This window comes from Hypomesus transpacificus, chromosome 14, assembly GCF_021917145.1.
Source record: "Hypomesus transpacificus isolate Combined female chromosome 14, fHypTra1, whole genome shotgun sequence".
Classification (NCBI taxonomy): Eukaryota; Metazoa; Chordata; class Actinopteri; order Osmeriformes; family Osmeridae; genus Hypomesus; species Hypomesus transpacificus.
This window is the reverse complement of record NC_061073.1, coordinates 9019232-9139366: the sequence shown is the minus strand read 5'-3', so window position 1 is coordinate 9139366 and position 120135 is coordinate 9019232. Positions and strand designations below refer to the sequence as shown.

Below are 120135 nucleotides of genomic sequence, written 5' to 3'. Positions count from 1 at the left end.
GGGGAGTAGAGAGAGAAAGAGGAGAGAGAGGGAGGAGAGAGAGACATGGAAAGAGACACATGGAGAGAGAGGGAGAAGAGAGAGAGACATGGAAAGAGAGGGAGAAGAGAGAGAGACATGGAGAGAGAGGGAGGAGAGAGGGGGAGGAGAGAGAGGGAGGAGAGAGGGGGAGGAGAGAGACATGGAGAGAGAGGGAGTAGAGAGAGAAAGAGGAAAGAGAGACATGGAGAGAGAGAGAGGAGAGAGAGGGAGGAGAGAGAGGGAGGAGAGAGAGAGACATGGAGAGACACATTGAGAGAGAGAGACATGGAGAGAGACATTGAGAGAGAGAGACATGGAGGGAGAGGGAGGAGAGAGAGAGACATGGATAGAAAGAGACAGTATTTAATCTTCTCTGATTAAATACTGAGGCTGCTCAAGTTGGCTTGTGCTCTGAAGGAGGGAAAGTGGAAGCACATGTGTCTGCGTGAGTGACCAGGCTTCAGCCCAAAGAAGTATGCCCTAATGAAACATGCCTTTACAGCCACCTGTACGCTCTACCCCTCGGCTCTCTGTTTCATCCATCCCCACCTCCTCACAAATGAAACAAACCTGCCCCCCCTTGCACTCTGCTGCTTATAAATATGGGGCTGAGTGGTGATAGACTCATGTATCAGAGTAACAAATATCCCCCTCTGCTCTGTAACCACTTCCACCTGGGATGGATTCTCTACCAACAACAGGTTTGCAGCAGGCATCATGTCTCAAGGCTTATAGCTAACCCCAACCCCCTCCTGACAGGGCATATTACTGTGGCGTGAAGAATGTGAATTCCATCTGCCTCTCCTATCTCCTCTTCACTGGCAACAAGCCAGAGCTGTTGTTGGGGCTGAGGTAGTACCCAGGTATGGTGTAGATTGTTAGTAACAAGATACAGAGCACTTTATTACCACACTTACTCACCTGTTTACTAAGGATCTATTCTACCATATTTCCAACTAATATACTGTATTATATTAAATATTGCACCCTAGTCAACTAATATACTACCATTCTATAGCATACTACACCATATTCAATGAATACATTTCTATTAAGTATACTAAACCCTATGCGATATACTGCTATTCTCAGTGATGGGAAGTAACAAAGTACAAATACTTTGTTACTGTGCTTAAGTAGATTTTTCTGATATCAGTACTTTACTACAGGCTTTTTAAACATGAGTATCTGTACTTCTACTTGAGTGAAGGATGTTACGCTGTCATGACACATTTGTTACACTGTCATTACACTCTCGTTAGTTTTATTTTCTTATAACACTGTTATTACAGTGTTCTTGTCATAACACAATCGTTAGTGTTACGTTGTTATAAAACTGTCCTAAGTGTTATTTCACAGTTATCATATTGTTATTATACTGTTATTATTTCCATTTATTTTTTATTTTATTTTTACACTTACACTGTTATTATGTTGTTATTACACAGTTGTTACACTGTAATTATGTTGTTACCAGCGTGCCACTAAAACAGGTAGTAGTAATGACTACTTTTTACTTTAGTATATGTCAGAGCTACCATAGTTTACTTTAACTTGAGTGAAAAAGTGTAGTCAGTACTACAGAGTACTACTTACATTTCCATGTATTCATTCAGACGCTTTTATCCAAAGCGACTTCCAAGAGAGAGCTTTACAAAAAGTGCATAAACAGCGAGACATCCCCAAGCATTGTGGGTAGCCAAAACATGAAGCATACATTGTGGAAAAGCAAATAAGTGCCAATGGGTAGAACCAGAAGAGCATGTAGTTAAACAGATTACAATTAAACAACAGGATCCTCAAAGGGGGGTAGTCTACCAGGAGAAAAGCAAGCAACAATACTATAATTCACAGCGAGTACAAATAGTTAAATCAGTTACAACTAACCAACAAGAACAACACGCCCCACAATATTGTCATTGTGTTACTGGAGGAAATAAGCTAACATCTGATCTAAGTGCGTCTTTAGCCTTTTCTTGAAGGCTTTTCCTACCACTGCTATGCTGACGACACGCAGCTGTACCTGTCGTTCCCCCCGACTGACCCTGGGATCTCAGCTAGAATCGAGGCCTACCTCACAGACATCTCCGTGTGGATGACCAAGCACCACCTCCAGCTGAACCTCGCCAAAACAGAACTTCTCATCATCCCGGCTAAACCCTCCATCTCCCACGATCTGTCAATCACCCTGGGATCTGCGACGGTGACCCCTTCATCCTCTGCCAGGAACCTTGGGGTTACCATGGATGACGAGCTATCCCTCATGGCCCACATTGCCGCAGTCTCCCGGTCTTGTAGATTCACCCTTCACAACATCCGGAAGATCAGGATTCCACCCAGCTGCTAGTCCAAGCACTTGTCCTCTCCAAGTTGGACTACTGCAACTCGCTGCTCGCTGGTCTCCCAGCATGTGCAACCCGCCCTCTTCAGAGGATTCAGAACGCAGCGGCCCGCCTGGTCTACAATCTACCTAGACGCTCCCATGTTACCCCGCTCGTCATCTCTCTCCACTGGCTACCCATCACGGCCCGCATCAGATTCAAGACCCTGATACCAACCTTCCGAGCAGTGAATGGGACTGCACCCAACTACATCGAGTCTCACCTGCAGCCTTACACCCCCATCCGCCACCTACGGTCTTCTTCAGACAACCGCCTGGTGGTCCCACCACTCAAGACCACCCGGTCCCAACACAAGCTCTTCTCCTGTCTGGCCCCCCAGTGGTGGAATCAACTCTCCACCTTCACCAGGGACACTGAATGTCTCCCCACCTTCAAGAAAAGACTCAAGATGCACATGTTCCGGGAGTACAACGGTACTTAGGATTGGTTTGCTGGACCCAATGTTAGTTTCCTCAAGGATCACAATGACTCTTGCTTAGAGACTTGTTGCTCTTGTTGGTTAGAGGTAACTGATTTTAATTGTTTTACTCGCTGTGAAATATTTTTTACTATTGCTTGCTTTTCTGCAAGTACTCTTGCACTTATAGCGATTCATATTGTTTAATTGTAACTTGTTTAACTACATACTCTTATGGTTTTTACCTTTGGCTCTTATTTTGGTTGTTCACAATGTGTGCTTCATGTTTTGGTTACCCGCAATGTTTTTGAGGCTATCTTTTCTTATTATCAGTGACCTATGCACTTTGTAAAGCTCTCTCATCTGCTAAATGAATAAATGTAAATGAGATGGTTTGGAAGAGAGGAGAGGGGACTGGATCAAGAGGACAGGAAGTGGGGCGATGAGAGAGGATGAGGTCAGAGATCTCAAGGGAGAGAAAGAGGTCAGACATTTAGATGGGTCAGTCATGGAAGGTGAGTGGGTAGGATAGGTGGGTTCAGGGAACTGACTGCTAATATCAGCGATTTTCTTCTCAAAGAAGAAGTCGTCTGCTGTCAGGGAGGGGGGGGGGGAGCGGGGGAGGTGGGTTAGGAAGGGTGGAGAAGGTAGAGAAAAGTTTGTGAGGGTTTGAGGCAGAGTTAATTTTGCTCAGGAAGTAATGGGGTTTAGCACCAGTTATGTGAGCAGAAAAGGATTTAAGGAGGAAGTGATACTTATCGAGGTTAGCATTCATACTCATTAGTTAAGGCCTATACACTCCAAGGGTTAAACCCAGCTGCTGCTGGTAGGGCCTTATACAATTAAACGACTCACATTCACTTGCCAACACTTCCAACAGAATGTTTAGCTGAGTTCAGTCAATAAAACTCAGATCCACTTAGTTAGTGAACAATAGTTGAGTGAAACGGGGTCTAGTATTGAATATATTATTGATGTATTTGTTAAATAGATTTCAGTATTGAATACATTATTAATATATTCTGTCAATATAGTATGCTATAGAATATAAATACATTTGTTGACTATGGGTTAGTATGATGTAGAATAGCCAGAGAAGGCAAAAGTACACACATCCTTCACTCAAGTGAAGGATGAAGGACCCCACCAACACTGTCACCAACACCCTGATATCCACATTAACTGCTTCACTTGACACTCTGTCGCTTGTCAATCAGGCCTGCAAGATCTTCTCCCTCCTGCCCGTGGCTCACGGATGTTCTTCATGAAGAACAATCCACCCTTCGCACAGCTGAGAGGACATGGCGCAAGTCCAAAATGGACTGGACCACGCTTCGTGGCATTTTGTAACAGCTTGGAAAATAAAAAATAAATACCACAAAAAATGAGGGCTCAGTAGAAGTAGATCCTGGATTCTGGTAGTGTTCCTCAACAAGAGCACCACTGTCCTGGGTGAGGGTTGAGGCAGTGTTGGACCACCAACACACACCCCATTATAGTTATTTTAATCTTCTGCCAATTAATCTGGATGAGTGTCTGCTAAACGACTAAATGTAAATGTAATCATTCATTACTTTTCCCAAACACACATTCTGGCTGCGGTATTCATGTTTCCCAGGAAACAATTAGAGGTCTACAGATGTGGTTTTGTATTCCACCTTGATTACAGCCGGTCTGGCAGATGTGCAGCACTAATAAACATTTCTGGGAAACAAGTTTATATTTGAGTGTTTTCAAGGCCCCTTTGTGGAACTGTAGGTGTTGAGGTCAATTTATCAAGAACTGTCAACATGACAGATTACTCAAACTGCTCATAGCATCCATCTGATACACATAACTAATGCTTGAATTTATTAAAGTATACTTTACTATATTATACAATACTGCTGCTATGATGCTCCATATATATTATACTATATTTAGAGATCGTCCAGAGATTGTTGACACTTGTCGAAATACTTGGCAAAAAAGGATGGAAGTAACATCCTTCTTTCACCACCTTTATTTCTCAATTTGTTACTGCAAATAACATCCTTCTTCACAAGTGCATTAGTAAGGACTTCAGTTGGCACATATCACATTCAGCAGACCTGCGCACCCGGCCTCGACAGAGCTGTAAAAGCCTTCAATGTGTCCTTTGGTCTCTGAGCTCTATCCTCGCTGTCGTGGAATGGAGTTCATTCATAATGGCTAAACAATTCCCTTGGCTCAATGGCGTTCATGTGCTTTTGTGCTACAGTATTCAGTTAGTACATAGGTACAGAGATAGTTTTGGCATCCAGAAAAAATAGAGAGTAGAGGCAAACAAATGACTCTGGTCAAGGAAAAAAGACAACATGGATTCCCTTCACCATCACGGACTAGCTGCTCATTACGACTACGGTCGACACTGGACTGTAAGAACCATACAGGTGGACACAAGCCGAATGTAAACAAAGCAAACTATTAGGCTACACCTTTTCAACCCAATTTACAAAGCAACCCAAAGTGACATGAGGAGAGGAAATGAACGGATTACAACAGTCTTTGGCCATTCTCCTATGACATGTGGAAGTATCAACTGCATAGAAATCTAAGACCAGATAACATTAATTCCCTCTGGAATGTATCTGGAAAAACCATGCTGAGAAACGTAAAGAAAAAACCTTACTCAAAATCTATAACATTTTGGGATCATACATAAAACATATAGTAGGTGGGTGGGTACAAAGTTAATGTACTTTCTGCAACCCACAAACAGTGTAACGTGTAAGCAAACACCACTATTAACGTTCATGGGGGTTACAGACAGAACTATCCAGGTTATACCCAGCAACTACTCATTGTTATGCACTATTAAAATATTTAATTTCAATTTATTGTTTAAAGTGAAAGCCCCTTTAAGACACATGCAGGGTTAAGATAAGCAGTTAGCAGTATGAACACACTGCTGGATGGTTGGAAACAGAACCACAAACACAGAAACCTCCTCAGGCCTGGAGGTACAGAACTCGACCTGTAGAAGATGGTATGGTCTGAATAAGGCTCACAGCTGGGTACAGCTTGTTACAGTGTGGGCCTCGTAAGTCAATCTCTGTGTGCATTTGGTGGTAAGAAACTTCAGACAGAAACATCTAAAATAGAGACTGGCGCAACTCTGACAGTTTTAACTGTTAACTTTATGAACCATGTCCCCTCAACCATCCCTGGGGGGGGGGGGGGGTAGAATGATACTCTGACAACATGTGAATCAACAGAACCATGATGTGCTTTTAGAAAATACTAAATTAAAAAAAGTTCAATAACTGAAAGCATGTTGGCAAAAGTAAACACAGTCTGGCCCATCACACCCCTGAGTCTGAGTACATGCCGTTGATGAGATAGTCCACCTGTGTGTAGTCTTTCCTGCGGTAACTCTCATAGGCCTGAGTCACAAACATGACAACCGTAACCAAGAAGAAGAGGAGGCCAAACAGCAGGACAGCCAGTAGGGAGCTGGTGTCCACCAGCTGTTTGGTCAGAAGGCTCCCAGCCACGTCCATGATGCCCCCCCTGTTCCCCTCCATGTCAGCGATCTTGGATCCAGCTGCACTGGAGGAGGAGGATGGAAGGTTGGCGGTCGCTCCAGGGCCAGGGGGGTCAGAGGTCGATGGCTTGTGTTCCGTTTCTAGAGGCCCAGAGGCAGCAGATGTTATTGTTAATGATGATGAAGTTGTTGATGATGTTGATGAAGTTATTGGTGATGTTGGCATTGTTGCTGTAGTAGGTTGTTGAATTGCAGTAGTGGTGGTGGTTGTTGGCACAGTCGCTGATAATGCTGCAGTTGTTGTTGATCCTGATGTCATCATTGGTGTGGTCGCCCTGCTGGCGCTGGTCGCCTCCTCAGGGCTCCAGCTCGTTGGCTCGTCTGACATGTGCAATGCTGGGGCTTGGGTGGAAATGTAATCATCCTGGTGTGGGTTCTCAACATCTCCACCCTGGTCTGGGACCTTAACATCTCCACCCTGGTCTGGGACCTTAACATCTCCACCCTGGTCTGGGACCTTAACATCTCCACCCTGGTCTGGGACCTTAACATCTCCACCCTGGTGTGGGTTCTCAACATCTCCACCCTGGTGTGGGTTCTCAACATCTCCACCCTGGTGTGGGTTCTCAACATCTCCACCCTGGTCTGGGACCTTAACATCTCCACCCTGGTCTGGGACCTTAACATCTCCACCCTGGTCTGGGACCTTAACATCTCCACCCTGGTCTGACACATCTCCACCCTGGTGTGGGTTTTCAGGCGGCTTCTGCAGTAGTGACAGAGTTGAGGAATTGAGGAGGAGAGCATCCCCTGCAGACAGCCCTCCACTGCTGCCCCTCACAGGAGAGGAGGGAGGGGGGGAGGGAGAGGCCCTTCCTCCACTGCTCGGACTGTCGGCTGCGCTGTCGGTATCCTGGGGCGTTCCGGGTGAGTTGCTGTCAGGCTGGAGTTTTGGTAGGGTTCTAGAACCAGGACCAGAAGCTCTCAAGATTTTTCCGCTGTCTTCATGGGCACCACTGTCAAGCTCTGACAAACAATAGATGAAAGAGTAACTATCCAGTTCACAACAAGTAACATGCACTGCTTACCAAATTGTTTATCTTGTTCACTATGACAGCTACCTTCTCCTGGAAATAGTTCCTCCACAGAGACATCTGGGCAGTCTGACACATTAAAGCATTTCAACAGAAAGCATGTGAATCTCTCCTTCCAGAAGATATAGCAATTGCATGTTTGATTGAGCTTGCCTGGGGTATAAACAGAGATGAACAACAGTCATATTTTAGCTTTCACGTCCAAATGTTGTATCACTTTAGTACACCAATACAAGCACTAAACAACTCACACAGCCAACACTTCCTGAGTGTTGAGTAAGGCTACAGTTTGAGAAAAGCATACGCCATATGCATTCCTAACTCGTATGGAACAGAGAGGGGGTGGTCTGGGAGTGAGGGGGGGGGGGGGTCTGGGAGTGAGGGGGGGTGGTCTGGGAGTGAGGGGGGGTGGTCTGGGAGTGAGGGGGGGGGGGGTCTGGGAGTGAGGGCGGGGGTCTGGGAGTGAGGGGGGGGGGGGTCTGGGAGTGAGGGGGGTCTGGGAGTGAGAGGGGGTGGTCTGGGAGTGAGGGGGGGGGGTCTGGGAGTGAGGGGGGGGGTCTGGGAGTGAGGGGGGTCTGGGAGTGAGAGGGGGTGGTCTGGGAGTGAGGGGGGGGGGTCTGGGAGTGAGGGGGGGGGTCTGGGAGTGAGGGGGGGTGGTCTGGGAGTGAGGGGGGGGGGGTCTGGGAGTGAGGGGGGGGGGTCTGGGAGTGAGGGGGGTCTGGGAGTGAGAGGGGGTGGTCTGGGAGTGAGGGGGGGGGGTCTGGGAGTGAGGGGGGGGGTCTGGGAGTGAGGGGGGGTGGTCTGGGAGTGAGGGGGGGGGGTCTGGGAGTGAGGGGGGTCTGGGAGTGAGAGGGGGTGGTCTGGGAGTGAGGGGGGGGGTCTGGGAGTGAGGGGTCTGGGAGTGAGGGGGAGGGGTCTCTGCGAGCTGTTTCAAAGCATGCTGGGGGTAGGGGGAGTCACTTTATTGACGTGGCTCAAAACACAGGTCTCCAGAATAGAATGCTGCATGATTATGTATTTATAGTCCTCCACCATACCACACATTACTATGCTACTGCTCTCTGCCCTACTGCTCTCTGCCCTCCTGCTCTCTGCCCTCCTGCTCTCTGCCCTCCTGCTCTCTGCCCTCCTGCTCTCTGCCCTACTGCTCTCTGCCCTACTGCTCTCTGCCCTACTGCTCTCAGCCCGGTCTCTCTGCCCCCCTGCTCTCTGCCCTACTGCTCTCTGCCCTACTGCTCTCTGCCCTGTCTCTCAGCCCTACTGCTTTCTGCCCTGCTGCTCTCTGCCCTACTGCTCTCTGCCCTACTGCTCTCAGCCCTACTGCTCTCTGCCCTACTGCTCTCTGCCCTCCTGCTCTCTGCCCTGTCTCTCAGCCCTGTCTCTCAGCCCTACTGCTCTCTGCCCTCCTGCTCTCTGCCCTCCTGCTCTCTGCCCTACTGCTCTCTGCCCTACTGCTCTCTGCCCTACTGCTCTCAGCCCGGTCTCTCTGCCCTCCTGCTCTCTGCACTACTGCTCTCTGCCCTACTGCTCTCTGCCCTACCGCTCTCTGCCCTGTCTCTCAGCCCTACTGCTTTCTGCCCTGCTGCCCTCTGCCCTACTGCTCTCTGCCCTACTGCTCTCTGCCCTACTGCTCTCTGCCCCTCAGCCCTACTGCTCTCTGCCCTACTGCTCTCTGCCCTACTGCTCTCTGCCCCTCAGCCCTACTGCTCTCTGCCCTGTCTCTCAGCCCTACTGCTCTCTGTCCTGTCTCTCAGCCCTACTGCTTTCTGCCCTGCTGCTCTCTGCCCTACTGCTCTCTGCCCTACTGCTCTCAGCCCTACTGCTCTCTGACCTACTGCTCTCTGCCCTGTCTCTCAGCCCTACTGCTCTCTGCCCTACTGCTCTCTGCCCTGTCTCTCAGCCATACTGCCCTCTGCCCTGTCTCTCAGCCCTACTGCTCTCTGCCCTACTGCTCTCTGCCCTGTCTCTCAGCCCTACTGCTCTCTGCCCTGTCTCTCAGCCTTACTGCTCTCTGCCCTACTGCTCTCTGCCCTGTCTCTCAGCCCTACTGCTCTCTGCCCTGTCTCTCAGCCCTCCTGCTCTCTGCCCTCCTGCTCTCTGCCCTCCTGCTCTCTGCCCTGGCTCTCAGTCCTACTGCTCTCAGCCCTACTGCCCTCAGCCCTACTGCTCTCTGCCCGGTCTCTCTGCCCTCCTGCTCTCATCCCTACTGCTTTCTGCCCTACTGCTCTCTGCCCTGTCTCTCTGCCCTACTACTCTCAGCCCTACTGCTCTCAGCCCTACTGCTCTCTGCCCTACTGCTCTCAGCCCTACTGCTCTCTGCCCTACTGCTCTCTGCCCTCCTGCTCTCTGCCCTCCTGCTCTCTGCCCTACTGCTCTCAGCCCTACTGCTCTCTGCCCTCCTGCTCTCTGCCCTACTGCTCTCTGCCCTCCTGCTCTCTGCCCTCCTGCTCTCTGCCCTACTGCTCTATGCCCTACTGCTCTATGCCCTGTCTCTCTGCCCTACTGCTCTCTGCCCTCCTGCTCTCTGCCCTCCTGCTCTCTGCCCTACTGCTCTATGCCCTACTGCTCTATGCCCTGTCTCTCTGCCCTACTGCTCTCTGCCCTACTGCTCTCAGCCCTACTGCTCTCAGCCCTACTGCTTTCTGCCCTACTGCTCTCTGCACTACTGCTCTCTGCCTTAGTGCTCTCTGCCCTACTGCTCTGTGCCCTACTGCTCTCAGCTTACTGCTCTCAGCCCTACTGCCCTCAGCCCTACTGCTCTCTGCCCTCCTGCTTTCTGCCCTCCTGCTCTCTGCCCTACTGCTCTCTGCCCTACTGCTCTCTGTCCTACTGCTCTCTGCCCTACTGCTCTCAGCCCTACTGCTCTCTGCCCTGTCTCTCTGCCCTCCGGCTCTCTGCCCACACTGCAAGCTGAAAGTTGCAGGACCGCAGCGGCCCAGGGCTGGTGCCTGCCGTGAGCGTGAAGGCAGGAGAGGAGGGCTGGGCCTCCTCACTAACAGAGTAAAAACACTTCCTGGAGGGCATGTATTCTGCCTGCTCGCCCTGCCTATCAACTGTTTGACGCTGTGTGGGTTGGTGAAGAGATTCAGGTAGAGTGTGCAGCGTGGGAGGTGTAGAGAGATTTAAAGACATAAGCATGTCATGACAAGGCTGGAGGGCGGGGCTCTCTAAAGGCAGCCCAGTGCAGCAGCCTGTAAACAACACAGGCCTCGGCACCGCTTTCATCTTCAATCTGAAACACATGGCTGCTTTGAAATGATACATCCTTCAAGAAGAAAGATGTGATTTTGGGGAAGTAGGGAAAAAAATTATCAGCATATGGCTTTACTTTAAAATAAAGATGATATTGTACAGACTACTCCCATGCTAGTCATTTGTTTCCCCATGAAGTGAGTGTGTGGAGGTGTGAGTGTGGAGGGTGTGTGGATGGAGGTGTGAGGGTGGAGGTGTGAGTGGAGGTGGAGGCAGCCTAAGCGAGAGGTCACAAACATAAAAACATGTAGAAAATAGAAAACCCTCAACTACACCCAAACAGAGGACATAGAAGTCACAGGGCGGTCTGGGTGAAACCATCCAAACACATTCAGAATGTGTAGATCTGATTCTCTATCTCACTATGGCCAAACGTACATAGCTGTTGGCAGTGTTCCTGGTCCGTGGTGATGTGTTGTTCCAGTAAGGTGGTGTTGTGGTCCAGTAAGGTGGGGCTGCTGCTGTGGGAGGCCAGAGTCCCACAGGGCAGCAGCAGCAGCAGCAGCAAGGCCTGGGGCAGGAGAGTTGACAGGGTCATGATGAGGGAGGGATCACACACTGGGACACTGGGGAAGAAGAGGAGGACAGGAAGCCGAATCTCAATGAAGGCTGGGGAGGAGGGCAGGTTGGTCCAAATCACATCTGTGACATCTGCAGAGCAGGAAACCCAATTAGAAACACAGCTAGTAAATGTCAGGACAATTTCCTGAAACAAGACATCATCTGGTACTGTTAACATTTCATTTCTACAAACAAGTCCACTATGATCTAAATACATGCTATATAACTTTTACCATTTCCCAGGTTAAAGGTATGTTCCTTATCGTGAAGCAGCTTTACAACCATTAAAGCTGTTTAAGGGTAAAATCTGGCTCAATAGCACCATCTCGTGTACACAAACTGCAAAGGCGTGTCGCGTGCATTAAGCAGCTAGCCTGACGTTGTCATACTCTTAATTCTAGTCAGAATATGAGTCTGAAACCGCTCCGTTGGGCTGTGAGTATGGGGCGTGTTTCAACCAGTGTTGGGTAACGCGTTACTGTAATTAAATGACTTATCACCTATAAGTAAAGGATTACTGTTAATTTTTAGGTAATTTGGTTACTTGTAATGTACTTGCGTTACATACTGTAAATTGTATCGTTTTAGGGTAAATGTGAACGCTGCCTCTTTAAAATCGTTAGCTGTAGTGCAGTTGCACGGGAGACGTGAGTTTTTGCTGCATAAGCGCGGGCTCTAGCGGTTTGAAGTGGATGATTTCGGACTCGGCTGAAGCAAGTAGCTCTAGCTGTTTTACCAAATGGAAATATTCCTATTATTACTTAACCTTTTTGTCACAGGTTGACAAGAACATTAATGTAAAGTGCAAGCCATGTCCTGGGGAGAAAAAACGATATGTGGCTATGGCTAGCACAAGTACCCTACTGAAGCACCTCACAAGGCAGCATCGACTTTTTAGATGTAGAATTGACTGTAAAATTATGAAATTTTTGTGACATGACGTGAAGACATGGTTGCTGCTCGACTATGCGGCCTGTGCTGCTCGACTATGCGGTCTGTACTGGGCGACATTCTCACTCAAATTTCAAGACTTGACTCAAATCAAAATTTTGATGCGACAGATCAATGGGTAATTGCTTTCTCTCTAAAAGGCTGTCATCCTCGACCTTTTTGGTCTTTTTAAATCTAACTATTTGTATTATCCGTGTGGTCCTTTTGCCATTTTAAATGCTATCCTGTCCCGGTTTTCTGCAACCACATTGCGCGCGCATCCCGAATGTTTACAAACAAATAATTGGTCTATAGACCTTATTCCGGAAGTCACGATGGGCGCGGCCATCCGCGTATTTTTCATTTTCCTGTTTAGATGCTTTCCACTTTATAACGGTGCTAAAAGAGAGTGTCATAAACAGGCTCTGGTACTAATTTATGGCTAATAGGGATGCCCAGCGTCAACTGCAGTTTGTGGCTGCCATAACAGGTGGAGAAAACGGAATCAGACCCTGTATTATCATTGTTTTGACCATGGAAAGAAGAGGTTCGAGTGTTGTGGGCCGACATACTTTGCATCGACCTCCAACCAAAGTTGAGGATCTGCGTCCCTGACTGAAGGCGCTGAATTGAAAAGAACACTGAAGTTTCTTTTTGTCTGCTCGTATCAATAAAGGGTGTAATAGCAGACAACTTATGTAAAAACTAGAGCCTCAAGTAGATAAACAAGAAGATTAAGTTTTACTTTTCAGACAGAGTAATTACTGAAGTATTTTCAATACAATATTGATGAAGTCATTAGTAATTAGTAATTAATTACTTTTTTGATGTAACTTACCCCACACTGGTTTCAACCAACCCCGGAAAAAAATGCCTCTTCGCTAAATGGACCTAAAACGAATCAGATAGACTTAAAACCAACCAGATAGACCTAAAACCAATCATAGCAACGTAATATGTTGTTCGTTAAAAACAACATCAACCCAAGCGCTGTTTGGTGACGTGGTTGATTACGTTACTGTTGATCATTTATGTCCATCATCGTATAAAGGCCGCCCTGACAATTGGATTGGTCCGAACAGCTCTTACTTGAGCACTAGTTTTTCCCAGACCGAGCAACTCCAGACCGAACTTCCCGACCACATTTTTTTGTGGGCGGGGTTAAATTCGGCTGGCAGCCAGGCTATTAAGCAGCAGTAGTTCCTGGTGGATATAACAGAATTTCCCCGCTCTGCTATGCTCTAGGTCAGGGGTTCCCAACCCTGGTCCTCGGGACCCCCTGTCCTGCATGTTTTAGATGTTTCCCTGTTCCAACACAGGGGCCCTAGGTGCTCTTATGTTAAAGCATACAGATTAAGCAAGTTGACCTCACAACTATCTCATGTCAGATCTGTCGCCGTCTGGCTATTTTTTCCAATATCATGATAGAATAAACTGTCAACTCGGATAGCTAAACTACCTAACCTGCCTATATCTTCTCACCAGAAACAACGTAAGTGTCAACTATCAAGTAAAAACAGCTTTCCTGGTTCTGCCCTGAATGTAAACACTAGCATCACATGCCCAATGGGGCAATAGTTGTCAGATAACGTGGCCAACGTGGAGTTTAGGTTCAGGTTACAGACACATTTTATACTCGTGCTTGTTGATCACACAAAACTTTTAATGTTTACCAATTAGTGAAATTACTTGTGCAATACCAATGCACCGATGATATCATGGGTCACCAGCCAATTGCTCGCATCACTTCTTATACTCAGTTATGCATGATGCCTGATCATGAGGCATTATCACTGCTTTTTCTTGCGTACAGTGTGTACGGCATATTACTAGTTATGCTCTGTATATTGTCATAATCCATAACAGCGGGTCACAATCGAATTGTTAGGATTGGGCTAGCTCGACCTTTTCATTGAACCACATAGAACAGCTTGCTAACCATAGACTCGTCACTAGATCGCTAGGAGGCTATCTAAACGGTATCTGACCTATCTTGCAAGCAGAACCTGTGATTTCCAAAGAGTTGACTTACCGTCAAAAGCTGCCGCCACCTTCAACTAGCTAATAAGGCAGACAGCAGTGAGAATTTGAACCGGAAGCTGCTAGTCTGGATAATGCTACAGCTGATACGGTAGCAGCCAACCGGCAGGGATAGGCTAGCAACTTAGTCGTATTCTGATCCTACCAGCAGCCTGCTGGGGCTATTAGACCGCACTGAGCTGTTGTCATAATCGTTTTCCCAGTTTATCAAAATTATGACAGCTCAACAGGGACGTTTTAATAATTACTCTTCACGAAAGTTAATTCAAATTTTTTTTTTTGCCCTGCCTACTCTCGGTGGCTATGATTTTGTTTGTTACAGTAATTGTGTTTTTCCACAAGGGGGCGTGACGGTATTTAGGGTTAAGATGGACTAAGCGAGACCAGAGTCACGCTGTGGGCGAGACACACGAGATTTAAGGTGGACTGGGAAGAGAGATAGAGATTGAGAGAGGGCGGGAGGGGGGGCGGGGGGGGTATTGTATTGTGCACACTCACACAGGGTTCTTAATTAGAGTCTGATATAGAAGCTATCCTTTGTTGTGTCGCTGTCCCAAGAGAATTACTGAAAGGCTACAGCTCATTGAAAACTATGCAGCTCGAATATTAACCAAAACCAAAAGGAGAGAACACATTGGTCCAGTCGTACCTACATTACACTGACTCCTTGTTACCTTCAGAATTGAGGTTAAGGTCCTTCTCCTCACATACAAAGCTCTTTATGGACAAGGACCTTGCTACATTGCTAACTCTCTTACTAACTACACACCAGATAGAACACTGCGATCATCAGATGCAGGCCTATTAGAGGTCACCAGAAGCAGTCATAAGAAGACTGGTGATGCGGCCTTTGTCAGCTACGCCCCAAAACCATAGGTGGAAATCCCAGGGGGGGGACAAGGGGGACACAACCCCCCCATCCTGGGAAAAACATGATTTGTCCCCCCCAATAAATCACTGTAAATTAGTGCTGTCAGTTAACGCGTTAACGCAAACCCAAATTAACGGCATCAATTTTTTTAATCGCGTGATTAACGCTCTTTTTGACCTAGCAAACCTTGTAGTTTTTTTTCACATTCTGTTGCAACAACCACTGACGTTAGAAAAACTACAATACCACACCGGATCTAGCTAGACCGGAAACAAAACAACAGGCACGCCACACCCACTTGTTTGGGCTTGCGAGCCGGCTAAACAGTCGTAGCAGAGCCCGTTTACGGATATTAGACATTCTCTGGTAGTAGGCTAACGTTATGTTTTGAGTTGATTGCCAGCGCCAGACGCCGAAATGGATGCCAATAAGATTCTGAATGGAAAGTTTACTTTTAAAAGGTTGCCAAATGGTTCCATTGACAAGACGAAAGTGATCAGTGTGTTCTGTCGTTGTGAACTGTGCCGGAGGGAATGAGCTATCATCGCAGCACGTCGTGGAGTCGAAAATATGATTTTGATGGCACACAGCCAAGCACACAGCTGATGCGAATTCTCCGCCTGCTCGTCAAAGCCAGGCGATTGCAATGTTGTTTTCAATTTAAAAAAAAACATTTGCACGAAGCAATCCGAACCACTTTTCCATGTCGATAAGAGCATTACAATTTGAAAAAAGAATGGATGAAAAAGAAATAAAGGGACATTTAAAATAGATACAAATGTGCGATTAATTGAGATTAATCGCGAGTTAACTATGACATTAATGCGATTAATCGCGATTAAATATTTTAATTGTTTGACAGCTCTACTGTAAATATAACTATGTAATTTCAATAATATTAATTATATGCAATGAAAGTGCTTTGCTGATTATGGACACAATGGCGCTTTTTTAATGTACTGTGTTACAGCAGTAATTTTGGTGTCCCCCTCAGGAATTGCTCTTGAGAAAATGTCATATAATTGTCCCCCCCAATGTTGATAGCAGATTTTTTGCCACTGCCCCAAAATTTGGAACACTTAACCCATAAATATTAGGGAAGGAAACAAGTGAGACATTTTCAAAAGACAGCTTAAAATTGATCTTTTTACTAAAGCATTTTATCTCAGAAGGGTTTTATTTAGGGCTGTCCAGTGATTAAAATATGTAATCGTGAATAATCGCATTATTTCATATATCATATGATCGCAATTAATTGCAAAATTATTAAATTATAAAAAATTATATTATCTATTTAGTCTGTTAAAATGTTACCCCAATACATTTTAAAATACATTAACATTAACAGGGTGTACTTAAAAACTTCAAATAGGCCTAACTGGATGATAATGTCCATATAACAAGTTCAGATGGAACACAACTTAAATTGTGAGGGAGTTTTATTCACTCACAAACTTACTGCTGTATAATAAACATCCACAAAAGAAAAAGACTAAAGACTGTGGCTCGAGATACCGCAAAGACTGCGGCTTGTGTGATTACAGCAAAAATTGCGGCCTCAGAAGGGTTTTATTACTTTAATTACTTGTATTATTGTTTTTATTGATTTTATGTAAAGCACCTTGAGCTGCAATTTTGTATCAAATCAGATCAACATTTATTTGTATAGCCCTTTTTACACGCAAGCATGTCACAGAGGGCTTCACATACGTCCATAGAACTGCCTCTCAACCAACCTAAACCCTCAGGGAAGACAAGGAAAAACTCCCAGAAAAACTCACTACAGGAGAAAAAATTTAAGAAACCTTGGGAGGAGCAATTCAATGAGGGATCTCCTCCTCCAGAGATGGTTGGTGAAAGAGAGGAGCAGAACACATGTTGAACATAGTCATACAGCAGGGAAGTGTAAATGGGTTTTGAAACACCAAAATCCATTGTTCAACTTGGTAGATGTAGGAAGGGACCGGGAAACTTGCTGCTACCCGTCATGGAGACTGGTTTCCGGTTGGCGACCAGGTCCAGCGTTGGCAGACCGACGACCAGGCAGGGGCTGACAGTTTAAACCCCCCACACCACAGGGGATGTGTGTGTGTGGTGGGGGGCAGAGAGGGGAGAGCAGGGATTAGAGAATGCCAGGAGCAGCTAACAGTTACATTCATATTTAGAATGAGATCCCCACCCAAGTGTGGCCCAGTGCAGCAATTTAACAGAGCAAAAACATTTATTTGATGCAGCTCTAGACACTAAGACAGCGCCAGCCCCCCTCGGTTGCAACATGAACTCTGTTCCAGGGGAGATAACTCAAAAATAAGTTACATTTATGGAATAAGGGTGAGAATGCCCCGTCCCCCGTTGTCACCAACTAGTAACGGAAATTATAACAATAACAATATACAGTAACAGGTTTACTTTATTTGTAAAATCTAGATGTTACATGTAAAACGTACATGTGATACACACAAACAAACACACACTCCAGGTTTACATAGAAAGTACATACACACACTTATATTTAACAGTCATAGAATTGACTAAGTTTTTAACCTAATTTTGAATGTCGAAACAGTATCAGCCTCCTTAATTGAGACAGGTAATTTGTTCCAGAGATGAGGTGCCCTATATGAGAACGCCCTGCCTCCAGCAGTTTTTTTGTTAATTTTGGGAACCACCATATAGCCGGCATCTTGAGATCTAAGTGTCCTTGCGGGGCGATAGGGTGCAAGGAGACCAGAGAGGTAAGGTGGTGCCAATCCATGCATAGATTTGTAGGTTAGTAATAGAACTTTGAAATCAGCTCTGGCTTGGATAGGGAGCCAGTGTAAAGAGATGAAAGTAGATGTTATGTGATCAAACTTTTTTGGTTCTAGACAATACTCTAGCAGCAGCATTTTGCACCCGCTGTAAATTTTTTAAGTAGATAATTTGGAGGCCAGAGAACAACACATTGCAGTAGTCCAGTTGGGATGTAAAAAATGCATGTATTAGTTTTTCAGCATCATCCTTTGCCGGGAATTTTAGTATTTTGGTTATGTTACGTAGATGGAAAAATGCCGTTCTGGTAATTTGCTTAATATGGTAATCAAATGAAAGGTCTGGGTCCATTGTGACTACTAGATTTCTTACCAGCTGGCTTTAAGAGACTTTGACGCCATCTAAGTCTAAGGTCAGATTGGATGAGTTATTTCTGTATTTTTTAGGACCAAAAATTTGAATCTCTGTTTTATCCGAATTGAGAAGAAGGAAATTTGCTGTCATCCAAGTTTTAAACCCAGAAACACATTTTTCCATAGCGTGTGGTAATACTCCAGGCTTTATAGACATATATAGCTGTGTATCATCTGCATAACAGTGAACATTTACACCAGAATTTCTAATTATGCTTCCTAAAGGTAATATGTAGGGCAAAAATAACAGACGGCCTAGAACTGAACCCTGTGGTACTCCGTATTTTACAGTGGAACTCCTGGATGAGCAGCCATCATAGTGGACAAATTGTGATCTGTTAGATAGATATGATCTAAACCACTGAAGTGAAGTACCAGAAAGCCCAATATAGTTCTCCATACGTTCCAGGAGAATCTCATGATCCACAGTGTCAAAAGCTGCACTTAGGTCAAGGAGAACCAGGATAGAGATAGAGCCCGCGTCGGAGGCTCTATCTCGTATGAAATTTGCTATATAAATAAAGTCTTATTAGGTTCCTCCGGTAGGAGGGAACCTATTGTTATAGTTGGTATTCTTCTTGTTATTATTTTTCTTCTCCTTGTGCCCCAATATCTCAAAAAGTCCCTTGTCATAAATTTTCTAATTTGGCACATTGATATTACATCCAAGTGGGTACCCCCACACCAAATATGGGCCACATCGGACCATAGGGGGCACCACAGGCCACGCCCAAAAGTCCAAAAGTTTTCAAAGTGATGGCATTTCCACCCCATTGCTCCAATTAAGGCAATTGAATCAAGTACAAAATGGCTGAAAGGGGTGTATTTATGTAAATGTCCACATTGCCCCAATATGTTTGTGTCACTAAATCAAATGTATTTTTGAAGGATGGTTCGAACCTAATAGGCTTTAAGGTGACATGCCTCTGAAGTACCAGGCTTTAAGGTGACATGCCTCTGAAGTATCATGCAAAGTTTTACCTTGATATGTCAAAAATATGACTGAATTAAAGCAGTTTGAACTTGGACCAAATCTGACAATGCTCGCCATTGGAGAAACAGCTTTTTTTATTATCCAGTTAATGAACTTTGTGTATTCCATTAGCCTGACTGCCAGCCCAACTTCTCCCCACCCACAAAAAAATTTGGTCGGGAAGTTGGGTCTGGAGGGTCTCGTATTGGGAACAACTACATAAAACCAGAATCGGGACGGACCAATGAAATTGCCAGGGCGGGCTTTATACGATGATGGACAGATGAATTTGTTTTCAACAAACAACATATTACGTTGCTCTGATTGGTTGTAGGTCTATCCAAATGAGCGAAGAGGTATTTGTTTTACGTGTTCGGTTGAAACACGCCCCGTAGTCACAGCCCAACGGAGAGTTTTCAGACTCATATTCTGACTAGAATTATGAGTATGACAACGTCAGGCTAGTATTCCATGCCTGGGAATTGCTCAATTGGCTGAGATGTTGTGCTGGAAAGCAAATGGTTGTACGTTCAAAACCAGTCAGAGGCATAGTTTTTTTTTTTTTACTCGGTAAACAAAACGTTTACAAAACGGTTTCTAGTCTTCCGATAAATCCTCTGGTTGTAAAACATAGCAATGCTTGTTTATTTGAACCCATCACAACACTCCAATCATCTGTTTAGCGAGACTGTGTAAACCACTGCAAAACAAGCCAGGTTCACCACAGTAGCTAGCTACTTGTAGTCTACGCATGGTAGAGATAACGCTAATGGTTATCTCTAATGAAGTAAATTGATTGTTCAGGTGGATCCCTTGTCTGTTGCACAAATTCATTTCAGTAACCTAAGCCAGGACACATCCCCACTGATGCTAGGCATGGTTTGAAATTCCCTTCCATGACAAGTTATGGCACTCGAAACAACCTTTTTAAAGAACTATAAGTAAGTTATTCTTTACAGCAGCAACACAGTCATCCCGTTGTCCCATTTTTATAGGAAATGTACAAGCAGTTTCAACTTTGGCTAAATCTAACAACGCTTACCACAGGAGAAACTGCTTACTTTTTAATACAGTAACTGAACATGACACTACTCAACACTGAGAATAGCTCAATGGGCTGGGATGGTGACCTGTAAAGTATAAGGTCGTAGGTTGGAATACAGCCATAATCTTTTGACATGTCATAATTTTGATCATCTGTTTAGTTCAATAGGATGACATCATTCTGAAGTACCACAAACAATTTCATCTTGGTATGTCAAAATATGATTCAATTGGAGCGGTTTCAACGTTGGCTGAATCTAACAACGCTTACCACAGGAGAAACAGCTTACTTTTTTATACAGTTACTGAACATGACACTACTCAACACTGATAATAGCTCAATGGGCTGGGATGGTGACCTGTAAAGTATAAAGTATTAGGTTGGAATCCAGCCATTATATTTTGGCCTGTCATAATTTTGATTATCTGTTTAGTTAAACAGGATGACATCATTCTGAAATACCCTGCACAAATTCATGCAATTTCACCATGAAATGTCAACCGTTTCCTAACCCTTGTCCCAAAGCTGACCAAAGCTAATAGTGTGCCTTTTTCATTTATACAATCTCAACAGTTGGTGTGTAGCAGAGAGGATAGAGACACTAACTTGTAAACTTATGCTCATGAGTTCAAATCCCCATTCAGCCTATTGTTGTTGGCCAGACATGAAGTAGTTTTGCTCTCTTGTAGTCCAACTCTCGATCTTCTACAGTGTACATGTTTATAATATTTTGCCATTTTGCGGAGGAACCCGCATCGCTGCTTGCAGCTATATTTATTATTATTATTACTGACATTCTGCAAGGTTTGGGTGAGTATTAGAACTGAGCTTCATATGATAGCAGGTGTCCATTGTTGTACATTCAGTGGCGGGCTGTCAGGGCCTGCAAGGCCTTCTCTGCTGGCCTAAACATACTAAAAAAATATGTAACAATTTTTTTTTTTTTATGTTGCGGTTATACTGGATATTTTTTCTACATAATTTCCCCCCATCTTAATGTCATTCAATAAATACATTGACATAAATAACAACAAATATTCTCTGTAGTCTGTTCTCTTCATGGCCGGTCACCGTGTCGAAGGTGTAGAACACATCCCGCGTCTCGTCCACGTAGCGTTGCGTGGAGCACCCCAAACGACATAAAGGCGTTGATCACAGCTTTCTTGAACAGCCTCATGGTATATCTAGCTGCGTGGTATAGCTAGCCGGGTGGTATCGCTATATGCAACAGTAGTTACATAGGAAGTGCTGTTGAAATGTCCTCGTCACACATGATGGTTGAGCAGTACGTTAAACTATTGTACAAGGGAACCTTGTTATTATGGGGTGGTTTTACTTTCCATGAGTCAGTAGAAGTTAACATTGATCAACCGTCAGCTTTCCCTCTACAACATCCACTCACCCTTCACGGCCCTTCTCAATACTGTACAATCTTATGCTTTTGTAATAACAACAACACTGAATGCCATTTCATTAGATGGCAATTCATACTAACCTAAAATGTTGTGCTGTGGATCTTCTCCACAGCACCTATTTAAAAATAAAATCCATCCTCCTTTCTTTAAAAAAAAAAAACTTCAATGGCTCTGCTGTACAGTTTATCTGTGCATTTCAGTTCCATCAAAAGATCCTTTTCTATGGATATGGAGGCTAATGCTGAGAGTCGTGTCTGTCTGGTCGTGTTTCTGGCATAAGTTTTAACTCGATATGATGCCGAGAATGACCGCTCAACAGAAGCAGTGGACACAGGTACAGTCACAGCCAAACAGGCCAGTGCATAAAGTTGTCCCATACTCTCACTCAGATTTTTGCTCCAAAGCAAATGATGGAGATCAGCGGGACTTTTCCCTTCGAAATCAGTCATGGCAGAGGTTACATCACAGTCAGTTCTGTTTTAAGTCGGGGAAGGTCAAACAGTGTTCCGTGGCTCTGTGCTAGGCTGGAGAAGGCTGTTTGCGGGAATTTTTTCCTGTATGTCTGAAAGTATTCCAAAAAGCACATCAGCATACTCAAAAATCCCATTGAATGTGTTAAGCAAAAAAACAAAACTCAAAATCATCCAGACGTGCATTAAATCCATCTGCACAAAGCGCAGTGTCCTCGTCATACTCATCATGGTGTTCCAAGATGTGATCAAACAACTCCTTCAACGCAACTCTCTTCTCTAATACCCCCTTTCCACCAAAGTGAACCGGGAGCTAGTTCGGAGCTGTTGCTAGAGCCAGTTCGGAGCTGGTTCAAGAGCGGAGCTTACTAAGAACCGGTTTGCTTTTCCACGGGCGAGAGCCACCACAGAGCCACGTCATTCACGTCACTGTATACGTGTCATATTTCCCAGCAACGCTTGCGTGGTAGCGCCAAACACAACATCAACAATGGCGGACGTTTCGTTGCTGTTGTTGCTCATGGTTTTGCGAACCTACATCGGCATCCGAACACGGCGCATCCGAGGTGTTTGTTCAACTCAATTATCACCCTACGTCACACAACTGTCAAGCAGTCTCAACTGCGCATTTCGGTTGTAAAAGACGAACTTCTCCCCGGTCTATTACACTTGGAGTGTCGATCAGGTCATCATATATCTCTGGCCACTGGATTGCAGGGCTTGATATTAACTTTTTGAGGCTCTTGGCCTTTGGACAAATACATTTACGTTTCACTTGTCTATGCACAAAATTCACTTGACCCCGATACCCTTAAATAGCCTGACCAAGTGATCAGCCAAAACTAGCCTGGCTAACGGAGGTCGCTTTCTCAGGCAAATGACGAATTAAACAGGCTTGGTTAAAGAAATCCGAGATGCTGGCTATCTTCATCAGGCTCGTATCTGCATTAGGCAGTCCTCCCTGACGTTTCTGGTGTAAAATTGAGTGAATCACAACATTGTGCACACTGCCAGTGAGCGAGTCTGACTGAGGCTAACGTCAAAACAGTGTAACGGGGACGTGTGTAATGTCATTCAATAAATACATTGACATAAATAACAACAAATATTCTCTGTAGTCTGTTCTCTTCATGGCCGGTCACCGTGTCGAAGGTGTAGAACACATCCCGCGTCTCGTCCACGTAGCGTTGCGTGGAGCACCCCAAACGACATAAAGGCGTTGATCACAGCTTTCTTGAACAGCCTCATGGTATATCTAGCTGCGTGGTATAGCTAGCCGGGTGGTATCGCTATATGCAACAGTAGTTACATAGGAAGTGCTGTTGAAATGTCCTCGTCACACATGATGGTTGAGCAGTACGTTAAACTATTGTACAAGGGAACCTTGTTATTATGGGGTGGTTTTACTTTCCATGAGTCAGTAGAAGTTAACATTGATCAACCGTCAGCTTTCCCTCTACAACATCCACTCACCCTTCACGGCCCTTCTCAATACTGTACAATCTTATGCTTTTGTAATAACAACAACACTGAATGCCATTTCATTAGATGGCAATTCATACTAACCTAAAATGTTGTGCTGTGGATCTTCTCCACAGCACCTATTTAAAAATAAAATCCATCCTCCTTTCTTTAAAAAAAAAAAACTTCAATGGCTCTGCTGTACAGTTTATCTGTGCATTTCAGTTCCATCAAAAGATCCTTTTCTATGGATATGGAGGCTAATGCTGAGAGTCGTGTCTGTCTGGTCGTGTTTCTGGCATAAGTTTTAACTCGATATGATGCCGAGAATGACCGCTCAACAGAAGCAGTGGACACAGGTACAGTCACAGCCAAACAGGCCAGTGCATAAAGTTGTCCCATACTCTCACTCAGATTTTTGCTCCAAAGCAAATGATGGAGATCAGCGGGACTTTTCCCTTCGAAATCAGTCATGGCAGAGGTTACATCACAGTCAGTTCTGTTTTAAGTCGGGGAAGGTCAAACAGTGTTCCGTGGCTCTGTGCTAGGCTGGAGAAGGCTGTTTGCGGGAATTTTTTCCTGTATGTCTGAAAGTATTCCAAAAAGCACATCAGCATACTCAAAAATCCCATTGAATGTGTTAAGCAAAAAAACAAAACTCAAAATCATCCAGACGTGCATTAAATCCATCTGCACAAAGCGCAGTGTCCTCGTCATACTCATCATGGTGTTCCAAGATGTGATCAAACAACTCCTTCAACGCAACTCTCTTCTCTAATACCCCCTTTCCACCAAAGTGAACCGGGAGCTAGTTCGGAGCTGTTGCTAGAGCCAGTTCGGAGCTGGTTCAAGAGCGGAGCTTACTAAGAACCGGTTTGCTTTTCCACGGGCGAGAGCCACCACAGAGCCACGTCATTCACGTCACTGTATACGTGTCATATTTCCCAGCAACGCTTGCGTGGTAGCGCCAAACACAACATCAACAATGGCGGACGTTTCGTTGCTGTTGTTGCTCATGGTTTTGCGAACCTACATCGGCATCCGAACACGGCGCATCCGAGGTGTTTGTTCAACTCAATTATCACCCTACGTCACACAACTGTCAAGCAGTCTCAACTGCGCATTTCGGTTGTAAAAGACGAACTTCTCCCCGGTCTATTACACTTGGAGTGTCGATCAGGTCATCATATATCTCTGGCCACTGGATTGCAGGGCTTGATATTAACTTTTTGAGGCTCTTGGCCTTTGGACAAATACATTTACGTTTCACTTGTCTATGCACAAAATTCACTTGACCCCGATACCCTTAAATAGCCTGACCAAGTGATCAGCCAAAACTAGCCTGGCTAACGGAGGTCGCTTTCTCAGGCAAATGACGAATTAAACAGGCTTGGTTAAAGAAATCCGAGATGCTGGCTATCTTCATCAGGCTCGTATCTGCATTAGGCAGTCCTCCCTGACGTTTCTGGTGTAAAATTGAGTGAATCACAACATTGTGCACACTGCCAGTGAGCGAGTCTGACTGAGGCTAACGTCAAAACAGTGTAACGGGGACGCAGTTTCACTCATGGCCAGTTTGAACAAATCAGAAAAACAATCGGACCAGCTGGCTAAAAGCAGAATTCCCATATCTCTTGAAAGCTGTCCTTCTCGACCTTTAAAATGTAAAAATGACTGTAAAACTGTAAAATTATGAACTGTAAAATTATGAACTTAGTGACATGACGAAGACATGGTTGCCACTCGACTATGAGGTCTGTACCGGGCAACATTCTCACTCAAATTTCAAGACTTTCGTGACCCAAATCAAAATTCTGATGCGACAGATCAATGGGTAATCGCTTTCTCTTTTAAAGGCTGTCCTCCTCGACTTTTTTGTTATTTTTTAATGTAACTATTTGTAATATCCGTGTGGTCCTTTTGCCATAAAGGCAGCCACATTGCGCGCGCATCCCGAATGTTTACATTACAATCGAGAATAATAAAAGTCGGAGCAAATTTACAAATTAGCAGTTTCATCAATAAAATAAGCACATTTTCAGCAACTACACTGCCCACTTCTCGATACATTTTCATTCAGATTCTGATTTACAAGTACCGTTTAGCTGAAATATGAATTGTAAAAACTTTGCAATGGCGGCCAAAGCGTTTTGTTGGTCACGGTAACCCCGCCCCAAGTGGTTCTTTGTTGGTTCGTAAACTAGACCAGCTTCGAAGTGGTGCTCATTGCGAACCACATACGAACCACGTACGAACCACTTTTCCGGTTCTCTGTCGAAAGAGGAAGAACTGGTTCGCGATTAGGCACCGGCTCCGAACCGGCTCCCAAAATGCGTTGGTGGAAAAGGGGTATGTGACTGCATTCACCAATCTTGATGTATATTGCCACCGCGTAGGCGCAACGTGAGGAAGACGCCGTTTGCACGAGTCATCCAGTGATCGAATGCATTTCGGGGATCTGGAGAAGAACGCAGCAAGGCCATTCAGGTTGGCAAAAAAGACCTTGCACTGTTTGAGCTTTGAGGCCCCTTGAGTCAGAACTGAATTAAGACGATGTGCATAACAGTGAATGAATAAGGCCATAGGCGCCCTCTCCTTAACTTTGGCCTGCACCACATTTAGTCCAGATGCCATTACTGCTGCGCCATCGTAACACTGTGCCACAACTCTTTCCAGACAACATTCATATTCTTTGAAGAAATGGAAAATAAGAGCGGCATGATCATCAGCCCGCTTGCCACTGGTTACATCTACATATTTGACAAAACGCTACTTGACACCAGTGGCCGTCACATAGCGCAGGACGAGTGCGAGCTGTGCCATGTTACCCACGTCTGTGGTTTCGTCAACCATCACAGCGACAAAAGGGTCTCTTTGATCTCCATTTTGAGCTCCTCTCCCATCACTTCAGCAATAGCACCAATGAGGTTGTTTTGTATTTTGCCTGATGTCCTAGTAAACACCCTGTTAGTGGACAGGTGGTAATGCAAGTCTGGGTCATGTTCAGCAAGAAAAGAAAGAAGCTCCACATAGTTACCTCTATTTGAGGACTAGGAGGTTTCATCGTGTCCCCTAAATGATAGTTCCTGTTTTCCCGGAAACATGACACAATCCATCAGCCTTTTCAGTATCGCCCTGTTTTTTTTTACCCTTTTGTTGTGGAGCTCCGTTTCCCTGTGCACCTGTTCGCTGAGTTGCAGATCCACTCGGGTGTCACCAAACGTTTTTAAATGCACCATAGCTTGCAAGTGCCCAATCGTGCTTTGGTGTCTTGTTGCTGCCTTGGTCAAACAAGCTAAGTTGGCAAATCCAGTGTGGCTCCAAACACCAAATCGATCAGTTCCAAGCAACAAGCATTCCCAGCAGTATAATTTGCATCGTTTCTCTGAAGCTGTGAGCCACGGGTACCGTTCATAGTTGCTAGCTTGAAAATGCCGGACAAACCCCTTTCCCTGCTGGGACAGGCTACTTAGCATAGGGGTTGGCCGACCCCTTCTCACAAGGTCCAGCTTTTCCTGAAAGGTCCGTCTGGAAAATGGCGTGGCAAGTATATTGGCAACCAAATACAGTTCTTCTACTTCAGCCATCGTGGGTTTAAATTTGTTTTAAACTAACTGCAATAATAAACAGTGATGAGTGACAGCAGTTGAACGGATCGATCTCTCTCGCTAACGGATTGTCCTCTTTCAGGCTTTCACGAGTGCTTATCCAATCACAGGACGTGTACATAAAGTTCAGCGTAAGGCCTTCTAGCTGGCCTTGGTGTCGAAGACTCAAGATCTGATTGGCTATCGCAATTCACCGTCTCCGTTCACTTACAGCGCACGGGAGCCTGCTCTCTTAATTCTGAAAGCCTCAGGCAGATTTCATAGAACCTTACAACACAAGCAAGCTGAATTATGATTGGATAAAAACTCTACCACAATAAACAACACTGTCAGCAGCTCAACCAAGCGGATATAACACGACACAAAGAGAACAGACTACGGAGAATATTACATTTTATTTATGTCAGTGTATTTATGGAACAACATTAAGAGGGGGGGGGGAGGATTATGAAGACAAAATATATAACCACAACATTTTTTAATAATTTCATTGACATATTTTTTGAGTATGTTTAGGCCAGCAGAGAAGGCCTTGCAGGCCCTGACGGCTCGCCACTGACTGCTATGCTGATGACTCGCAGCTGTACCTGTCGTTCCCCCCGACTGATCCGGGGATCTCAGCTAGGATTGAGGCCTGCCTCACAGATATCTCCGCCTGGATGACCAAGCACCACCTCCAGCTGAGCCTCGCCAAAACAGAACTTCTCATCATCCCGGCCGAACCCTCTCCCACAATCTCTCAATCACCCTGGGATCTGTGATGCCATCTGATGGGAGTCAGATGGCTGAGCGGTGAGGGAGTCGGGCTAGTAATCAGAAGGTTGCCGGATCGATTCCCCACCGTGCCACATGATGTTGTGTCCTTGGGCAAGGCACTTCACCCTACTTGCCTCGGGGGGAATGTCCCTGTAATTACTGTAAGTCGCTCTGGATAAGAGCGTCTGCTAAATGACTAAATGTAATGTAAATGATGGTGACCCCTCATCTCTCATCTGTGAGCTCTCCCTCACAGCTCACATTGCTGCAGTCTCCCGGTCATGTAGGTTCACCCTCTACAACATTCGGAAGATCAGGAGATACCTGTCTGAGCACCCAGCTGCTATTCCAAGCACTTGTCCTCTCCAAGTTGGACTACTGCAACTTGCTGCTCGCCGGTCTCCCAGCATGTGCAACCCGCCCTCTCCAGAGGATTCAGAACGCAGCGGCCCGCCTGGTCTTCAACGTACCCAGACGCTCCCATGTTACCCCGCTCCTCATCTCCCTTCACTGGCTAACCCTTCATGGCCTGTATCAGATTCAAGACCCTGGTACAGATTCAGACCACCCGGTCCCAACACAAGCTCTTCTCCTGCCTGGCCCCCCAGTGTTGGAACCAACTCCCCACCTCCATCAGAGACACAGACTGTCTCTCCACCTTCAAGAAAAGGCTCAAGACACACTTGTTCCGGGAGTACAACGGTCCCTAGGAATGATTTGCTGGACCTGATGTTAGTTTCCTCCAGGATCACAATGACTCCTACTTAGAGACTTGTTGCTCTTATTGGTTAGCTGTAACTGATTTAAAATTATTGTACTCTCTGTGAAATATTTTTACTGTTGCTTGCTTTTCTACAGGTACACTCTTGCACTTTTTTGAGGTTCATGTTGTTTAATAGTAACTTGTTTAACTACATGCTCTAATGTTGCTTCCCTTTGGCACTTATTTTGTTTTTACACAATGTATGCTTCATGTTTGGCTACCCGCAATGTTTGGGGCTATCTCTGTGTTATGATCAGTGACCTATGCACTTTTGTAAAGCTCTCTCTTGGAAGTCGCTTTAGATAAAAGCGTCTGCTTAATGAATAAATATAAATTACTATTATTGCCTTCATGTTCAAAAGCGCTGAAGCGATCAACCAGACTGGAAAAACACTGAAGACTCAGACTTTATTGTTCAGTCAACATGACATGTTCAGCACATGGACAAAGAACATCCTACTGTGGGTATGTATTGTATATAGAAACTTTACAGAACACTTTTAATGACAACAAAGGAAAGAATCATGTTATCTTGGTGAACATCCACAAAAAATGTATTACAGTTGGAAGAAAACACTTACGGTACATTAAATATCATCGTAATGACAATAATGGAAAGAAGGGTAATACAATATGAACCAAATACACCTCAGAAGATGTGAGCTTTTAAGTACTTACATACAAAAGGAACTCAGAAAGGACAATAGAAATAAAAGCACAGTATCGATCACAATACAATACTGTTGTAGTGCTTGACCAGTTCACCTGTCCTAACAACAAGAGGGTTAGAGTTAACCCTAACAACAAGAGGTATCTGCAAGCGCAAGGAGTACCTGGAGAGACTTAGGCTCTCTTAGAGGACTGTGTGTGTAGGGGAGGTTCTAGTCTGGGGGTGGTAACAGGTGGTGGCACATGGTAAAAACTGTAAAGCACAAATACTTTCCTGTACTTTTTACAAATAGCTAATACATTTGAAACTTCAAAAGGGATGACATTTGCCTCAGGCAGTATACGTGGGTGTGGGGAGATGGGTGAGGAAAGAAGGGGCGAGGGAGTATGGGTAAGATGGGGAGTTCTACTAGACTAGGAGAAGATTAGATGGACTAGATTGATGGCACAGGGTTCTATATCACATGAGCAATAGAGACCATGTCATGGCAATATCATAGGATCGAGATACAAGCAGGGAGAACTGAGGAGTGTGTCTCTCTCTCACTGCATCTCTCTCTCTTACTGCGTCTCTCTCTCTACCTCTCTCTCTTACTGCGTCTCTCTCCCTCTCTCTTTCACTGCATCTTTCTCCCTTTGTCTCAATGCATTTACATTACATTTACATTTAGTCATTTAGCAGACGCTCTTATCCAGAGCGACTTACAGCAAGTACAGGGACATTCTCCCCGGGGCAGTAGGGTGAAGTGCCTTGCCCAAGGACACAACGGCAATGAATCTCTCTCCCTCACTCACTGCATCTCTCTCCCTCTCTCACTGCATCTCTCTCTCCCTCTCTTTCACTACATCTCTCTCTCCCTCTCTCTTTCGCTGCATCTCTCTGTCTCCCCCTCTTTCTCAAAGCATCTCTCTCCATCTCACTCTCATTTCTTTCTTTCCACCTCACTCTCTCTCTCCATCTCTCTCCCTTCATGTCTCTTTCTATATCTCTCTCACTCATCACTTTCTCTGTCTCTTTATAAACACCAATAATACTTTTTGCTTTAAACAGTGTTGTTACTGAGGGAAAGGGTTAAACAGTGCTGTTACTGAGAGAAAGGGTCTTCTTGATGGCAACATTAATATATGTAGCAATAGCAATTGTCTGCATCAGAGAGTCCTCAACTGATCATAACCCGCATCAGAGAGTCCTTAACTGATCATAACCTGCATCAGAGTCCTCAACTGATCATAACATAATATTAACATTTTACTATTGATTGTTCTTCTACAGGTACAGTCCTGCACTTTTTTGTTGTTCATGTTGTTTTATTTTGTAACTTGTATAACTGCATGCTCTTATGGGTCTTCCCTTTTGGCACTTGTTTAGTTTTTTCAAAATGTATGCTTCATGTTTTGGCTGCTTGCAATGTTTGGGACTACCTCGTTGTTATGATCAGTGACCTATGCTCTTTTGTAAAGCTCTCTCTAGGAAGTCGCTTTGGATAAAAGCGTCTGCTAAATGCATAAATGTAAATGTAACATGTGTGCCCTTAACATGTGGTACTAACACATGGTACTAACGTGTGGTACTAACATGAGGAATACAGGTTATGTCATGGACTCAATGTGATTTAGTATCCTTTGTGAGAGTGAGTAAAGTGTGTGTTTGTATCCCATTTGTTTTAAAAACAACAAAGCTGTTTTAAAAAGGCTGGGGTGGGACTAGTAGACATCTAGGGTGAGAAAGATAAGTAGGAGGAGCAGGACAAGCGGTATAGGTTTATAAGGTTAGTATAGGTTATTATGTGTATCAGAGGTTTGTATACTGTATTGAATATTGTATATTATTTGTATATTAGGAGGTTTACTATATTTTAGCTTATTATAGATGTAATCTATGTTCTGTGTACTTATATGTTATGTTATGCCAGGTTGCTTTGCATTGTCTTGTCCTAAGAATTTCAGTGCCCAGTCTGACCCTGTGTTGTTCTGTGCATCTGACAACAAAAGACTTGGACTATTGCGCAGCACAGAAACGCCTGTGAACACCTGCCCACCTAGACGAGTGAGCTCTTCCGAAAATTAACTTACCTTGGGTCAATATGTTATTCATGTTCTTGTTGTTAGTCGGTGATTATTGCCTTATTATTTGAATATTAGAATTATATCCCTTCAATCATCAACAAGGGGAAAAGGAAGTCAAAAGTAGATCATTTAAAAAACTGTGGACTGGAAGCAAACAGGACACAAGTGAAATACAGACATAAGAGAAAGTTTGTAGAAACTCAGTCACTCATCTCCCTCCTTCCCCTCTCCTCTCCCCTCCTTCCTCCTCTCCTCCACTCATCTCCCAGTCTCTCTTCATCTCGCCTCCCCCTCTCTTCCCCCCTCTCTCTTCCCCTCTTCTCCCCCATCTCGCCTCCTCTTCTCTCCTCCCCTCTCCTTCCCCCTCCCTTCTCCTCCCCCCTCTCTCTTCCCCTCTCCTCCTACCCTCTCCCCCCCTTTCCATGGCAGCCTCAGCAGGAAACCTCCATGCTGTGAGAAAGCTGGGCCGCAGCCTCACTGCTGTCCGTGTGGGTGAAGGGCCGGGAGCGGGAGCCGTCCAGGGAGCTGCCGCTGGCCAGGGAGCCTGTCCGGGAGCGAGCCAAGCGGGTCATACTGGCAGAGGGCACTGGGAGGAGGAGGGGAAGAGGAAGCAGGGATGAGAAGAGGATGAGAAACAGGGAGAAGGGTAGGAGAAGAAGAGGGGAGCAGGAGGAGAGAAGGAGTAAAGGGGAGCAGGGGATGAGTAGGGTTTAGGAGAAGAAGAGGAGGAGAAAGAAGGAGGAGGAGATAAAAACAGATGAGTCAAAGAGGATGGACATTGGGGCGAGGAAGAGGAGGAGAGGGAAGTGAAGTGGGTGGAGGATGGGTGAGACCAGAGTAAAGGAGAGGTGGAGAAGGAAGGGAGAGAGGGGGAGGGGAAACAGAAGGAGAGATAGCAGAAGAATAATGAGAGTTGATGTTGAAGGTTGGGGAAAGAGAGAGATGGAAATAGAAAACGTAAGAGTTGGAGACAGAAAAAAGAGATAGAGACAGAAATCAGAATCTGGGAGAGATGGGGCCACAAGCTGTGTATGAAGAGCCAACTGTAGCCTCCTACATTGCTGATGAGACCAAGCTGCTGGCATTATGCTGCAGATACCAGCCACGTGTCTGTCTGGATAACGGCCCTAACGCTGAACACACAGTTCTCATGTTATGTCTTGCAGAAGAATGTTGGTTTTGTCAAAACACAGACCTGTTTGAACAATTGATAACATTAAGGTATTTCAAAGCTGAAACAGGGTGCTTCATTTAAGCTAAATGTTTTTATCTGGAATGGGCTAAACTGGCAACACTATTTGATTGGTTAACACCACTATCAGCAGGGTTGAAGACAGCAGGGTTGAGGACAGCAGGATTGGAGACAGCAGGGTTGAGGACAGCAGGGTTGAGGACAGCAGGGTTGAGGACAGCAGGGTTGAGGACAGCAGGGTTGAGGACAGCAGGGTTGAAGACAGCAGGGTTGAAGACAGCAGGGTTGAGGACATCTGGGTTTTAGACTGGAAATCTGGATTTTAGACAGGGCAGCAGGGTTGAGGAGAGCAGGGTTGAGGACATTAGGGTTGAGGGCAGCAGGGTTTTAGACAGGGCAGCAGGGTTGAGGACAGCAGGGTTGAGGACAGGGCAGCAGGGTTGAATACAGACTCCTGAAAGCAAATAATCCACAGTATTGAATATATATAAAAAGATTTTAGGACGAGATGAAGAGCAAAAAGAACAATCTAAACTTGCGTCAAAGTAAGATAATCTGAGCAGTGTTGCCAGAAGTCACTATTGGCTCTTTGAAAAGTTGATAAAAGTCACAAGATGGTGATGGCATCATGTAGCGTCAAGCTTTAGATCTGTAGATGTACTAAGTACAATTAGAAGCCTACTTCTATAAACATTCGGACCACTAAAACACTAAGAAAGGCAAACATAATGTAAAAGAAAACTGTTTGCTGCTGCACAACAACTGAAAACGGAGATTGGCAAAGTAGCAGAAAGTCGATAGATTTTTCGCAAGTCGCAAGATAAGATTTTTTGCCACTAGGCAAGGTGTAAAGTCGGCAAATTGGCAACACTGCATCTGAGCTGAAGGGAACGGCAGAGGGCAACACCAAACAGGAAGTACCTGGCCCTCCACTCAACCTTCCATCCTTCACACACGCAACTGAGAGACGGAGGCAGGGAGACAGAGGGCAAGATAAACACAACGCAAACACTGAATTAGACAACAGACACTGTAAGACCACATGCAGCACAACACCATACAATACTTCAGTTGTACACCATTACTGAAATAAAAGTGAGACTGGACACACAAGGGTGGGTGAAACAACAGAATAAGAATCTAAAGGAATGAGAAATGGTCAATCATTCACATGTTCCCTTCATCCCTACATCCCTTCCTCCTTCCTTCCACCCCTCTTCCCCTCCCTCCTTCCCTCTACCCCTCCCTCCCTCTATCCCTCCCTCCATCCCTCTATCCCTCCCTCCATCCCTCCACCCCTCCCTCCCTCTACCCCTCCCTCTATTCCTCCCTCCATCCCCCCACCCCTTCATCCCTCTACCCCTCCCTCTATTCCTCTATCCCTCCCTCTACCCCTCCTTCCCTCTACCCCTCCCTCCCTCTACCCCTCCATGCCTCTACCCCTCCATCCTTCTACCCCTCCATCCCTCCCTCAGTCGTGATCCCCCAGGGTACTTACTGTAGCTCATGCCCTGCAGGAAGTACTTGAAGGCTTCACTCAGCTTCCCAGGCTGTGGTTGGATAGAATGGATGAGAGGCCAATCACTGCATTCGTTCAAATGTGGCCAATCACTGCATTCACTTCAAATGTGGCCAGCGGCCATGCGTCTGTCTCACCTGTGTTAACTGGGGAAGTCCACCAGAATCAGCCATCTTCAACCACCCAGGAGGGACAGGAACAGCACAGTTAGAACATAGAACAGGTACAATATAGAACTGTTAGAACAGGTAGAACATAGAACAGTTCAGGTAAATAACTGATATAATTACAAAGACAATTTATGAAAAAATCAAGCCATCAATGTAGCTGCAAGCAGGAATGAGGTGGCCAAGCAGGTCAAATTAACGAAAAACCTTTTAGACATCCTCAGAAAAGGGTTCCAAGTACATGCAGCAAGTTTGGTGTGAATCCATCAAAGATTTGCTGAGATACAACCCAACTTCCTGTTTGCTGGCTTAACTGCACATTTTGATTTTTTGGCTGTACCAGGCAAACGGTTTTGAAAATAAGAAAAACATGTGATAGCATTTGTGAGGATTAGTCTGAAGATTATCTGTGCCAAATTTGGTGAAGATTGAACACACTTTGTAGGAGGAGTAAAGAAAATCTTTTTTCTCATTAATTCAAAATGGCGGGCATATCAATTCGGCAGGTGTCACACATTATCATGTGTCACACACTGGATCTCCCAAGATATCATGAGACAAAGGAATCACTTAATAAAGGAAAACAAATCAACAGTTATTGGCCAAAATGCATTTTTGCTTCTAGCGGCCACTCCCAGTGGTCACATGACATCAAATTGTTTGGACATCCTCAGAAAGCTCATACCAAGTTTGGTGTTGATATCTTAAAGATTTGCTGAGATATGACCCAACTTCCGATTTTGATTGTTTGTACCGGACAAACGGTTTTGAAAATAAAAAATCCTTTGATAATTTGAGTGAGGGTTGCTCTGACGATGATCTGTGCCAATTCTGGGGAAGAGTGGACAGTTTTCTTAAAATCAGGGTCATAGGGCGTGTTGAACTTGTCTTCATCCAGGGAATCCAACGGTACCTCATTTTTGCAAATAGGTCATACGGTTCAAAGGTTACGCATGTAAACACACGTCCAACTTTGACCCGTTGGTGGCGCTAGAGTGCCCCCATGGGAGACATGAAACAAATTTCACAACTTTTTACCATAAGGTTCTAGGGGCTGCCATATACTTCAATGGGAGAAGAAGATTTGTAATAATAATAAGAAAAAGTAGAAACACTTCACTGCTTGGCCGCCACCAATTACAATTGTTGATACATATATAGAATATATTCTATATTCGATAACTATATTCTATAAGTATTGCAGAAGAAGAACCCCGGGTGTAGATACCTTCAAGAACGTTGTGTGGCTCGGATCCAGTTTAGAATTGCATTCAACCTTGGAAAGTAAAATTGTGTGCAAAACAAACATTTAGCATCACATCAAATTTGTATTTGTCTGAGTTTATGTGTATAATAATAATAATAATGAAAACCTTTATTGTCATTGTATTTGCATAAAACTAAATTTGGAGTGCTTCTCCTGTTGGTGGAACGAGTGTAAGAGGTATGTGTGTGAATGTGTGTGAATATGTGTGTATGCCTGTGTTCATGTACGTGTATACTATGGGGTGTAATACGTGTCACCGGTAAATATGCAAAGCGCACAGTAGTGCCTGCACACGCCTGCGCGATGATATCAACCCTCCGAGCGCATGCGAGACAGGGTCTTTACATAGAGTTACAATAAACACAGGCGTTCACACACACGTCACATAGGGTTAGGGTACAACATGTATGTGACGTGTACACTAACACTGACATATATGGGGGGTGATTAGTGCCAGGTAATGTTAACAAAGCTAGCAACCGTCGCTACGCCTAATAAAGCAAACAATCACTGCCACCACTATGCCATACGTCTGCCATTTTGTGGATAGCTAGGTAAATAAGGCGGCTAGTTCACCATTATGCCAGTATTATCATCTAGTGAGACCATTCAAGAGATTAGGTGTCAGAGTCAAGTTCAAGTCTTTTATTTGTCAGGTACACAGAACAACACAAGGTTAGACTGGGCACTGAAATTCTTAAGACAAGACAACACAAGCACCTGGCATAACATAACATATAAGTACACGGAAGACAATTTACATCAATGCTGAGCTTATATAAGTGAAACTTCCTAAATATACAGAGAGCAATAAATATCGACTATACTAACCCTAATACTAAAACTTCCTAAATTACATACATATACAGATAACAATAGATAGTACACTATACTAACCCTAATGCACTATACTAACCCTAATGCACTATACTAACCCTAATGCACTATACTAACCCTAATGCACTATGCTAACCCTAATGCACAAAAAAAACAGTCCAGTGCTCCCCTTCCCCTGAATACTGATGCCTTCAAATCTGGACCCCAAATCCCCCCCCCTGTTTACTGTCGAGTTGGTTTGTTCCTTTTCTGCCTATTTGTTGTGCACGCCCACTCCTTGGATAGAGTTGCCCACTTATCCCTACACATTGGTTACCCATCAAGTTATGTATATATACCCCTGATTCCCTTGTGCCCCTTCCAAAGTCTTGTATAGTTTACTGTCACATTCTGAGTGTTTATCTGGTTTCCTCTTTGGCCTCTTAATGTCGATCCTTGTTTGTTCCAGACCTTGTTCCCTCCTGCCTGATCCATCTTGGTACCTTTGAACCTCTACCTGCTCCTGGATTTATGACCTCCTCCCTGAACACCAGTTTACAACTAGCTTACTCCTTTTGGTGCCTTTGCTTACGTAATAAATCTGCGCTCCTGTGAATGGGTTACATTAGGCTACCCATAGCGTTGGATTTACTGCTTCAAATTGAAAAGTGAGGCGATCCTTCGATTCAAGTCAGTTTCTTAACGTGTTATATATTGTCAATTAAAAGTTCCAACTAACCAAGAAGTTTGAAGACCAAGACCCATTCAACACGGTACACAAAACCCAAACCCAGATATTGTAATTTATTTAATTCTTCAATATTAAATCAAACCATAACCATTCCTGACTCTGTTCAGGTCTCTGCCTACAGCCCAACACTAGTTAGCTGAAATAGAAACACTGATAGAAACACTGATATTATTTTCCCAATTGATAACTAGCCAGCCACTTAACCTACAGTTGCCAACTTGAGACCGGTTATAGCTAACATACCACATAATGGAAGACGTATGGCGTAGCGGTGGCAGTGATTGCAGACGTAGCAGTGGCAGTGATTGTTTGCTTTGCAGACGTATAGCACAGCGGTGGCAGTGATTGCAAGCATCAAGACGCACTTGTTCCGGTAGTACAACGGCACTTAGGTATGCTTGGCTGGACCTGATGTTAGTTTCCTCCAGGATCACAATGACTCTTATTGAGTGACTTGTTGCTTTTGTAGGTTAGTTATAAGGAAGTTAAGTCTTGTACTCGCTGTGAAATATTTTTTACTGCTGATTGTTCTTCTACAGTTACAGTCCTCTACCTTTTGTGGTTCATGTTGTTTTAATTTGTAACTTGTATAACTGCATGCTCTTATGGGTCTTCCCTTTTGGCACTTGTTTAGTTTTTTCACAATGTATGGTTCATGTTTTGGCTGCTTGCTATGTTTGGGACTACCTCGTTGTTATGATCAGTGACCTATGCTATTTGTAAAGCTCTGTCTTGGAAGTCGCTTTGGATAAAAGCGTCTGCTAAATGCATAAATGTAAATGTAATGTAAATCTGACAATAAAATACTTGAACTTGAACTGGTTTACCTAATTACAAAAACAATTATACGAGTTATACGTCTCTATATACATTTTTCATTGAATTATTTGCTATGGGTCAATCACTAATCAAGTTTATCACCAAACCAAAGGTTGGATAAATTGGTCAGTCAGTAGTAGAAGAATGTGCAACAAGTTTGAAGTTTGTATGGTCGATATTGACAAAGATATTGAAAAAACATTCGGACTGTCTACTGTTTTACCCCGGTCCCTAAATATGATGCGGAGCCTGAACAGAGGTACGAATATGAATGTCTGTTGAATCTCGAATATGAAATAGATTTCACCTCAGTGTATATACAGTGCCCTCCAAAAGTATTGGAACAGTGAGGCGAATTCCTTTATTTTTGCTGTAGACTGAAAACATTTGGGCTTGACATCAAATAATGAACGTGAGACCAGAGATCAACGTTTCAGCTTTTATTTCCAGGTATTTACATCAGGATCTGATGCACAACTAAGAAAATATCACATTTTGTTTGAATCCACCCATTTGTCATGTGAGCAAAAGTATTGGAACAGATATACTTAAAACATATTTAAGTGAATAAGACTTAATATTTAGTTGCAAATCCTTTGCTTTCAATAACTGCAGCAAGTCTGTGACCCATTGACGTCACCAAACTTTTGCATTCTTCCTTTTTGATGCTTTCCCAGGCTTTCACTGCAGCCTCTTTCAGTTGTTGTTTGTTTTGTGGGGTTCCTCCCTTCAGTCTCCTCTTAAGCAGGTAAAATGCATGCTCTATAGGGTTTAAGTCTGGAGATTGACTTGGCCAGTCTAATACCTTCCATTTCTTGCCCCTGATGAACTCCTTTGTTGTTTTGGCAGTGTGTTTTGGGTCGTTATCTTGCTGCATGATGAAGGCTCTGCCAATCAGTTTGGTTGCATCTTTCCTTAAATTGGCAGACAAAATGTTTCTGTAGACTTCCGAGTTCATTTTGCTGCTGCCATCATGTGTTACATCCTCAATGAAGATTAATGAGCCCGTCCTAGAAGAAGCCATGCAAGCCCAAGCCATGACATTACCTCCACCGTGTTTCACAGATGAGCTTGTGTGTTTGGGATCATGAGCAGTTCCTTTCTTTCTCCAAACTTTACCCTTTCCATCACTTTGGTAAAAGTTAATCTTTGTCTCATCAGTCCATAAAACTTTGTCCCAGAATTTTTGAGGTTCATCTCTGTACTTTTTGGCAAATTCCAGCCTGGCCTTCCTATTCTTCTTGCTAATGAGTGGTTTGCATCTTCTGGTGTAGCCCTTGTACTTTTGTTCATGAAGTCTTCTGCGAACAGTAGATAGTGATACCTTCACTCCTGCCATCTGGAGGTTGTTGCTGATCTCACTAACAGTTGTTTTAGGGTCTTTCTTTACAGCTCTCACAATGTTTCTGTCATCAACTGCTGATGTTTTCCTTGGTCTACCTGTTCGACGTCTGTTACTTAGTACACCAGTAGTTTTCTTCTTCTTCAGGACATTCCAAATGGTTGTACTGGCTATGGCCAATGTTTCTGCAATGGCTCTGATTGATTTTCCATCTTCTCTAAGACTCACAATTGCTTGTTTTTCACCCAAAGACAGCGCTCCGGTTTTCATGTTGTTTTCACCTCTGAATACAGTCTGCATAGACAAAACCTATCTTACCCAATCTGAACCTGAGTGTAGACATTCAGTGGTATTTATTGATTGAATAATGTATGTAATAGGACACACCTGGGCAACAAAACACACCTGTCAATCATATGTTCCAATACTTTTGCTCACGTGACAAATGGGTGGGTTCGAACAAAAAGGTGATATTTTCTAATTTGTGCATCAGATCCTGATGTAAATACCTGGAAATAAAAGCTGAAACGTTGATCTCTGGTTTCACATTCATCGTTTGATGTCAAGCCCAAATGTTTTCAGTCTACAGCAAAAATAAAGGAATTGGCCTCACTGTTCCAATACTTTTGGAGGGCACTGTACATGTGTTAAACGCAAAGTTTAACTGGGTGAAGGCAATCATGGTTTGAATGACAGCACTCCAATGCAAACGTACCCCATGCTAATTTTCAGCCAAGGTCCTCGGGCATTCAACCCAAGTTGGTATTGCTCTCGAACTTAGTTAGAGTACTCAGCCAAGCTAGCATGTATTTGCTTACCCTGTCGACAATTTGGAGCCAGAAATGATAAAGACATCACCTTCCCTAGACAAGGTTTTACCAATTGGAAAACCGCAATGATTATTTCACATTAAGTTCAAAAAGCTATTCTGCACTCCAGGGCCGGTCCTAGGCAAAGGTGACACAGGCAGCTGCCTTGGGCGGCATCAAGAAGGGGGCGGAAAATTCAGAAGTTCATCCATTAATTAACCGTCCCGCACCACCAGCAGAGGGCGCCAAGTCACATATCTGTGTTGCGGTTAGGGGGCGGCCCAACCGGGGGCCAAATCGGGGGGGGAGGGGGGCACTGTTCATACATCTCGCCTAGGGCGCCGAATGTGCTAGGACCGGCACTGCTGCACTCAAATGAAGGGCAAACAAAATCACTCTCGCACTGCGCGCGCTTGCATTCAGTGTGGAAGTCCCTATCTAGCATCACAACAAACCCAGAATACATCCTAGGTTTGGGCTAGTCCTCGAATGTTTACAACGCCTGGCTCCACGCCAGATTAACACTCGGATCGATAAGCAGTCTCAAAAAACAAATATATGAGGCCTATCAACATAAAAAATTATACGATCCCCTTTCGTAATCATGATACCCCCCAAAACAATTCACTGCACCCCCAGTCAAAGCAGGCTGCATCCAGCCCTGGATGAAAGGCACTTTCAATAAAAATGGGAAGGCGAATGTTTGTGCTTCAAGGAGAAAAAACGGTACGTATTTTGTGTTATAAGGCGATTTTGGTCGTTAAAGAATACAATCTCTTTCGGCATTCTGACACCAAAGACAGAGATAAATATGCCAAATGTATCCATTCAAGAAAAACAGCAGATTGTCCAAGAATTAAAAGGCGGACTGCAATTGCAGCAGAATAGGCTTTTTTGTTCACAAAAGCTACAACTAAAACACTATGTTTTTACATCGTTACATCATAGTTGCAACTGGCTCTTTGAGGGCAACCATAATGCTGATGTGGCCCTCTGTGAAAATTAGTTTGACAACCCTGCTGTAGGGTGTAGTATTCTTTCCGCGCTTTCTAAAACTCGCTAGAGTAGCCGACGCGTCATTCACCCGTATCAGGTACGCGGTGAACCGACTGTGTGTGTGTGTGTATGTGAGTGTGTGTATGTGTGTATATGTGTGTGTGAGAGGGTGTGTGTGTGAGTGACAGCAAGGAGTAGGGTTGACCCAGATGTTTCAGTAGCCACATTACTGCAGAGATGAGTCATCCTGCACAAACAGGGAAAAGGAGAGGAGGGTAGAGAACATGGGAGAAGAGGAGATGGGAGGAGAGGAAAGGAAGGGAGATAGGAGGAGTAGATGGGAGGAGAGGAGATGGGAGGAGAAGATGGGGGGAGAGGAGAGAGAAGATGGGAGGAGAGGAGAGGAGGGGAGAGAAGATGGGAGTAGAGGAGAGAAGATGGTAGGAGAGGAGAGGAGGGAAGATGGGAGAAGAGGAGGGGAGAGAAGATGGGAGGAGAGAAGAGAAGGGGAGAGAAGACGGGGAGGAGAGGAGAGGAAGGGAGAGGAGGGAAGATGGGAGGAGAAGAGAGAAGATGGTAGAAGAGGAGGGAAGATGGGAGGAGAGGAAAGGAGGGGAGAGAAGAGAAGATTGGAGGAGAGATGGGGAGAGAAGAGAAGATGGTAGGAGGGGAGAGGAGTGGAAGGGAAAAATGACAGGAGCTGGAAGTGAGTGGAGAAAGTTTAAGAAGGAGATGAACTCACCACTCCCTCCTCAGCTGGGGCATTGTCCCCCACAACCAACATGACAGGGCACCTGGCACGAGGAGATGATAGTCACACTGCTGGCTGAGTTCAGGGGCATTAAAGAAATGTCTGCTGGTGGAGGGTCGCTCACCTCAGGGTCTTGGCATTGAGCACTGTCCCACTGCGGTTCATCTCCAGGTCCCGACGACTGAGAGATACAGAAGAGGGGCTCAGCCAGACAGTGTGTGTTGGGTGCATGTGTTGGATGTGTGTGTGTACTGGGTATGCGTATGTGTTGTAAGTGTGTTTATGTTGGGTGTGCGTGTGTGTACCTGTTGTACATGTTCCAGAAGAGCTGAAGATTGAACTGGTTGATGGTGTTGTTGATCTGTTGTCTGTAGCTCTGGACCAGCTCTGTGTTGTTCATCAATTCCTCCTGAAAAGATAGAGGAGAGACTCGATGAGGAGGGAGGAGATACCACAGAGAGATCAATCAATCAACCTTTATTTATAAAGCACATTTAACACAATACAAATTGATCCAAAGTGCTGTACATAGTGCATAGCAAAACTACGCTATAAAATAACAAAGTTTCCAAAATCTAACGAATAAAAATGTGTTGCTAGAGTAGATTAAAAAATATCCAATGAAGGAGCAGACCTCACATGATAAGGGAGAGCATTCCAAAGCTTTGCCACAGCCACAAAAAAGCCAGATCACCCTTTAATTTGTAGCAAAATCGTGACACATTTAAAAGCAAGTGTTTTCAAGATCTGTATGCCCTAGCAGGACAGTATGGTATCAACTCTAAACTTAATGGGAAGCCAGTGAAGGGATGCCAAAACAGGAGAATATGATCCCTCTTTCTAGACCCAGTCAAAAGTCTTGCAGCTGCATTTTGAACAATTTGTAATCGAGATAGTGTAGAATGAAGAAGACCACAATAAAGAGAGTTGCAATAGTCTAATTGTGATGTTACAAATGCATGAATTGCAACTTCTAAATCTTAGCTTGAGAGAAGATTCTTCAACTTTGCAATAGATCTTAAATGGAAAAAGCTTCCTCTTATAACAGCACTCATTTGTTTGTCAAAAAATAGTGAAGAGTCAAAGATCACTCCAAGGTTTTTGATTTGTTTGCATACTTTTGTTGAGAGAGGACCTAACTGGGCTTTCATAGCAGGAGTGGAATCTGCCGGACAGCCCAGAATTAAAACCTCTGTTTTATTGTCATTTAACTGCAGAAAGTTATTTGTCATCCACCCCTTTATATCATCTACACATTCCAATAACACATCAAATGAAGCAGTGTTGTCAAGCCTTTCTGAAAGGTAAAGCTGAGAATCATCTGCATAGCAGTGATATGAAATGTTTTACTTCTGATAAATGAGGGCTATGGGGAGCATATAAAGAGAAAACAATAAAGGTCCCAAAATAGATCCTTGGGGCACACCAAACAGAGCAGGCGCAGATCACGAGGAACAATTTCCTGAATTTACAGAAAAAGAGGTAGGAAGTAGTGCTGTTGGTTAAACACGTTATTAATGGAATGAACGCAAGTTGTAAAAAAAAAAAATTGCGAGATTAACGTTCTTTTTGGCCTAGAAAACTTTTTCGCATGCTGTTGCAACAACTACTGACGTTAGAAAAACTACAACACCACACCGGATCTAGCTAGACCGGAAACAAAACAACAGGCTTGCAAGCCATATTAGGCTAACGTTATGTTTTAAGTGGTGGGGGGCGCGACATGCCAAAATGGATGCCAATAAGATTCTGAATGGCAAGTTTACTTTAAAAAATATGCCAAATGGTTCCATTGACAAGACCAAAGTGGTCTGTGTGTTCTGTCGTTGTGAACTGAGCTATCATCGCAGCACGTCCAGTCTGAAATACCAATTGATGGCCAAGCACACAGCTGATGCGAATCCTCCGCCCCCTCGTCAAAGCCAGGCGATTTGCTTGCATTGTTGTTTTTAATTAAAAAAAACGTTTGCACTAAGCAATCCGATCCACTTTTCCGTTTTGATAAAAGCATTCAAATGAGAACAAATAACAGGCCAAAAAGAAATCAAGGGAAATTTAGAATAGATAAAAATGTGTGATTAATTGCGATTAATCGTGAGTTAACTATGACATTAATGTGATTAATCGCAATTAAATATTTGAATAATTTTAATACAGTTCCCCTGACACCCACCATGTATTCTAGCCATTCAAGAAGAATGTTGTGGTCAATGGTATCAAATGCAGTGCTCAGGACTAACAAAACCAGCACAACACAAGAACCTGAATCTAAAGCAAGCAAGATATCATTCGTAACCCTCAACAGCGCTGACTCAGTGCTATGTAATAACCTAAAACCAGATTGTTCAAGATATTTGTCCAAGATATTAAAGGAATTCAAATAAAACTGGAGCTGTGAAAAAAAGACTTTCTCTAAAAGCTTAGATATAAAAGGCAGTTTAGAGATCGGTTGATAATCACGGCACATTTCTGGATCAAGTTGAGGTTTCTTCAACATAGGTTGCACAATTGCATGTTTAAAACTAGCTGGAACGACACCTTTGGTTAAAGAGCTGTTTATGATAGCGGTTACCATATGACTAACGGTAGAGAAAACATCCTTAAAAAGATGAGCTGGGATGATATCTAATTTAGAACCAGAACATTTCATAGTAGAGATTATATCAGCTAACTGAGTTTGAGAGACAGGTTTAAAGTTTGACAGGGCAGTTGAAAGTGACATGGTTCAGAAGGAACAATGGAGCTTCTAATATTGATTTTTTGTGTGAAATGTTTTTAAAAAGCTTCAAAGAGGCCTCAGATAACATAGACGTAGTCGGGTTTAAAATAGGGTCAATTGTATCAAACACGACTTTTGTTCGCTTTACGGTATCAGAAATTAACTGAGAAAAGAAATTAGATTTTGCATTCTTTACTACCGCTTGATAAACTTGATTTAAAAATCTCAAAAGAAACCTGTAGCCTATCTTTTTTCCACTTTTGCTCCGCTTTTCGACACTCACAGACAACTGACCTGGCTGAAGAGATGAGGCAACACTGTGTCAGGCAGAGCACTGGTCAGACCAGACAACTGGAGAGGGCAAGTGGGGAGAGAGACAACGAGAGAGAGAAGTAGATATATAATGAGCATAATTGAAAGAAAACTAATTGTGTTGCTGTGAACCCATTTACCATGCCAATAAAGCATACTGACTTTAAATGTGATAATGATGGCATAATGATGGCATCATAATTAATTACTTTAATTTCCAACCCCTAAAACCATCCCTTGCTGGGTTTCTGGTTGGGTGAGAGAACACAGTGACTACAGTGTAGCATGCTAATAACAAGCTTGAGAACACTGTGACTACAGTGTAGCATGCTAACAACAGGCTTGAGAACACAGTGACTGCAGTGTATCACGCTAATAACAGGCTTGACAGGGTGATGATCCACCTTTGATGCCGCCCAGTCAATCCAGCCCTTCCCATTTGGGTCGATGTTGAGCAGAACCAGACCCTCAACCAGGTCCGGGAAGATCAGCTGAGGGGAGAGAGAGGGAGGGAGAGAGGTGGGAGGGAAAGAGGGAGACAGGGAAGGAGACAGAAAGAGAGATAGAGGGAAAGATAGAGAGGAGAGAGATGAGGAAATGAAGTTCAGTCAAGACAATCACGTATTAGATTTGAGCATTTATTGTTACATGACATGGACATGTAGATTTACTTTGGCGGAGTGGATGATCTAAGGGAAGCACTCCCTGCCTCCTCGATGCAACACATGCATACATGACATATGAGGCAGGGAGCAATAGAGATATAATCCCCCTGTTGGATAGATACACAGACAGCATGGGGGAGAAGGGGACGGTGGAGGGTGGCAGCAGCACTGATCATACAACGACCGGGGTGAGTGTGTGCATATCTGCGCGTCTTTTAAAGACGCCTTATCGGACGTGGCCCAATGGATATGCGCTGCTACATGGGTGTGGTAGTGGGAGGAGTAAGGAAGGTGGAGTAAGACACCTTACGTCCCCGATCACTGACTGACGCGCGCTGCCCGATTGCCCTGCCAGAACTAGCTGCACTTATTTTAGCGCAAGTTCAGTCAGGCAAGACCGAACCCTGCACTCGGGCTCACTTGATACGTTCCACTATTCACTCTCTCCGCTATAAACGCTCTCTCCTTTCCCTCTTCTCATGTCGGGCTGTCACATGGGTTTCAGTAGGCAAACGATTAGCCGCTCTTTTCTATCAATACGCGGTTACAGAACTTTCCCGCCTACCAGCCTATCATAATGATGCCGAGCCTTTAAATACGTATTTCTCCCTGTTTAGTTTGTACATGCTACCAAACTGCACGATCCTCCACATCCCCGTTGCCGCCGGTGACTTCGGTCTGGCTCCATGGATTGTCGGCTATCGCCACCACCACCAGTGTCTGGACTCCGTGGGGGATTTCTCTTCGGATGTGGGGCAGACGCCCTTTGATCATTTATTTCCCCTTGGGGTCTAAGCTCCAAACACTTGTAGTACATTTATCATCTGTAATAAACATCACTTTACTGTAATAAACATCACTTTACTGTAATAAACATCACTTTACTGTAATAAACATCACTTTACTCATCAAGGTCTCTCCTGATTAAAATAGAGACATGTTCAGAAAGACTGAACACGGATAATCACCTAGGCACAGATACCAAGGGGCTCAATCTTGCACCCAGGGCGATTGACTTTGTCGACGACGCAAGTATCAATCCTAGTTAGCACTCGATGCAAAGCAGACTTTTCCCTCCACAGAAGCACGTCGGTAAATTAGGGAATGACTTTGCGCTCCCGGGGGTGGTTCAGGGAAAAAAGGCGTGTTTCGGCGCAAACGTTTCCTGGTGCTATTTTGTAGTTTCAGAAAAACAATTCCGCCACCGACCAGGAAAAACTTTGTCTAAAGTCAATGGCGCGTTATTCAGATGCTATTTTAAGGGCGCAAGCTCGGCCCGTGCACACTGCTGGGAAAATTTCTGTCATGTCAATGATGTTACATTTCTGTCATGTCAATGATTTAAACGATTTTCATGAGAAATCTTTATGTATGTGAACTTAATTTGTAACAATTGTGGCAATTTCCTCCCACGCCTGTTTAACCAAAGCTAATTTGGGTGGGTTTCTTCTCCCATCCTAATCAGATTCAGAATTCGGTCTATTCGCCATGTATGTTACACAAACACGGAATTTACTGTGGCAGGAAGTTGCAAACAATAAACATATACGGGTCTTAAATTAAGTAAAAAGTACAATGGTTAAACTAATTCTGAGAACTAAACAATTAAAAAACATAACAATCATTTTTTTTTTTTACAAAAAATAAGACTAAGAATTTGAATGAGCAGCATGAGTGGGCAACTTAGTGCAATGAGAAAAACTGCTCTGCCTTTCTCATACAATGTCACTTCTCTATCTTTTACGGCCCTGACGAGAACGTCGATCTCCTCGGCTGTGAACCGCTCCTGGCGTGCGCCTGGCAAATCCGCCGGTAAAATAGCAATCCGCCATGGAACAAGCGCGTCTGCTCTTTAAGGGAATGTGAGATGACGCTCTGGTTGGTTTATTGCACGTTACTCCCAAACCACACCCATTGTTAATGTAGCTACTTCAGACCAACCCATTTTAGACTTGCGCCAGGCGCAAAGTCATTTATCCCGCAGCAACCGCGCCTGAGTCCCGCCCACAAAGTTACTTCAGCTTTGCGTTTTGATACTAGCGTTTCAGATCGTTAATGTAGGGCCCCTAGTGTTCATTAGTTACGTAGCTGATTATCTTGCTAACAGGTTAAGTTAGTGGACTCACAGAAAACTAACAAGTTTAGTTAGTGGACTCACAGAAAACTAACAAGTTAAGTTAGTGGACTCACAGCAAACTTGGCCAGGATGTAGGCTCCAGCTCCAACTCCAATTCCCACGATGCTCTTGAATCTAATAAAGACATGGTCTTTCATAACTTTCTGAACAAAGACATCGTTTTTCTTAACTTTCAAATGTAGTTGTGGTTAAACGCTCAACCAAACGACACGGTGCACATCCTTGGGTGCTGAGGGCAACTTCATAGAGTGAAATGAGCTTCAAGGTACTCCAGTACTACTGACACATAGACAGACGGACAGACACGCACACACAGACACATAGACAGACACATAGACAGACACAAATACACACATATTCCTGCCTTTATAGTTAGATGAGAGAAAAATTAAGATGTGACCAAATGGAAAGAGAGAGCTAGAGTAGAGAGAGATAGATAGTAACAGAGGACACTGAGAAGAAGAGAGAGAGACAGAGGACAGATGGGGAGTGATAGAGCGAGGTTGATACACAAGGGTAGAGAGAGGGATGGGCTCCACTCACCCAAAGTGCTGGATGACGCTGGGCAGCATACTGGCCAGCTGGTCCATGGTGGGGAACTGGTACCTGCAGGCTGAGACCTTTAGTCCACATAACTACTGCTGAAGCACTAATGCATTTGTGTGTGTGTGTGTGTGAGTATGGTCTTGTTTAACTACTCTTGTAGGGACTTAGGAGTCATTGACTGCAAAACCGAGTTTACCTTGTCATAATTGAATAACGACAGTTCGTGGTAAAATGGACATACAGTGAACCTCAAGTCCCTTTAACACCTCTTTCCTATAAAAATCTCACAATTAAAAAATGTAGCAGTACATTTACATTTAGTCATTTAGCAGACGCTCTTATCCAGAGCGACTTACAGTAAGTACAGGGACATTCCCCCCGAGGCAAGTAGGGTGAAGTGTCTTGCCCAAGGACACAACGTCATTTGACACGGCGGGGAATCGATCCGGCAACCTTCTGATTACTAGCCCGACTCCCTCACCACTCAGCCATCTGACTCCCAGCAGTAAAACGGTTGATAAAAAAAAATCCATTAAGTTGACGTCAACTCTGTGTACTTCCACTGCAGGGGTGAAAGTAAGCCGGTACTGGCCAGTACGCCGTACCGGTAAGAAATGTCTTCCCGGTACGCCGTACCGGTAAGAAATTACGACACACGCACAGGCCCGTCGAAACAAGGCAAGCAAAACAAGCAATTGCTTGGGGCGCCGAGCTGGCTTGGGGCCCCAAGACAACGACTGGTTAAGAATAAAATGCAACGACAAACTGTGTGAGCGCCCTTTTGATAAATAAATAATAAATAATTAGGCTAAGTGCAATTTTCATTAAACTTGTATCATAGCACCACCAAAATAAAAGAAAAGAAATAAAAGAAAAAGAAATAAAAACTACTTTCACCCCTGTTTCACGGGAATTACAAAAAAAGTTTGAAAGTTTAAACACAATGGACAATTTAAAGAAAGATTTGTTAAGCCGCTGTTGCTGAAAAGAGGTGCCGTTCCGACCGTATGCTCATCACAAACGCAAGCTGTAAGTATGATTTTATCACTAACAGTTATTAGCAATGCTAACGTCCCCTGTATCTAGCATCGGTAGAATGTTAAATACGTTTCAAATACTCATCAACATACCTTACTTAACAAATGACTCTAGCTAGACTAGCTGTTAGTCAGCATGAGAAGGAATGCTTACGAAAAAATAACCAGAAAACGAATCGCAGTCTAGCCTATTGCTAATGCCTGTCTAGATTATCTATTGAATGAACTGAGAGAGGCAGGTGCTCTTCAGAATCAGACTCAGAAAGGGATTTATTCGCCATTAAAGTTTGCACAGACAAGGAATTTGCTTTGGCAGGGAGGTGCATACAATAAACATATAGGAATCTTAAATTTAAATATGTGGTCTAACTATACTAAGGATACATAAACTAGCAATACTAAGTGGAATACAATAAAATAACATAAGTGGGCATAAAATAAAATATAAGTTGCCAATTTACAATATTAAATACAATATAAAATACAAATATTACAGGAATTGAATGTAGTGCTAAAAAAACTTATACCACCGCCTTTCGTTTTGCCAGAAAGCAGGGAGTCACGATCCGCTCTCAGCAGTTTGAAACCTGCTAGCTGTAGCGCAGAGTTTGGGATCATATCACTCAGCCATGTTTCCGTTAGCAAGCTAAACTACTTTACACAGCTATTGTTTAGATGTTTTCGCAATCTTGCTGATTCAAGTTCCTCGGGGTGAACATCAGCAATGACTTCACCTGGGGTCTCATTTATAAAACTGTGCGTAGGATTCTTACTAAAAGTGTAGGTACGCCCAAAAGCCAATAATGGCGTACGCACGGTTTTATAAATCTGAATTTTTGTGTGCATATGCCATTTTTGGCTTTTGGGCAAACCTACACTTTTAGTAAAAATCCTACGCACACCTATACGCAATGTTCCCTTTATAAATCACAGATTACCCACAAGTGTGTGTACGTGAATCAGCATTGTACCCCGCCCTTAACACGCCCATTTTTAACCATAAATAGTCAATGCAAAGCACCTCATGAATGCTAATCTAGTATCTCATCATAACCCTGGCATGCGATTGTTCTTAACGGTGAATCATAGTGCATGACAACTTCTCAGACACTGTTAGCCTATTGGTGGAGCCCGAAAACTCCCAAAATGTGGTGGCCTGTAGATCACCAATTTAAAAAAACTGTGCAGTGGCGTCAACTGTGTCAGTGATACCACGAGTCGAGATACAATTTGAAAACAAAAGCGCTCTGTTATGAACAGTAGATTAAAGTCTGGACTGTTAACGAGGACGTAGAGTGTAGCGATTCACGGGAGCTTAACGACTGTATTTCCAGTTTTTGACACATGAGGATATTTGCACAGTATTAAATAGATATATTTAGTTATACACTGTGTTCTGCAGTTATCTAAAGGTAGCATATGTGATGTTATCCTGTATTCCATGCAGTCGGGGAATCTCCCCCTCCTGCACCCCCGTAGTTGACAATCTGATGGTAAGGAAGCGCTGAATTTTGATTTAAAATTTGAGTTGGATTGTACAAGGTTTTTATGGAACAATTATCACTCGGTACACGCGCAATTAACACTGCTGGATGTAATCTTCATGATAATCATGAAATTGAATGAAAAAAACGTGTAAGAGGAAAACCAAATATATAAATTTTACGAGTAATGTTCTTCCCACATTCAATTTCTGCAGTCTGACTACAGTATGGTCATCTGCGTCGCCAATTCCAACTGTTTCCAAAATGTGCGTAGACCTACGGGAGGGTCAGAGTTTGCGTGGAGGACCGCACATTCTCGCGTCAAGTTTGTTTTTTATAAATCACAACCTTTGCGTGGAAAGTGGCGTACACACTTTTTCAGCCCCATTTTGTGCGTACGCAAGCTTTATAAATGAGACCCCTGGTCTGTTCACACGGACAAGGTGGTCAAAGCGGCCTGTAAGCGCCTCTTCTTCCTGAGGAGACTGAAGAAGTTTGGTATGGACTCAGTCATCCTCACTAACTTTTACAGATCCACTATAGAGAGCATTCTGACTGGTTGTATTACAGTGTGGTATGGGAGCTGCACAGACCGGGACCGCAAGGCCCTATGAAGTGTGGTCCGTTCTGCTGAGTTCATCATCGGCAGGAAGCTCCCAGCCCTACAGGACACCTACCACACACGTTGCCAAAGGAAAGCCGGCAGGATTCTAAGAGACTGTTCCCACCCATCCTTCAGTCTCTTTACCCCGTTGCCTTCTGGCAACATCCGGTCGCGCACATGCAGACTGGACAACAGTTTCTACCCAAGGGCCATCAGGCTTCTGAATGGACACTGATATGGACATTGATTTACTGCACACTAGTCACTTATACACTGTCACTTTCAGCTACTGGTTGCCCTATCAGTAATATTGCACTACTGTACCTCACTGTACCTCACCACCAGGCTCCTGTATGGTCATTGACTTAGTCACTGATCTGCAAATTTGCACTATTGTACTGTAGTCCACTTAGGTTAGAATAGGTTACAGGGTTGAAACTGGTTTTATGTGCATTTAGGGTTAGTATAGTGTACTATTTATTGTTATCTGTAATTTAGGAAGTTTTAGTATTAGGCAAGGTCGGACTGGCCATCGGGAGACTCGGGAGATTTCCCAAACGGATTTTTATTTTTATTTTTCTAAAAACATTATACATTTGGTATTACTATTAGCCAATATACAGGCTATACAATTTAAATGAAGTAAAATAAATGGTCAAGAGAAAAAGGCACTCATCTAAATATGCACAACATGTTTTTTGGCTTTAAATAATAAATGTGCTATGTGGATCAAATGCAATTGTCTTGATTTTCTATTCTGTGTAATAAAGCAGCCACAGGTGACACAGGGAAAGAGATGGAGGCTACTGTGGTGACAGGGTCCAGTAGAGAGACTATGACAGGTGCAGCACTGCAACTGTACACAAGAGTCAGTCTGTTAACTGTTAGTCTGTTAGGGTTATTATATGGAAATTAGTTTGTTGAATTGATTGTCATTATTGAATATAGTTAACTTATTATTGTTCTTTTGCAACATCAAATAGCAGATGCAGAAACAGAGACAAGTATGGAAAAATAAGGTGAGGGAGAAAGTGGAGAGGGGGGGGAAGGGGAGGGGGGAGGGGGGGCGGTCTGTGTTTCAAAGTCCCGGGCTGTTTTTAGTCCCAGTCCGACCCTGGTATTAGGGTTAGTATATTTATTGCTATCTGTATATATAGGAAGTTTCACTTATTTAAGCTCAGCATAGATGTAAATTATGTTCCGTGTACTTATATGTTATGTTATGAAAGGTGCTTGCGTTGTCTTGTCTTAAGAATTTCAGTGCCCAGACTAACCTTGTGTTGTTCTGTGTACCTGACAAATAAAAGACTTGAACTTGATCTTGCAAATCAGCTTTAATAAAAAGCAGATGAGATAGAGCTAGATAGTCTAGCTAGCATTGACATTTGCTCGTTGCTTTATCGGTGAAATAGAAGACTGTACCGTTCAAACTAGGTAAGAACATTGAATGTAGCGAATTACCAAGCTTGTCTAAAGACACGTTAGCATGCTAGCGCAGCTAGAATATCGTATTCCTCAGATTAAACGCCGCCCTCAAATAATATACAGTTCATTTTCCTGTTTTTCATTCGAATAAATAACCAGTGTTGTCAATTGTACATCTACAATTCACTATGCGTGTTTGGCTATGTTACGTCTTTGCTACACAGCTTTGCTCATTGTAAACCAACAAATCAGTGCGCAGCTCATCTATATATTCTTGAGCATACCATAAAAGGAAAAAAAACTCTAGTTTTATTCCAGGGCTATATCACAGGGTGCATCAGGGTGCAACAGCACCCAGCCCATTTTCAGCCCAACCAATGTACATACCCTATACGGAGACCTTAAGGAACAGTGTAAAATACCCTATAAAATCAGTCAATGACCCCTTTAATGTCCTCACAAGTATAATTGCATGTGAAAAACTTGACATTATTGTAGGTTTAGAATTAGTGTTAAGGTTAGAATTACATTAAGGGTTGGGTTTAAGGTTAGTGGTTAGAGATCATAAAACATTTTATGGGAGTGAATGTTCGGGCTGCACTTAGATGAACAAAAATTAACCTGTGTGTTTATGCTGTATGTGTGTTAGTCTCACCCCTGTGGTAGCTGAGAAGCACCGATCTGCTGTCCCGGAGCGTCGACATGACATACCACAAAGTGCTGGGTAATCTCCTGCATGTCTTCATTGTGGAAGAAGGAGTTGAAGCAGAGCTTGTCTGTAGAGTGATGAGGAGGAGGGATGGAGGAGGAAGAATGGGGTATGGATAGGTGGAGGAATAGAGGAGGGATGCAGGAGAGATGAATGGATGGAAGAGGGATGGGGGAGGATGGATGTAGGAGGATGGGGGATGGATGGAGGATGCATGGATGCAGGAGGATGGATGGAGGAGGATGTATGGAGGAGGATGGGGGATGGATGGATGAGGATAAAAAATTACAAATAAAAAATCACATGTACATAAGTATTCACAGCCTTTGCCATGACACTCAAAATTGAGCTCAGTTGCGTCCTGTTCCCACTGATCATCCTTGAGATGTTTCTACAATTGTGGTAAATTCAGATGATTCAACATCAACTGACTCCTCCTCTCATCCACCTAACAACGCTGTCCTCCTCTCATCCACCTAACAACACTGTCCTCCATTCATCCACCTAACAACAACACTGTTGTTCTGCTGTGTTCTATAGACCATTATTTGTTTGTAAACATTTGGGATGCGCGCGCAATGTGGCTGCAGAAAACCGGGAAAGGATAGCATTTTTAATGGCAAAAGGACCACACGGATAATACAAATAGTTCGATTTAAAAAGACCAAAAAGGTCGAGGAGGACAGCCTTTAAAAGAGAAAGCGATTACCCATTATTCTGTCGCATCAGAATTTTGATTTGGGTCACAAAGGTCTTGACATTTGAGTGAGAATGTCGCCCGGTACAGACCGCATAGTCGAGCGGCAACCATGTCTTCACGTCATGTCACAAAGTTCATCATTTACAATTTTACAGTCAATTTTACATTTAAAAAGTCAAGCAGGGCAGCTTTCAAGAGATATGTTATTCTGCTTTTAGCCAGCTGGTCCGATTGTTAAACTGGCAATCTGAGTGAGACTGCATCCCGTTACACTGTTTTGACGTTAGCCTCAGTCAGACTCGCTCACTGGCAGTGTACACAATGTTGTATTTCACTCCATTCTACACCAGAAGGATTGCCTAATGTAGATACGAGACTGATGAAGATAGCCAGCATCTCGGATTTCTTTAACCGAGCCTGTTTAATTCGTCATTTGCCTGAGAAAGCGACCTCCGTTAGCCAGGCTAGTTTTGTCCGATCACTTGGTCAGGCTATTTAAGGGTATCGGATAGCCTGACCCTATCTCTCACACTGACCCTGTTTCCAACCCTGACCCTATCTCTCACCCTGACTGTCTCAGAGACGGACAGCTTTTTGTTGTAGTTGTTACATAAAATTGTAAGTTTAGGGCTCATCAAGAATTTGTTTTGTGTCTATGAACAGATATGTTCATGCACTCTCCATATATCTCAAGAGCACTTCATTTCAGGGCCTACCCATTACTAAAATCGCAAACCAACAGCTGTATTCCAATATCTGACCCATAACTGGGTTTCGATAGTGGATGATTTACTACAAACATTGCTGTGTCAGCAGGACACTTCCTGAAGGCATCAGCAGAACATGACATTCCACCAATCACTGTAGAGGAAGATAACAAGCAAGGGATTCTGGGAAGAGGTGAAAAACTCTCCAGCGCCAACAAGATGAGAATGTTGACAGAACTCGACAACCTGAGAGGACCATTCTTAACACCTCTACTGAGAAAGCAACACCTCACACACACACACATTCACACACACAAACACACCTACACACACACACTCACACCTCAGACACCTACACAGACCTCACACACACACATCGTCAAACATTACACACACACCTCACACACACCTCACAGACCTACACACACGCACACCTCACAGGCCCACATACACAGAAGCAAATGCCATGACACACTGGAGGATAACACACAGACACACACTAAGACACACACACACATAGACACTCATACACAGCGAGGAGTCTGTGTGTACTCACGGTTCAGACCCACGTCGTGGTAGGTGAGGATGGCTGGTTTGTTTCCCCTCGGAGCCCCTCGGATCACCACATGCAGCAACCCGTAGGGAGTCTCAATGTCCTGTTCCTAGAACACCCCCCCCACACACACCCAGAACACATGCACAAACACAACACACACAAACACAAAACAGAGACTCTTATTCCAAACGGGAACTCATATGGCAACACAAATCTACAATGTACTAGAAATAATTCAGTATTTGACAGTTTCCTCCATCCCTGAACAAGTGAGGGGTCAGATTGGAGATGACCTGCCAAAATACGTGATAATTTGGGACAATGTCAGTTTCCATCGCTCCAACATCATCAGGCAATGGTTCGCAGCCCACAACAGGATGCTGATGGAGTTCCTCTCACCCTACTCCCCATTCCTTAACCCCATTGAGGAATGTTTCTCAGCATGAAGATGGAAAGTCTATGATCGCCAGCCACTTACGCAGATAACCCTTCTGGCTGGATAAGACACCGTAAAAGATTCTTTCCACGCTGCACGCAAGAGAAGATGTACGATGTGATGTGGATGAGAATTTGTGGGCCAACAGACAGGAACGTCAGGAGGCTTAGGAAGACTGCACTACAATTCCTACAACACTACAGTTTTCCTGACAGAGATTGGGTTAGGGTTAGAGATTGTCCAATGTTTACATTTCTTTTCCTTTCGCTGTGACATGGTCTGTCAACAGAGTGCAGTACAAACAATAAAAGTGTAAATGTGAATCTTGTCCAGTCTCTTACAATCAAACTCCTACATACACTAAGGTGTAACCTACAATTTACAATAATTGTCATCAAAGCTTTAACCATAGTTTACATCAGATCATCCCTCCAGAGTACACTGTTATATTGACAACATGACATTTGACTGTCTTATCCGTACAAAATGACACAAGGACTTGTCATTATGATGGCACTGACATGTTCATTGACACAGTAATTTACTTTTGTTTTGAGAACTTCAATTCTGATCTGAGAATTGTACCAAAGCGACTGAGAAAAACTGTAACACATACTGTACTGTTGCCTAACCCTTTTACCAACTTATCACCTTGTGTGTATGTGTGCCTTACAGTGTGTGTTACCATTCCAGAGTGAAGATAGGGTGTAGATGAGAGTTGGTGAGACTGGAGGTGTCTTCATCATGTATAATTAAAGTTTGCACGTCAGAGGTGTGAGCAACACCTTCCAAAGAGATAGCTGATGCCACAGCATAGACAGTAGCTCATCTGGGAGGGAGGCATCAGCTAGTCTGGGAGAGACCAGCTAGTCTTGGAGAGAGACCAGTTAGTCTTGGAGAGACCAGCTAGTTTTGGAGAGACACCAGCTAGTCTTGGAGAGACCAGCTAGTCTGGGAGAGACCAACTAATCTTGGAGAGAGACCAGCTAGTCTGGGAGAGACCAGCTAGTCTTGAAGAGAGACCAGCTAATCTTGGAGAGAAACCAGCTAGTCTGGGAGAGACTAGCTAGTCTTGAAGAGAGATCAGCTAGTTTTGAAGAGACCAGCTAGTCTGGCAGCTAGTGTGGAGTGCTAGACTGATGTCATTTTCTTCTCTTCTCATTTTTATTCAAATATTCCTTTTTCTGCTACTCAATCCCTGCTTAAACTGTCTTCATGTCAGTCAACAACTATTGCCAGAGCTTTGAAAGAAACACAAGAACACTGAAGGAGACTAAAGCCAGGCATGCAGAGAGATTTGCAGGTAGATGGACAGACAGATAGATATGCAGGTAGACAGACAGACATATTGATATGCAGGTAGACAGATAGATATGCAGGTAGACAGACAAACAGATAGATATGCAGGTAGACAGACAGACATATAAATATTCAGACAAACAAACAGATATGCAGGTAGACAGACAGAGATACTCAGACAGACAGATAGATATGTAGGTAGACTGACAGTCAGATAGATATTTCATAGACAGGCAGACAAACAAACTGACAGACAGATAGATAGTACCTTCCAGTTTCCAACAGGCATCAGGAATTCACAGTCGTCCTATAAGGGACAGAACACAGACAGATATGAGACACACACATACAGATGAATGCACATACACACACACACACACACACACACACAAACTGCTCTAGTCTGATTGACCTCCATTCAGTATTTAGAATCTTTAAAATTACTTTTCGAAATCCTACTACCTAACCTCAGAGAACTGGACGCAAACCCTAACCCCAACCAAACTTCTGTGGGTTAAAGTGGGTTGGGGTTAAAGTGGGTTGGGGTTAGAGTAGGTTAGGGTTAGAGTAGGTTAGTGTTAAAGTGGGTTAGTGTTACAGTAAGTATAGTTTCAGTGTGGGTTAGGGTTAGAATGGGTTAGTGTTAGAGTAAGTATAGTTTCAGTGTGGGTTAGGGTTAGAGTAGATTAGTGTTAGAGTAGGTTAGGGTTAGAGTAGGTGAGTGTTAGAGTAGGTTAGGTGGGGCCAGGTGAGGGCAGGGGAGGCCAGGTGTCAATAGGACTCAGTCGATGACAGGGAATGGGGTCCTGACATTTAAGGCTGCGTGGTTGTGGCCGGGTCTGGGCGGTAGTTACCAGGATGCACCCACTGGTCCGCCTGCGAGTCTGGGTTAGCCAGCGCCTCGCCATCACATGCCAGCGGAGGGGTGGGGTTGCACAAGAGAGGGGGGCGGAGCTGTGGGGGCTGGTGTACACACTGACCTCCCCACCTCCTCTACACAGCTGCTGCTGAGTCAAACACAAACATAGTGAGACAACACACCTCTCCAAACTCACTATTTAAAGCTGTTCCCTGCCTTTATCTGAATGTTCATTTTGCGTTATGTTTGTAGAGACTGATGAACTCTTCCCCTGCAGAGTAACGGTTTACTATTTCTGTAGCGCACAGACGCACGCACACACACACACACCCACACACACACACACACACACCCACACAGAGAAGCGATCCTCACCGTGTCTGTGTCCGGTCCTCTCTGTTCAGGCAGCAGGGGTTTCTCCTCTGTGACCTGCAGCTCCTTCATCCCTGCCATCTTGGAGACCTGCAATCACCATGGCAACACACATGAGCAAAGCCTGGTTCAGGCATGGCACTTGGGCATCCGGCGTCATTCCACTCATCAACTAAACCTGTGAAGCCCGTTGGGCCTCATCCAATAAGGCGTAATATAACCCTGCACAGATACTCTTCCCTCCCAGTTGTTGTATTATTGTGCTGCTGCCTCTTTCCCCCATCTCCCCCGTGTTGTCTCTATGTTACTGTCCATCAGGGGGGATTAGTACTCTATTTGCTACCTGCCTTATATTCTATATGTATGTTGCTCCCTAATGCTAGAGGCAGGGAGTGCTTTTCCTAAATACATCCACTCCGCCAAATTCAAACCTATAACAATGTCTATTGTTAATCAATAGATCAATACTTGAGTGTCTTGACTGAACTGAGGTAACAGCATCTCTCCTCCTCCTCTCTCTACCACCTCCTGATCCTCTCTCTCCTCCTCCTGCTCCTCTTTCCTCCTCCTCTCTCTCTACCTCCTCCTGCTCCTCTCTCTCTACCTCCCCCTGCTCCTCTCTCCTCCTCCTCTCTCTACCACCTCCTGATCCTCTCTCTCCTCCTCCTGCTCCTCTTTCCTCCTCCTCTCTCTCTACCTCCTCCTGCTCCTCTCTCTCTCCTCCTCCTGCTCCTCTTTCCTCCTCCTCTCTCTCTACCTCCTCCTGCTCCTCTCTCTCTACCTCCCCCTGCTCCTCTCTCCTCCTCTTCTTTCTCCTCCACCCCTAGAAAAAAATTCCACTTTTGCTCTGGATGTTGGTTGTATACTGGCCTGGAACGTTCCATGCATTTTCAAGAACCGCTGTGATTGCCATCATGGATGAGGTCAACATTGACAGAATCAAGGTTGGAGTTATGTCATTCAGACTGGTAGCTGGGTGAAGCTTAGGGTGGCAGTACATGTGAAATGTGACGTGTTGTTATTGTTTTCCAACTCATTTGAACGTATTTCTTTCACTTGAAAGCGTGGTCTTAATAGACCAATTATCACCCTACGTCACACAACTGTCAAGAAGGCTCAACTGCGCATGTGGGTTTCAAAAGACGAACTTCTCCCCGTTCTATTACTCTTGGAGTGTCATTCAGGTCATCATATATCTCTGGCCACTGGATTGCAGGGCTTGATATTAACTTTTTGAGGCTCTTGGCCTTTGGACAAATACATTTACGTTCACTTGTCTATGCACAAAAGTCACTTGACCCCGATACCCTTAAATAGCCTGTCCAAGTGATCGGGCAAAACTAGCCGGGCTAACGGAGGTAGCTTTCTCAGGCAAATGACGAATGAAACAGACAGGTTAAAGAAATCTGATATTCTGGCTATCTTCACCAGACTCGTATCTACATTAGACAGTCCTCCCTGACGTTTCTGGTGTAGGATGGAGTGAAATACAACATTGTGCACACTGCCAGTGAGCGAGTCTGACTGAGGCTAACGTCAAAACAGTGTAACTGGGATGTAGTCTCACTCAGATTGCCAGTTTAAACAAATCAGAAAAATAATCGGACCAGCTGACTATAAAAGCAGAATTCCCATATCTCTTGAAAGCTGCCCTGCTCAACTTTTTAAATGTAGAATTGACTGTAAAAGTGTAAAATTATGAACTATGTGACATGACGTGAAGACATGGTTGCCGCTCGACTATGCGGTCTGTACCGGGCGACATTCTCACGCAAATTTCAAGACTTTCGGGACCCAAATCAAAATTCTGATGCGACAGATCATTGGGTTATCGCTTTCTCTCCTATAGGCATGTCCTCCTCAACGCTTTTGGTCTTTTTAAATCTAACTATTTGTATTATCCGTGTGGTCCTTTTGCCATTTAAAATGCTATCCTTTCCCGGTTTTCTGCAGCCACAGTGCGCGCGCATCCCGATCGTACAAACAAATAATTGGTCTATAGGAGTGTCTTGTCTATCTCTCCTGTGAGTGTGTGTGTGGTGTGCATGTGAGTGTCTGTCTGTGTGTGCACATCTATACAAGGTTAATGCCAGACTACTTTGGGGCAGGGCTGGGGAGCCAGTGCATAGGATCACATTGGGTCTTCATTGTGGGTCAGGGTTGGCCACACACCCACACACACCTTGCTGCTGCGTTAGGTGATGTAGGCAGAGGGATCAGATTGTTCCATTACTGTAGATACAGCCAAAAATGTGATATCCTTCTCTCTCTCCCTCTGTATGCCTCTCTCCCTCTCTCTGCCTGCCTGCCTGCAGCGGACCCCCCCCCCCCCCCCCCCCCCCTGCCACCGCACCCCCCTGGCATACCTCCTGCCATACCACCCTCCTGCCACACCTCCCTCCTGCCACACCTCCTGCCACACCACCCTCCTACCACACCTCCCTCCTGCCACACCATCTGCCACACCTCCTGCCTCACCTCCCTCCTGCCACACCACCCTCCTACCACACCTCACTCCTGCCACACCATCTGCCACACCTCCTGCCTCACCTCCCTCCTGCCACACCTCCTGCCTCACCTCCCTCCTGCCACACCACCCCCTTCTGTCACACCATCTGCCACACCTCCGGCCACACCACCCTCCTGCCTCACCACCCTCCTGCCACACCACCCTCCTGCCTCACCACCCTCCTGCCACACCACCCCCTTCTGTCACACCATCTGCCACACCTCCTGCCACACCACCCTCCAGCCTCACCTCCCTCCTGCCACACCACCCCCTTCTGTCACACCATCTGCCACACCTCCTGCCACACCACCCTCCTGCCACACCTCCTGCCTCACCTCCCTCCTGCCACACCACCCTCCTGCCTCACCACCCTCCTACCACACCTCCTTCCTGCCACACCATCTGCCACACCTCCTGCCTCACCTCCCTCCTGCCACACCTCCTGCCTCACCCCCCTCCTGCCACACCACCCCCTTCTGTCACACCATCTGCCACACCTCCTGCCTCACCTCCCTCCTGCCACACCTCCTGCCTCACCTCCCTCCTGCCACACCACCCCCTTCTGTCACACCATCTGCCACACCACCCTCCTGCCACACCTCCCTCCTGCCACACCACCCTACTGCCACACCACCCTCCTGCCACACCTCCCTCCAGCCACACCACCCTCCTGCCACACCACCCTCCAACCACACCACCCTCCAGCCACACCTCCCTCCAGCCACACCACCCTCCTGCCACACCTCCCTCCTGCCACACCACCCTCCTGCCACACCACCCTCCAGCCACACCACCCTCCTGCCACACCACCCTCCAGCCACACCTCCCTCCAGCCACACCACCCTCCTGCCACACCACCCTCCAGCCACACCACCCTCCTGCCACACCACCCTCCAGCCACACCACCCTCCTGCCACACCTCCCTCCAGCCACACCACCCTCCTGCCACACCTCCCTCCTGCCACACAACCTTCTCCAGCCACACCACCCTCCTGCCACACCACCCTCCTGCCACACCTCCCTCCTGCCACACCTCCCTCCTGCCACACCACCCATCCAGTCAGCCTGAAGATTAAAAAAGAATCTGTCAAAGTAAAATCACAGTAACAGTCAACCATCCTGCCTTAACCCACATGCTGCAGCATCGTCAAAGTTGATCTGTGAGAGCAGTATAGACCTTTTTTGGAACGTAAAAAATGACAGATCAGTTAGAACATAAGGCCCGGAGGCCTGTTCCATAAAGCTATTTTGCTGAATAAGTCAGACTTATGTCAGTTAGTCGGACTAATTTCGAGTTCAATCTCAACGTAGTTCGACCTCAGTTACTATGGTTACTTATGCTTCGGAATTAGCTTGGTCCGGGGCAGTTTGTCAGGTTTAGACCGTGTTGTTGCTTAACCAGACGTTCCTGTAACACTGACCCAACTGGAAAACGATGATTTACCACAGACTTTTTCATTTTCTATTTCTCATCAGTTCAATATGTAGGCTACATGAATAGAAAATCAACTTAAATAGCCTACATGTTAAAGGTATAAAGTTCAAGTCTTTATTTGTCAGGTACACAGAACAACACAAGGTTAGACTGGGCACTGACATTTTTAAGACAAGACAACGCAAGCACCTGGTATAACATAACATATACAGTGCCCTCCAAAAGTATTGGAACAGTGAGGCCAATTCCTTTATTTTTGCTGTAGACTGAAAACATTTGGGCTTGACATCAAACGATGAATGTGAAACCAGAGATCAACGTTTCAGCTTTTATTTCCAGGTATTTACATCAGGATCTGATGCACAAATTAGAAAATATCACCTTTTTGTTCGAACCCACCCATTTGTCACGTGAGCAAAAGTATTGGAACATGTGACTGACAGGTGTGTTTTGTTGCCCAGGTGTGTCCTATTACATACATTATTCAATCAATAAATACCACTGAATGTCTACACTCAGGTTCAGATTGGGTAAGATAGGTTTTGTCTATGCAGACTGTATTCAGAGGTGAAAACAACATGAAAACCAGAGCGCTGTCTTTGGGTGAAAAACAAGCAATTGTGAGTCTTAGAGAAGATGGAAAATCAATCAGAGCCATTGCAGAAACATTGGCCATAGCCAGTACAACCATTTGGAATGTCCTGAAGAAGAAGAAAACTACTGGTGTACTAAGTAACAGACGTCGAACAGGTAGACCAAGGAAAACATCAGCAGTTGATGACAGAAACATTGTGAGAGCTGTAAAGAAAGACCCTAAAACAACTGTTAGTGAGATCAGCAACAACCTCCAGATGGCAGGAGTGAAGGTATCACTATCTACTGTTCGCAGAAGACTTCATGAACAAAAGTACAAGGGCTACACCAGAAGATGCAAACCACTCATTAGCAAGAAGAATAGGAAGGCCAGGCTGGAATTTGCCAAAAAGTACAGAGATGAACCTCAAAAATTCTGGGACAAAGTTTTATGGACTGATGAGACAAAGATTAACTTTTACCAAAGTGATGGAAAGGCTAAAGTTTGGAGAAAGAAAGGAACTGCTCATGATCCCAAACACACAAGCTCATCTGTGAAACACGGTGGAGGTAATGTCATGGCTTGGGCTTGCATGGCTTCTTCTGGGACGGGCTCATTAATCTTCATTGAGGATGTAACACATGATGGCAGCAGCAAAATGAACTCGGAAGTCTACAGAAACATTTTGTCTGCCAATTTAAGGAAAGATGCAACCAAACTGATTGGCAGAGCCTTCATCATGCAGCAAGATAACGACCCAAAACACACTGCCAAAACAACAAAGGAGTTCATCAGGGGCAAGAAATGGAAGGTATTAGACTGGCCAAGTCAATCTCCAGACTTAAACCCTATAGAGCATGCATTTTACCTGCTTAAGAGGAGACTGAAGGGAGGAACCCCACAAAACAAACAACAACTGAAAGAGGCTGCAGTGAAAGCCTGGGAAAGCATCAAAAAGGAAGAATGCAAAAGTTTGGTGACGTCAATGGGTCACAGACTTGCTGCAGTTATTGAAAGCAAAGGATTTGCAACTAAATATTAAGTCTTATTCACTTAAATATGTTTTAAGTATATCTGTTCCAATACTTTTGATCACATGACAAATGGGTGGATTCAAACAAAATGTGATATTTTCTTAGTTGTGCATCAGATCCTGATGTAAATACCTGGAAATAAAAGCTGAAACGTTGATCTCTGGTCTCACGTTCATTATTTGATGTCAAGCCCAAATGTTTTCAGTCTACAGCAAAAATAAAGGAATTCGCCTCACTGTTCCAATACTTTTGGAGGGCACTGTAAGTACACGGAACACAATTTACATCAATGCTGAGCTTAAATAAGTGAAACTTCCTAAATATACAGATAGCTATAAATATCGACTATACTAACCCTAATACTAAAACTTCCTAAATTACAGATAACAATAGATAGTACACTATGCTAACCCTAAATGCACAAAAAACCTGTTTCAACCCTATAACCTATTCTAACCTAAGTGGAGTACAGTACAATAGTGCAAATTTGCAGATCAGTGACTATGTCAATGACCATACAGGAGCCTGTTGGCGAGGTACAGTGAGCTACAGTAGTGCAAAGTTACTGATAGAGCAACCAGTAACAAGCAGCTGACCTTCTCCACTTCTGATCCATTGATGAGTAGGGGTGCATGCTCCTCCTCCTGCCGCCTCCTATAGTACACAATCATCTCCTTGGTCTTGCTGATGTTAAGAGAGAGGTTACTGTCCTGACACCACTCCACTTGCAGAGGGAGGTGCTTAGTCCCAGGTCCACAAGCTTGGTGACCAGTCTGGAGGGGATGATGGTGTTGAATGCAAAGCTGTAGTCAATGAAATATGTAGGGATGTACCAGACGGGGTTGTATCCAAGCGCAGAGCGCAGATTTATTAGAATGGTCGGACAGGCAAAGATCGGTACACAGTAGACAGGGCAATACAGGAGATCCAAAACGGAGTAAGCCAACTAGCTAAGGTCAGTAACAGTAGACATATTCTTTACAAGGCTCGGGCTGAACTGGAAAACAAGATCAAGACTTTGCACCGGACAACCCACAAACAGACACTTAAATACAAACAGACACTTAAATACAAATACTAAACTAATACTAAAGACACAGGTGTAGCCGATTGTTCTAATAGAGGGTTTTCAGGTTGTACCAATAGGACAGATCGAGAAAAACATTTGGAATATTATCGACTTCCAAAAGTTATTAAAAACCAGGGAGAGGAATGCCAGAGATTATCAAAGGAAAGGAGGCGCTTGTGTTTGGCAATGCTCAACCAAGATCTGGGAAAAAACACGATTAAGAGTCACTTGGCTACACCTTGAGTATCGCAATAATATCATACAGTTAAGGTTAGGTTGGTTAAAGATGTTATTGCATTACTTAATTTGGCCTTCACAACACAACGGCCGTTGATAACTTGGTACTGTGTCTCCCTCACCCATCCAAACACCATCTGGTTATAGGCCTCCAAACCTTTGTAGGTCTTCCGCTGTGTATGTGCTCGGCCAGAGCCATAGAAATGGCTTTCTATTAGGGATGGGCATAATTAATCGACGATCGATTATCGATCATTAAGAATTTTGTCGATTACATTATTTGTTCATCGATAAAACTAATCCGTGTTCTGTTGCGTGGTGTGAATCTTGAAGGAATGCAATGGATTTCGCTATGTAGCAGCAATTTAAACATTTTACCAAACGAAGCCAATATTTGGAAAAAAACGCCACAGGCCTACTCAGTTACCGGCGAGTTTCCATGTATTTCAAAAGTAAACATGACGAGGTCACGGCGAAGTGTAGCGTGAGACCATTTTGAATAAAAAATTACTGCAAAGCTGAGTATAAATACCACTCCTCCACGACTCAAATGATGTACCACTTTAAAAACGTACATACGACCCTGGTTACTGGCGGTGCATCCTGCTTTCGGTGTTAGCACATAGGAGCTGCGATGCACAACGAACAGAGAAAATTACCCAACTGATCTGCAAGTCCATCGAGATGGATATGCTACCCTTAAGTATTGTTGAGGGCGAAGGTTTTTATGAAGCTTTTTTAATAAGCCGTAAAAAAAACGAGGGTCAGTTGTGTTTGAGCACCGGCTTCTAGCTGTAGGGTCTGCTTATAGGAGTTACAGAAATAGTTGTTCTTCTTTTAATAGCTACAGATCTCAATGCTGAAACACACTGTGTTTTTTCTATTTTCACTGCATTTTAATATAGCCTATAAATAGTGAATTTTTATATAACATTTTTAATGATTAATCAAAAATCGATCGTTAATTCTCCAGACGATCGATTAAGACAATTTAATCGAATGCCCATCCCTACTTTCTATGGCTCTGGGCTCGGCGAGAAAACCAGGTAGTTGACTATATCGGGATATGCAACTGAAGGAAGAATCACCGGGTCGTCACGGATCCAATAAGAGGGAGCTAACTTGTAGGGATCTGCACCGCCAATAAATCGTAATTTATCAAAATATCGTGCCTTTTCTTGTGGTCCAAGTCCTTCCCTGTATGCCTTTGCATCTTGGACGCGTTTTGATGAGCTTTTCGGTTGTTTAGACATGGCTACATTCACTTAAAGTATCTAAAGCGCACAATACTCCATTGTACTCTGTTCAGTTTTTTACACCGAGTGCCTCCACAATGGCCGCGCATCCGCGTTACCGCCCAGAACGGGACGTCGGTGAAAACCCTCTATATTCCGGGGATGCCGTAGCCTGGCTGCCAGCCCAACTTAGCCCCGCCCACGTAAACAATTTGGTTGGGAAGTTGGGTGTGGGGTAACTAGTTTTGGGAAAAAGTTTCCTCCAGGATCACAATGACCCTTATTGAGTGACTTGTTGCTCTTGTAGGTTAGTTATAACAAAGTCAACTCTTGTACTCGCTGTGAAATATTTTACTGTTGAATATTCTTCTGCAGGTACAGTCTTGCACTTTTTGTGGTTCATGTTGTTTTAATTTGTAACTTGTATAACTGCATGCTCTTGTGGGTCTTCCCTTTGGCACTGGTTTAGTTTTTTCACAATGTATGTTTCATGTTTTGGCTGCTTGCAATGTTTGGGACAACCTCGTTGTTATGATCAGTGACCTATGCGCTTTGTAAAGCTCTCTCTTGGAAGTCGCTTTGGATAAAAGCGTCTGCTAAATGCATAAATGTAAAAAGTATGTCTGAACAGGAGCTGTTCGGGCCAATCAAATTGTCAGGGCGGGCTTTATACGATGATGGACGGATGATCAACAGTAACGTAATCAACCACGTCACCAAAGAGCGCTTGGGTTGAATTCTGTTGTCAACAAACAACCTATTACGTTGCTCTGATTGGTTGTAGGTCTATCCAATTAAGCGAACAGGCATTTTTTTCCAGGTTCGGTTGAAACACGCCCCATATTCACAGCCCAACGGAGCAGTTTCAGACTCACATTCTGACTAGAACTATGAGTATGACAATGTCAGGCTAATTCAGGCCTACATTAAATAAATAATGTCAGCCCGATGCTGCTGGGAGAGTTAGAGCGCCTGCAGAGTTCTGTTTGGAGGATCTGTCTAAGGGTTAGGGTTAGAGCGCCTGCAGAGTTCTATTGGAGGATCTGTCTAAGGGTTAGGGTTAGAGCGCCTGCAGAGTGCTATTGGAGGATCTGTCTAAGGCCGATGACGTGGTTGACAAATTTGTTACATTTCTCAGGCTACTATGTACCGTGAACTGAGAATGGAAAAACATTAACTAAACACACACAGCGTCCTACCATTTCTCATTGACAACAACATGGACCAGGGGCCGGCCCAAGCCTTTACGGGGCCTTAAGCAGAATTGATTTGGGGGCCCCCTTGGCGTTGTTAATATATATATAACAGCAGTCGCTTAGTTCGCTTATGCCTTGGGCCCGCCCAACCTTTCCATTCTCTATCGCATATACTTGACAATTCCGATAAGCAGTGGCAGAGAGGTATTTCAGCCGTTTGAAATTCATAACGAGTTTCTTGCGATCAAGCATGGGAGAGGAGCGGCTGTCCAATTTAGCGCTGCTGTGATATGGAGGGGGACATCGAGATTGACATTAACAAAGTAATCGCCAGATTTGTTAATGATAAGAACAGACAGATGATGATTTAAATAGGCAAGGGTATTTGTTGTGGCCTATGTTTCATGTCTGCATATAGCCTATATTCTGCCTTTGTAAAACTAAAGTTAAATAATGTGTTTGTGTTTTGACCTGTGTGTAGGCTATGAGTTTGCTGGTTTTGCATATCCCAATACATGTCAGTTCGGAAAATAAAATGATTATAGTCTTCTGGAATTTGAGTTCAATTGTAGCATGCAGGCTGTAGGTGGCCTACTGCAGGGTGCGTCATGCGTGTGTGTTGCGCACAGTTTCTTTTTCATGGGAGCTTGGTTCGCGTGTGTAGCTCGACAGAAATTGTTGCTGATAGAATTGTTATATAGGCCTATGTTTGTTTATTATAAGTTGTCACTGTTAGGATGACTATAGACTACTGTATTTAACTTCATTTTGGGGGGCTTATGACCTGTTCTTGAATTTGAATATAATGTATTTGGTAAATGGACAGATCTTTAAAACCATTTTATGCATGGATTTGTGTAGGCCTACAGTATACTGTGTGAGAGAAGTTCTAATGAATGCTAAATGTGAGCATACTGGCCTACATTTTGTTTGCACATTATGGGCTATGATGACTGAACACATTTATTAGGCTAATATGTGCTGTTCACAATAGAGGTTGCCATTGGTTACTTGTTATTGTTATATTTTATTGCACTGCAAAATATTAATGACAGGGGGCCCCCCAATCGGTTTCCGCCTGAGACACAACCCTTGCTCCGCCCCTGGTATGGCTGTGTGTCTAGTTATGTGTCTGGCTGTTTGTCTAGTTATGTGTCTGGCTGTGTGACTAGTTATGTGTCTAATTATGTATCTAGTTGTGTGTCTGGCTGTGTGTCTAGTTATGTGTCTGGCTGAGTGACTAGTTATGCATGTAGTTATGTGTCTGGATGTGTGACTAGGTGTGTGTAGAGCAGCACATCTGCTCCAACCTCCTCTCTGCCCACAAGATCAACACATCTCTCTGAGTGCCTGGGTGAATCCAACAGGGTTTTGGTTAGACAGGTCTAGATCTGGGGAGAGGCCTTTTAGCTTTGGGATTGATTAATGAGCCCCGGGCAAGCCTAGCTGTGTAGCGCAGCCTGTAGTAATGAACGAGAGGAGAGAAAGGCCATTGGAGAGGGGAGGAGCTTCCCGGTAGACAGGAAATCAATATGATGTGCACCAGGGGGGAAGACAGCTGACCTAACACACAATCAATACCTGGAAACTGGAACAGGTTTGTTTTGCCCCAGTGTATGTATGTATGTGTGTGTGTCTGTATGAGAGAGAGCGAGAGAGAGAGAGAGCGAGAGAGAGGGTAAGAACGGTAGAAAAAGAGGAAGTGTATGATCCCGAGGACCTTGTACTTCTGTCCACTGACTTCTACAGATGTTCCTGACCTCTACAGATGTCCCTGACCCTGACTTCTACATATACAAATCTGACATAGCAGATATAAAGCAGATATAAAGATGATTCTGCTGAGACTCATAATCATCAAAGAGGACTTACATGTCACCCAAGATTCCCCATTGCATTCATATACAACAGCTAAAGAGACCTGGGTTAAATACATGGACTACACCAAATAGTTCATAAACACCTCTACTCTTTCACACCCTCCTTTTTCTACACACCTTCTTTGTAAACACCATCCTCCCCACCTTTGTCCTCCCCCTGACACAGAGCTGGCTCAGTCATACTGTCTATTTATATAGGTGTTGTTTAAGAGCTTAACGGCTGTATTCATTTAGGAACTGCTTTCCACATAGGGAATGATGCTAACACACTAACTGTGACAGTTCCATCCCAGACCAAAAGCATCTAACAGTGACTCACAATCCCACTTGTTCATGCACACAAATATACAAGTGCACAAACACACAGGCACACACACACTCACATAAACATACAGGCACACATTCACATAATTACACAGGTACACACACTCACATAGTTACACAGTTACACACACTCACATAATTACACAGTTAGACACACAGACTTACACTGGTACACACCCACTCACAAATACACAGTAACAGAAACAGACATGTTCCTATCAGGTCCCAACTGTTAGATGCAGCATCATGTAGGCAGGTGCTCCCTTGAGAAATTTGCTAAACTGAACTCATGTCAGTCCACCTCCCTCTACCTCCCTCACCTTTCCCTGCTTCACCCCTCCCTACCTCACCTTTCCCTGACCCCCCTCTCCGTATTTCCTCCCTCCCTGCCTCACCTCTCCTTGCCTCACCCCTCCCTGCCTCACCTCTCCTTGCCTCACCCCTCCCTACCTCACCTCTCCCTGCCTCACCCCTCCCTACCTCACCTCTCCTTGCCTCACCCCTCCCTGCCTCACCTCTCCTTGCCTCACCCCTCCCTACCTCACCTCTCCCTGCCTCACCCCTCCCTACCTCACCTCTCCTTGCCTCACCCCTCCCTGCCTCACCTCTCCTTGCCTCACCCCTCCCTACCTCACCTCTCCCTGCCTCACCCCTCCCTACCTCACCTCTATATACCTCAACCCTCCATACCTCACCCCTTCCTGCCTCACCTCTACCTGCCTCACCTCTATATACCTCAACCCTCCATACCTCACCCCTTCCTGCCTCAACCCTCCCTGCCTCACCCCTGTGTACCTGCCCAGGGCTGTGAGTGTGATCCAGCAGATGGACACAGTGAGAGGTTCTCTACAGGACCCCGACGAGGAAAGATCTTAGAGCTTCCTGTTCAGCAGTCAAGCTGCCCACACCACACTGCAGCAATGGACACTGATCTTTCTATGATGCTTACTTCAGTTTCATTCTGTACCCTATTTATTAAAGTACTTCGAACTGATTTTAATTAAAATAAATAACTTCAAGTTCAAGTCTTTTATTTGTCAGGTACACACAACAAAACAAGGTTAGACTGGGCACTGAGATTCTTAAAGGGGCAATTGACTGTTTTTTTTGGGTATTTCACACTGTTCCTTAAGGTCTCCGAATAGGGTATGTAACATTGGTTGGGTTGAAAATGGCCCGGGTGCTGTTCTATGCCCTCTTACAGATCCTCTGACATGTTCCCGGGAAAAAACACTAGCTTTTCTCCTTTTATGGTATGCTCATTAATATTTAGATAAGCTGTGCGCTGATTGGTTGGTTATCAACGAGTGAAGCTGGGAGCAAAAACAAAACACGGTCAACAGCAGCACTCGCTGAAACACCGAAGTTGGAGACTTGAAATAAAAACGCGCAAATAAATCTATTGTGTCTACACAACACTGTTTTCAACAGATTGACTATATATCATTTGAAATTATAACATTACTTGTTTCCACTTCTGTTGTTGAAGCAAACTGGATTGACTTAGGTGGGTAGAACGTTAGGCTACAGCTTAGCAACCAAACCATATCGTGATTCTACTCGGCTTCAGTTAGCTAGCTAAGCTAGCTCTAGATATCTTGCTGTAAAATAACATGACAAAGATCTGGACAAACATGCATCGTGAATTGTAGATTTTCATTACACAGGTTATTTATTTGAATGAAACACAGTCAGGAACATGAATCAACGTTAGCCCCATTGCCAAAAACTAGGCTAAATTCACACATTCTATGCTCTTGCAAACTAGCAAGCCAAACTTGTTTACATGCCTACAGTCTAGGTGTTACTAGTAACAGTTACTAGCAATGCTAACGTATCCTGTATCTAAAACCTGCCTTTCTCCAGTTCTTTCAAATAGATTACCTAGACAGGCGTTAGCAATAAGCCAGACTGCAGTTCGTTTTCTGGCTATTTTTCGGAAGCTTCCCTTCTAATGCCGACTACAGCTAGTCTAGCTAGAGTCATTTGATGTGTGTAGAAACGTATTTAGCATTCTACCTGGTATGCTATACAGGAAACGTTAGCATTGCTAATAACTGTTAGCACAACATCATACTGTCCTTAAGTTATAGCTTGCGGTTGCAATGAGCATACGGTTGGAACAGCACCTCTTTCCAGGTTCAGCTTCCTAGCATATCCTGCTTGAAATTGTCCAAGGTTGTCAAAACTTTCTTGGGTGAAATGTTCAGAGCAAATGAATGATTGAGTGTCGAACTTCGCCGGGATCTTCTCATAGACAACAGCAGCCATGCCTGTTGAATGTTTGGCTCCTTGGGAAGACTGAGTGTTAGCCTTCCCTGTACAGCCTGGAACACAGCATTTACGACCGTGGTCCATTTTCAATATCCTTGTTATAATTCAAAACGTTCTTCTTTGTAATTCCTTATAAGTAGCCTACACAGAGCAGCGCGCAGCTAAACTAGTATCGGAGATACACGCTACATCGGGCTGGTCTGGATGTAAATTCTGGGGCGTGACAAAGATACAGACCAGAGCCAATAAGAGGGCGATCACCGGTCCTACAGGACCGGTGGCTTTGTTGAAAAGCTAGCGTTTTACAGCCAAATTTTTTCTTTTTGAGATTTGAATAGGAAAGAGGTGTCAATGGACTTGCACATAAAACCTATTTCAACCCTATAACCTATTCTAACCTAAGTGGAGTACAGTACAATATTGCAAATTTGCAGATCAGTGACTATGTCAATGACCATACAGGAGCCTGGTGGCGACGTACAGTGAGGTACAGTAGTGCAATGTTACTGATAGTGCAACCAGTAGCTGAAAGTGACAGTGTATAAATAAGTAGATAGAAAAGTATTGATTCATTGATTTCTTGTATCAGTTGGATTAATAATTGTTTCTCAGCCCTTGTTCAGTTTCAGTGTCTCACATTCTTCTGACTCCAGGCTCTTGAACAGTCAGACTCTTGAGTAAAATTCACAGAATCCTCAAAGTGAATAGCAGATCTAGGTAACTTGGCAGATCTGGGTATCTAGGAACAGAATCCGATCAGTGTGCAACTTTCTTCCCACTGACTCATGCTTACACTAACTCACGGTTACACTAACTCACGGTTACACTAACTCACGGTTACACTAACCACAGTTATACTAACTTGCAATTACACTGACTTACAGAGTGCTTGGTGTCTTAAGATGTTCTCAGGGTTGAAAGAGAGAGGAGCTTATGTTAGAGTTAGTGTTAACCAGGTGGTCCTGGTTGGGAAGGCAGGATTGAGGTTAGGGTCCTATGTTGGGGCGATGACAAGTTCTGGAGGCTCTGTGCAACACAAGCTCTCTGGCTCGCTCACCATGAACATATATCAGCATGCAGAAACCCTTAACCTCTATCAGCATGCAGAAACTCTTAACAGAGATTGTGAGAATGTGTTCCTGTAAATGGGTTAACGTGTAAATGTTCCTATAACTGAGAGCAAGTGTATGAACGCATTGCATATGCCCGTGCATGTAGCTGCCCACAGTGCGTTCACCGCGTACCTGATACGGGTTAATTACGCGGAATGAATACTACACCTTACAGTTTGATAGATAATTAGGTGTGCATATAAACAGGCGTAATTTGAGCATATGACATTTGATAAGGCGTGCGTATAGGCACGTGTTATATGTGCTTCGACTACTTTGTTCAGTGATGAACATCCTCATCACTAGAAGAGTAGATCTATTTTCCCCGACTCATTGTCCAAGAATGTCCTTGCCTAGGGTCAATTTGTAATTAATGTACGAAAACATTAAAAACATTAATTTCAAAACAGCGATGTAAGCCATGCCTTAATAGCTCACACATCTAGGCTGGCAGGTGTGCGCAGGTGTGTCTGTGCTGTGCTGCGCAATGGTGTCAGAATGCAAAGGACACATGTCACCTGCATGTGCACACGCCTGGATATCTATCAAACAATTAGGGTTAGTGTTCACATAGGCATAGGCCTCGCGTATTTGAGGCGTATGTCAGGTGTAGTGTACACGTCACATACATGTTGTTCACACATCAGTAAAATACGTGTGCACAACGCCAGGGTGACGCCTACGTGACGTGTGTGTGAACGCCTGTGTTTATTGTAACTCTATGTAAAGACCCTGTCTCGCATGCGCTCGGAGGGTTGATATCATCGCGCAGGCGCGTGCAGGCACTACTGTGCGCTTTGCGTATTTACCGGTGACATGTATTACACCTCATATATGTGTGTGGCCTGCCTTTGGCAGAGTTGCTGTTCCTGTCTGAGCTCCATCACACCCAGGGGTATCTCTGGATCTTTTAATACTCTGGATCTGAGAAACAGTCTTGTAGGACTGCAAGGTGCTTCACTCCAGCTGAGTGTTCATGTGACAGACAGAACAATGCCACAGACACCTGAGCAACAGCTCTCCAGTCTCTATGATCTGCATGCATTGAGAGGAAGAAGTGTAAGGATTCAATCACAAGGACATGGATTACAAATCTTCTAAAACATATAGAAGAAAATCTGTACAATATGAGTCATACACTCACATTACATAAGACTAGACTAGGGGGGGGTCTATAAGGTATCACAGCACTGGCTGCATGGGCTGGGGGCTGACTAGACCATGATGATTACCAACATCACAGTGGAGAAGGATCTGATCTTCACCTCCCCAGCCTTTAGGGACATGGACTGGACACTCCTAGAACTCAACAACAAGTTTCTTTGTAATAAACTTTAATAGCAAAGCCTGGTAGATACAGGAGGGTAAAGACAGGAGAGTAGATACAGGAGGGTAGAGACAGGAGGGTAGAGACAGGAGGGTAAAGACAGGAGGGTTGAGACAGGAGAGTAGAGACAGGAGGGTAGAGACAGGAGGGTAGAGACAGGAGGGTAGAGACAGGAGAGTAGAGACAGGAGGGTAGAGACAGGAGGGTAGAGACAGGAGGGTAAAGACAGGAGGGTAGAGACAGGAGAGTAGAGACAGGAGGGTAGAGACAGGAGGGTAGAGACAGGAGGGTAGAGACAGGAGAGTAGAGACAGGAGGGTAGAGACAGGAGGGTAGAGACACGAGTGTAAAGACAGGAGGGTAGAGACAGGAGAGTAGAGACAGGAGGGTAGAGACAGGAGGGTAGAGACAGGAGAGTAGAGACAGGAGGGTAGAGACAGGAGGGTAGAGACAGGAGGTTAGAGACAGGAGGGTAGAGACAGGAGAGTAGAGACAGGAGGGTAGAGACAGGAGGGTAGAGACACGAGGGTAAAGACAGGAGGGTAGAGACAGGAGGGTAGAGACAGGTGGGTAGAGACAGGCTGGTAGAGACATGAGAGTAGAGACAGGAGAGTAGAGACAGGAGGGTAGAGAGAGGAGGGTAGAGACAGGAGAGTAGAGACAGGAGAGTAGAGGCAGGAGGGTAGAGACTCTAAATAACCTAAATAGCACAGGAGAGCAACTCTCTCCTCTTAAACACAGTAGAGCAACTCTTTCCTCTTAAACACAGTAGAGTAACTCTCACTTAAACACAGTAGAGTAACTCTGTCTTAAACACAGTAGAGCAACTCTCTCTTAAACACAGCAGAGTAAAGGCCATTGCAAGTCCAAAATTCGTATCCGAAATGTTCGCACGTAAAAAAATTAATGCGACCTCACGTTATGTCAATCTCGCTTGCACACTGCCTCCGAAAGTTTCGTCCGTCAATTAAAAGTTCAGATCGGGTTCGATTTTCTGCCTTTTTGCATCCGTAGCCAGCAATTTGATAGGTTATTTGGCAATTCAGAGCCACCGTACAAGCGAACGACAAAATCCAGAATGGCGTCTAACAAGTTGATACACCTGGTAGCGACAGTCCATAAACTGCAGCCAGATTTGGTCACAGGTCTCCGTCACAATCTTCCCTACAGTGCTGATGCCCAACCGAAAACTGCTGGCGATGGTGGTGAATAAGTCCCCAGTGCTCAGATACCTAAAATCATAGATATAGCCTATTAATATAGCACACAAAATAATTGTGTTGTATTGAATGTTTGTTTCAATAGTGTGTGTGTGTGTGTCCTATGTTCTAGCAAATCATCAAACTGATACACTGACATTCGGAGGTTAAATAAATACGCATCGGACTCAGTGTGCACGGTGTCTGTGCGTGACGAATTTTAGGCTGACGAATACGAAAAAAACGCATACGAAAATTTCGGACTCAGTGTGCAATGGCCGTAACTCTCTCCTCTTAAACACAGTAGAGCAACTCTCTCCTCTTAACACAGTAGAGTAACTCTCCTCTTAAACACAGTAGAGTAACTCTCCTCTTTAACACAGTAGAGTCACTCTCCTCTTAAACACAGTAGAATAACTCTCACTTCTTAAACACAGTAGATTAACTCTCACTTCTCAAACACAGTAGAGTAACTCCTCTTAAACACAGTAGAGCAAGTTCCCAGATCCACCCCAATCACAGCTACACAAAGTCTTACCAGTAGTGCTGGTTTGGCAGTTGCTGTTGTTGTTGTGTCTGGGTTAGCGTCAGAGTCTGCCTCTCTCTGTCACTCCGTCTGTTCTACTGACTGGTAGAAGCTGTGTAGTCTATGAGGTTTCTCTGCTATCTGAATTATGTTCCTCTTTCCCTAGCTCTCTTTCCCTGCCCCCCCCCCCCCCTCTCTCTCTCTCTGTCTTTCTCTCTCTCCCTCTCTCTCTCCCCCCCTCTCTCTCTCTCTCTCTCTCTCTCTCTCCCCCTCCCTCTCTCTCTCTCTCTCCCTCTCTCCTCTCTCTCCCCATTTCTCTCTCTCTCTTTCTCTCTCTTTTTCTCTCTCTCCCTCCATAATAAACAAATAGCCTGTGTCCTCCTTGATGATGCAGCCTCACCACAGATCAGAACCAAGCGAGGGAGGAGATGATGGGAGGAGATGAAAGAAGGAAAGAGCAGGAGAAAGGAAAGGTGATGAGAGGAGGAGGGGTGAGGAGGGGAGGGAAGTGGAAGGGGGAGAGGAGAGGAAGGGAGAGCAGAGTGGAGTGAATGAAAGGAAAGAGGGATGGATGGACTAAAAGGAGAAATAGATAGTGTGAACTGTGGTCCAAAACAGCAGGAAAATAAGTCCATCGCAGCAGAGATGTCTTTGTAAAAGGACACACACAGTATGAATACATTTTGTGAGAAGAATTGCCTTTTAATCAAATTTAAAAGATCCAAATATGATTTGGAGACACAGTTAGAAAACACACAGTTAGAGAACACCAACACACATCGGTAAATAGTCACAACTTGTCTACTGTCATTACTTGTTCATTCCTAAAGCTAAAACAGCTCAAGAGAAGATCACATCTTAGGCCAGACACAACCATGGGTAACCAGGCCAGACACAGACAGGACTAACTGGGCCAGACATGACTAACCAGCCCAGCCAGGGAGATGGTCAGGATGTAACTCTGTGTATTATGCAGCGTGTACAGTACAGAAGCACAACCCAAGATAACCTGGCTCAGCGATCACATGCCTGAAAGTGTCTGAAAGTAATTAAGGTGCATTTCATTCAACTTAGATCTTTGCCCTCTAAGGCTGATCCATTGATGTCATTAGAAAATAAATCTAACTAATCACAGGTAGAAGATTGTGTCATGTTATAGAGTATATAGTATCGTACAGTATACAGATCAAACAGATGATGATACTGATAACAACGATGATGATAATGAATATGATGAATATGATGAATATGATGATGAATATGATGATGAATATGATGATAATCATATGATGGCAAAAGAGACAACTAGGTACAATGATTTTCTATGATGCGATCCTGAGCCATCGATTAGTCCCTTGATGAGGTCACTGTTTTGGTGAACTATGAGGTCGATGTGACCTGGATATTGACCTGGTTATTGACCTGGATATTGAGCTGCACTCATACAGGACTGATAATAGAACTGTGACTGTAACTTTCCATGGTTCTACTGTTCTACAGTTCCCTCCTATAGCAAGAGTTCCATGGCCTCATGACCAGTCCTGTAGAACTATGGTCTCATGATCCAGTCCTGGAGAACCATGGATCATCATTCTTAGTTGGAGTGCAGATAATACCCATAGGTCTACATAAGTCTGTTATATTATAAAGACTATAGCTTGAGACATCCTGTAACTTCCTGTACCAGTTACCCTCCTGAGGCTAAACAACTCATTCATGTCCACAGTAGTTGTAGTAACTCTGCTGCCCTGTATTATTACTCTGCAGCTATACTGCCCTGTATTAGTACTCTGCAGCTATAGCTATTTCTAGGGTTAGGGTGAATGTGAGAAGGGGGTTTGTGTAAGCGTGTGTTCTCAACTTGGGGGGTTATCTCAGGCAAGAATGTGGAAGAACACTTGATGTCTGTATGCCAGTTTGGTGATGTCAACAGCCATCATACACTTCTCTGTCTCCTAGATTAGCCAGGCGGGTGTTGTAGTGTTGGAGGACATTTAGGGGACCGGAGTATTTTGGGCTGTAGGAGGTGTTTTATATAACCAATATAACAGATGCTGTTCAAGGTGTGTGTGTATGTAGCTTACTCATGGATCACTAACATAGTGAGACTATTCCTTCTGCCTGTTTAGTCTTTGCCTCTTCATAGAGAGGAAGACATCTGTGCTAAACTGTTAAGACTTTGTTCATTTATTCTATGTGATATCTTGGAGCACCTGAAAAGCCTTCATAATAACATTAGAGCCGGGTGTGTTGCTGGCTTCATCACAGTAGAGCAGGGTGTGTTGCTGGCTTCATCACAGTAGAGCAGGGTGTGTTGCTGGCTTCATCACAGTAGAGCAGGGTGTGTTGCTGGCTTCAGTAGAGCAAGGTGTGTTGCTGGCTTCAGTAGAGCAGGGTGTGTTGCTGGCTTCAGCAGAGCAGGGTGTGTTGCTGGCTTCAGTAGAGCAGGGTGTGTTGCTGGCTTCAGTAGAGCAGGGTGTGTTGCTGGCTTCAGTAGAGCAGGGTGTGTTGCTGGCTTCAGTAGAGCAGGGTGTGTTGCTGGCTTCAGTAGAGCAGGGTGTGTTGCTGGCTTCAGTAGAGCAGGGTGTGTTGCTGGCTTCAGTAGAGCAGGGTGCGTTGCTGGCTTCATCACAGTAGAGCAGGGTGTGTTGCTGGCTTCAGTAGAGCAGGGTGTGTTGCTGGCTTCAGTAGAGCAGGGTGTGTTGCTGGCTTCAGTAGACCAGGGTGTGTTTCTGGCTTCAGTAGAGCAGGGTGTGTTGCTGGCTTCAGTAGAGCAGGGTGTGTTGCTGGCTTCAGTAGAGCAGGGTGTGTTGCTGGCTTCAGTAGAGCAGGGTGTGTTGCTGGCTTCAGTAGAGCAGGGTGTGTTGCTGGCTTCAGTAGAGCAGGGTGTGTTGCAGGCTTCATCACAGTAAAACAGGGAGTTGTTGCTGGCTAATCAAGGGGAGATGGCAGTGTGGGGCATGGCATTGTTTGGCTGTTTCCAGGATGAAGCCAAAGGACAGCAGGGAAGATTAGACCCATTTGAGGAAGATTATGGGGCTGTAGGTTTAGACATGGCTAATCCAAACATCTCGTCACCACTATGTGGTTGCTGCCCCTCTCCTGTCCTCCCTCCTGTCCTGAGTCTTCCACTGTGGATATCAAAGCTAAGTCAACAGGGCTTGGCAGGAACTGAGCAGCATGCCCAACTAGAAATGTACCTGCTATTCAGGCAAAATTACTTCAGCAAAAAATATCCTAATGAGGGATAATTCCATGGTAACAGTGTACAGCTGGGTCCACCATCATAATAAAGGCTCATCCACAGATATCAAAATTGTAATATCTCTATTGAAACAACTGTGCCCTTCCAGTCCCTCACTAACACTGTGTATCAACCCTAACCTGATTGTGTGGATGTGAGCTCTGTGTACACTAATAGGCTGGATATGAATTCCACTGTCAGGGAATCTTAAAATAGACGAGACCAGAGGCTGAGGATTGTGTGTCCATTTCTGGCTGATGGCTAAATCTGCCCTTTGTTATGAATAATCTTTTGGCATTGTGAGGTCCTCTCTCCCACTCTTCCTCTGCTTCTCTCCATTCCAGCTGTCTGCAGTGAGCTTTAACAGTTGTCACAGCAACACCAGCAGAGGACAGACACAATAATCAAAGCGACCGAATCAGCCAAGAGACGTGGGCTTGAGTATAACCTTGTATTACCTGCAGCACAGATTTTTAAGCTCTTATATGGAGACACAAAATGCATCGAATAGAAACTGAGTGCACTCCGGTTTCCCTCCACAACCCGTAGAGAAGGCTGTGTACAGAGGAAGGTTCCAGGACATTCTCCCCACCCCGCGGCCATGTGTGGCATCAGAGCTTCAGGGATCTATAGCACCACATACACACCCTTAGGGAACATCGATAGCTTCAATCAACAGACGGCAGGGTAGCACCCATCATCTCACCCCATTTAACACATGAGCAATCAGCTGGGACTGGAGGCCAGGGTTCCACCTAGCTAGGCCAGGGTTCCACCTAGCTAGGCCAGGGTTCCACCTAGCAGACAGAAGAGGGTTCCATGTACCTAGGACAGGCTAATCTCCAGCTACACCTAGACTAGATATCTGTTTAGAATTGAATGGCACTGATGATCCGTTTGCATGAAGTGCTAAGGTGTGACTTACATTACATTGTATTCATTTAGCAGACACTTATCGAAAGCAACATAGAAATAGTGTATATGGAAAGTGCAACAGAAAATCAGGGATCAGGACTTAACAGCACCCAAACTAATGAAAACAACAAATGGCCAAAACCTACTAACCAAATGAATTCTGGAAACTCTAAATACTGTAACCACCAGCTCATGATGAGCACGTCTGAACTCAGGTGGAGAGCTCCCTCTGTAGGGTTAACCAAGCACACAAACTGCCCCAGTACAGTGGACACACAGTTCACCATGAAAGAGTTTACTCACTTCTTTTTCACCACTCTTGCCAAATTTGGCGAGTGCAGCAAACAAACAGTTCATCTGATACTGGAGCTAAGTAGTTTAGAGTGTTTTTAGAAGATAAATGTCTCAGTTCTGAGAGCTCTCTTCTTTAAAAAAAAAAAAAGCAATCTTGGCTGGATACAATTCACCATTCTGACATTTATTTTCATGAAAAACACTTTCAATAAAACAATGTAGCATACATAACATTTCCAGGTTTGGAAGGTTAGAGGCTGTGATGGAGCCGGGTGTCTGGCCTCTCTGGGGGCCTTCCCCGGGCACCGTTAGGGTCAGCCCGTTACAGAGACGGCTTGATGGGAAAGAGGCATGTACAGCTCATTGAAGCACAGCCCTGGTCTAAGAGGCAGGGAGTGTGTCCTTCAGGCCTGCAGTTCTGCCATCTTCCTCTTGCGGTAGTTGAGCACCAGGCTGGAGGCCGATAGATGTGAGCTGCGGCCCCTCTCCCAGCTTTGGAAGGCGTTGAGGCCGCACTGCCCCGCCCTGAACAGCGCCCTCTCCAGGCAGTCCAGACGCTCCACCAGCGATGATGTGTCCTCGTTGTAGGCATTCTGGGAAGAGTCCATGGTCCGCCTGAAACGCCCAATGAAAGTCTGCAGAATATCAAGCACAGAGGAACAGGAGAAGCTGAGCCGTTGGCAGGGCGCAACAGTTCAGCATCACAGGACACGCTCAGAGCTGTTTTATAGGGGCCATAAACTGCTTCAACCTTGGAAGCTAGTGACTAGAGCTCCACCCATATGGGGTTATCAATGGCCGATGCCTGGTTTTAGAGGGCAGCCGATGGCCGATACATAATGCCAATATTGTGAAGTTGGAAACAATTGCCAAACGGAAACCTCACTGAAAGTCTTCAGAATCACAGTGATTTGACCTGGATGTGAAGCTTCCGTAGAACAAAATAACATAACTGTCTGAAGAATTAAGACAGACCCAGCTATTCAGTGGTGGTCATATTTCAGCAGAGGTGCATGAAGTGGAAACACTGTCTGATAGTCAACAGGGATCAACAAGAAACGACGGGACTATGATAACTGACCCTGGACATTATGTGGGTTCACTCCACTTACCTATCCCCCATACAACACCCAACATGTGTCGCTCTGCCCCTTTCCTGTACCACTTTAACACCCTGGATCCCCCTAACCCCCCTGGATCCGCTTAACCCCCCTGGATCCCTCTAATCCTGCTGCGACCCCCCTAACCCCCTTGTACCCCCCTGCACCCACCTGCAGCACAGCCTGTGCGATCTCTGTGTTCTCTGGGCTTTCAAAGTGCAGCATCTGGGAGCCCAGGCCGTAGTAGTAGGGCCCCATCTTGTAGAGGTCCACCACTGTGGGGTCGGCGCTAAACACGGTCCTCCAGGCCTCGCGGTACACTTTGGGCACCTCCACAGATACCACTCTCCTCTTCCTCTCATACAGGCCGTGGGCCAGCCACAATGGAAGCTCCATCTTGGTTCCCTGAAAAAAACAAAAAAGTGGTACATTATATTATTTATACATATGGATTCCAACAGTGATTGATTACAAATTTTATGTGGTTGTTAAGAATTTACACTATAGGGGTGTAACAATATATCGTGGAACAATATATCGCAACGCAAAATTTGTACAATATGTATCGTAGAGTTATGGCAATATTTTTACAATATGATGTCCGTTTAATCGTACTGGTTGAGCTACCAGCACGCAACCTACTCTGCACCTGTCCTTTTTGTTAAACGTGCCTTTGTTTTACATGGACCTGTTATGAAAACTGCGCTGCGATTAGTGTTAGGAAGATTTAGAGCCAAATCTCAAAATGGTCCTAGGGTCATCAAATCAAGATGTATTTGTATAGCCCTTTTTACAAGCATGTCACAGAGGGCTTCACATATGCCCATAGAAGTGCCCCTCAACCAACCTAAACCCTCAAGGAAGACAAGGAAAAACTCCCAGAAAAACTCACTAGAGGAGAAAAAATTGAATAAACCTTGGGAGGAGCAATTCACTGAGGGATCCCCTCCTCCAGAGACGGTTAGTGAAAGAGAGATGCAGAACACAGGCTTAACCTAGTCATACATCTGGGAAGTAGCTATGGTGTTGGTGTGACTGTCTCAAACATGATGTAATGAATTATAACTCTTATCAATTAAAACTACACCCGAGGCATCGTTCATCATCCTCCATCAAGTGTCTATTTTAGAAAACTGCAATAATTTTCTTCATCCACATATTTTTTAAAGGTCACATGACATGAAAACTTCACTTTAGGAGGTTATTTAACATTACTATGAGTTCCCCTAGCCTGCCTTTGGTCCCCCAGTGGCTAGAATTTTTGATAGGTGTAAACCAAGCCCTGGATGTTCTTCTCCGCCTTTGCGAAAATGAAGGCTCAATTGCTCTGTTTGAAAATCTCCTCCTTGTGACATCACAAGGAGGAATGTTACCTCCCCTCTCTCTGCTTTGCCCGCCCAGACAATCTGGGCCAGAGAAACTGAGCTACGACCGTGCAAGGGCGAGTGCAATATTGTTTTTTCCTGGAGAGACATCATGGCGAGCAAACGAACGCATTACAGTGTAAATAGTGTGGTGTAGTGTGATTTTGATGTACAAATGAAAACAAAAGTCTTTTTTAGTTCCTTCAACGAGCCTCTGCACAACCAGTATCTTAATTTTATTTTAGCTGGAAATGCGTCGACACAACTTCCCAAAGTTTTGCATGTCTGCGCCAAACATTTCAGCCACCACTGTTTCCTTAACTTGAGCCAATACAAAAGATGGCCTTGCTGACCGTCTGAAATTAAATTCTGGATCAGTACTAAAGGCCCGTCCGTCCGTCATCTGCCGCTTGTCCGGGGATCGGGTCGCGGGGGCAGCGACCTAAGCAGGGAGGCCCAGACTTCCCTCCCCCCGGCCACTTCCACCAGCTCTTCCTGGGGGACCCCGAGGCGTTCCCAGGCCAGTCGAGAGACATAGTCCCTCCAGCGTGTCCTGGGTCTTCCCCGGGGCCTCTTCCCAGTGGGACGTGCCCGGAACACCTCACCAGGGAGGCGTCCAGGAGGCATCCTAATCAGATGCCCGAGCCACCTCAGCTGGCTCCTCTCGACGCGGAGGAGCAGCGGTTCTACTCTGAGCCCCTCCCGGATGACCGAGCTTCTCACCCCATCTCTAAGGGAGAGCCCGGACACCCTGCGGAGAAAGCTCATTTCGGACGCTTGTATTCGCGATCTCGTTCTTTCGGTCACTACCCATAGTTCGTGACCATAGGTGAGGGTATGAACGTAGATCAACTGGTAAATAGAGAGCTTCGCCTTTCGACTCAGCTCCTTCTTCACCACGACGGACCGATGCAGAGCCCACATCACTGCGGACGCCGCACCGATCCGCCTGTCGACCTCGCGCTCCATTCTTCCCTCACTCAAGACCCCGAGATACTTGAACTCCTCCGCTTGGTTCAAGATCTCCTCCCCGACCCGGAGATGGCACTCCACCCTTTTCCGGTCGATACTAAAGGCTGATTTATACTTCTGCGTCTCCGTTAACGGACAGACGCACGCACGGAGTCGGACGGAGTCGGACAGACTGGTTGAATTTATACTACTCCGACGGCTCTGCGTGCTGAAAGCAATTCACAGCCAGAACAGTAGATGGCGCTGCAATGCTAGCTAGGTTATCGAAAAGTCGGAGCAAATTTACAAATGACCCGTTTCATCAGTAAAATAAGCACATTTTCAGCAACTACACTGCCCATTTCTCGTTACATTTTAATTCAGATGCTGATTTACATGTACTGTTTAGCTGAAATATGAATTGTAAAAACTTACAACAATGGTGGTCAAAGGATTCTGTTCTCTTGTTGGTCACGGCAACCCCGCCCCCACCCCTGACGCAAGCGGTTCTTAATACGGACCAATCACAGCCAAGGGGTATCCGTAAAAAGACGCACGGACAAACGGATAGTCAGGAAAATCAGGAGGCGCACGCAGAGCTCTGCGAGGACTCTGCGAGGACACGCAGAGGGCGTTTCTTGACGGTTCCCCGTGTGCGTAAAAAAACGCAGAAGTATAAATCGGCCTTTACTATCCTTGGTCCAGCTACAAACCTCGGACAAGTAAGTCAACTAACACCATATCATTTTGTTGCTTACTATATGGTTACCTAGCTTGCTACCCTTAGAATCTGGCTGTAACATTAGCTCTGCAGCTAACAGCAGAGGTACTGTCGCTAATGTAAATGTAGATAGCATCAAGTATATGTGTGAATACACATTCTGTAACGCAGTGTTGTACATTTCGTTGTTATGTGGATAACCGTTCTGCTGTTGGTGTTATGGCGCGCAATATCCGCCTTTCCTCACATTGAAATGACTGAAATGACTGCAGCTCTGCAAACCAGGGTTATCAGATGAGAATGGGCAAATTCGAGGCATCTTACAGCAACGGGGCTACGAGCCATTGCGATACATCCACTGTAAACATTAGCGCATGATGCAGCCTCTCTCCTCCTCATTAGCATTTAAAGCTACAGACACAGAAACTGCGCGTTCTGAGGAAAGCTCATTGTGGGACTACTCGTAGTGGCTATAATTCTGCACCAAGGCTGAATTTCAGGAAAGAGACTTCAGATACAAGTATTAGGGCACCACTAAGGCCTATTTAAAAGCATCCAAAAACAGCATTTCATGTGACCTTTAAGTGTTGAACTTGATACAATTTGTCACTGAAAACCATGTCCTACGGTGTGATGCCATTTCCTGATTTGAAAATGGGCAATTCCACAGACTGCTTTATTTAGTTGAAGGTAGGGCAAAAGTATTTCTGCTGTCGACAAGTTGTCAAGTCGCCGTTGTTGGCGACACCAGTTGATAAAAACAGGCGAGTTGTATGTGTCCATTCAAATAAATGGGTCATTATCTAGCTCTGCAGAAGCCTGGTAACAATCATTCAGGTGTGTTGGAACAGGGAAACATCTCAAACATTCAGGACAGGGATTCCCTGAGGACCAGGGTTGGGAACCACTGGCATAGTTGAAAGTGATCTAGTTTTCTAACCCTAACCTAACTAGGATAAGGTCATCATATAAGGTATGATCTAGCTTTCTAACCCTAACCTTTCTAACCTAATTGGGATAAGCTCATCATATGTTACTGAAGACACTGTAAAGTATATTTTAAAGTCAAAATCTGTATTAAAATACATAATTACGGAAATGTATGCAAATATGTCTTACTAGCTGCTCATGACAGGTTATTGAGGAACAGCATGATCATTAAATGACACTAAAGCTGAAACATCCTTTGGTGTGAATGTCTGGTGTGACCACCAAATGTCCACCTGCTCCTCACACAGCAGGACAAGATGTCACACAAGAGGACAGTGTCTCTTTAAGAAGCATTTTCAATAATTAAAAAAGGTTTGATAAGGTTTAATATTATTTGACATTCCTATTATAAATATATTGCTATTTTTAACACTTTGCACCACTTGCCTTCCCACAGTAGACCACGCTCGGGGGCGTGTTAGACAAGTTAATACAGAGTTGTAGATCTCCAAGGTCACTGTTGTAGTCATGGCCAAGCATGCAGACTTGGGTTCATGTACTCAAAATACCACTTTTAAACAACATTTGTGTAAAAATACACAATATTTTACTAGTGCAAGATTACAGTAGACTACATGTTACGCCTCCGGTCACTTAACCAGTCGTGTGTCAGTAGTGGCACAGAACAGTCACTTTATGTAACAAAACTGATTTTGAAAGTATAAAAACACACCATGGACACTGACAAGATCGGCAACCCTGTGCCATTTATTGTTATTTTAATGTCTTCTTTAAATTCAGACTTGTCACATTACGTAACTTTGTTCTGAACAGGACTGGGTGTGCAGCCACACACGATAAGTTTCTCCTCCATCTTGAAACTGTGAAACCTAGAAATGTTTACCAAGACCAATGGTTGCTACTTTACAAGAAATAAAAACAAGCTCCGCGCGCCTGCTCCACTGTAGTGGACACACACTGTCAACAGTAGCCTACAATTGCAAAACAAACCTAAATCCATACATCTATCCTCCATTTTCCAGACAAAAAAAACATGTTCAAAATGTAGGCTACTAGATAATGTATTGATTAATAGTTGGTTATTTATTCAAAACTATGTAAAAAAATGTATATTTACATTTAAATTGATTTTTTTTTACATTGTTTAGAGGGTGTCTGTTTTTTAATCAATGACGTAAAGGTCTATAAAAAAGGACCTCGACCTACGTAGCCTATTGTTCACGTCTCATTTTATTTTGATGAAGTGGTGGATGAGGGAGCTGCCTAAAGGGAACGTTCTTTCTGGAAGAAGTCACGTGGCCGTCTGCAATGCGTTTTGCCGTGGTGGATCGATATGATCCATGTTCTACCTCTCGCAGTCGCGGATTCAGAGGGGTGGCCGGGTTGGCACTGGACCGCCTGATGTCGGACTGGCCACCCCTGGTGCCACCCCAAAGTGTAATTTGCTATCCTTGGCAATTGGATGCTAATTGACATTTAATTTATCTTGTTAAAAGAAGTGTTTCTTGTGACATCTGGCTGCGTTTTTTTTCAATTGAGGATATTTCCACAGTTCACCAGTCAGTCACAAATCACTACGCCAGCGTCTGATACAGCACCAGCGGCGGAAGACTAAAGCATCATATTAAAATAATCGTTTTAAGGTTAAGCATTGGGGTTGAGGCTTCCTGAACAAACTGTTGAGTTGCTGGGCCGCAGAACCATTAAAAGATACATTTTATTTACATTTTATTCTATGGTTCTGCTGTGCAGATGCATATTGGCAACAGATTCAGATAAGAAAAATGTCTCTGTTTTTGTTTAGCACTTAGCACTTCCTTGGTGCTAACAGGGTAGTGTATTGTAGTTGATTCAATTTTGTTTCTTTTTTTTCATTTTAATTTACATAGCACAACTGTTGTTGTTTTTAAAACAACAACAGTTGTTTTCATTTAGACATTTCTTGAACAAGCCTCTGGTGTACTTGAGGCAGATAATTAGGAAGGCTTATCTTGAAATTGATTTGCTGGAACATCAGTTACAGGTGGGTGCATGGTCACATGTAAAAAAATAATAATTGTAGGAACAATATATGTTTCAGAAATAATTAATTCAGTGCCAAAAAGCATTTGGTCAGTTCTGAGTGCAGGTCCACAGCAGTGTTGCCAGGTCCGCGGTTTTCCCGCGGAATTGGGCTACTTTCGAAGTGTTGCTGCGGGTTGAATTTGTTATCCGCTGGTCCGGGTAGACCTATTTTGCATGCAAATTACATGAATATCTTTAAATAAAAATCCATATTTTAAATGAAATAATGTATTTATACCCAAATCCTACCAAATTGACTCCAGATCAGCATGTACACACATGGACATGGGACACGCCCACATACACACGTGCCTAATGCTCTCAGTCTCCTGAGAAAACCTCCTGAAATTGCTTTTAATGCTGGCATCAAGGCCGTAATCATAATACATATGGTGGGGACAGCCCCCCCAAATATTCAAATCTGGTTAAAATGTCCCCCCCAATATATTGATATAAAAATATAAATTTGCTACGCTACGACAGGCAACCACGCACGCTGTCGGAAATTATCATAAAAAATGTAATTTGTCCCCCCCAATGTTGACTCCATGGCTACAGCATTGGCTGGTATACTAAACATTTGGTGTTACTTTGTAGATATTACAATACATTTGGCAATGATAAGAATGCTGTTGGACTTTAAAAGCAGTGTATATGGTTTGGCAGGGGTATATTTTGAGTTCTGATATTGGGCTGGTTTTTGGGCTGGTTTTATTGGCCATTGGGCTGGTTTTGGGCTGGTTTTGATTGGCCATTGGACTGGTTTTGTCACACAGACCTGGCAACCCTGGGGGGTGTTCCATCAACGTCGATTAAGGGAAAGCGAGATTTATTTCGCCAAGTCTCACTTACTTTAGCGAGAGTTCCGTTCCATTAAGGTGGATTATTCTAGTTCTAGCTACGTAACCAAGGTTCGGAACTAGCCTGATCCGTGTCAGGCTAAAAGTCAAGCTAAACTAAAATGAGTTGTAAATAATTCAAACAGGCGGAAACACAATCTCGAAAGACAGTTCCGTCAAGTAAATTCCTGCGCGCAAAGCACTATAGTCCGTGTTCGGAAACGTAAATTCAGACTTTTTGATCCAGACATGAATGATTCACGTGTTTAGGCCTACTTCAACTCCCAAAAATATATTAATTTAACAAATTGAGAAATAATGTCAATTTACTGTTTTCAAAAACCATTGGTTAATTGACATAAAATAAGGCCTTAGAAACTAAGCAGAGCGTCAAGACAAGTTACAATCAATTATGGCGTATCCGTTCTTTGACAGGCCTGTGGTGGATGAAGGTGCTCAGATTTTACAAAGGGCGTTTATCCCACCAGCCCCAAGGGTCTTCAGAGACAGAAGTAATGCTTCCCTGACCAGTATCTGTGGAAGAAGTATAGGTTCAGCAGGCCCAGCATAGTTTATCTAAATAGATGTAATTGTCATTAAAAAAAAACAAAAAAAAACATCAATAATATATATATATATATATATATATATATATATATATATATGAAATAACACTTTAGCATCTCTTAAGGATGGCAATGAACACATAAGAGCAGCATACCATCCTTTGTAGAAAGTAATAGAAAGGAGAGTAGATTGTAATAGTAAAAAGGAGGGTAGTAGACTTCAGTCTATGTAGGTTGGATAGACTATGTAGTCTGCTGGAATCACACACAAGGAAGCAAACCCACTGTAGCCAAGCATTGAAACTGTTCAGTCTGTCTGTCTCCTCTGCATGTGGGACGTTCTTGAACTATGCCAGTAAAAGCAAAGCAGTACCTGAATATTATCATCAGTTTTTCATTAATATTGAAACAAAAAGAATCAAGGAGACTTTTTATTCAATTGTATAAAGTATTTTCATTGTTTAAAGTAGCCTATATGTTGACATGCCTCTATATTACCTTTCCTCTGGCTTCCCCAATATTATAGGTGCAATATTGTTGTTAGTTTCCTCCAGGATCCCAATGACTCTTATTGAGTGACTTGTTGCTCTTGTAGGTTAGTTATAACAAAGTTAAGTATTGTACTCGCTGTGAAATATTTTACTATTGATTGTTCTTCTACAGGTACAGTCCTGCACTTTTTTGTTTTAAACATGTTGTTTTAATTTGTAACTTGTATAACTGCATGCTCTTATGGGTCTTCCCTTTTGGCACTTGTTTAGTTTTTTCACAATGTATGTGTCATGTTTTGGCTGCTTGCAATGTTTGGGACTATCCCGTTGTTATGATCAGTGACCTATGCTCTTTTGTAAGCTCTCTCTTGGAAGTCGCTTTGGATAAAAGCGTCTGCTAAATGCATAAATGTAAATATACTGTCCCCATGCAGTGTTTCCCACACATAGACTAATGTGTGGCGGTGCACCACAGAATCAACACCGGCCGCCACACATTGCGTTTCGTAAAACATTTTTTTTATCGCTATTTAGGTTAAAACACGCAGCGTATTCGTTCAGCTGCATTTCCTTTCCCTTGCTCTCCCTCCGTCTCTCTGTCACTCATGCGTCTTTCTCACATATGCACACAGTCACAACGTCAGCAACAATGCATACATATGCCGTTCTAGTAAGACCGACAGCTATATCAGCGAGCCTTCAGCATTAGTGCGTAGCTAAAAGTCGAGGAAAGTTGAGGCTACTTTTTGCTAGGTTCCTTACTCACATTTACATTTAGCCATTTAGCAGACACTCTTATCCAGAGCGACTTACAGTACTCGAAGTTTCCCCTTCGTTCTTTTGGTGAGAAGTCTCAAGAGCTAGCTACTTACCCGGCGTCATGGAGCCGACCAGTTAAATAGTTGTTTAGCACTAGCGTTGCTACATGCATAATGCAGAAATGATATGTTAGTTGTTGTTAATTTGTGAAGGTGTGAATCATTTTGGATTAATATTTAATGTAACAAATTATTAACAAATTAACTGTGTAACGAATTATTAACGAAGGAATTATTACGACCCCCCCCCCCCCCCCCCCCCCCCGGTCTGACAACCCCAACCCCCCTCCCCGCCACAATTAGATTTCTAATCTGTGGGAAACACTGCCATGGGTGTATCCAGGCACATTGGAAGACTCAGGGGGTGACTGCCTGGTGCCCCCCATGGTTGAAAGTTTTTCTTGAGTGGCAAAGATTAGACCAAGTGCCTTACAGTCTGCCATTCACATTGTGAAATATGCTTGAGTGCCCAGGACGCCCCATTCAATAAATGACAGTGTGCCCTCTATAAATGTAAAAACATGTCTAAATGAGTTCCTTTATAGTAAAGAAAATGTGATGCAGTACCCTATAAGGTGCCCTTATAATGGCCTAAATCGGACTGTTCCCATGCCCTTACTTCCAATGGAAAAGGGTGCTGTTATGAAGTGCCCTTTATGCTACCCCTACATGACAGTGTCCCAAATGTTGCCCTTTCCAAAGAAGACAAATAGATGATGTGCCCAACAATCTCCCCTAATGTTCCCAGTAGTGCATGCTTTCCCAAAGTGAGGCTGTGACAACACTTGGCACAGCCACAGTCTGTCACTGTCCAAGCCCCCTCTGTATCTGTGGAGGAAGATGTTCATTGGAAATACTCGTAATATAATAATGATAGTCATGCTGAGCAATTTTAAATGACTGTTCTGCCAAACAAAGTGTGCAGTTTGGGTCACCTTCTGATCTAAAAAGTCAGTGCTGGATCTGTGCAATACTAGTCATTTCAGTAAATCCCTATTTTAGTCATGGTTATCTTTCCCTTTTATCTTTAAGATCAGCATTTAGCCTATCAATTAATAAATGCGTGTGGCAAAGTTATTTTGAAGTAATTTATTGATTTTGTTCAAGATGTGAAGACAAAAACATTATTAGCCCACATCAAGTGCAATTAACCATGGCCTTCTTCAGTGTTTTGAATTTTATCCTACAATTTTCAATTGCTACGTTCTTTTTGGGGATATTATTCTCAATCTCCTGTTGAGAATATCGGCCATAGGCTAGCCCACTGTCAGAACGGTTTCAAAAAGCTCATCAAATTACGCCAATTATCAGTAGGCCTAAATGCATGTTAAGTAGATTTGGTAGGTCTACAATTTACGCATGTTAACGGTCAGAATGGTTTGACAAGTTATCTCCCTTGCCATGTTAATTGCGGCAACATTGCCCTTTTGGGGCCAACTCCCAAAAAACTCAAAAAATCAATTTACGCTGCTGAAACAACACCTCTCTGCTGCTTTACGCTTTGCTTTTTGCCACATAACTCCTCTTTTCGACTATCGCGTGATCTGGGCTGCAGAGTCTAAGCTTATTGAGGTCGAGCTTGAATTAGCGTTGCCTGTTGGTGGAACGGAAAGTTAGTGGAACGGCTTGAGGCTTAAATCTAAATTGACGTTTACCCAAGTGAGACTTATTCGTGTTAGCGCGACTTGCGTTAGCGACGTTGATGGAACCCCACTGGTCCACGGTGTGTTTGTGAGAATGTTGCTAAAACAAATTATGGAGTGTGACGGAAAAACGGTGAAGTTCACAGTATTCATCAGGGAATTAGAAGCACACAATCGTAGTTTTACAATCTTCTCCCGATATAAACCCGTTCTCCCATAAAGTGAATTAGGGTAATCTGGGACATTTGGTGATGTGGGACACCAAAACTCCAGACAACCACCACAAAACACCACGGCGTTAGCGTGTTTCTTAGCTGCGTTTACTAACCTCCGGAATGTCCCGAGTATCGCTTGACTTCTCTAAAAATCCAAGTCGGGGGAAAGAGCACTCTGTTCGGCTAGCCAGTCTTTCGTGAGAGAGCAAAATGTCGTCCAAGGAAAAGAAGTTCTCCTCCATTCCCACCCCTGGAGGAATGGGCACATACGACTGTGTTTCCATTATTTTTTTATCTTAAAACGTCAATCACTACTACGAACGACATTTGTTTACAACACCAGACACCTGCTGTGTTTACTTCCCTGTTGGCAGGTTTGGCGCGAAATTGTTAGTACATCATGCTTCCGGTGGTGTCGAGTTTGGAAAGAACAGTCGAAAACCGACAATGGAACATCGATGGAATTAAGTTATTTAAGGATAACATAATAAAGTTATGCAATAGTACCATTGTTTAGCATTGCCTCTGTTGATAATGATACCAATAATAATGGTAACGATTTACATTTATTAATTTAGCTAACGTTCAAATGCATATGCAACATCGTGTAGCCTACTTCCTAGGATGCGTGGTGATTATGAAGAAGATGAAGTAGATTTATCATCATAATTAAATGGGGAGGATACTGACAGATATCATCAGCCATATTATTCTTGTGAAACTGGAGGTCAGATGGCTGAGTGGTTAGGGAATCGAGCTCTTGATCAGAAGGTTGCTGGTTCGCTTCCCGAAATAATTTTATTTTTACAAAATAATAAACTCATTGCAGGGTTCTCAAGCCTCACGCATTGGCCGTGAGACGCACGCATTTCAACCAGCACGTACCGTTTCCCCCTGTGATAAACAGTCTCGGCTACTGTACGGTCGTTGCTAACAACATAGACGCGCAAACACGCGAAAGCTCGTCTCGTGGGGCTTTTGATCAAACTTAAGGACCCTGCTCAGTGCAAGGCAAGGATGTGGCGGTAGGCTACATAACAAGTGTAGTAAAACCCGAAGGGCAGACAAAAAAAAAGAGAAAAACTGGTGATGAAAGTGAAACCGAAAATAAAGAGACTAAAATAATTGTGTTGTTTATAAATATTTAACTGGACAAAAATAAATTCTGTTTAGTTCATATATTTTCAATACATCTTTACACCCCGTTATATACAATAAGCTACTCTTTTTGTCTTTGTCTTAATCGTTTGCATATTTTCATACAAAAGGAGCTTTTCACACTTATAAGAGCTGAAGATTTGGCGACACACACATTTGTTGTTGTCTTGGTTGTGGGTTTTTAAAATGGTCATTTACATTTGAAAGGATTGTGAATCTAGTTCTTCAAGAAAATTGTAGCAAACCGTAGTCAACTTTAATCAAATGAAACTTAATTTCCCAACAACAAAATTGTGGCTAGTGAAATTGCTGAGTGGCTAGTAACTTTGGAAAACAACTAGCCACGGTGGCTGGTGAGCAACAGTTTTAATATCAGGCCCTGATGACGTCATACATATTGTACGGCCAGAGATACTGCATTACGGCAAGCTCTCGTCACTTCCTTTTTTATCTTGAGGCATCAACAACACAACTGACAGGTTCTCCCTGTCAATACATATGCTAGAAAAGAGTTTGCTAATGTTGAGCTTGCTAATGTTGTTGCTAAAGTTGCTAATGCTCTGACATTCTGATTCCACTTCGGATGCCATCAAGCGGGATTTCTAGTCGTAGTCAGTCCTTCACTAACCAATCAGCATTTATTAGCAGAATGCTAGCGTATTATGGGCAACAACGACTCACCCTGTAAGAAATCTAAAGGATATAAGTACTCGTTCATTCAAGTTTCGATCTATAATCCATATTGAACATGCAAAAACTACAATCAAATGTGAGATTTCTCTACGACAATAAGGTGAAAGAGACAAAATTAGCCGTTTAGCTCCATAGACTCCCATTCATTTTGCACTCGACCGCGATCACTCCCAGTGGAACTCTGGTGTAACTGCAACACAATTTGGTACAGTGGGGCTTCATAGGGAGTGGCCAGGCTGTCCTTAAACAGGCTCTGACAGAACCCTCCGCTGCCATCACACAGGCCCCACTGTTTGATTATGCCAGATCTGCAGTATTTGATCTGGCCTACAGATGGCCCTATAGACTATGATTACAAGTCAACCCAGTCCAGGCAGGAGGCCTGCTGTACAACATTGATAACGTCTACACGGGTCGCTGCTGCTCTTGGCTTCATTCTGTGGTCTAAACACAGAAATAAGGCTAACAGATCTGCAGAGACATTTTACATTACATGTAGTCATTTCCAGAGCGACTTACAGTAAGTACAGGGACATTCTCGCCAATGCAAGTAGGGTGAAGTGCCTTGCCCAAATCAAACCAACAACCTTCTGATTAATTGCCCGACTCCCTAACCGCTCAGCCATCTCTTGACAGAGACACCATTATGTGTCTATAGTGATGATTTATTGCTGTTAGATGCACTTCTGATCCATGGGCCTATGCACTATTTGTATGTCGCAATATTCCTATATGTTTAATGTATGCACCTCCCTGCCAAAGTAAATTCCTTGTTTGTGCAAACAGTCATGGCGAATAAAATCCCTTCTGATTCTGATTCTGATTCGATAAAAGCATTTTAAATGAATTCAATAAAATGAAATGTAAAATGTAATGTGTTGCATTTGCCTATAGTGTTCTTTTTTAAACCTGGTTGCAAAAAGCAAGTGTAGCCGGTGTGAATCGGTGAAACTCACTCCTCAAGTATGTAACAGGCCACCCGCGTCATTCAATAGCTAGCTTTTCTTTGGCGTAGCTGGTAGTGGTGGCGCTTGGGAAGTCAGAGATGGCATGTTCGATCCTTGGTGAAGGATGAACACCGTCTGGAAAACTCTGACAGAACTTGTAAGACCACGTCTGTTACATACCCATCACACAAGGATTTCATATGCCTTGTTTAGCCTACCCTATGCTTGTAACATATGCCTTGTGTAGCCCACCCTATGCATGCCTTGTGTAGCCTACCCTATGCATGTAATATATGCCTTGTGTAGCCTACCCTATGCATGCCTTGTGTAGCCTACCCTATGCATGTAACATATGCCTTGTGTAGCCTACCCTATGCATGTAACATATGCCTTGTGTAGCCTACCCTATGTATGTAACATATGCCTTGTGTAGCCTACCCTATGCATGTAACATATGCCTTGTGTCAAGGCCGTAGCCAAGGAGTCAACTTTGGGGGGGACGAAATCTGATGGCGAGTCTGAGGGTTCCCTCTCTGAAAGCTTTTTACGTTTAGTTATGAATATGATTACACTTGTTAAGATAATTTCGGACAGCATGCGTGGTTGCCTGTCGTAGAGTAGCACATTCATATTTTATTTATATTTTTATATCAATATATTGGGGGGGACAATTTTACCAGATTTGAATATTTGGGGGGATATTTATTATGATTATGGCTCTGCTTTGTGTAGCCTATACATGTAATAATCAACTTCTCTATTTATTACATGTCTTACTTGTTTTCATTGTCTCCGAACTTTTAGCTGTGTTTATTGAATATTCTGACTGTTAGTAGGCTACATTGATCTCTTGACATCCTTTTGTATCATATTTTGGCCCGTGCAGCTCGTCCCATGCCTCCACGCTCCACGTTCTTAGAAACACTTAATGAAAAGTATTGGAACAACAGACAGACCGGGTGACGTCAGAGACATGAGTGTGCCAATCATTTCATTTAGGGGATTTCAGTAATCCCATGTCTGACACGAGCTCTTAATCGGAATAATTCAGCATATGGCGAGAAATCTGACAGCCTGGGCAGCTAGCATGTTCAAGTTTGTCATGGCAACCATAGCCCATAATGAGACCATCTGTAGCACACGGGCCTTGTCTGCTCTCACGCGCCTGAGTTCGCATACGCAGACACTAGCCTAATGTCTGGAAGGGATTTTAGAACGTATTGCTCGAGATTAAGAATTGGCCTGCATACACACTGAATTTCAACACACCGTGTCTCTACATTGTACATCCGAGTTTGCGCACTAAATGCACCCAATGTCTGGCGGCACAGAGAGACAAGAGCGAGCGTGATGATTGTACGTGAGAGCGGCAAACACTGACCCGAATCTCCGGGAGCTTGAGGAACGAACGGACACGTTCACGTCGATAGACAGATAGACTGTCTAGCCGACAGACAGCAACAGTTGTCATGGCTTCGATCAACTGAGCCAGTCCTCCAGACAAATACTAACAGGAAGGCAGTGCTGTTGCGGAGTAGCGCGCCTCATTGAATCTGTTGTTGCGCTTCCTGCTTGTCATCAACGTTATTGTGATTTGGGGCAGATTGTCCTGTCAGCCTTTTAGTGGAGAAAACGTGTTACGTTTTACTCGTCATCTCGTGGAATTAATTATCTGTATTTGTCTTTCATCATCACCATCAATCTTATTTTGTCTGGTATTTTTCTCTCGCTTAAGGAGAATCAAGACATTGAGTTGCTCATGTTTCGGCGAGGAGGAGGCTGGGCTGTTGCGTCTGCTGGGCACAGCAGCTGTGGTCAGACTTGACAACCCCGGGATTACAGCTGTCGTGTTGACGCGGGGAAGGGGCCAGAAGACCGCTGCAACCAGGCGTGTCGGGGGTGATTCCAGTGACGCTCGGAGCTCTCTGCGGAGCCCCCTTTCAGCCACCCCACCCACATTTAGGGTGCTTTGGATGGGGGGCAAGCAGAGTACGGCAGGGCGGCCGCGGGGTGGTTTTCCCGGTGTCTCAACGGATGACAGTGCAGTGCCGCCCTCGGCCCATTTCGGGCACTACCGACCGAGCGGAACTATGGGTTTCCGCAGCCGCTCAGTGAGCTCCGTGGCTGGGATTGGAATAGAACACAGTCCCGCGGTTCCCTTTGGATTTTACACTCCCAGAGGAACGGCCTCGGACAGAGCCGGAGGGGGGTCTGGCACGAATGCTGCTCACGGTAACGGTTATCAGGAAACGGTCGGCGGACATCACACGGACGGTATGCTCTATTTAGGATCTCGGGGGTCGTTGGCAGATACCTTGCCCCTGCATATTGCCCCGCGGTGGTTTAGCGGCCACAGTGGTAAGTGTCAACACACGGATCCCCTGCACGTATCTGTAACCCCTTCATAACGAGGCTAACTGGGAGTAGGCTACATGACATCAATGCAGATGTCATTAAACTCTCCCAGCCATGCACACACTTTGTGTGTGTGTGTCTTAGAAGTAAATCAGAGAAGTGGATTAGGAGAAATGATGGTAAATATGCATAATTATATAATTCCTTTGTGTCTGAGTGCTGTTATCTATGATAGAGGTGGGATTCCTCGGTGCAGGGGAATGGGGTAAAGCATAAGCTAAAATGATTTTTTGTAATGTTTGTTTTCTGCTTGGAGTGTGTGTTTGTATATATGTACACTGCCTTGGCTAATCATGTCAGGGGGGGGGGGGGGGTAATATGGGGGGAGGGGCAGAAAAATAGTTGTGTCACCATATTTGTCATTTTCTGACTCTGATGGTACTTCCCCCTTATACAAACAATAAATAATTCATTTGATCATAAAATGAAATCAGAGAAGTGCAGTGTACTTCCTTCGACTGTTAGTTTAAGGCAGCCCTGGAACTGTTGTGAGAAATGACACCAATACGTCGTGCTGAGTCAGGTAGCGTCTGATTAGAGAGAGAGATACAGGAGGGGAAGGACTCATGGATATCATCCGCTTAAATCTATCCACAATATGTCTGTGACCGGGCCTGTCAGTCCCTGACGACACTGCTGCTGTCTCCAAGGGCTCGTTATCAAAGCCCAGACCGGCGGTCTCACAGGAGAACCAAGACTCAGATGTCAACATGCTCCTCGTTACTGCCTAGCTACTCTGATGATGCTACCAGAGGGAACAGACAGCATCTCAGGGAATGGGGGGGTGTGATGGTTAGTGGATGGGGGGTTGGAGGGTTGGAGGGTGGATGGTTAGGAGTGAAGGGGGTGGAAGGTTAGGGGGTGAGTCAATAAGGAGTTTAAGGGGTAAAAGGGTAAGCGGGTTATTGCGGAAGGAGTGAGAAAGGGTGGAAGGTTAAGGGAGTCAGGGTTGAGGGGGGTGGGAGGTTGAGGGAGTCAGGGGTAAGGGGTGAGGGAGGTTGAGGGAGTCAGGGTTGAGGGGTGAGGGGGGTGGGAGGTTGAGGGAGTCAGGGGTAAGGGGTGAGGGAGGTTGAGGGAGTCAGGGGTAAGGGGTGAGGGAGGTTGAGGGAGTCAGGGGTGAGGGGATCCAAGAGTGAGGACCCTGCATGTTCTGCTGATGTGCTCTCTCTCTTTCTTTCTCTCGTTTATCTCTCTATCATAAAGGGATAAAACAAAGGGAGGAAACAAATTCCCCTCTCCATTGTGTCTGTTTGTGTGTGTGTGTGTGTGTGTGTGTGTGTGTGTGTGTGTGTGTGTGTGTGTGTGTGTGTGTGTGTGTGTGTGTGTGTGTGTGTGAAATATGGATAAGGTATGTTTAGAATGTAGGATCCTGTATGATCCTAACCTAGTAGTGTTACTGTGATCACTTGGAATTGAGAGTACTGTTAAAAAGGTAATTCTACAGGTACTCAAGTCATTATACTAGTATTATAAGTGAGCCATAAGTTTATAAATGGGGTTTCTCTGTGTTTGTGCGGCATTAGGGCCATCTGAGCAGGATAACCTGTTGGATGCAGTACTAAGACACATACAGAAGCAACATGATAATCAGCAAGCAGACAGGCAGACAGACACACAGATGCAGGCAGTAATTTCATGATCACATTCCATGATTCAGCATGATCACGATGTACATATGCATATGTGACAGGTATGTAACAGTAGCCATGCTCCGTCACAACAAGGCTCGTTTGCCACTCGCTGGGCTCGAACGCACGACCTCCGAACTGCCAAGCGTGACCACTACCAACGACGCCAGAGAAAAACTAGCTATTCGTTGACACGGGTGACCTGTTACATTCCTGAGGAGTGAGTTTCACAGGTTCACACCCGATACATTCACCCCTCTGAAATTCACTCCGGCGGTTAGCTGACGCTAACCTTGTGAATCCGGGTCACGGCACCAATGTGACGGGTATGTAACAGCTGTAGCCACGTTCCGTTACGACAAGGCTCGTTCGCCACTCATTGGGCTCGAACGCACGACCTCCGACTTGCCAAGCGTGACCACTACCAACTACGCCAAAGAAAAGCTAGCTATTCGTTGACGCCGGTCCCCTTTTACATACCTGTGGAGTGAGTTACACAGGTTCACACCCGTTACACATATCCAATAATGCTTTTATCACTATACATGTCACAGAGTCTGGTGATGTTACCAACCTCCTTGGTGCTGCAACAGCATTATTATTTTATAAATATAGAATTTATTCAATATTCCTGACTGAAAGGATCTGGTAGGAACCATCCTCAGGACAAATCAAATAAAATCTTATGTATTTGTATAACCCTTTTTACACGCAAGCATGTCACAGAGGGCTTCACATGCGCCCATAGAACTGCCCCTCAACCAACCTAAACCCTCAAGGACAGCTCAGCAATAACAACACTATTCGTAGCAATCCTAACCCAACAGCTACAGAACTCGACACAACTACTCTACGAGCAGCTGGTCAACACTGACAAAACTAAGAGTTGTTTTACTACAAAACTGAGCTGACCCAGGAAGCCCCTGGACCAACTGTTCACTGTTTCTCAAAAGCCAACTAGATGGAAAGGTAATTTCATGCAGTCATGAAAGGTCAGGTGTTTAGCCAATTATGAAAAACACTTAGTCAACCAGACCCACACCCAGACCCAGACCAGATCAGACTACATCCAGACCAGACCAAATGCAGACCAGACCAGACAATATGCAGACCAGACCAGACTATACTAGACTAGATCCAGACCCGATCCAGAATAGACCAGACTAGATGCAGGACAGACCAGACCAGACTAAATCCCGACCAGACTAGATCCAGACCAGACTCGATGCAGAACAGCTCAGATCCAGAACAGACCAGACCAGACCTGCTCGACCACTAGAGCAGGTCTCCTGTCTCTGGTGACGCAGCATTTCTTGTAGGAGGGTTAGAGGGAGGAATGAAGTAGATAAACAAGCCCAGTGTCTGCAGCCTCCATGCCTTTCCCTGCAACAGCAGAGTGTGTGGTGTGTTTACTGTGTGAGGCCAGATCATGATGATCTCTCGGTTGATTAGTGTTGTCATAGACACTGATACGAAGTCTGTCAGCAAAGAAAACTGTAAATAAGAACATATTTCATAGTTTGAACACTGTGACATTGCTTGTGAAAAGGGCTACTGAAACTAAATTTGTTTTGATTTGAGTTTAGTAGCTTTTTTACCAACCCTTCTTAATGTAATTAGAATATACATTCTCTCTCCCGCTCTGCATCTCTCCCTCTCGTATGTCTACATGTCTGTCACATACACACAGACACAGATGTATTGAACATTTCTGCATTTCTACATACATACAGTACACTTGTGTTGTGTCTGTGTTCCATGGCAAGTTTGTAGAACATCTTTTTTCAACTGTCTATCTGCAGGATTCTATAATATAGGTCACCATCGTGATTTATTTCAGTTTTCTCTTTAACTTGCTCTTACACTCTCTCCATCTCTGTCTCGTTTTTATTAGCTCCATCATACATCACACTGCACACAGAGGCTCATGTGCACACACATGCCTGTGCACATATGCATGCACACACAAACACACACACCACACACGCAGACACAAACACACTGTACACAGGGAAACAAACGCAAATGCACACACCACACTGTTCAGAGGGAAAGTGCGAGACCAGGGGTTGTCTGAGGCAGGTCTTCAGTTGCTGTGACAACTGCATAGCTGCCTGCCGTGGCTGGTTTTAGTATGCTGGATCTTTTACCCCCCCCCCCACACACACACACAATGTCCTGACACTCACTTCCTTCGCACCCATACGTACACACACATACGCACTCACATGACACACATGTACATTGAAAAAAGGTCAGTACTGTACAATGCACATTCTTTTTCTCTCACACACACCTTCTCACTGACTCGTTTTAGACACAGACAGGCACAAGCCTGTGTGTGTTCAGTCACACACACACACACACACACAGGCAGACAGACAGGCTGACAGACCAATACATAGACAGAAACAGAGAGCCAAACCAACAGATGGACAAGCAGGCAGTCAGACAGACAGACCAGCAGACAGTCAGACAGACCAGCAGTCATATCAGCAGACAGTCAGACAGACAAGCAGGCAGGTAGACAGGCATATAAAAAGACAGTGCATGTAGCTGGCCAATTAGGAGTCAGGGCCTTGGCACCAGCAGAGCCATTGGTGACCGTTGCCATGGGAACTTAATCCCTGTCATCATACATAGTTCTAAAGATAAACTTCAGCAGGGTTAGTGTGTGTGTGAGGGTATCAGGAATAGGTGTGTGTGGGTTAGGGTTAGGGCTAGGTGTGTGTGGGAGTTAGGGTGTCCTCTATCTGTTGGCAGATCTAACATTTTGGGGTTGATTGTGCTTCTAGCAAAAGCTCTCTTTATTGTTCTCTTTCTCCCAGTTCCTCTCTCTGTCTCCCTCCATGTTTTTCTTTATTTCTCTCTCACCTATTTTCCCCCTCTCTCCCGATTTTCCCTCCCTCTTTTTGTACTTTCCAACCCCTCCCAGCCTCTTGTATTTAAGGTTATATTACCTCCAGCAATCAGGGCTAAACTAATCAAACTAAACAATACGTCTCTCTCAGTCTCTCACTCTCTTTCTCCCCTTCTCTTCATCTTCACCACCTCAATTCCTTTCCCTCTCCCCCTCTCTCTCTTTCTCTTACTGTTTCCCTCTCCCCCTCTCTCTCTGTCTCCCCTTCTCTTATATACCTCCTCATTTCCTCTCTCTCTATCTCTCCCTCTGTCTCATTTAGCTGTTTCCATGGAAACTGCTGCTCTTTCTGGTAAGGTAAAAAGTTGTCAGGAGTTGTGTGGAGTTGGCAGTGATGCAATCAAATGGCAGGTACCATATTTGGGCATGGTGGTCATGATTCTTCCACACAGGACAGGATCTTCCTAGACACGGTGGGTCCACCATGATGAAGCACTGATCACTCAGTCAGCAGGATGACTCAGTAGATACTAATGATGATGTGTGCCATTTAAAGGCTGAGATTTTGTCCTGTTATCCTTGTTGTTGTCAAAAGGTACGTAGATATGTGAGTGTGAACTGACAGCAGGGACACTTCTCCAGAGACAGCTGAAAATCTGATTTCTGATTGGAACTTTGTTTTTCTGCTTTTCTCCATGTTTTCTTTCTCAATTTCTCAAGATATACTTTGTCTTTATGCTTATCTCTGTGTCTCTTTCTGTTTTGCTGATTCTGTCTGTCCAGTGTCTATCGCTCCTCCTCCTCATTCCTTTTTTGTTTCCTCACCTCCTCTTTCAGTTCACCCCCCTACAGTTTCCTGATGTGTCACTGTGTTATCTGTCTCGTCTACTGTGCCTCTCATCTCCTTCATCCCATCATCATTCTGGCTTGTTTATCTTTGTTATCTTTACCCCTGCTAACCCCTAACCCTCTACTCCTGCCTCTCTCTACTCCCATCCCCTGCTGTGTCTTCAGTCCACTATTCCTTTTCATAACCCCACCCCTCTCTGCCCCTCTCTCCCCCGATAATATCTCTCTAGTGCCCCTATGAAGACCCTCACCCCCTCTCCCTCTCTCCAACCCCCTTATAAACCCTGTTTACTTTCTCTCTCAGCCTGTCGATCACTGTTTCTGTCTGTTCTCACTCTGTCAATTTCTGTCTCTCTCTTTCTCTCTAACTGACTCTTTCTATGTTTCTGTGGCAAAGGACTAAGGCTTGACTTGAGTGTCACAGTGACACAGTGTACAGGATGGTATTGTCTGGCTGTGCTTTAATCAAGCATAAGCAGAATATCACAGACAAGATGCTTGTGGTGCATTTGTTACATATCTGTTAATTATTTTTTAATCCACACACACAGGCGCACAGACGAACGCACGCACACACACACACACACACACACACACACTACCAAGCCTCTTTAGCTCTCCTGGTATGTCTGATCACTCCTTCCATTTTTGTCTCCTTTTGTCCCCACGGAGCATCTGGAAATAGCGGCCTTGGGAAAAGTGGGGCAGCGAGGGGTCTAGTCTACCCACTACATTCACTCTACCTAGTTCATAGAGTCTGGTGGAGAGATGGTCTGGTGGAGAGATGGTCTGGTGGTAGTGTTGTCACAAAAACCGATACTCCGGTACCAAATCAATACTCAAACCCCAAAAATGGTACAATATCAGAATTTCTGAATTTACGGTGGTACCGAGTAGCAGGTCTACCCGGTGCCCTTAAAGAGTACCGGGTCTACCCAGTACCCATGCAGAGTTGGATGCTGACAAGCCCAGTGTTGTCAAAAAATCTCACCAGAAGTCGCTATTGGCTCTCTGAAAAGTCGCTAAAAGTTGCTAGATTTGTTACTAAATTAAATTTGTTGTCACAAGGGAAGGCGAAAAGTCACAAAATCCAGCAACAAAGTTGTTAAATTAGCAACACTGGACAAGCAGATAATGCTGCAAGGGCTCCACTAAAAGTTGACAACAAGAAAAGAGGAAGAGTCACGTATGGAAATACTTGTGTGGTGCAGATGACAATGAGAACATTGCAAACATCACCGTTCATGTCCTTTATGCTTTGCGGCAAACTGCAAATGCAATACCTAATACTGGGGAATACAAAAGGAGAGGGAACAACAAGTTGAACACCTTTTTACAGAGGCTTTTAGATTACATTGTTTTCAGAAATTTGTGTATTTGAGTTTGGGATGTATATGAAGCATGTTGAATCCAGTCTTTCTACTTCTTAAAGTCAAGATTTATATTTATATTTGAACTCTACAAATGATCTCTAAGTCATCTGCTGAGTTTGCTTAATGTCTACACTCAGTCCACACACAATTTTTGCCTTTAGGCCTACATGCATTGTGATTGTATTCATGTTATGTTGTTGTCATGAGTAGGCTTGGCTATTGTAGGTGACTGTTACTGTCAACAAATGAGAGTTGTTCAGTATTTTTTTTTTATTGCTTTGGTTTCGAAAATGGTATTGAGTACTGAAATTGTGATACCGTGACAAAACTATCTGATGGTCTATCTGACTATCTGAGATGGTCTGGTAGAGAGGTGGTTTGGTGGAGAGATGGTCTGGTAGAGAGGTGGTTTGGTGGAGAGATGGTCTGGTGACTGGAGAGCTGCTGGTGGAGAGATGGTCTGGTGACTGGAGAGCTGCTGGTGGAGAGATGGTCTGGTGACTGGAGAGGTGCTGGTTGAGAGATGGTCTGGTGACTGGAGAGTTAATTGTAAGTAGTAGTAGCTGCTATATTGGGATGCCTAGGTATTCCTCAGTGGTTAGAACATTTGACTACTGATCCAAATGTTGCAGCTTTAAATTCCCCTATGAACATCGCTTTGGACAAAAGTGTCTGCTAAATAAACACCTTTGTTATTATTACTGGTTCAAACAGAGAGCCATAACACTCTGGGGTCTGACTCAGACAAATACCACTGTACACACAGATTTCTTTGCATGATAGTCCAAAAGGGACTACATTGGTAATCTCAGATCAGGATTGATTATGTCTGTCTGATTGATCCTTTTTACCAGGGTTCCAGTGCCCTGTATGCTCCAAGTCTGTGGCATCCAATGAAATGGAGGTCCACTTCATCATGTGTCTCAGCAAGCCCCGCCTCTCCTACAACGGTAAGACTCACTCTTCTGGTCCTCTCTTTGACAAGACTTAGGCCGAATCCCAATTCTCTGCCCTAGCCCTTACCCCTACCCCTTCGTTTTGCGCGTTCACGTGAGAGTAAGGGCTGTCCCAATACTCGTTTTGATCGAGGGGTAGGGCTAAGGGGTAGGTGTACATACCCTTAAAACTAAGTGTTTTGAGGAGCTTATTTCAAACCAAGGGGTATGTGAATACTGCGCAACCGGCAACAATGGCGTCCGGATCATACAGAGTCCCCTAAATGTAATATTTTCATCTTAAGTAATTGATTAAAAAATTACGACAGTCTTGTTTTGTGCCGTACACAGTCCTGTACATATATATTTGCAACCATGTTCTTAATTGAAACGTTTTAAAAAATCGTTAGTTTCCTACACTAACGTTACATTGCTGATTTGCACAACAGTCCCGCATTTCTCTGACTAGCCTTGAATGGACTCCATGCATGTCTACAGTTTTAACTAAACTCCATTAGCAGCGAATTTCGTTTGATATCAGTGCATAACACTCCTTGATTTGGAGACATCGATATACGTAACCGTAACCAAGTGATGTCTCATTTCATAGGAGTATGTTTTCACCCCTAGCACTTACCCCTTAGTGTCGAGGGACAAGGGCTAAGGGTAAACTAAGGGTAGGGGTAAGACAGAGTATTGGGATCGGCCTTAACCTTGAGAGACAGATGGATTAGCGAGATCACAACTATGCAAGAATCCATCCTGCCAAGCTTCAAGTTACCACAGTGGTTCGGACCAATCACTCCTATGAGGAACTACTGGCAGCTAAAGGCATCGTTGAAGTTAACCGTGATCGACGGTGATAGAGAGATGGTTCATCCAATCACCTGCCAAGTGGGTTTTAGGGTTAACTGCCTGCCTTTTTCCAAAGTTTTCAAGGACAACTTTCCATATGGTTATGTGTAACCACCATCCGGTGAATCAGGTTGGATAAGTCTAGCATTAATAATTGTAATAATCATTATGCATTTCACACCACAAACCTTGTGAATTTGATCAGAAATGGAAATCCTTTACGTAGACCAACTAAAGGTTCTGACAGATTTGATTGCACTGGTCACAATGGTGCTCTTAACATACTGTATGTCTTTGTAATCGCATGAAATGAAACTGTCTGTTTATGGTTTATGATAGTGTGTGCTCACATGCTCACATCTAACACATCTATCTTACTTACTTACCATAAAATAGCATACTACAGTTAGCTGGGCCCTCCCGTTCCCTCTGCCCAGATCTAAGGTATTATGGTCTGTCTGTTTTGTTGCCAAGGGCCTCCAGGTGAATGTCACCTGGGACGGCTGAGATGGCCGTCTTCTGCCCTTAGCAATAGGTTTGATTGGCTACCTGCTTTAGTGACAGTTGTTTGTATCTGGATTTGGGATGCACCGAATCCAGGATTCGGTTTCGGATTCGGGCGAATATTGGGCTTTTTGACGGGGTTCGGATTCGGGCGAATATTGGGCTTTTTGACGGGGTTCGGATTTGGCCGAACCTTAGAATTTTTTTTCTCAGAATCCGAACCCTACACTTGCACTACACGCCTTACGCTGTTCGACATAATGACGCCGTCGTTGACGGGAAGGTTTTTACGTAGGTGGACTGTTCAATGCAGTAGGCCGAGAGAAAGTGAAAATGGAACTCGTGAGCAGAAAAAGTGTTGTTTGGCAGGACTTTCAGTCAAAAGAAAGCGATTAAAGTCGAGCTACATGTTCAATTTGCAATGCCGATTTGTCTCGTGGTGGCAAGGACCCTTAACAATACACAACATATCCGCTGTTAAAACATTTGCGTAAACATCCAAAAGAAATTCAAGAAATCTAAAAGGCTAATATTTTGGATATTGATTGGATATACACTGCTGTGGACATTGTTTACTTCATCAATTTGTTTACTGTATTAATGGACTGAGGATGGGAGTAGGATTCGGTATTCGGTTTCGGATTCAGTCGAATCTTAACCAGTGGATGTGGTGTTCGGCCGAACCCCAAAAATCTGGATTCGGTGCATCCTTAGTCTGGGTGACCTCAGGTAACCCCCCCTTCCTGATAGTGATCCCAGGTAACCACCCCACCCTTCCTGAAGGTGACTTCCCCCTGAAGGTGACTCAAAATCTCCCTTCTGCCTTCATTCAAGTGACAGAAAGAAAAAACATTAATTTGACACTCATTAGGTTAGATATGATGCCATGGACATGTCTGGCAGTGAGGCTGCCAGACAAACTAACGGCAAAAAAACTAGGAACAGTAGAGAGAGACTTAGAAGAAATAATGGAATACAGAATGATGGAGCGATGGCTGATAAAGAGTAATTTAGATAGTCCTCTCCTGACTTCTCTGTCTCCCCTGGGTTCCAAGTACATTACTCTCTAACTCTTTCCATTCCTCTCTTTCTTCATCTCTTTCTCTCTCTCTGTCTCTCTCCCCCTTTACCTCTCTCCATTGCTCTCTCCCTATTCCTGCCTCCCTCTCTCACAGGGAGATCTGTGGCTTATCTTATTTCCCAGAATGCTCTGGGGTCTATTGTCAATCAGCTTCGCCCCCGACTGTCACACATCAGCAGATCTGGAGTACACACACAAACACACGCACAGACACACACGTAAACACACAGAGGGATGCATAACCCAGACAAACACGCAAACAGAGATACACACACACATGTAGACACGTGCACACACAGACACAAACACACATTGCTGGTGTGTTGTAATAAGTCTGTCTGTGTATTTGTTGATGTGGGGGGGGGATGTGCTGGTGAGTCTGGATACGTTGAGGTGAACCAGAAACACTATGATGCAGAACACAGCAGAAACACTAAGATGCAGAACACACCAGAAACACTAAGATGCAGAACACGGTTAAACAGATTTAACCATATTTATTAAAATATCATCATGCAAAGTCAGTGGTCAGCTCCCATGGACTGGATATGACTACAATATCCCCCCACCACACACACACTTTCCCTCTTAAATTCATTACAATTGACTTCACTCACTCTCAAACTCTGTCATACTCACACTGACACACTTACTCTGTCATTCGTACACACATACACACACAGACTAACTAACACATTCACACACACTATCACAGACTGAGACACACACACATACACTTAATACACGTAACTCACCTATGTGTGTGTATATGCAATATTGTATATAGTAATTCAGGAGGAGGGTAGGAGAGAGAATGAGAGGGCGTGAGAGAGAACAGTAAAAGGGAGAAAAAGGCAGAGGAGGGAGAAATACAGACAAACTGAGAAGAATAGAGGACAGAATGTTGGACAGATGGAGAAAACAAGACGGCAACAGATGAAGTGAGACACAAGACATCAGGCTTTGACTGTAAATTAGCTTAGCTTGCTACAAACCACAACCCCACCTGTCTACACATAACCCTTGTCTTTACCCCCAACTCCAATCTTTACCCACACACAAACACTCATGTCAATACATAACTACAGTACTTCCTGTACTAACCTTAACCTCCATGCTGACCAACACCCCATACCAACCCTAACCCTTCCCAGACCAACCCTTCCCAGACCAACCATAAACCTTCCCAGACCAGCACCAACCTCTATGCTAACCCCAGAACCCCATACCACCTCCAACACTTCCTATATGTCTATGCTAACCCTAGCCTTTACACAGCACTACCCTATAAACACAAACCCCCAACATGTTCTTTTCTTTATAGAAATCATAGAAATATGACTTAATCTTTAACTTATTTAGATCCCCACTTCTCAAGGCTGTTGGGATTGTTCGTGGTTCCAGACCCTCAGATGGGAGCTGGGAGAAGGTCAGGGGTCAACTTGTACAACACTGACACTGATGCAGGGCTGTGGTCTATGGAGTTAAAAGTGCACTGCAGATCATTACTGTGATGTTGTTCTTTCTTGTTCTGTGTGACAGATGATGTGCTGTCCAGAGATGCAGGTGAGTGTGTGATCTGCCTAGAGGATCTGCAGCAGGGAGACACCATAGCCAGACTGCCGTGCCTCTGCATTTACCACAAAAGGTGAACACACTCACACACACGTGCAAGCATGCGCACACAGACTTACACACACAAATGCTGCACACACACACATGCTTCACACACACAGAGACTCACACACACACAGACACAGATTCACACACACATGCTTCACACACACAGAGACTCAAACACACACAGACTCACACACACATACACACACACACATGTATAACGTATGAAACATAAATCATGCACTAATGTGCCCATGCACACAAGTATGACAGTTTGTGAGTCTGATTCTGATTAAACACACACAGTAAGATTGATAACATACAGAAGTGGTTATCTTCATTACCCAGAGGGATCCAATCAGGTTTGTGGTTCAGGATCCTAAAATGTTCTATACTATCATGTGTAATGGGTGTGAACCTGTGAAACTCACTCCTCAGGTATGTAACAGGCCACCTGCGTCAACGAATAGCTACCTTTTCTTTAGCGTAGTTGGTAGTGGTCACGCTTGGGAAGTCGGAGGTTGTGCATTCGAGCCCAGGGAGTGGCGAACGAGCCTTGTCGTGACGGAGCGTGGCTACAGCTGTTACATACCCGTCACACATGCATCCATTGGGACCTGTTAGCATGCTCTCCATAGGGACCTGTTAGCATGCTCTCCATTGGGACCTGTTAGCATGCCCTCCATAGGGACCTGTTGCATGCTCTCCATAGGGACCTGTTAGCATGCTCTCCATAGGGACCTGTTATCATGCTCTCCACAGGGACCTGTTAGCATGCTCTCCATAGGGACCTGTTAGCATGCTCTCCATAGGGACCTGTTGCATGCTCTCCATAGGGACCTGTTAGCATGCTCTCCATAGGGACCTGTTAGCATGCTCTCCATAGGGACCTGTTAGCATGCTCTCCACAGGGACCTGTTAGCATGCTCTCCACAGGGACCTGTTAGCATGCTCTCCATAGGGACCTGTTAGCATGCTCTCCATACGGACCTGTTAGCATGCTCTCCATAGGGACCTGTTAGCATGCTCTCCATAGGGACCTGTTGCATGCTCTCCATAGGGACCTGTTAGCATGCTCTCCATACGGACCTGTTAGCATGCTCTCCATAGGGACCTGTTGCATGCTCTCCATAGGGACCTGTTAGCATGCCCTCCATTGGGACCTGTTAGCATGCTCTTATTTCGGAAAAATCAGTACAGGATGTGCATTAACAGTGAATGAACCCTGTCTTTCAAAGCTGTATAGATTCCTGGTTTGAGATAAACCGTTCCTGCCCTGAACACCCCTCTGACTGAACAGTGTGCTTACTATAACAACTGCTTGAGGTACGAGACACTCACACTTTCTCACATACACACTACACATATCCCACGCACACATTTTCACACAGACTCAAACACATTTTCTTTATGTGTTTAAATATGTTCATTCAGTATCCGTCCCTATCTTCCCCCACAGGTCGTGGTCCTGGTGGGGCTATCTGGACACCACTAAAAAATAATAAATCTGTCTATAATTCCATCAAAAAGACATGTTTATCATATTGATCAATCTATATCGACGGCTCTCATAAAACAGAACCAAGAGTTACTATGAAGCTATATTGTCACTTACAGCCACCTGCATTACAGACCCTCCCCCCATCACTCCTCCCTCCCAGCACTACTGATAACTACCCCACCACCACCAGCAAGGCCAGCCTCTGCCCAGGGCTGGGGGCCTCTATCTTCCCAAATGGAGGCCAGTTGCACACATACTATGGGACCACTGGAACTGTGGGCCACTGGACTCCATCTTGGATCTGGCACAGTGCCCAACTGTTCTGTGGGCCCTAGACCGGAGAGAAGTATGAAGAGAAAAAAGAAGATCTGGATTGAGAGGTGTGCCTGTGTCTGGTCTTCACTGGAACTCAGAGGACCTGGCCTCCCCAACATGGGTCCCCCCAGAAAGCATCCCCAGACAGCCTGTGTCTGGTTGCCCAGGGCTGTGCTACTGTTGGTGTCAGTGTTCAGTCTGTATCCAGGCGTCGGAGTGGTTGGTGGCAGAGTTGTAGCTTGTGCTTCTGTATGTGTGCTTGTGTGTTGGGGCCGTTACAATGTCAGTCAGATTAAATTTACGTGTGTGTGTACTTGGACGTGTGTATTGGGGGGGACTGTGTCCATGTGCTAGGTTAACAGTATGTCAGACACATGTGTATGTGAGGTTGAGGTGATTAGTTTAGTGTGTTATCACCTGACCTACCAATGCACTTGTCAGAGCATGGGGCAGTACGAGTCCGCATCCCGAGAAGGGACATGAAGACACACCACACTAACCTAACTAACCCTAACACACCACACTCTGTTGTTAAGACAGCATTGTTGCCATGCCGTCTGGTCTGGTCTGATCTCATCTAGTCTACTTTTATCTAGCCTGATCTAGTCTGGTCTGGTATCATCTAGTCTGGTCTAATCTAATCTGGTCTCATCAGTCTGGTCTGGTCTAGTCTTGTCTGTTCTGGTCTCATCTAACCATGGTCTAGTCTGGCCTCATCTAACCATGGTTTAGTGTGGTCTAGTCTGGCCTCATCTAACCATGGTCTAGTCTGGTCTAGTCTGGCCTCATCTAAACATGGTCTAGTCTGGCCTCATCTAAACATGGTCTAGTCTGGTCTCATATAGTCTAGTCTGGTCTAGTCTGCTCTTATCTAGTCTGGTCTAGTCTGGCCTCATCTAACCATGGTCTAGTCTGGTCTGGTCTAGTCTGGTCTCATATAGTCTAGTCAGGTCCACAATACATAAATATGGGCCACATAATACGCTATTTTCAAACATAAAGGACGATGAAAAGATTACGCAGCACACATTATACTACTGACATCTGCGTAGTTTCATAATTGCTGCCTCTGAGGAGCACAAAGTTAAAGACAGTACCTACGTCAGTTTCTTGGAACATATTTCCTCCAATATTTGGCTACCAAACAAACCTAACCCTAACCCTAACCCTAACCCTTGCCATACAGCCCGCAACTGTTTGTACATTATCCATGTGATAGCTTGCAGATCTCATGTTTTACAGACATTCAGGAGTCCACACTAGCTACTAGCTAGTTTCTGTGAGGTGAGCATTGTGCACGTTTTTCACTCATCCTGTTGTGCAGAACTAATCTAAAACACGAGTCTTTCACTCACACAGACAAAATGATTACAGCTACAAGTCTACAGCGCAATTACTGTGGGGTACCAGCAAAATTGTTGCCACAAAGACTTGAAAGTCATTGGCCTTCTGCAGACAAATACATAAACAGGAAGATCTTAGACAACAAGAAAAAAGAGAGCAGTTAGACATCAAATGGTTGGATGGTGTTTTTTCCTCCATTTATACCTAATGAGGGAGTAGAGGTCCTGGCCTGAGGCTCTCTCCAGAGGCCCACTGAGGGTTAGGGTCACTAACTGACCATGGCAACATCCCGATGGTTTCCACCCTTCCTTTCTCAATTCTAGACAGGACAAGATGACACACCATAACCTGAAGAGAACCAACTGATCTGACCAGATAGCACCCGTAGAAGGGAGGAGTGGAGGTGGGATATAAGAGAACAGGACACCCAGATGAGAATTTCCCTCCGAACATTCAGCGGCTTGTGTAGGCCACTATAGTGCCTGATGATTGACCTGCCTAAGCAACAAAGGTTAAAAGGAGAGGGTATAGCTCGTTGGTTAAATAATTTGACTGTCCAGGAGGTTGCAGGTTCAAATCTCCCTGTAGCGTATATCTCTTTGGATAAAAGCACCTGTTAAATGAATATATTATTATAAAATGAGTACATTAGTAAATCATTTGAAGAAAACTTTAACATTTATGAGTTTTCTGAGACCTGGTTTTGTTTTGATGATCAGTCAGGTCAAGCAGCCTGCCAGGCTATAACATACAGGGGTGCACTTCATTTAGGTCAACCCGTAAAACTGCACCAATGGAACCAACCTGAAATGTAAACTCAGACAAAACTCAACCACACCTTCAGTTCTCCTGTTATATTCAGGTGTGTTTACTTTAAGCCCCCCTCCTATCCTTTCGCTATACGCCTCCCCCACACCCATCCACCCCCAAGGGCAGTACTCTACTCCCCTCTTTTGCTTTCTTTCTTTCATTTGACTTTGTATTTGTTTTTCAGAGGATGTGAATGGCTGCCTGGGTTTTGAGGCACCATATTACTGTCAACTGGATGTGCAGTACAATATATCTACAGATATATATCTATCGATATATATATCTATTATATATCTATCGATATATAATGACAATAAAAAAAAGTCAAAATAAAATTTCTCCCGTCTCATTTCCACAGTTTCAGTTTGACCTGTATCACTACTGTGATGAGTGTCCTGTAACTGTTGGACTATTTACCAATTTTGCTGTATTGTTTAATCCAGTAAATAACCTTTAGCCTTCACTGTCCCTGTTTTCGTTACAGGAAGTTAAAGTAAATACAGTTTGACTGTCTCGTCAGGCTAAGCCTACTTGTATCTTCAGCTCACCTGGTTACCTTAACGTTCTGAGTTCAGTTTAACAGTATAACTGTTATTATTAACTCTATTAGCTGTTCCAGAAGAGCTTTATGTTGCTGTTCCTGGTAATCTGCCTGACCCGCGATAAGCCCTGCCTGCACCACCCTACTGCTTCTCACTACTCACTACGCACTAACCCTCCCAGCACCCTTCAGCTCCTCACTACACACTAACCCTTCCAGCACCCTACAGCTCTTCACTACTCACTAACCCTCCCAGCACCCTACAGCTCCTCACTACACACTAACCCTCCCAGCACCCTACAGCTCCTCACTACTCACTAACCCTCCCACCACCCTACAGCTCCTCACTACACACTAACCCCCCCAGCACCCTACAGCTCCTCACTACACACTAACCCTCCCAGCGCCCTACAGCTCCTCACTACACACTAACCCTCCCAGCACCCTACAGCTCCTCATTACACACTCACCCTCCCAGCACCCTACAGCTCCTCACTACACACTACACACTCACCCTCCCAGCACCCTACAGCTCCTCACTACACACTACACACTAACCCTCCCAGCACCCTACAGCTCCTCACTACACACTACACACTAACCCTCCAAGGCACCCTACAGCTCCTCACTACACACTACACACTCACCCTCCCAGCACCCTACAGCTCCTCACTACACACTAACCCTCCCAGCACCCTACAGCTCCTCACTACACACTAACCCTCCCAGCGCCCTACAGCTCCTCACTACACACTAACCCTCCCAGCACCCTACAGCTCCTCACTACGCACTAACCCTCCCAGCACCCTACAGTTCCTCACTACACACTAACCCTCCCAGCACCCTACAGCTCCTCCCTACACACTCACCCTCCCAGCACCCTACAGCTCCTCACTACACACTACACTGTTGCTGGTTGCTGATGTTGTTTTTCCCATTGAGACGGTGTCGGCCCCCCGCCCTTTTTCCAAATTCCGGCCCTCAATTATTAGGAATTATACCAATTTAAAATATATTCAGCCTTGCTCACCCGTTGCTCTTCCAACTCAGTTTCCTGATAACAGTGCCACCTTTTCAGAAGTATTATCTACGTCTAAAGCTGCCAAAAACCCATACTGGAATGTTGGGCTCCTAAACATCAGATCTCTATCCACAAAGGCCGTTTTGATTAATGATCTGATGTCTGACTGCAGCCTGGACCTGATTGGTTTCACCGAAACCTGGCTAAAACCTGATGAATATTTCCCCCTGAATGAAGCTTCGCCTCCTGATTTTGCGTATTCACACATCCCTCGTGTTTCAAAGAAAGGTGGTGGTGTTGCTATGTTATATAAAGCTAGCTTCAACCTCAGCCTAAAATCTGTCAATACCTTTAAATCATTTGAGATAATTTGTATGAAACCACCAACTACTTTAAAAAGGACTAATTCTACTACTGTTGCCCCCCCTCCTTCGTTTTGTATAGTTACTCTATACCGGCCCCCTGGCCCATACTCCCTCTTCCTTGAGGAATTTGCTGATTTTAGTGCTGATCTTGTGACATACACTGACAATATCTTAATTATGGGTGATTTTAACATTCATGTCGATGACCCAAAAGATCCTCTAAGTAAGGCCTTTACTGCTCTTATGGATTCCACAGGTCTCACTCAGGTGGTTTCTAAACCTACCCATCTTCACTCGCATACATTGGATTTAGTTCTCACGCGGGGAATCAAGATTAGTGATGTCATTGTTCATACCCACAATCCTATATTATCAGACCACTGCCTGGTAACCTTTAAAATGGATCTCTGCCAGAGCCTTGGAGGCACCCAGAATATTTCTATTAGCCGCTGCTTAACCCCAAATACAGCTCTGGAACTGGCTAGTATTCTACCCGCTGCACTAGAAGCACTTGATGTCCCGAATAAATCATTAAATGCTAAAACAAGGGATCTGAATTTGGTTCTTCAGCAATCCCTAGATTCTGTTGCTCCACTCAAACCAAGGAAAAGAATAGACAAGAAACTGGCTCCATGGTATTCAGAGGAAACCCGCACTCTCAAGAGGTCCACTAGAAAATTAGAGCGTAAGTGGCGTACCACTAAATTGGAGGTTTTCCGCCTGGCCTGGAAGGACAGCCAAATAGAGTACAAGCAAGTCCTCATCAGGTCCAGATCAGAATATTTCTCTAAGTTGATTAGTAAGAACAAACACAACACTAAGTTCCTATTTGATACTGTTGCAAAACTCACTAAGAAAAGTACACTCTGTGTTAGTTCAGATCTCTCTCCCAATGATTTCTTAGATTTCTTTGACCAAAAAATCTATGCAATAAGGGACAAACTACAGACTAGTCCTGGAGGAGTGGCCATCAACACTGATTTTCCCTCTGTACCCAGCATTCTGCATGTTGAGACTCTCACTCACTTTAACCCTATTTCTATGGAAGCATTCATCAAGCTGATAGATTCCTCGAAACCCACTAGCTGCCTTCTCGATCCCCTCCCTGCCAAACTTTGTAGGGAACTTCTCCATATTATTGGACCGCCCATGCTTAGTATTATTAATGAATCTCTTGTAACTGGACAAGTCCCTGACGATTTCAAACAAGCTATTATCAAGCCCCTTCTTAAAAAACCAAACCTGGATCCAGGTTGTCTTAGCAATTACAGGCCCATTTCAAATTTGCCATCTCTCTCCAAAATTTTGGAAAAAGCTGTGGCAAAACAGCTCACTGAGCACCTCTCCTCAAATCAGCTCTATGAACCTCTCCAGTCTGGATTTCGTCTTCACCACAGCACTGAAACTGCATTAGCCAAGGTAGTCAATGATCTATTATTAGCCTCTGACGCTGGCTTTAGCTCTGTCCTTGTTCTTCTAGACCTAAGTGCAGCTTTTGACACTGTAGATCATGAGATTCTCCTGGAACGTATGGAGAACTATGTTGGGATTTCTGGTACTTCACTTCAGTGGTTCAGATCGTATCTATCTGATAGATCACAATATGTCCACTATGATGGTTGCTCATCCAGGAGCTCCATTGTAAAATACGGAGTACCACAGGGTTCAGTTTTAGGCCCTCTGTTATTTTCACTCTATATGTTGCCTTTAGGAAACATAATTAGAAGTTTTGGGGTAGATTTTCACTGCTATGCAGATGATACTCAGCTATACATGTCTATAAAGCCGGGAGAATTTCCACATGCTATGGAAACCTGTGTTTCCGGGTTGAAAACTTGGATGACTGCAAATTTCCTTCTTCTTAATTCGGATAAAACCGAGGTTCAAATTTTTGGTCCGAAAAAACACCGAAATAATTTATCCCATCTAACCTTAGACTTAGACGGCGTCAAAGTATCTCAAAGCCAGCTGGTAAAAAATCTGGGAGTCACAATGGACCCAGACCTTTCATTTGAGTACCATATTAAGCAAATCACCAGAACAGCATTTTTCCATCTACGTAATATTGCCAAAATACGAAAATTCCTCTCAAAGGATGATGCTGAAAAACTAATACATGCTTTTGTTACGTCCCGATTGGACTACTGCAATGTGTTGTTCTCTGGCCTCCCAATTACCTACCTAAAAAACTTACAGCGGGTGCAAAATGCTGCTGCTAGACTATTGACTAAAACTAGAAAGTTTGATCATATAACATCGACTCTTATCTCTTTACACTGGCTCCCTATCCAAGCCAGAGCTGATTTCAAAGTTCTACTACTAACTTACAAATCTCTGCATGGATTGGCACCACTGTACCTCTCCGGTCTCCTTGCACCCTATTGCCCCGCAAGGTCTCTAAGATCTCAAAATGCCGGCTATCTGGTAATACCCAAAGTTAAGAAAAAAACTGCTGGAGGTAGGGCGTTCTCATATAGAGCACCTCTTCTTTGGAACAAATTACCCATCTCAATTAAGGAAGCTGATACTGTCTCGACATTTAAAACTAGATTAAAAACGTTCTTGTTTAGTCAATTCTATGATTGTTAAAGGGAAGTATGTGTGTACTTTCTATGTAAACCTGGGATGTGTGCTTGCCTATGTGTGTATCACATGTAACTTTTAAATTTTAATTATAGCTTATGTTCACATTGCCCAGCTAGATGTTACAAATAAAGTAAACCTGTTACTGTATATTGTTAGTATTATTATTATTATAGTTCCGTTGCTGTATATTGTTACTGTTATAGTTTTTATTACTAGTTGGAGACAACGGGGGACTGGCTGTTTTCATCCTTATTCGTATAAGTATAACTCCTACTTTAGAGTTCTTTCCCCTGGAACAGATTTCATGTTCCAACTGAGGGGGGCTGTCGTTGTTTTGGTGTGTGGGGCTGCATCAAATACCCTTTTTGCTCTGTTAAATTGCTGCACTAGTCCACACTTGACCGGTGGGGATCTCATTCTATTTTGACTGTAACTGTTAGCTGCTCCTGGCATTCTCTAATCCCTGCTCTCCTCTCTGTCCCCCCCCCACACATTCCCTGTGGTGTGGGGGGTTTGAGCTGTCAGGACCTGCTTGGTCGTCGGTCTGCCAACGCTGAACCAGGTCGTCACCCGGAATCCAGTCTCCATGACGGCCAACAGCGAGTTTCCCGGTCCCATCCAACGTCTATAAAGCCGAACAATGGATTTTGGTGTTTCAAAACCCATTGACACTGTATGACTATGTTTAGCTTGTGTTCTGCTCCTCTCTCTTACCAACCGTCTCTGGAGGAGGGGATCCCTCTCTGAATTGCTCCTCCCAAGGTTTCTTCCATTTTTTCTCCCGGTGGGAGTTTTTCTGGGAGTTTTTCCTTGTCTTCCTTGAGGGTTTAGGTTGGTTGAGGGGCAGTTCTATGGGCGCATGTGAAGCCCTCTGTGACATGCTTGCGTGTAAAAAGGGCTATACAAATAAATTTGATTTGATTTGATTTGACTACACACTAACCCTCCCAGCACCCTACAGCTCCTCACTACACACTACACACTCACCCTCCCAGCACCCTACAGCTCCTCACTACACACTACACACTAACCCTCCCAGCACCCTACAGCTCCTCACTACACCCTAACCCTCCCAGCACCCTACAGCTCCTCATTACTCACTACACACTAACCCTCCCAGCACCCTACAGCTCCTCACTACACACTACACACTAACCCTCCCAGCACCCTACAGCTCCTCACTACACACTACACACTCACCCTCCCAGCACCCTACAGCTCCTCACTACACACTACACACTAACCCTCCCAGCACCCTACAGCTCCTCACTACACACTACACACTAACCCTCCCAGCACCCTACAGCTCCTCATTACACACTAACCCTCCCAGCACCCTACAGCTCCTCACTACACACTACACACTAACCCTCTCAGCACCCTACAGCTCCTCACTACACACTACAGTGTTTCCCACAGATTAGAAATCTAATTGTGGCGGGGAGGGGTGGGGGCTGTCGGAGGGGGGGGGGGGGGGTCGTAATAATTCCTTCGTTAATAATTCGTTACACAGTTAATTTGTTAAGAATTTGTTACATTAAATATTAATCCAAAATGATTCACACCTTCACAAATTAACAACAACTAACATATCATTTCTGCATTATGCATGTAGCAACGCTAGTGCTAAACAACTATTTAACTGGTCGGCTCCATGACGCCGAGTAAGTAGCTAGCTCTTGAGACTTCTCACCAAAAGAACGAAGGGGAAACTTCGAGTACTGTAAGTCGCTCTGAATAAGAGCGTCTGCTAAATGACTAAATGTAAATGTGAATAAGGTACCTAGCGAAAAGTAGCCTCAACTTTCCTCGACTTTTAGCTACGGCACTATTGCTGAAGGCTCGCTGATATAGCTGTCGGTCTTACTAGAACGGCATATGTATGCATTGTTGCTAACGTGTGCTGACGTTGTGACTGTGTGCATATGTGGGAAAGACGCATGAGTGACAGAGAGACGGAGGGAGGGCAGGGGAAAGGAAATGCAGCTGAACGAATACGCTGCGTGTTTTAACCTAAATAGCGATAAAAAAAAAAGTTTTACGAAACGCAATGTGTGGCGGCCGGTGTTGATTCTGTGGCGCACCGCCACAAATTAGTCTATGTGTGGGAAACACTGCACTACACACTAACCCTCCCAGCACCCTACAGCTCCTCATTACACCCTAAC

At 44.5% G+C, this 120135-nt stretch overlaps 4 protein-coding genes across 9 annotated transcripts; 1 reads left to right on the top strand and 3 right to left on the bottom strand.

Annotated features, from left to right (window-relative positions):
• Window positions 1–5125: 5125 nt before the first annotated feature.
• Window positions 5126–14508, bottom strand: wu:fa25f02. Of its 3 annotated transcripts, XM_047033723.1 has the most exons (5): window positions 14195–14508; window positions 13001–13053; window positions 11050–11322; window positions 7447–7572; window positions 5126–7351 (listed from the first exon to the last, which is right to left on the bottom strand). In XM_047033723.1, exons 3-5 carry the CDS (start codon window positions 11207–11209, stop codon window positions 6144–6146), a joined length of 1494 nt encoding a protein of 497 aa, XP_046889679.1. In that variant the 5' UTR covers window positions 11210–11322; window positions 13001–13053; window positions 14195–14508; the 3' UTR covers window positions 5126–6143. The 3 variants fall into 3 exon arrangements, with proteins under 3 accessions (XP_046889679.1, XP_046889678.1, XP_046889680.1); XM_047033722.1 differs by lacking the exon at window positions 13001–13053; XM_047033724.1 differs by lacking the exon at window positions 13001–13053 and having other exon boundaries at window positions 11050–11237.
• Window positions 14509–31862: 17354 nt separating this feature from the next.
• On the bottom strand, window positions 31863–76557 carry ndrg4 (NDRG family member 4). 4 transcript variants are annotated; one of them, XM_047033731.1, is made up of 18 exons: window positions 76403–76408; window positions 58464–58550; window positions 58084–58233; window positions 57498–57536; window positions 55495–55600; window positions 53478–53598; window positions 48270–48332; window positions 47780–47840; window positions 45329–45415; window positions 44907–44963; window positions 42199–42302; window positions 42018–42074; window positions 41885–41936; window positions 35571–35618; window positions 34313–34348; window positions 34155–34206; window positions 33578–33616; window positions 31863–32050 (listed from the first exon to the last, which is right to left on the bottom strand). In XM_047033731.1, exons 2-18 carry the CDS (start codon window positions 58539–58541, stop codon window positions 31896–31898), a joined length of 1305 nt encoding a protein of 434 aa, XP_046889687.1. In that variant the 5' UTR covers window positions 58542–58550; window positions 76403–76408; the 3' UTR covers window positions 31863–31895. The 4 variants fall into 4 exon arrangements, with proteins under 4 accessions (XP_046889687.1, XP_046889685.1, XP_046889684.1 ...); XM_047033729.1 differs by lacking the exon at window positions 33578–33616 and having other exon boundaries at window positions 76403–76557; XM_047033728.1 differs by lacking the exon at window positions 31863–32050 and having other exon boundaries at window positions 32749–33616; window positions 76403–76557.
• A 1061-nt stretch (window positions 76558–77618) lies between these two features.
• gins3 (GINS complex subunit 3) lies at window positions 77619–92986 on the bottom strand. Its single transcript, XM_047033748.1, has 3 exons — window positions 92680–92986; window positions 82115–82348; window positions 77619–81478 (listed from the first exon to the last, which is right to left on the bottom strand). Exons 1-3 carry the CDS (start codon window positions 92848–92850, stop codon window positions 81248–81250), a joined length of 636 nt encoding a protein of 211 aa, XP_046889704.1. The 5' UTR covers window positions 92851–92986; the 3' UTR covers window positions 77619–81247.
• A 3672-nt stretch (window positions 92987–96658) lies between these two features.
• znrf1 (zinc and ring finger 1) lies at window positions 96659–111610 on the top strand. Its single transcript, XM_047033747.1, has 5 exons — window positions 96659–97722; window positions 105344–105439; window positions 109407–109512; window positions 110723–110810; window positions 110944–111610. Exons 1-4 carry the CDS (start codon window positions 97338–97340, stop codon window positions 110778–110780), a joined length of 645 nt encoding a protein of 214 aa, XP_046889703.1. The 5' UTR covers window positions 96659–97337; the 3' UTR covers window positions 110781–110810; window positions 110944–111610.
• Window positions 111611–120135: the final 8525 nt, after the last annotated feature.

Bases quoted from the DNA above. Each gene is read 5' to 3' on its own strand.
- wu:fa25f02 (XM_047033723.1), bottom strand. From the start codon at position 11,209: ATGACCCTGTCAACTCTCCTGCCCCAGGCCTTGCTGCTGCTGCTGCTG. The intron at 7,573-11,049 runs GTACGTTTGGCC...TTTATACCCCAG, and splicing joins GGAACACTGCCAACAGCTAT to GCAAGCTCAATCAAACATGC. The intron at 7,352-7,446 runs GTAGCTGTCATA...ATTGTTTGTCAG, and splicing joins GGAACTATTTCCAGGAGAAG to AGCTTGACAGTGGTGCCCAT.
- ndrg4 (XM_047033728.1), bottom strand. From the start codon at position 58,541: ATGGCAGGGATGAAGGAGCTGCAGGTCACAGAGGAGAAACCCCTGCTG. The intron at 57,537-58,083 runs GTAACTACCGCC...TGTCCCTTATAG, and splicing joins GGACCAGTGGGTGCATCCTG to GACGACTGTGAATTCCTGAT. The intron at 41,937-42,017 runs GTGAGCGACCCT...TCCTCGTGCCAG, and splicing joins CTCAATGCCAAGACCCTGAG to GTGCCCTGTCATGTTGGTTG.
- gins3 (XM_047033748.1), bottom strand. From the start codon at position 92,850: ATGGAAACACAGTCGTATGTGCCCATTCCTCCAGGGGTGGGAATGGAG. The intron at 82,349-92,679 runs GTTAGTAAACGC...TGTTTTTTTCAG, and splicing joins ATACTCGGGACATTCCGGAG to GGAACCAAGATGGAGCTTCC. The intron at 81,479-82,114 runs GTGGGTGCAGGG...GATATTCTGCAG, and splicing joins TCGCACAGGCTGTGCTGCAG to ACTTTCATTGGGCGTTTCAG.
- znrf1 (XM_047033747.1), top strand. From the start codon at position 97,338: ATGGGGGGCAAGCAGAGTACGGCAGGGCGGCCGCGGGGTGGTTTTCCC. The intron at 105,440-109,406 runs GTAAGACTCACT...TCTGTGTGACAG, and splicing joins GCCCCGCCTCTCCTACAACG to ATGATGTGCTGTCCAGAGAT. The intron at 109,513-110,722 runs GTGAACACACTC...TGTCTTTCAAAG, and splicing joins CTCTGCATTTACCACAAAAG to CTGTATAGATTCCTGGTTTG.